Source organism: Lagopus leucura, unplaced genomic scaffold, assembly GCF_019238085.1.
Source record: "Lagopus leucura isolate 7727_CA_CO unplaced genomic scaffold, USGS_WTPT01 Super-Scaffold_100027, whole genome shotgun sequence".
Lineage (NCBI taxonomy): Eukaryota > Metazoa > Chordata > Aves > Galliformes > Phasianidae > Lagopus > Lagopus leucura.
Genome location: NW_024962278.1, coordinates 443,582 through 548,972, shown reverse-complemented (window position 1 = coordinate 548,972; position 105,391 = coordinate 443,582). Strand labels below are relative to the sequence as shown.

The following is a 105,391-nucleotide window of genomic DNA, read 5'->3' as shown; positions in this document are numbered from 1 at the left end:
TCTCTCCTGGGAAGGAAGGAGCAGACCCAGAACCACACCATACTGGGCTGCAGAGGGCATCTGCATCAGGTCCTTGTCTAGAAGGCTGCAGTGTGAGCTGGAACCGGCCTGCTCCTCCAGGGCACAGACCTCTATTTTCCAGTGTTGCTGAATGCTAAGGATGTGTGCCCCCAGCACTTCTGTCCAATAACAAACTCTTGGCACATTTCCACTGGGGAGACTTCCTTAGCTCAGCCATTTATTCAAAGTGCACTTACACAGGTGACACCACACATCACACCGTTATCCTGACCCATCTGAGCTCCGGCCTCAGCCCAGCTCCTGCAAGATGCTGTTCACAGAGCCCAGCAGCTCCTGGAAGTACCCATCCCCATCGCCGTCCCTGCGCTCGGCAGCTGCCAGCTCCTCATACTCACTGCGCAGCAGCCCCAGCGTGGCACTGAGGGCCGTGTCCCTGCGGAAGCGCTCCCTGCAGAACGCCATCAGCACAGCCACCGCCTTCAGTACCTTCTCACGTGCGTCGTGCTCTGGCAAAGCCAGCAGCCCTGGCACTGCCACACACCAGTCCTGTTCCAGCACCGCTGGCACCAGCTGCACCCGCCGGTACTGCTGCACCTTCTCCTCCGCTTGGTCGCTGTGCTGAGAGTCCTCCAGCAGCATCTGTGGGAGGGCAAGGGGCAGATGATGACCTGTAGCTGCTGCCTGCAGGTGACACACTGCATGGTGCACACTGCAGCTCCTGCCATGCACGGAGACATGCAATGCACGCTGCTGCACATGCAGCTCAGTGCCAGGGATCTCAGGTGAGGTGAAGGAAGATTCAAGCTTCTGTAGGGCCAAGGAGCAGAAACCCTCAGCCAGGGGAGCAGAGGCAGAGCCATGCCTCTCACAGTCCCTGGGGACAGTCCTGACCCCAGGGTCAGCTGGGTCCCCAAGGATGTCCGTGGTGCCTCTCCACACCTTCCTTCTGATACCCCCAGGTCAGCTGCTCCATCACAGCACTCTGTGCCACTGAACTGCTGGGCATAGAGACAAGGAGAAATGATACCACCACAACCCTAGTTCCCAGGAGCACTACTGCTGAATGCCCATTTGTACTTCGACATTCAGGATCTGGGGTGAAAAAAGAGGAGAAGACAAATGTTGTTCAGATGCTGCTCTGTACTTCAGTGCAGAGCTGGCACTCACAGGGGCTGGTGTTACTTTATGATTTTAGACACACAGTTTCACCCAGGCAACCCCAAGCCTGGCCACATCTGGCCCAGTCCTGCTCCCCAGCAGGTTCCAGCATCCTTCTGCTTCCTCTGCAGGCTCTGGAAGGGGCTATGCCTGGAGAGTTGTAAGCAGCAACAGCCACATGTGGGCACAAACCTGAGGCTCTGCAGGGCCTTTGGAGCTCCTCCAGCCAGAGCAAAGCTGGGGCAGGTTGCACTGCATGAGGTGCACACAGGTAGGCAGAAGAAGCCAGGCCCATGGACCCTTCTACTGCGTGCAAAGGGGCAGGGCAGCACAGCGTTACAATCAGGAAGGTCAGTGCAGTAGAAGGGCAATACGAGAGCACAGTAGCAAAGGGACTAGTGTGAATGGAATAGTGTTACAAAGGAAAGGTGCTCACCCATTTCTGAAGATCCAGGCTCACAAGAAAACCCCACAAAGGAGGGATCTCCAACCAGAGATCCTTCCCCAATGGCAGTCAGCCCTTAAATGAGGTCTAAGAGAGGTGCAGCCAGGCTCCACCCCTTCCAGTCACACAGCTGAACTGCCTTCATCAGTGCTCCCAGGGCCCACCGGGTCCTTTACCCAGGTGCTCAATCAGTGGTTCAGGCTGGGACTCAGCAATTCCCATACAGGGTGTCAGAGCCCACACCTGATGGGATCTCAGGCCCATCAAAATAATGTGCACCTTCACAAAATCCCGTGGAAAACAACTGTTTAAGAACACAGCTGTTCCTCTGCGGTGCCTGGAATCCGAGTGTTAAAGCAGTGATAATCTGCAGGGCAAATTGGCTATAAACAGAGTGAAAGTGGATTTAATTCCCATTCTCTGGAGTAAGAGAGACACACAAACTAAATAACAAATGGTGACAAGAAAGGCAGCAGTAATCCACAGTATGTGAAAATAAGGCTGCAGGAGCTGCAGCTCCAGCACAGGAGCTGGGAGGGACCTTCCCCTAGAGGAGATGCCCCGTCCCACTGCCCCACAGCCCTCACCTTCTCCACGAAGAGGTCATAGAGCAACGTCACAGCACGGACACACAGGGCTGAGCTCCCTGGCTGTCTGAAGAGCCCACGCAGCACCTGGAGGCCACCCAGCTTGAGGAACTGCTGCTGGGCATAGGGGAAGTGCCTCAGCAGCGAGGAGAGAGCGAAGAGTGCCTGCAGGAGAGCGGTGTGTCAGCTGGGGAGCAGGGCTGTAATGCTGCAGCACAGAGGGGTGTGGGCAGCCCCCCGCAGCTCCCATGCAGCCCATTGGGTTGCCCAGCCATGCAGAGCATCCCAAACCTCTCCAACACCACCCACTCCAACCCTCGGCTGATGCCCACCCGAACTCCCTCCCCAAGCATCACTGCAGGAGTTGGTGACCCACAGAGACCCGTAGCCAGCACCTGCACTATCTCAGAGCATCAATCCTTGCAGTTCCCTCCCTCTGCCCACAGCACTGAGCCTGGCCATGGGCAAAGATGCCCAAAGAGGACAAAGCAGGGCTGAAGGTGATCTGGACACCAGGGACACCATCTGGACACCATCATCTCTCTTGCCTCATGAAGGGAGAGGACCAGTCGAGGAGCAGTGTCACATACTGTGCGTGTGGCAGCAGCCCACGTATGCTCACTTCTAACAGACGTCCCTAGCAGAGGGGTTGGCATGGCAGGGGGCAAGCAGGGGTCAACAGACCCATTCTGATGACTGCTCCCAAGCACAGTGCTGGGCTGACACCACCCTCAGGCAGAACTGTGGGGCCGTGGGTGCCTCGTGGATCCAGCAGCACCAGCGCCCCGCACCACAGCAAGCCTCGTGCCCTGTGCTGCGGACAGATCTGAGCTGACAGCCATTGCTTCCTCGACCCCATTTGTTACTATTTTACATCCCTGGAGTTGCCTCCGGTAAATCAGTGATGTTTCTGTCTCCTTTTTTCCATAGGCCAAAGGACCAGGGAATGAAAAAATGCACTTCTGGCTTCGCTGCCGCACAGTGCTGAGAGCATCAGTGCGGAAACCTACAGTCTGGGCACAACCAACCCATCATGGGCACCTGGCCTGGGGAGCTGGGGGCAGTGTGGGCACATGAACTGGCTGCAGAAATTTTGTCCTCCTGGAAAAGGGCCTCAGCTCTGCCCTCGAAAGCTCCACAATGCCACCCAGAAACACAGATGGCACTGAGCTCATCCCTCTCCTCTGCTCTCCTCCAGCTGCTGCCAGCAGGACGCGTTTGTGTTTGCTGAAAGGAATGGGTCCATACCTACCAAGGGTTCAGGAGGTGCTGGTGAGGATCTCTGCATCCCAGCCATGCTTCCCATCCCACAGTGAGCTGCAGGTTGGTCCCTGAGCACTCTGAGGAGTTTCAGTGCAGCAGCTGCCTGCGGGCACTGCTCCAACCCAGCAGCGAGGGTGCAGCCAAACAGCTGGGGACCGCTCAGCCCCTCCCAGGGTTTTGCCGTAGACCAGAGAGGAACATGTTTGTGGAAGCCCCTTGTTAAAACTCATGCAGCACTTCACTGTTTGCTAATGGCGAACAAAAGTGCTGTGAGTTGCATCGCCCCATCAAATTCCATCTTGCAGAAGGTCACCATGTTAAGCAGTGGGGCTGGATGTTCAGGAGACGACAGAAAACGTTGTGGCCAACAAACAGTGGTGGCATCAGATGCCAAAGCGAGGGTAATTAGATCTCACGCTCTGGGGAGCACGGCGGGGAGGCAGCGAGGGATCCCCCAGCCCAACGGACAGCACTGCACATTTGGCTGGGGGCTCTCTGAGCTGCTCACCACGCTGCGAAGCCTCCGCTGCCGGCCACTGCCAGAGGCAGGGCGCAGGGCGGGCTCTGGCAATTAGCTCCTTCTAAATGTCAGCTCCCATGCTTGCTGCCCTCTGAGCTTGTTGCCTGCTGCGGGCATCCCCGCCTCTCCCCCCAGCAGAGCTGCAGCATGCAGCCTGTGCCCCAAGGCGGGGATGTGCACCCCTGTGTGCAGTGAGGGTGAGACCACAGCGCTGGCACCAACCGATCAGGGCTACTGAGCTGTGACCCGGCCACCAGCACCATGCTGGAGAGCACGGAGTCATCAGATGCCCCCAGAATGGATGCAGCACAGGTCTCATGCTCTCATGAGCAATTATAAGGTGTGATACCCTGTAAAGAGCTGCATCCCAAATGGCTTTACCCAGAAGTGATCCCTGCCTGCTCACCTTCTTCTTGACAGCCTGTGGCTGTTCTGTAGCCACAATGACCAGCAGCTTCTGCAGCGCTCCTCCTTCAATCGCTTCTATCTGGACTTTGGGGTTGCTGCAGAAGAAACACACAAAGATGTGTCACACACAGGGGGCCGAGGGGATGGCAGTGCAGATGGGAAAACGCTGGGCCACTCGTGCTGCCCTGCTGTGTGCCCACGTCCTGCCCATCTGCCCCCAGCAAGGAGCCCTCCCTCGTCCCTGCCTTGCAGCTACTGCTCCATTAATCCTCCAGCTCCACACTGCCTCTGCTCCTTAATGGCCTCTGTGCTGGCACTCGCCTCCCCCTTGCTCACTGTTGCCCTACTGATTTACACCCACACTCCCCTGCTGCTGCGTGCCCATGCTGCAGCACCAGTCCTGTCCCAGCTTCACCTGGAGGAAGGACCCGCTGTCCCCGGGGCCTCTGAACCAGACTGTGCCTGTCTGGCCACCCACACATCTCTCATCGAGTGCTTCTCAAGGACTAGAGGAGGCTGAGTGCATCCCTCTGTCTAGAAGAATGGGGTGAAACGGCAGGGCTGGGTGTGAACAGCTGCCCCAGCACAGACCCCACTTGCAGCACACCCTGGGGCTGCGCTGGGTGCAGCTGGCTCTCTTTTTGGCAGTGCTCAGTCAGAACACAGCATCCTGGAAGTCCCACACTGATCCCAGGTCTCATCAGCTCTGAGGGAGAGCTCCAGCACTTCAGCCTTTGCTCGGCTTTGAAGCAGCAATTGCACCACATTACACAGAGGTCAGCATTCCTGCTACAGCAAACACCCACTGCTCTCACTGCTGCAGAAAGCTGCAGAACAGCCAGCGCAGAGAATCACACAAGAAATGAGACAGAGGCAGACAGGGTCATAAAAAAACAAAAACAGAGGATAAATGGACTTGGGTAGGGAGCAGCCTCGAATTTAACTGGTGGCTTGCTATTAGCTCACAAAAACACAGCAAAACCCTCAGCTCTGTGTATTGCTCCCAGGCACACGCAGCTCCAGCCCAGGGCAGCTCCACCACCACTGCTCCCAGCTCCAGCTGTACCCACAGTGAGCACATGCACAGGGGCTGCCCACAGCATCCCAGCACCGCTCCAGCCTCAGCCACTTTCCCACTTCCCCAGGGCAAAGATGGAAGAGCACGATGGCAGGACAGGTGAACATCAGCTCTCAGAACAGTCAGGGTTGTGCTGCAGACGTGTCCAACAGAGCCAGCACACAGAGGTGCCGAGTGGGACACGAACCCCCAGGCAGCAAGAGGAAAGGGAGAGCTCTCCCCCAGAGAGGTGGATGAATCCTGCATCGCCCTTCTGCCCAGGTGAATTTAAGGCAGACATATTCAGGGCTTGTGACTGGGCTCCTGTGGGAGTCCAGAAACACACAACCCAGACAGGCTGTGCTGCAAGCCAGGCAGCAGGAGGGTTTTTTCCAGCCCTGTTTCCAGCAGTGACAGCTTTGGTCTCTACCTCTGTGTGTACAGCTGGGCTGTGTTTGCTTCTGCTCTGAGCTCTCCTGGTGAAACAGAGATGCAGGGGTTCAGGTTCTGCCTGGCATCTCATCCACAGCGCTGTCAGGCACTGCAGCTCCATTAGTGGCGAGGACAAGAACGAGAATGCTGCACTTCCAGACTCCAAGGAGGAGCTGGCAACACTCAGAAATACAGTTTCTGATCCTAAAACTCCCTCCAACCTCCCATTAATGTTACTCCAGGCAAGGGGGGGCAGGGTGGGTGTGGAGCAAGCTTGCAGGCAGCCACATTCTGGTTCACAGTGCACAGAAAGGAGCTCTCAGACTGCAGAGCTCTTCGTGCCATTCAAAGCAAACTGGGATCTTGAAGTTCTTTGTCACATCTATCTAAAATAAATAATAAAAAACTCCACAGCAAGGGATGTAACGGAAAAACCGCTATGCCTTTTAATGCTTGGCTGGTCACCCGGAGTATCAGATCTAATTAAAATCTCTGAACCATGGAGTTTTTGCCAAAGAGTACCTCTGGAGGTTAGGAAGCCTTCCTGGATGCTAGGTGTGCTGCTCACTTCTCAGCGTTTCTGTTGTTTAATGTCTCCACCATCAGTTGTCCACTAACAAAAAGCTCATTTGAGGGTTTTGAAAATTCAGCACAGATCTGTACAAATTACACTGTCAAGCCCAGGGAAAAGCTGCCTGAACAAAATAAATACAATGAGACAGACTGTGGACTGCTATCATAGAAAATTCAACCTGTGCTAATCTGTCACTAGATAAGGGGATGCTGGCATCAGCAGCAGAACGGGCTGAAATGAAGCTGGGAGAGTGGGGCAGAGCCTGCACACAGCCTGCAATGAGCAGCCCTGGTTGCATGGGGAGGGCAGAGGTGTGGGTGCAGGTGAGACGATGCAGCTTCAGGGCTGGGTGAGGGTCAGCCCCATGCAAGTGCTGCACTCAGGCTCCAGCAGCTTCCCACCAGCAGTGATGGACATGGGCACCAGACCTTCTTGGTGAAGATCCCAGCTGCCAGACCTTCTCCAGGGCCTCTGGTCTGCTTCTCTTCTCTGCACCTTAAAATCCCAACCCAGGCCAACTCTCCAAGCTCTTGCTCTGCAGACAGGCAGTGACTGGGGCCACCTGCACTGCCTGCACACTGCAGCAGTGAGGATGCCTGGTCTTAGCCACAAGACAAACAATACTTATGCCTCCCACTGCTGCCTCCTCCCCAGGCTCCTGAAGCTGTACCTTTGCACAGCACCAACTTAATGCACCATTTTATCAGTCCAGCACATTTTTGCTCTTTTGAAGGAGGGTGACTGTGCCCTTTGGCTGAGAAGGGGAAAACAAAAGCAAGGAGAGAAAGCGATAAGAAAACCTCTGAACCTGCCTGCTGCAGAAGGAAACACTCCATTTTCTGCCAGTTTATATTTCACTATGCCAGAGTTATAACTTCCCATGAGGGGCCAGAAATTATTACAGCTGAGGCCTGTTTGCCAAAATACCACGAGCCTCAGAGAGAAAAATTAATACAAGCAAGTGCAGGCATGCTGTGATCAGTGGTGCTGCAGCTTGGAACGGGCAGGGAAGCTGAAAAAAGCTGGCACAGAGCTGTGGCTGAGCAGTCCTGCCCTGGGCAGGCACCGAAGGCCTCCCAGGCACCTCCCTACAGCCATCAGGTCGGGCTGTTTGCTCCAAGCAGTCTTTTTCCTCCCACTAAAGCGTCCTGTGGCAGCAGCAAGGCTGTAGGACAGGGATGGCCAGCCAGAGGGCCCACCAGTGAGCAGCACGGATGTGCTCCAGTGCAGCTCTCTGCAGGCTGGGGGACTGCAAATCCTGCACATTCACGTGGAACCAGCTCCCATTTTGCTAAAGAACAGACACAGAGAGTGCTCCCTGCTGAGGAATACCCTTACACTGTCACCTTGCAGAGCCCCCATCTTCGGACGACCCAAGGCACACATGCCCAAATTCGAAAGAGTCTTTTTCAAGTTTTTCCAGACTGCACATTGGAAGGGCGTGGGAAGACTGAAAAGCAGCAGCACAGCCCTGAGGCAACAGCGGCTCTCCAGTTAGACAGGAGCTTGCAGTACAGCAGCAAAATTAGATTTAAATTAAAAAAAAAAAACAGAAAAGTCAAGTGGTGTGGAGGGGCTTGGGGACTTGGAAGCACAGAGCAGGGCAGGCAGGCAAACGCCCTCATCTCTACTGCTCTGGCAAGGACACACACAGAATATTTATTTCTTGACCTGCTTCTTGCCAAAGCAGTGTACGAACCACACAAAGCATAAACGAGACCCTGGTAGGAAGGACTGTCTGCTTGCCCTGAGCATCTGCTGGAGCCAGGCACGGCGAGGAGCTGATGGTGGTGGGCAGTGGAGCAGGGGCTGGGCGCATCCCAAGCACAGGCCTGGATGGGAGCGTGGTGTGATGCTGGAGAGGGACGATCATCGCCAGGCTGGGCAGCACTTAATGGGCCTCTTGTTTCTTCAGAACCAGCGGACTGTGATACCGTGTGGGAAATCAAAGCCAAGGATCAAAGCCTGTGAAGCAGCCTAAAAAATTTAGTATAGTCTATTTAGCTTGTGCTGGAAGCCAAGGATCAGAAGCAGGCAGGGAAGTGGTGCGGCTTCGCTCTGATAGCAAAGAGCACAACAGCACCCAACGCTGCTCACAGGACATTGGGGCTGCCCTGGGCTGAGAGCCGTGCCTTCAGAGCTCTGCACCCGGCTGGGAGTTTGCAGGGTGATGGAAATCTCTGAGAGCACTGGAAACACAACACAACGCAAGCAGTGCCACAGCAATAAGGCCAACAACTTGTCCTGAGAGGCCACTGAGTTTGGAGCTCCTGTAGCAATCATAATGTTACAATTACTGACCAACAGCAGATATAGAAACAAAACTGCCCATTGCAATGTCAGTGCTAAAAGGTTTGACTGGGATTCAGTACTTGGAGCCTCAGCCGCAGCTGTGAATCTGTGGCTCTGAATAAGAAAAGGAGATGCTGGGTGATCAAGTGCTTGCTAGTACTTGTGCAGCTGAATTTCAAATTACAGCTTTAAGGGAAGAAAGCTTAAAAACGCTCCAAGTGAGAAGTGCTGTATGCAAAGAGCAAGGTTCCCCATTGCATTCAAAGCAGTGGCTGCAGCATGAAACATTCCCACGGGAAACACCCGTGTCACAGCTGCAAGGGGCTCTGCTACCAAAATGATGCCCCAGGCTCACGAGTGCCCACTAGAAGTGGGAATGGCCCAGCTGTGCACCCCTGAAGCTCTTCCAAACACGCAGCACAGCTCTGCTCCTTGCCTGCTGCACGTGGCAACCTGCCAATGCTCCGCACCACACGCAGGCAGCTCCGGCCCCGCAGCTTCCCAGGTGCACGTGAGCTGGCTGCATCTCCTTCTGAATTTTCTATCTGAGGAGATCTGAGACACCTCAATGCAAATAATGGTGCAGCCCCCCCACCCTGCAGACCAGCCACCCGGCCCCGCTGCGGGATGCCAGCCCAGCAGGCTGCCTCTGCTGCAGCACAAAGCAAATGATGCTGACACGCAGAGGGGAGCGAATCTCTCACAAAAATACATATTTAGCACAGAGGCTTTCCATTGCTGCAGAGTCTCGCACTATGGAAAAAGAGATGGGACATTTGAAGGCACAGCATGAGATATGCTGGGCAGTAAGATAGCCCCGAGCCCAGCGAGGCCACCAGCTCACAGCTGGAGGGGGTACGAACACATAGCGCAGAGCCCACCCCAGGTCTACACACAGCACACCTGGCCCAGAAAGCCTGCTTTCTGTGCATCAGCCCCAAACCGGGCCCATCAGAAAGGCCTTCAGTGCTACGACCCAAGGAGACTCAAAAGCACCCAGCCAAATGGAGCCTAAGAAGTTGTGCCGATCAAAATACAGTGGAGAAGAGAAGTGGGGTGAGGGGGGAAAACTTGACAAAAGGAAAACTAGGTTTCAGTCGGCAACACAATACAACAATTTCGTATGAAAGATGTGAAGCATAAAAGAGATGTTAGATGTTCAAAAGCAGAGAATATAGGAGAGACATAAAAAAAAAAACCCTGAGAAGATGAAAATCTCCACTTCAATGCAATGCTGCCTTCTCACTTTCTACCAAGCCAGGCGCTCATCGCGGTAGCGGGGGAGCAGCAGCATCCCTGCGAGAGCAACGTGTCTCAACGTGACATAATGGATTACATAGATGCAAGCGTGGTTTTTAATGAGCAATTAGGTTATTGAGTATTTGTTGCTAAGAGGAGAAAAGAACTGCAGAGAATAAGTTGGAGCTGAGAGCATGATTGTGGGGTTTTGATGGGCTAATGTGATACTTAAACCAAGGGAGCATGATTCATGCCACAGAGGCAGAAATAGCACAGAAGTGCCTGGCAAAAGCTACGGACCTTGGCTTGCTCTCTGTGTCCCAGATATCAGCCAGAGGTGCCTGGGCTCATTAGGAGCCCTGCAGTGTCCCTGCTCAAGGCAGGATGGCCATCAAGTCCCATTTTCAGAAAAGGCCACCATGCCCAGAGCTGCCTGGGGACAGTGATGTTGGGTTGAACTGGGGAGGGCTCTGTTCTCAGATATGCTCTGGAAATGCAACCACCCAACATGGGCCCTTTCAGTGAGCTGAGAAGCCAGAGCCAAGGACCTCAAGCTCGAGAAAGAGCTGCTTCATGTGGTGCTCCCAGGATGGAGGGCCCCATGTGTCCACGTGCTGGCCTCACAGAGGAGCCCACAGCAGGTAGAGCCAGGCAAGGGTGATGTTTTGGAACAGGAAACGATTAGGCAAGCTGCAGTGCCATTATGTAGCATAACAGATGGATAATTAGATTTATACAAAGAGCTGTAAAACCAAGTCATTAAATAAAAAGATGGCACAGTGAATCGGAAAGCCCCCAGGATGCAGCAGGCCAGGTATAGGGAGCGGGCAGTGAAGCCAGAGCCCAGCATTTGTCAGGGTCACCACGAAGTGAAGAGTGGCCCAGGGCAACTGTTCCAGAGAGAAGCAGTGAGAACAGAGGAAGCACGCTGGCAGCATGGCAGAGCTGCAGCAAAGCAGTAAAACCCCTCTTGCTCCTCACCTCGCCGCGCAGCAGAGTAGAAAAGTGAATACCAGGTCTGGACAATAAAATCTTAGGTGCTGTAATAAAATCAGCCGCGGCAGGTTGTTCTGCTAAACGCTCACAAACAGCAAGATGACGGGCTGTATTTATATCTGTGGGTATAAAAAGAACAGCTGGAGATGTCACGCAGCAGCAGAGCACACCAGGCAGGACAGTCACACTTGGGCCCTGAGTGCGCCCCAGGACAGCCCTGAGCTGCTCTGCAGGATGCTGCTCACACGAGGTCCCACTGATACCAGTGCACACAGAGCCTCAGGTGCAAGCTCAGCTTCCAGGAGTTTAATCACAACCCCACAAACGATTTATGATGAAAAGCTTTCAGGTTCTCGGGGGCTATCAACTTCACGCTGTCAGCACAGAGCTGGAGGTGAAGCAGCACCGCAGACGTTTGCCCAGCTTGCCTGTCCTCCTGATGGTGAGAGATGGGCTGGGCTGCCTGTGCTCTGTGATTTAGGGGCAGCCTGGGGGACTCACACCCCATCTGCAGCCATCAGGGACGGCACCCGCTCCCTCGCAGGGCTGTGCTGGATTGCTGATCCCTGTCGAGTTACTGACGCCCCAGGTAGGGACGAGCAGGTGCTTTGCGGTGCGTGGAGAAGGGCGGCACAGGAACTCCCTCAGTGCTCAATCACCCACTCTGCTCTGAGGCGTAAATCAGCCTTAGGGCTGTATATGCCATCGTATGAAACAATATGCAATTCTGAAAGGCTGTTATTGCACCATAGGTCAAATCTATCTCATTGCCTAAGGATGGGTTTTGTTTCATCAGAGGCTGCACTAATAAAGAGCGAGTGCTTTTCTATGAGGGCAAAACTCATTTATTTCTATGTAATTTTAGCCATAGCCAACAAGAATTGTGTTGATTTCTTTTCAAAATCACAACACAGCAAGGAACAAGAACAATATTGCAAGATTAATGCTGCGTCCTTGAGTTCCTCCACTGCTTTTCATCAGAGCCACTTCAAAGCCCTCCCTGATTTACGGACAGGGAAACCCGAGCACGACTGCAAGTGGTGGCAGCAGCCCCTGCCTATGGGCCCCATGATGGGCAGTGCCTCTGGGCACCTCCAAACCTCTGCTGGCTTCCGCAGTGGCAAACACAGGAGCACCCAAAAGCTCCTACGTGGCTCTCTGCTGCTGCTGAAGTCCCCCGGAGCAAACCCTGCTGCAGCAGCACCCTGAAAGAGCCGCAACATCGCACTGCGTGCCTTGAATTACGCTGTAAGTTCCTCCAACAGTGAAACAAAACCCATTTGCACACCTTAGGTAAAACAAAACTCTGCAAAACACCATCAGAGCACCACAAGGACAAAGCCTCGGTGTCGGCTGCCAGATCCCAGCACTCCGTTTGTGTTCCTGAGAGGCAGCGAGCGCCTGGAGAACGCATCACACCAACAATCCTGGGAGACGTTAGGAGGCGGCTTGAGGCCAAGGTCTCTGATTGTTATTCTATTTATCTGTTTGCTTCCTCGTTTGAGCTGGTTTTTCTTTAAGACAAGTGCTAATAATAAAAAAAAGCATTTGTTCCCGCTGGGACGGCCGGAGGAGCGCGGGCACTGAGCAGCTCTTCCACGAGACACAAAGCAAAGTGTGAGAACAGCACTTGGCTCTTCCCTTCCAGCAGCACCTCCGAGCAGCACTGTCCTATTTTAACCCTGCCATCTGCTTCTCCACTCCCTGCATTCCTCTGGTAACCGCAGAACACAAAGTATTACATCAAGTAGATCCTGCCATCCTCCCCAGCCCATTTTGTCCCCTGAGCGTCCCCCCAGGTCAGAAGGGGCTGCTCCCAAACCGAAGGCCCATCGCTCCCAAGCCTTCCTGCAACCTCTCCCACCTGATCCAAGTGCAGGAGGAAGTGCTGGATGGCAGGGGGAACGGCACCCGTTGCAGTTGTCACGTTTCCAACTTTGGCTGTTCCCGGTCCCATGGGGTTTAACAGAGTGCTATTAGAATAATTTTAAAGTGGAAAACGAGATTTGTTTCACTGAGTCATAATTCAAAGCTGAGACTCTGCTCCATTTACAAAAGCAAATCACCAGCTCGCAAATGCCAAGCACAGAGAATTTCAGCTCCAAAAGAGAAGCCTGGGGAACACTTCCAGCGGGGAAAGTGGAGATAGAACTAAAAGCTGCATTTGCAAATCTCTGTTTTTTATTTTTTATAAACACAAAGTACGACCTGAGGAATACCAGGATTCCTGGATGAATCTCCCGGGCTGACGCTCAGTCAGTTGACCTCCATGCATTAACAGAGGGCAGAGTTAGGGTTAGGCAAGGTCCTTCCACGCTGGGACAGAGCGGGCTCTGCGATGCCGCAGCCCTTGGGCTCCTGAAGCCAGTTCCTGGGTGGGAAGCCCTCGAGGAAAAGCTGGGAGCCACAGAAAGCACCAGCAATGCTTTCTGCCTTCTGATTCATCCCTCCTCCGACACCCACACGCTACGGCAGAGGAGGCTGGAACTGCTACATTTAGGATGACATTTAAAATCAAGGTTGTGCTGCTGATGGTCATTAAAAATCCAGCAGCATTTTTCAGAAACAAGTGGGTACTCACAGTGGCGTCCCTGCCAAATATCAGCACAGCAGTGATTTTTCTAGTAGCTTCAGTTCAAAGATAAAGGAAAATTGCACCCACATATAATTACTGTTATTATTGCTGTTGTTGTTTTTTAAACAGTCTCTATGCACCTTTATATTTTCCAAATGTAAAATAAGACAGAAACATTTCCCCAACATTTCTAAGTGTTGGATTCATTTCACCTAACATTAGACACCTAAAATTAAGATACCTAGTTTCAACGTGCTGCCTGGGCTCCCTTGGTGGCATGTTCCAATCTGTGTCTGTACATCCCTGGAGAAGCAAATTCTGTATTTCCAAAGAGCCTGCTCAGGCTAATTCAGAAAGGTGAGTCTGTAGTCAAAAGCTTTACGTTCACTGTAATGAAATCTATGTCTATTTGTTTTTAAGTTACTGAGGAGTTCAGTCACTGGAAGTGAGATAAATGCTGACTGGCCCCACAGCAGATGGTCTCAGGCCCTTCTTGCAGGGAATGATCCATCTCTGGGAGCTGTCTTTCTGCTGGCTGGAGTGCAGCCTGCAGTTAGCTCAGGATACTCAAATAGGAAGGCTGAAGCTAAGCACCGTGGATCCCATCCTCTGAGAAAGGCCATGAGAAATAAGTAGGAACCAAGCTTCCAAGGACTTCAAATGACCAAGCCAGCTAAAAGAATATGTTAATCAGGCAATGAATATGCATACATAAGAAAGCCACAGCAGGTACCACAGCTGAACTGAATGCTCAGAAAGGGCTGGAGCAGGAGGCGAAGCACTTTCAGAAGGGAACACTCTGCATAAAAGATGCAGTGGAATAAGACACTTATGCAAGAAGAGGGCAATTTCAACAGTGCGTTGTACATCAGTGGGATGGAGAGAAGGGACACCTCAATGCAGAAAGCCAACATATCAATTAAGTTTTCATAACCTTAAAGGCAAAGACTAAAAGCTCTCCTCTGCTCCAGTGGAGGAGGGAGCCAACAGGCAGACTTGGCATGGAAAAGCCTGGAAGATCTTGAGATGAATACTGTAACAGAGAGCAGTTACAGGAGTGCCAGAGGTGTGATCTGCAGGACAGGAGGTAAGGGCTGAATTCCTGGGGCAGAAAAAGCTCTCAGATTTGATGAGATGCCTGGATTCAGAAACAGCTTAAGTAAGAGGAGGGAAAGAGGAAGGGGGGTTCCACTTTTTCAGCACTCCAGAACTATGGAAAGACACATGCTGTGATGGCTGCTTCCCATCATCCGATGTCACTGGGACGGGATGGGAAGGTGACATAGGAGTTCACACACGTGCTGTGAAGGCACATTAGGAGAGTATACTTGTCAGCAATTGCATAAAAATTGCATAAAGCCCCAGTTGATCAAAGCCTAGTAAACAAATCTGGGTTTGCATTTCCATCTGTCCTTTGTAGGTCACAGGAGAAGAGAGGAGAGCAGCTGCCCTGCAGTGCACTCACAGCCACAGTGTGTGCCCAGCTCTGCCAGCCCGTAGGGCTGGGGGAGGCAGCACCAACCTGCAGGAGTCACACATACTTGAAGGAAACCACTTTGGGAGCTAACAGTTCTTCCCCAGTGCCTCCTGCACAGACAGACCTCCTTGGGGCAGTGTCACAGGGATCGGCGAGGACGTCCCACACCAGCATCATCAGCTCAGCATCAATGCCACAGGGGAGGCTGCCCCAACCTCAAGCTGTGCACAAACCCAGCGAGGTAAGGAGCCTCCTGCACTGCACTAATGACTACCAACATGAGTGCATCACCCTCCCTGGCCATCTGAACTATGAAGCCTGACCTCCTTCCCAAGCAGAGCTGCTGCTGCTTCCTGCAGCCAACATCTGTTACGGCTGCTGCTGAAGCCATCCGCAGCCACACACGTCCTGCAGCTTCTGCCCTCACTCTGCTCCCCCAGCACCAAGGGCAGCATCTGTCCATCAGCCCCAGGACCCACACAGCTCCACACCGTCCTGTGCCATGCTGGCTGCCACTCTGGCTGGGTAACCCAGAGCTGCTGGTACCCAGAGGTACTGGCACAGCAGGATGGGATGTGCCACCCAGCCACGGAGGCAAGCCAACACACCGACCCTGCTGCTCCCCCCTCCCATCCATTGGGTAAAAGCAAGGAAAAAATCTCAACTTGATCTCAATTGATCGATGTGATATTCAGCAGTGGGTCTCAGCTGTCCTTCACCCCCAGGAGGGATCCCTTGACAGCCAGAGAGAAGCCAATTACCACACTGGGAAATGGCACTTTGCTTTTAAGTCCGTCTTGCAGAACCACTGTTTAACTCAAATTCAACTTCTTTTTGTAGGCTTTCTCTGTAATTTCCCCAATTCCAGCACAAACCTTCCAGTGTGTTTGCCATGGGATAAATCTAGGCAAGCTCTCGCTCCCCAGACATGGCTCTGTGTCCATGTCCTTCATGCTGTGCAGGGACATTACATGTCATGTAATGCCTGTGACAATCTGGGACCCTTATTTGTGCCAAAGGACCTCCGTGTTCCATGGCACAAATCTGAGGACGTACAACTAACTGGGGACACATTTCTTGTTCTTCAAATGTAGGCCACAAAGCCACTTTAGTTCTGCTTTTGCTTGTAAATCAGAGGCTTACATATGTAATTGGCCTAAACCGTAAGAGCAAACAACAGCAGTGGTAACACAGTGCCAGCAATTATTCATGCCTATAATAAATGCCTGTAAAATTCAAAGCCAGCCTTTAAAAACCTGGCTCCTAAATGCACGACGGCCAGTGGAGATTTTCATCTCTGGGGAGAGGCTGAGGGGGTAAGGATTTTTTTTTTTTCCTTCAGAATTAGAACCCTTTAGAAATATCACTCACATCCATGCTTAGGTCATGGGTCATTTTGGCTCAATTTCGGAGTTTTGGAGTGAACCCAGCAATGTGCAGAGGACGCGTCTGCCCTCCGTATTAACAGAGATCACTGGGAAGGAGCACAGCTGATCCCATCCCTCAGCACGCAGGGAGTCTGCCATTGTGTGCCCATCACTGTGCCGAGCCAGCTGCCGGCCCGCAGACGAGATGCCGATGGCTGCAGATGACATACAACCCCAGCCCAGCACTGCTGGCCAGCAACCACGCGGTGCTGTGCTGCGAGAGCAGGCGTGCTGACCTGGTGTCACAGGCAGGTCCCCGAGTTAACGATGGCATTCCTGCTGATAAATCACCCATTCGTGGTGAGCCAACAGAGCCCGCCTCGCTCTGTGCTCCTCCTCCAGCAGCAGGGCATGCACCGAGGGAGTGAAAGTTGGAAGCTGTTAACAGATCGCTCCTTTTCACCCACGTATTTCTCACTCGCAAGATGAGAGCAAGCCCTATAAAATACTCTGCTGGAAAGCAATATCGTTTCCTGCTGGCAAAGACCCACTGGCAACAGGAATCTGCCCGCTGGGTGGTCCTCGCCAGGACAACAGGCTGCTGAGATCCTACCAACCCTAGGGATGGAATCACAGAACATCCCGAGCTGGAAGGGACCCATAAGGACCATCACGTCCAACTCCTGCATCACTTCAGCAATTAGCAAGGCTGAGAGGTGTTAAGGAGCAAGCTGGGTGAGGATGCTGTGTGAGGGCTGGAGCAGACACGCAGCAATGTCTCAGGTGTCCTCCTGGACCACTGCTTGGTGGCACACGTCACGCAGTGCTACAGGCGTCCTTCCACGCACATCCCATCAGCCAAGGGCTGGTGGATCCAGCAGCTCTGCCGGCCTCAGGCTCCTCCAGGCTCGTGCCAACACCTTGCCCCCAGAACCAGCAGACCGCTCCCCTCCAGCACCAACCTGCTGCCCAACAGCTCAGTGGCAGGGGCCTTCACCTTGCTTTGGGCTTCTGGGGCAGAAGGGCTGAGCTTCTGATGGGAGCTTCCTTAAGCATGAATCCTGTTTCATATTTTCCTTTAGCAGCTCGTTTTTTTTCCCTGCTTCAAGCAGTATCTGAGCATGAATGGGAAGAGCCCTGTAAGGGCTGCTGTCCCTCTCTCTACTGTGTAAAGCTTCCCCCTTCAGAAATTTTCTGTAACTACCAACTTTTAGTACCTTCTGAAGGTAACCACATTCATCATAGCTCAGAAGGGACCTTTTGGCCTAATCCTCACTAGAAAAACTGCCAAAATGATCCTCCCATCACACAATTAACAATGACAGAGACTTTGTGATACTGGGCTATGCGGTGCTGCTATGACAACAGGAACGGGAGCCTTGTTAAGGGTCTCATCTAGAGGGATAACGAGCAATCAGGGCTCACAGAGAAGACAGAAATCAATGAGAGCTGTTGGTATTGCAATATTTCCCAGCTCAGGCTGGGTATTTGGTGAGCCTGAAAGGTTGACTCACATTGTTGCAGCGTAGCCACTGAGTACAACTTCTGAGGACAGGCAGATTCCTGGGGAGTACGGATGAATATTCATGAAGGAATTCAGTTTGGGAGAGGAAATGAATCAAGTGTGACAAATGCTGCCTATTAGGAAAAGAGGGTGGTGTCTATTTTTAGTGGAGTTAAGCAAACATTAAAGCTCACTCTCTAAGAACTCCAAATAATACCACTTGCTGGCTCTGCCTCCCCACCGCCAGGGAAGAATTTAGCAGCACAGCCAAAACCTGCTCGTCTGAACAGAAGTTTTCTGATTTAGCCCCCGTATGTGTTTTATAAAAATACAAGTTTTAATCTTCGATCTGCATAGGAAGACGTGACAGCTTCCACCAGGGTTTTTTTCCCCCTCTCCAGCATCAGAAGGCTCGAAGGAACCTTTTTAAGACGGAAGAAAACGCTGCATTCAAATCTCCGAAAAGAGCACTCACGCGGAGCTGTAATCACTTCAGATGCACAGAATTATCAGGAGGAGAAAATTCATCTCACTTAGAATCAAGACCCAATTTGAGGCAGAAAGGAAGAGGCTTGGTTTGCCACCGTGCCAAGCACTCAGACTTTTCACTGAAGTCAAAGAAGCTCCAGCTGCTCGGAGCCATTGAAAATCATGCCCAGAATCTCTAGTGAAACTTATTTGCAGAGATGACAGCAGGCTGATAAGGATGTTGACTATTCCAAATAGGCACACATTATTTTATATTTTTAGAGATACTTAGCCCAGCTATTATTATTATTAAGCAGAGGTGGAGTATTTACTGCCTCCTTCTCTGAAATCTGTGAAAATGCTGCCTTTCAGCAGGCTCTTCTTTTCTTCTCTTTAATACTAGAGTTTCCTCTTACTTTTCAGACTTGGAGAATGTTCAATTAGATAAGACAACAGAAAGAGAATACTGCCTGATAAAAAATAACATGGTTCCCACAATGAAATTTGAAAGGCTTTGATCTCATAACCTAAGCTGCTCCCAACCTGAGCTTAAGATCAGAACATCTGGAGAGGTCTTTTCAGTGCTGTCCTAAGAGCGAGCGCTCAGAAGATGCCCTGGGCAAGAGGACAGCACAAAGCAGAGGCAAGGGCCCAGGCTCAGGTCCAAAGCTGTTAGCTCAGCTGCTTCCCACACCGTGCACCAAGCAGGCAAGGACCAACTCTCCCAAGTCAAAATGCCTCATTTCTTACCGACTCCTCCAGCTCCAACACCACAGGGCATTTGTCACATCACCTCATTCATAGCCTTAAAGACAGCTCACAAAGAAGCAGCTCTGCAATTTGACTTGTTGTGTACTCGTACCTGATACAGAATCACAGAAACACCAAGGTTGGAAAAGACCTACAAGATCATCCCGTCCAACCTCAGCACTTGCTGTCACCACACGAAGAGCAGGACCCACCAGGCACCTTCCACAGCCTGCCTGCCTTCTCGTCCCTTCCTTGCCTGGGAAGGACAAGAGAACTTTTTCAAAAGAAATGCAGCACCTCATGCAATTGAGTCCTCTTGAAACTCAAAGAAGTGACTCAGTTGATCAAGGTACTTTCCTTACCTTAATTTTGCTGCTTAGCAACAAGTTGGGTTGTTAGGGTTGCTAAACAATCTATGGGTTAATGCTGAATCTACCCAGAATGAAAGCAGTCTCTGGAGTCCAAGTGAAAGCTCAGAGATTTGGGCTGGACAAGCTTTTGAAAGAAGAGTCGTTTGCATCCCAGGGAACCAGAAACAAGCAGAAAGATGCAGTCTTACCCAGGGCAGCCAGGCACAGGGACCTCTGTTCACCATGCACACAAATGGTGTGAAGCACATCTGTGTCTTTGGAACAGGAGGTTGTGCCTCCTCCTGACTGACCATCCCTGTGTTTCCTCTGGCTTTCAGTTAATGAGTTCCCCCTTCATTTGAAAGGGAATGCACCATCACTGATGAAGCACGGCTCGTGCCCAGCTGCACTGAGGCAAACCACATCCCCAGGACAGAGCACATAGATGTGTCCCCATGAGAGCAGTGGCACACAGAGCTCACCATACGTTGTCCCCTTGGAGCATTACAGTCACTTATTGGTAAAGTTGGGTCTGCTGCCCTTTAGAAAACCCAGCTCTGTCCCTTGCTGTGGCCGGCCCTCAGCAACTGTTGCCATGGTTATTACATTTGAGTGCTTTTTATCAAGAAGATGCTGCAACCACTGAATTGTCTCTAGCAAGAGTTATTTAGGAATAACTAGTTAGTGAGTAGGAATAATGGGTTTAAACTGCCCACAGAAGCCAGCGATCCCAATTATTTTTGCTTTGATCTTGCCTTCTTTCTGGTCTCTGCCAGGTTCAAGTTTAAAGAGTGAGTTAGAGAAAGCAGCAAAGACTGAGTGCTTCCTGAAGGGAAACACACTCATCTCTGCCAGGAGATTAAAGGTCTCTCTTTATAGAAAGCCTCTGCTTTTCAATCAATCAGAAATAGGCTATAATAAGGCACAGCAATAAACCAAGAAACATATATCCTCATCTGTCAGGTAGGGTGGAGAAATGAGATGCACGTCTCAGTTCCATCACGTTAATTGTTAATCAAGATATGGTGGGCAAAGCCCCAGGGCCCTCCACCAGTCCTGGGGAGCGGTGATACCCCAGCCCTGTGCTCCCACTGCAAACCTCCAGGCACGGAGCTGGGGGTGGGCACGAGCCCACAGCACTGTTGGGTGCTGGCGCCTGGTGCTGAGCCGTGCTTCAGACCCACTTTCAAGATCACAGAGTGAATGAACAAAGCCTGCTCCAGGAAGCCAAGGCCTTTTTGTTTAGCTCCAACTAAAAGCTCTGAAATATGCCTGGGTAACAATGGAGTTGGTTCCCCCCCGCAGACCAGGTCCCGCAGCACAGCCCATCAGGCATTTAACGACACAAATGGCTTTTACTGCTCTGTGTTACCCTGGCACAAAATTGGATGGGGAGGTGCATCCCATAGGGCCTGCAGAACAGCACAGCTGCACGCTGGGACCCTCTGCAGCAATCCAACCCCAGCCTCATTCACACCATGAGCGTCAGCACAAGACAAACACAGAGATGTGAGCCGAGCACATCTCACCTGGGGACGGCCAACGACCCCTGCTGCGCCGTGCAGACTCTCAGCAGAGCAGAAGCACCACGTGTCAGAAAGATGTGCATGCAGGAGCAACCAGAGGGCTGCCTGAGTTGGCTGGAGCATTGAAGCCAGAGCCACCGGGCTCTGCCACGCTGCTCCTGTGGTCTCAGGTCACCTGGCTGTGCTGGCAGGCTGTTGGAGGAGAGCTGCAGCCCACCATGGAGCTCTGCCTACAGCCCTGTGTAGCAACACCCACGGGAGCTGATCTCTTCTCCTGCAAACAGGCTCCACTTTCATAACAGCAACAGGCTGAAGATAAATAGCTGCATTTCTGTGACGTGATGCCCATGGAGATCTCGATTCAGCTTTTTCTGAGGTACCAAAAGAGACAGAAAAAGACTTCACTTATTCGAGCTAAAGCAGCTGGATTTAAAGAAATTAAATTTGTCGGTTCACCAGTGTGTAACATAGAAATGAAAAATGCATTTCAAATTCCTGATCCACTAATCCACAATCCACTGATCTGCAATCCCTAAAGTTCCCAAGGAAAAAAAGGAAAATCCACAGCAGTCTCCTACTGTTTCTCTGAGACTTCCTGGCCATGACCTGCAGAGAAAGCTCACATCATGCACCATTCCTCCCTTTACAAAATACACTGTGGCACGTTTCCTGCTGTGCTTAGAGGGTGTCACAATAACAAAGCCTCAATTGCACTTGTCAGAATAAATGAACTATGGATGTTTTGTGAGGTGCCAGGCTAGACGCTCCACCTGTTTGCTCAACTCCCTATTGATTGGCAATTTCAGCTCATTTGCAGCAGCCCTCCCACTCATTAGGACAATTAGTGAGGTCCTATTTGCATTCTTAACCTAAAAGCACTGCAGGAGATCATGCTAGGAGCTGGGAAAGACTGCCCTGGTTGGCCAAAAGAGATGTTATGTCCCTCTGCTCCCTTCTCAGCTGATGCCCATCTGTGGAAGCTACTCCTCATCCATCTCTCTGCCCACTATACACACACTAAACTACGACTGTTGTGGACAACATCAACTTTCTACACTAAATCCTTCATTAAATTACTATAAAACTCTCTGCCTCATTTCACTGGTCAGGGTGGAGGAATCCAAAATCCTCTTTGGTGAGTGTGCCCCGTGCCAGCACAACCCCAGTCCTGTGCAAAGGGACAGCTGCATGCCACGGGGTGAGAAATGAGGCTGTGCCTTGGGGTGCCAGCACTGTGCTCAGCTGTCCCCTCACTGCGCTCTCTAGGCAGGCACAACCCTATGGGCTGCCATGTTCTGGCCTCTGCAAAGCAACTCTGCCTTCACTCGCTGCCTCCCCCCATCGCTGAGGCTGCTGAGAGCTCGCTGCCCATGCTTGGCAGTCTGAGCTGGATTTGCATGGGGAGGCCTCGATCCCATTAGATGAGGCAGAGATGTCCTTTCTGCAACACTTTTTCTTTCTCCTTTCCAGCAGGTAGGTGAGAAAAGCTCTAAAAGCGTGTGAATCCGGATACATCTGCTAACACCAACACCAGCCCAGACAATACCACCCTGTATTTCTCTATTGCTCCCTTTCAGGGTAGGTGAACCCTCCACATCTCAAAAGCAAAGATGTCCTAAGCACACACATGAGCCCCTCTGCCTCTGCACCTCCACGTTCCCAAGTCTGTTGGAACCCCTCCTTCCCCTTCTGCTCTCCATCACCACAGCCACACAAGAGCCATCAATGAAAGCACAGCTGTGGGAAGCTCAGGACCAGAAATAGCAGCTTGTTACTAACGCACGTCATCACGCACCAGGGACCCCGTTACACCCTTTGGTTCTTCCACCCATCGTTGGCACAGCTCTACCAGCTCTCAGGCCCTTTTCCAGGAGCAGCATGCAGCAGCAGCCACGTCAGATCACCTGGAGGGGGACAATGTGGGATGGAGCCCACTGAGAGACATCAGTGGTGGCTGTCACACGGGGATCCTCACCCACTGACCTGGTCTCAGGACCCTTGACTGGGCAGGACCAAGCTCTGGTTCCCCGCAACTCTTGAAGGATTCACTTAATCACAATGCCAAGCCCATTTTGGGCTCCATCTGTCTTTATTCCTTCAGGGATTGACAATGCTGCGCTGTGTGTTTTCACACACTAGCTGAACTGAAATTAAGACAGATTTCAATATGAAGTGCCTGAGAAGAAAAAGCATCTTTCAGAAAGAAAATTTCAGCCATTCTCAGCTCATTCTCAAACCATTCTCAGCTTGGAAAATGCTCTTGTTAAATAAGAAGAGAGGCAAGGTATTAATTCGGAAAACATCACAGGTGAATTCCTGCTTAGTGAGAAACATGCAAACACACCAATACCCTGTTTACAGGCTCTCCTGACAAGAGGAGGGATGGGAAGGCAAGGCAGCCTGCTTCCAATGGGAGGCAAGGAGCTTGCAGAGGGAGATCAGAGGGCTCACGTGTGCAGCAGCCGACCGGCAGATTGCAGTCAGCCCCCTGCTGCACCAGGCATGCACCAGAATCCAGAAACCCTTTTAAATTCTGTCACATTGACAAAAATAGATAAAACAACAAGAACCCTTGCATCTCATCACATATGGCAGTTTTTAGCTGCTTAAGGCAGGGGAACATCATCTGCATTTCACCGTGCTGTCACCACCTTGAGCTTTTTGTTCCTACCTCCACTGAATCCAGCCACAGGTGTGTTCTGACCAGACAGACTGCACATCCACGTTAATAAGGCAATTCCTATGTCGATCTAGTGGTTTACACAAAGCAGCAGCCCTCATTACTGATCTCAGCAGATGGAGTCAAGGATGAATGGCCTCCCAACAGCCACGGCGGTGCCCACCAGCACCATGTTCACTCATTTCTCTCCCAAGGAAAGAGGCGATCCTGAGTCTGTGACAGGCAAGACATATGCATGGATGCTGAATGCACAGGGCAATAAACAGAATCAAACATCTGGGCAGGAAGAACTGAGTTGTGAAGGTGGGGAGAAGTGGTGTGATGGATGGGACTTCCACCATGACCCACGTGTCCCATGGGCTCCTGCTAACACCATCCAAACCCTGGAAGAGTTCCTTCTCTTGCCCATCGCTTATTTTCAGGGCATTCTGAAAATTTTAGAAGGAGAGACAGTCTGGAAAGGGTGGTTGCAAGACATTACCTGATGCATTCCATGAGAGATTCAAGAGACAACGCCAGTTAGAACTGCGAGGAGTGCGGTGTGCTGCAGGGACAGCCAGGCACCTGTGACAGAAGTGGGGACACGGTGCTCTGATGGCTGCCTTCTGGAAGTGGCTGCACTACCTCAGAAACTCATTAAATGCAGCAGAAAGGACAAGTGACGTACAGAGAAGCAAATTAGTTTTCAAATCCGTTCAGACCTCGCACAGGGGTGTCAAGGAGCTAGGACTCGGTGGGCAGCGGCAGTGATAACGTCCCTCAAATGTTGGTGATGGCTTCAAGCTGTCCCCCACGAGATCGAGGGGCTGAGAGCTCTGCCCAGCTTCCCAGGCAACCCAGCCAGTCAGCCCCTCCAAACCACATGAGGCAGCTCCAGGGCCTCCGATGGACATTTTCTTTTAAGCAGAAATAGGATCATCTAAAATACAGATCAAAACCCAGCTCACGAGAAGATGCAGAACGTCAGCACCTGAGGGAAGAAGCAAGCAGTCAACAGTGATGATGAGTTTCTTCAGAAAAAGATAATTTCCAGTAAGCTGTTGTTTTTTCTCTTGGCAGAACATTACCCTATGCAAACACGTGGAGAGCCTTGGAGGGGCTGAGGTTGGAAGCAATCTGGTGGAAGACCCGAGGAACTGTCTTCGTGGATGAATAACCAACTGTTTCAATGAATCGGAAGGCACAGGAGCAGACAGAAGAGGAGAACTTTATCAAAACACAGTAACTGGAAAACAGGCAGGCTGGAAGATGCCAGCCTAGGAACGAGGTCACATACTGAGCCTTGGTGGCTTCTCAGCCAGCACAGGCCAGGGCCAGCCCCAATGCTGTGAAAGCCTGCAGCTGCTGGCTGGATCCCCGCAAGAACTGAAAGCAGGTCCCTGAGTCCCCTGTGAGAGCCTGATTCTGCCTTCACCACTCACACTGCAAACCAAACCTGGGCAGACCTGCCTCTGCATGCTGGTGGCGTAGAGCCTCCTGCCAGCAATTAAATCCAACAAAAGCTGCAATCAGGAAAAGGGTAGGAGGTGCACATAGCAGGACCTGCAAGGAAGGGGATGGGATCCAGATCTTCCTATACATGCTCAAACAATTGAGGTAATCGTTGGGTCAGTTTTGTCCACCCCAAACCCTACTCAGTGCAGGTACATAATTGAGGCTAGATCCTGCATTTCCTGCTCTCATTGTTCGTCTTCCTTCCATTTTTTTGTTTCTTTGTTCTATTCAAAGCACTTTCTCAACCTCTCTTCTAAAAACACATTAACGAGGGGCTGCTACAGCCTCTTGCACAATGTGATTAAAGAGTAGACACACATGCCTCTTCTTTGTGGAGCTTTTTGCACCTATTACTTGGAGGCAGTGCAGGGAACATGCAATGTTGGAAAAGTCACTGCAGGTCAGGAAAATAATGTAATAATGTAGGTGTTATGTAGGAAAATCTTTGAAGCCTGTGAAGCCATTAACTGAGCACGGAGGCTGTAGCAGAAAGGATAAGCAGAGAGCATGGATGATGAATAAACAGTGGCTGCAGTGACAAAGGAATACACGTTGTGTCCAGTGATGAAACACTGGCTTGTGCAGAAAGTGGTTAGGTAACCAGCCTGAATGCATATTTTAAATGTAAACCACAATAACTCAGCTACTTAAGCAGAGAGCACGCCTCACACATTTAATGAATGAGAGAAGACAGAAGCAACATGTTTTACGTAAGGCAGGAGCTGGCTGTGACGAGTTCTTTCTGCAGGTTGTGTCACTACCTCCCTGCTGAGGGCTGTCCAACACTGAGCCCTGTGAGCTGTGCCTTCAGGGCAGGCCTTTCCCAGGCTATGCATGGCTCTGGAGCCTCACCTCCTGGCCAGGGATGTGGGGATGGCATCCCGTGCATCGCCCAGGCTGAGCCCCGGTGCAGTGAGCAAAAGCACCTGGGACTGAGGAAACTCCAGTCCTGCCCAAGTCTAGAAAGGGCAAAGCTGAGCGATGCTGGGAGGTGAGCTGCAGGTTTTCTCACTGCTGGAGCATGAGCTAAGGCTAATCACTTTGATTTCAGCCATCAGCAATTGAACTTACACTTCTGAGCCTCCTTCCTCCTCTCCTTCCAGTACTGCAATCCAACCCAAACCCTTGCATGTGGTAAATACCTGAAAACTTCCCACATATAACAGAAGTGAAAACGTCCTCAGCCTTGAAAACAATCCCTCTGGGGTAGCCTGAGACGTCCCAGACGTCCAGCTGAGCCCCTGCTGCTGCATCCGGCCAGCTTCCAGAAACCAGCATTTAGGCAGCATTTAACCAGCACTTAACCTATCAAAGCATTCAGGAAAATGAAAACAGAGGCAAACCTTTGATTCTAGATTTTTCTCCTGGGGTCTGCTCTCCCTGCTCTCCTGAGAGGACAAGGATGGTGCAGTTTACTATTTAATTGTTAATTACATTTCTTGTTACATTTTAGACGCTGAAAAATGTTTAGGGATTGATTCTTCCACATAATTAACCATGATGATGAAACACAGTTTTATACCACGCTGCAGTTTTTGTTAAGGTTATTTATAATGGGGAAAGGCTAAATAGGTTGAGTTCATTATCGCTGCTGAAAAAATTGATGTGACCCAATCAAATTAATTTGAAATTAAGTGCAGTGAGGCTGCTAACTCTACACGAGTCAGGAGTTCAAATAAAAATAGAAGAGAATCTACAAAGCAAGAAATTACCATTGGGCAGGGAGTCGAGCGAGAATGACTGCATCTGAGAGGTGGCAAGCACACGAAGTTGTCAAACAAGGCCGCTGAAGCAAACAGTGAAAATGAATAAAGAGAGAGGAAAAGATTGTAGGGTGTAAAAAGAGAAGCCGGAGGAGGAAGGGACAACCATGAAGATGGATTTGAAATAAATGGGTAGGGACAGTGCTTGTTAAGCTAACTGCGTGCATTTTGCCGCCTGGAGATTCTTATGTCCTGATGAGACAGAACTGAAGCAAGGTCGTTAATTTCACTTCTCCTGAGTCTTATTGCTTAACGCTGGACCTAAATATCAAACAGCAGTGAGCATCAACCAGTTCCATGGTGAGGTCAACCTGAACTTAAAACCACTAAATCTGGTGGGAACACCTTCCTCTGACAAAGCCACCCTGGAAGGAGCCAGCACTCCTCTGACACAACACAGCAGCCATACACTGCAGAACAGGCACCTCTGAATGCACACACAGCAGGGATGGGAGGCAGCATTCCCCCAGCCCTGCCCCCAAAGAAAAGAAGATGAAAAGCAGAAGCCAGACTGAAAACAGCTGCACATCATGGTGCTGAGCAATATATGTGCACCTGAGCAAGCCTGAAACACACCCTGGGGCAGGTAGGGGGAACAGCGGCTGCTGGGCTATCTGTGATGCACACGGGATTAAGGGATTAATCATCTCAAACTAAATGGGTAAGAGAAGCAATGGGCTGACATAAGGCATCCCTGGGAACCTTACGGGCAGTTACAGGACAATGCTCAGTCTACCAGCTGTGATGAGCTTGCTCCCAACACTTCACCAAGCCGAACAGCAGATCCTGGCAGCTCTGGGCTTACTGAAAGGTCTCCCAGCCTAACAAGCTGAGATGGGACTGCCCAGCACGCTGCCAGGACGCACAGCAAACACAGGCTCAGAGAACTGCTTTGACACCCTGCCCGTAGCCATGCAGCTTCAGCAGAACTCCCCATGTGGCTCATTCACTGCTTTTTGCCCTCTCTGCCTCTCCCCACGAAATACCAACCGCTTCTCTTTGCCTCACAGGTTGCATGGCTTAGCTTCTCTCCATCCTCACCTCTAATTCACCCCTAAGCACATGGGGAGCATTTGGGATAAAGCTTCAAGAATGCATTCGACATAAATTATTGTTCCCCTTTTAAACGGATTACAAAAATCCTTTTATTACAAAATATTAAAATGTTCAAATTATTGGTGTGGAAAAACGTTTCCTGGTGGTAAAGTTTTTAAAAATTGAGGTTTTAATCACAAACATAATCCTTCCTGGCTAACATTTCCAGCCTTGTGAAACATCTAGATACAAATTGCAGAGGCCTGGCTGCGCTGCAAACAAAGGAAGATGCTGCCTGTAAATAGCTTAGAGGACATCAGAAGACACTTCTCTCATCAGCAATCTTTTTAGCTTAATATAGCTCCTCTTTGCATAAAACATTGACATTTTTGCAATGTTTGGACCCAGTGGTGCAAATGTTGATTGTCACCCGCAGACACTGGAGCGTACCTTCAGAAATAAGCAAGAACGTTTTACAGGCAGTAGTTTCACTTGCCTCCAAAATGCCGTATCTTAATATTTCATACTTTATATATATTTAAATGTTAGTACCACTGGATAAACGCTAACGTGCTTTTATGCTAATGCAATCACTGAAAATCCAGATAATGCTGTGTATTGGCATATTCTGTTAGTGAATTATGGATACCTAAATGTACAATCCCACATGCCTGGCAATTATTTTTGTTAGCGCATTTAACTTTTATTTGCAATCAGAGCACTTGAGGATTGTTGAAATGACGTTTACTTTTGTAAACTGCTGAATGGAAAACATTTTGTTAAAGGTTTAAGAACAGTGAGACTGCGATGAGGTTGCAGAGTTGCAATAAGGGCAGCGCTCAGAGAGCTCTGCCAGATGGAACCATGTTTGATTTGGTCACAAACGCGGCCATTAAACCCCAAATGTCAAAAATGAAGGACGTATAAGAGAAGCAAGAGATGAAACTGTGATTTCTTTCATATCAGATCACCCTCTTCCAAGAGGGAGGCTCACAAACAGAGGCAGATGGATACCTGAAAGACAGCATCCGCCCCAGCAACACCCAGGCAAGCAGACTCTGTGAGTCCTTGCTCTGGGAGCCAGACTCCTCTGTGCTAGGGTTGCTTTTCAAGCAAGGAGCAGAAATCTTGAATTGCCCCTACTGTGCCCTCTGCTTCCTCCTTCCTTTGCTGATTCAGTATCTTGCACGGGTACACGGCCCGAGGGCTCCAGTTGCTGATACCTGAAAACCATTCTCTTCCAACTGGGTTTTCAGCTCTGAGCCAGAACTCAGCTGGGCTGCAGGCAGGCAGCTCCGGTGCCAGCCTGAGGCAGCACTGCCACCCATCCTACAGCAGCAATCCACAGTGAAACCATGGCCAAAGCAAGGGGAGAAATCTCCAACTCCTGCTCAGCCTGCAGCAGGTCACTCAGCAGTGAGAAAGTTCCAAGTGTGGGGACAGAAAGCAGGGTTTTGGTTTTAGACTGTGAACTTGGGAAATCACTGGACTCTGTATGAGAGCACGGCTGCTCTCCGTGCAGCAGAGCAAGACCAGGGTGATGCACCTGGCTGCTCCATCCCTCACCGGCTTCCTACCTGAACAGTGGGAGACAAAGAATGCCTCAAGAACACCTGAATACTGTTTTTGCTTTTACAGCTTCTGGCTCCGACTCAGACTGGGCTGAGACTGCTCAGAGCCCTGTGGTTTTTTTGGGCATAACACAGCTTTGCCTATTCATGATTGCACAGGTAAAGCTCCCTCCTCCAGGTTCAGCTACAGAAGGAGCTCCAGCTATCCCAGGCTGGCTGAGGAGCTGCTACAATCACAATCCGATTTGGGGGGGGAAGGTTTGCTTAGCTTGAAACCTCTGTCCTGAGCCAAGCTAGCTGCTCTGGTAGGTGGCCAAGCAGCCGCCAGGTGGTTGTGAGCAGGAGACTGCTGCCTCTTCAGTGCCCAGACATCCAGCACAGGACTTGGTACCAGCACGTGAGCACAGCTCACAGCCCCACAGCCCAGCATGCTGCACCTCCAGGCACTTCAAGAACATTCCTACAGCCTGACTGAGCCCATTAGGAACAACTCTGTGGGAAAGAAATAAATAACAACCCCTTCGAAGAACAAAACTCAACCAAAAATGCGTGCCATTAAGTACTTGAAATGCCCCTGGCAGCAAAAACAGAGCACAGAGTAACCTGAGAAAATGTATGAACAAACAAATTAAGCAGCTAGCACAAAGCAGATGAGTTGGCATGTAGGTGTCTACTGAGAAAGCTTAAGCACAGCACAGCAAGGAGAAAAAAGCAAACTCAAAACCCAGGCATAATATTTCCTCACATTTTGGAACTGAGCTCTCAGACAGTGCTTCATCTGAACCACTCGAAATTACCATCTGTCAGAATATCCTTTAAAGAAAAAAGGCTTAAAAGTTTCCAAAGTTATATTTTCACATTGTCACGTTAGAAAAGTACAGTTTCTGTCCAAAGAAAAGCATCTCCAATTGAGGAACACCGAGCAAAGCATTAGTTTAGTCAGCCACTGCTGCATGCTCATATCATCAGACAATTAATTTCTCGAGTCCTGATAGTGTCACATTAGCTAAGTCAGGGAAGACAGGATTCAATAGTCCCTTTTCATTTCGTAGGTTTTCTTTAAATGTTTCCAGAGCCCCTGCATGACTTTCTCTTTATGAAACATAATTAAACATCCACATGCCATTAAAGATCCTACGGAAAAGATGATAACGTTGTTTCAAATATAAATGTGTGCTGGCATAGGAAGAGCAGGTCTGCATTTCTGAAGTGAAGGAATGAATCTTATTGTGATCAGTGAGTCAAAGCTCTGCTTCGAACCACGAGCTGGATCGTTTCCTGGTGTAAATCAGGGCACCTGCTCTGTCACTGAAGCCACATTACTTTACACACGCTGTAGACCAATTGCAATGTATGTAAGATTGCAAAAGAAATGTAGATCTGTAGACTGTATATTAGAGTAAGCGATAAATAATTCCTAACGGTGGAGAAAGTGACCATATTTTCAGGCATAAAAATAGGCAGATACAATAGCCCTGACTTTCAATCTTCAGTCTGAGCTTCTGACCTTGTAGTTTGGGTCCATCCAATGCATTTGTGAAGTCTCAGATGAATGCACAACACGTACATGCACAGGACAAAGCCCAGAGAGCCATCGAACCAAACGAGCGCCAACACAGCCCCTTCTGCCCATGTGGCATGCCTGAGTGACACAGATTCCCAGCTGGCACCAGGCAGCCTGGGCAGCTCCTTTGGGCAACAGCCATCCTGTAGTGAATCACAAGCATCCTCCAGATCAATCTGTAACCCTGTGCCTAATTGAAACCCTTTAGGTTATGCCTGTAGGTCGGAGGCATGCGTCCCCAGGGCTAAAAACCTTCAGAGACCATGAGAATTGCTATGTTTCTGAAATTAGCATCTCACTGTCCTAAAGCAGCCTAGGAGCAAGGAATAGGAGGGAGAAAGGAGTTCTCTGGGCAATCATAACTGCATCGTCCTTGAAATCTTCCCTCTCAAAAGGCTGCTAAGGGGAAAGGAGGAGAGGCAGCATTATTCCCCTTGGATTGTGCAAAAATGAGGAGTTCAGTGAAAAAAATGATCAGTTTCCATGCTGAATTACTTCTGGCTAAGTCTAATGAGCAGGGTGAGGATGCACTGAAGACAAGCCTGGGGGAAGCGAAGGGCTGCAAGGAAAAGGCTGGGTCAGGGAAGAGGAAAGTTGGGCGCCGCAGGAGGAGAAAAGTTGCCAGCTCTGGCTATTGAAAATAAACCAGAAGGCCGAGGACAAGCACCTGGCACACCTGGTCTGGGGGCAGAGCTCACCTGGAGAGCGCAGCTCCCAGCACAAAGGCAGCATGCTCCTTCAGGACAGCCTCTGTGCTGTTCAGGCCCTCGATCACCAGCCGCAGTCCGCCCATGGACAGGAAATCCTTCGCGTTGTCCACCTGGGAGAGAGCAGATCCCTGTCAGCACGGAACGGCCGCAGGCCTCGAGACCCAATTCAACAGTTCTTCAGGAGCTCCTTGCTTCAGAAAGAGCATCATCTCCCCGGCCCTCCCCATCTCATCAGCTCTGTGCTTCAAAAGCAATGCTAGGAAAACAGCGCAATCGTGGCGGCTGGTTCATGCAACGCTGCCGGTGAGCGATGGACGTCACGCGTGCGCTGACAGGTGGCTATTATCCAATGCAGAGGCATTGCTGACACTTGGATCAGCTATCCAAACTTCCCTCAGCACGTGCTTTGGAGTGCAGGAAACCTGGCCGTGGCAGAAGAAAAAATTCTCAGCTCGCTCCCCTGAGCGGCCATTACTGGAACCCAGGGAATCATCTGTTTTGCAAACGCAATTAATTAATTAATGCTCTAATTGTAGCACCAGGAGCTACAAATGTCTAAGAGCCTATCAGCAGCTGCATGGCTGTTCCAGGCGTTTTTCATGACCACGATCAGAACTTCCACGCAGATGTGAACAGCAAGCAGGCAGCCCCTGTTTGGGAGCGCCAGCAAGGAGCTTCTCCCTGGGGCAGCCCATACAATGATTTTTCTAAATCCGACAATATTGGACTAAGTGCCACTAGGGAGAACTCTAAACGTTAGTGGGAATTCCTCCAGGAAATTCATCGGTCTCTGACTTGAAGGAGACGTGGGGCAAACCAGACAAAAATCACAGCGGACATCTGTTCTTAGGGAGGAAATTAAAAAAGGGCTCTGGGTGGTTTGCAAACAAAAGTCAGAGAAACAGAGCCAAGTGCTTCCAGTACAAAATTCAGTCCAAAGTCAAATCGATGCGTTTTGGTTTTAAAGGCTTCTTTTTGCAGCTTAAAAGGAAACGTCTGACAAATCTGCCGAATTGCTTGTGCAAAAAACTTCTTTTGTGAAAGACACAAAGACAACAGCGTCATGTTGGTGGATGCAAAAAGAACATAAAAATTAGAATAACTGCTCCAAATGACCTCCTCATTTCAGTGAGAGCGCTGAGCTGACAGAGTAGGACAGAATAAACACTGCACACCGCTTCCATGTTCCCTCTTAGCTGACAGTTCCTTCGTGCTCAGCTTTATTTTTATCTTGACCGTGTGCCTTCACCAAAATTGGCCGTACGTCAGACACTTCAGGTACCCAAGAGAACGAAGAAACTATTGAGCTTTACGTCCTACAAGACTTTACAAGCACAAGCTGGGGAGCTACAGCTCGTCCGTTCTCCCCACTCACACAATAGCTGCCAATTGCTGCCCAGCTGCGAAGCTGCCAACAGAAAGCCCATCTCTGTGGGTTTGCTGCAGCTCATTCAGGACTTGCAGCAGCTGTTTGATCCCTTCAGATCCTACTTTTAACTGACCCTATAGGCTGGATCTGCCAGACCTCTTACTTTTCTGCAGGACCATCTTTGTCTACAAAGAAACCTGTACAGCAAACCAAATTCACCCACTGGCAAGGGCTTTGATGGCTCCAACTGTAAGAACCTGGAAGCTGTTTTAAGGCCAGAATTGGACATTTCCTTCTGCTCAGGAGGGAACAGACTCACTGTAACAGCCCAGAAAGTTTGCATCCAGCAGCAGCTGGGATAAATCCAACCACTGTGGCATCCTCACTGAGAGCAGAGTCCTGCGGGGCAGCTCTCCTGCCAGCCACAGAGCTCTGCCACAGCATACTAATTGTGCTGCAAAGCTTATTTTGAAGATGCATTCCTTTTTCAGCACCATCCTTTTCTTCTCTGGAGTATCTCCAGAGTGGAGTGGAGCTCCTTCCTCACCACTGAGAAAAGGAACACCAAAAACCACAACAGAAGTCCCAAACCCCACAGCTCGGAGGCGCTGACCTCTCTGGGGAGCAGAGGCTGCTGAGAGGCACTTTGCCTCGCTTCAGCCCACTGAAAACAGCACGAAGAAAGGCAAAGATCAAAAGAGCTCTTGACTAAAGTACACAGGCAAGGATGGAGAGGAGAGGGATGGGGGAAAAACAAATATGACAGCAGTTACTCAGGGAACGCCTTCAAATTGGAAGAGAAAGAAACTGGGGAGGGGAGATGAGAGAAAAAATGTTGGAGAATAAGAGCGAGGAAAAGCTGTATGTCAACCATCTGCAATGGAGAGGAAATTAGCAACGAGAAATGGTGTAGCATGTCAGAGGAGGGAAAGGAGAAAGATAAGGAGAGTAAATAATTGAGAGAAAGAGCCTGCAAAGCATGGAGCCGGGCTTGGCTCCACACACTGCTGTGCAAGCACCGTGAACTCTGTTTATAAATGAGTTATGCTCTGGCCTCTTCACATTTGCATTTGGTTTTTATGCATCACAGATAACCTAGCAAGCCAATCCTTCCTCCAAGATGGGCTCCCAAACATGCCAACTTGAATCCTGACTGATGAGAAGCAAAGCACAGCTGGCAACCCAAACCTCAGCAAGTACGGAGCACTCGGGCCAGCACTCGGGACAAGGAACTCAGCCCCTGCCTGCAGTTCTCCTCACGGTGAGTCAGGCCCAGGATGCCCAGGACCGCGCTGTGAGCAGGACGTGATCCTTAGGGCACAGTGCGTGCTGCCCCACAGGCGCCCTGGGAGATGAGCAGCCAGCACAGCGGCAGCAGGTTGCCCCGCTCTCTGCCTGTGCCCCAGGCTGCCGCCCCGGGCCTCCAGCAGCACAGCTCTGCAGAGGGCTCCCGGCCGTGGGTCAGCCCGCTGGAATGCGGCGCGGGCGGATCTGGCTGCTGTTCAGTAATTACATTAAGCCAGTGCTGCTCAAGTCGGTACCGAGCGGAGATAACGTTCTGGTCCCTGGAAGAAGAAAGGGAAGGAAAAGCCATGCTGGCTTACAGAACAAGTCATATTTCTTATCAGCTTCCTGCCTGATGAGAAGGTGCTGCCCAGCCATCTGCCCCAGCAGCGCAGGCACAGAGCGGCGTTGTGATCGATGCACAAAGGAGCCCTCTGTGCTCCGCGCCAGCTTCCCTGCCATTTCCCCTGTCTGACCCATTTGATGCTGGATGCGGTTCCCTTTGATGCTCTGGTCAGCCCCTGGCCAGGCAGCAGAGATCATTTTCCTGCTGCTCGTGATGCTCTGAAATCATTCACCCCAAGCAGGCGGGATTTTCTGCTGGAATAATCCAGAACACGATGTTGAAAAGCAAAGGATCCCAGTGTGTTTGGGGGCTGCTTCTTAGCATGCTGGCCTGATGCTCTGGCACCCTTAACCACAAGAATTAGCCCGAATATAAATAAATACAAAGCTCTGAGGGTGCCCATTGTTCACACTTTTTCTCTGAGTCAGACAGATGCCGTCAGTGAAACAAAGGCACAGAGAACAAACAGCAAGGAAGCCTCTGCGTGTGCATGACAGAGATTCAATGTAGAAACACAAGACAAAGAGCCCTGGAAATAGCACTTCTATTAGATGGAGCATGGGACTCCATCCTCAGCAGCTCACTCCTTCAGCTAACTTTATTATAAAAAAAAAAAAAAGTGTTTATTTTTAAATAAATGCCATTGCAGTGAAAGGTCTTGCACTGCTACGTCTCAAGAGTTCATATTCACTCTCAGAAATGCTGAAGTCAATGAGAGCGACTGCTCTCCCAGTCTGCTCCAGTTCTCCCAGTTGCCCCCATCCTCCCCACAAGGCTGTGCACAGCCTCAGTGCTTGGACACGCAGCGGCCGACCACAAAGGAGGAGCGTGATATGCTCACAGCCTGCAGCAAACCAAAGCTGAAAACGTGTGAGCATAGAGCACACAAAGAGAGATCTGAGGGGGAAAAAGAAAATGTGAGCGCAAATTGAAGAAGACAGATTTCAGGAGATATTCAGCCTCACACACAGTTAATTAGCACAGCTCAGCTGATGCTCAGCAACTGGCCGTGTGCCTGAGCTTTCAGTCATTTTTGCCACCAGCCCAGCTCTGAGAGAGGCTTTGCAGACCATTTCTTTCCCATGCCAAGATAAAACGCAGGCCTTGGGTGTCTCTTGTCTTCCCTGATACGAAGACATTCTCTGTCAGCTGCTGTAAGGGCATCTACCTGCAGCCACAGACACTTCCCATGGAAGGAGAGAGAAAATACTATTGCTTTCTTCTAGCAGCCACCACTAATGCTCACCCACAAAATTGCAGTTAAACCCATTTTCACAATATTAACACATATATAAAGAAAGAAAAAGAGGACAGGAAAAAAAGCCTGAGAACAGACAACAAATCAAGCAACACTAACCCCTAGGAAACTGCTTGCTACTGTTACGAGTGCTGATTTATTCAAACTCGGATAAAAAATAAGCCTGCAGTAGCCCTGCACTATCTGTTATTGTCCCAGGATTATGCTAATTAAGGAATTTATATTACCTGATACTGATAAGAAAAATAAAACCGCATTTATGATACCTTAGTCCCTGGATTTTACATGGTAGATACAAATGTGTTTTTGTTACCTGGTGAACATAATATTCAAGATCATAAAGCGCCGCTACTTTTTCATCCAGCGTGGAAGCAGAGCTGTTAAATTTGCTGATCAGTTTATCCATGATTTCATAATCCGTCTCCATCTTCACATTGAGCTTTTCAAACTCTTCCTTCAGTTGCTCTATGGGACGGAACTTCTTCCTTACTTCTTCCTCGTGGGCCTTCAAAGCAGGAGAAAACCAAATGAGAAGGCAGATGAAGTTTAGCACGCAAACCCAACCCAGGTGTCCAAGGGGAACCCAGCTGACTGGGGTTACCACAGTGCGGTAGGGGGGGGCACCCTGGGAGAGGGAACACCTGCACTGCGGAGCTGGGCAGCTGCTTCTGCAGCCTGATGTACTGCCCTGCCTCACTGCAGGTCCCACCACACACGGGTCTCTGTCTGTGGACTGCACAGGGCAGCCTGGAACCCAGAGGCTCACAGAGCAGCACTGCACCATGCAGCACTTATCCAACCGAGTGCAGCACAAGCAGAGCAGCCTGTTAACTGTAAAACACCAGCACACATTCCCCAAGCAGCTTAGCCTGCACCTGTACACCTTTTCTACACCTTGTGAACCTTTCAAAACAACACTGAACACAGAGGTAACAAGCACTGCTGGTCCTCATTTGCCTGTATGGGGATGTTCTCAAGACCCGACTGCCCACAGCCCTGGGCAGGCTCCCCGACGTCGCAGCTGACCATGCTGAGCAGTGTGCTGCACAAAGGGAAGGCAGCTGAAGCGCTGTGCCACGGGGCTCGTTCTAGGACAGCAGACATTGTGCAGCACTGCTTGTACAAACAGCACCCAGAGGGCTTTGAGGAACCAAGAGCAATGGAAGGGTGTGTGGCAGGGAAGGAGAAGGCTCTGCCAGAGATCTGAGCCCAGAGAGCTGCAGCATTGGTGACAGGAGGGGCAGAGCCTGCTGCTGCACACAGGACACAGAAAGCAGAGGGGACACACTGAAGGTGGGCTGCCCAAGAGCTGGGGAAAGCAAGAAACAGAAATGGAAGTAAAAGCAATCTAATGATGTACAATCTGCACTAATGATTGCCAGCCTAATCACTATAGGAACTGCACAGACACAGAGAATGCTATCCCAACTCCAGCCACACAAAAGAAATTGCTTTTGCAATAGCATATACAGGAACATGCTTGGTGTAACTCAATTTACTTTGACACAGTTACTTCAAGGATGAATTTGCTCCCTGCAGGAGAGATTTTAAATGGAGTACTTTAGGTCCATTAGATATAGCTGGTTTTAGCCCAGTTGCTGGGACAATAGCTATTCTAACAGGTTTTTCTAAAATATGGCTTATTTTCACATAATAGAGTGTCACTAATTTTTGCATTTAAATGACACTCATTTCAAGAAGTCCTGCTATCAGTAATGCTGGCTGCTGCATAAATAATCTTACAGTAAACAAAACACTGCCCTGATGCCAGATACAGGAGAAAAGATTTTCTGGACTCAAAGACTATTGCCTTGATTCCCACCTCGATTTTCCTTCAACTTCAAGGCAGCAGGAGGAGCTAGGGCTTAAGGAAATACTTGTAAGCAGAAAAGGAGAAAAAAGGCTTTGGTTAATGTGATGGATCATATATAATCCACCCATGCCATGCCAGTGGCTGCTCCTGTCCTAGGAACCAGCTCCAAGCAGCACACATATTCGGTTCGACTTCAGATCGTCTCCTCTCTGTAGCCAAACAGGAAGTTTACAGCTTCTGTAGGCAAACTTCAGCCTGTGTTTCAGCACAGCCATCTGGTTTTTGCCACCCAGGCATGAGATTGAAATCTTAAGCCATAAGATCCCTTCTAGATCCAGGCGTTCAGAGGATGCTACATCCAGTGGTTGCTCACTATCACTGAATTCAAAACAGAAGGGACTGAGCAGTATTTTCTGTACTTCCTCATTCTAATGAGGACAACAAACAGCATGTAACTTCCTTTACAAATATCCCCACACTGAGATTCATTCCACTTTGGGGGTTTGCAGACATCTTTGTGAACTAAGTGGCTGTTGAACAAATAAATCAAAACAATGGATAAAAATACAGTGCAAACAATGGAAAGGAAATGAGTACATGGGTTCACATAAGTGTCTGCAAGTAATGTTTCTGTATTATTAATTCAGGTCTAATCACAATAGTACCCAAAGAGAAAACTCTCAGGGTTCAGTCATCTCACTGACTGCACCAGCTCTGGGTTCCCAGCAAAGATCTCACAATTTCACATCAGCAGTGGCACGCCAAGAATGACAGCAAGAAATGTGGTGGCTTGCTTTAACCATCAAATTTCCAAGAAATGCTACATAGCGCATTTGCATCAGCAGACCGTGCTTTGCTTTAGAAACAACTGTCCTTACCATTCTTTCTGCCTTCTCACTTTCCTTCATTTTAGCCAATGCCTTTTTGAGCTCCTGGGATGTGAAAGAATTTGTGTCAATATCCATCTTGTTCAGCCTTGCAGAGGAAACAACAACAACAAAAAAAAGCATTATACGAGTGAACAATTTTATCTGTACTATTTTCACCGTAATATATCAGCACAGAATAACACCAGGGGAAAAGAGCTACGAGCACCAGATTACATGCATCTCACTTAAAACTGGAAAAACGCCACACTCAACAAAAGATCAGTCCCAGTGCTGCATTCTGTGTGTGGTTTGCTGACACCTCACCCTGACAATCACAAAAGGCTTTAGAACCTGCTGACCTCAAATCTCAGGTCCTAACGCAGTAAATATTGCTGATTAAAAATGCTTCTGCTTTCATGTAGGAATACAGAAAAACAGAAAGCGTTTCAGAATTTAAGAAAAGATGGAAAAGGACCACTGTGTCACTAGAAGATTACTAAGAACTTGCAAGCTTTAACATGGAGATCTACAGCTGAAGTTATGCTCTTCATCACACACAGCGTTCCACGCAGGGTGAGTCCAACCAGAAGTTCCTCAGAAATGTTAAAAAACAAAGAAACAAAAACGACACTGCGTTGTTCTTTACATGGACCTCGTTGGTTCAGGGAACTTATCTGAGCCATAAACACCTGCACAGGAAAAAAGGAAAGTCAGTCGTTGAGGCATCAGGAAGCGTATGAGCTTCTTTGTACCGCAAACTAGAGAAGTGCCATCTGCAATGGCAAATGCAATGGCAAACCCCTGTGCTTCAGGGAAGAAAGTTCCCCTTAGTAACTGAACCTGACTTTATTAAAGGAAAAGGGAAAAGCCAGCATGAGAGAAACTCTGGACATCAGTCTGGGCGCAGGGAAAGCTGTGTGATCTAAGGAGCCCATCAGCAATAACTTGTGTAAATGTACTGGGCTCAGGTCAACACAAATGAAGCCCCTACAGCTGCTCCGATGCTTTCAGATAAGATTTCAAAGGACTAAATGTAATGCAGAGGTGCCACACTGCAAATGTAGCTTTGGCATGGTAGAATGACCAAAGGAAAGATCTCTGAGATCATTCAGTCCAACCACTCACCTCTCACCAATAGCTCCCACTGAAGCCTTGTCCCTCAGGACAACACTGAAATGTTTCTTGAGCACCTCCAGGGACAGAGACCCCACCAGCTCCCTGGGCAGCCTGTGCCAGTGCACGACCACTCTTTTGGAGAAGTATTTCCTAACGTCCAACCTGAACCTCCAAAGGTGCAGCATCAGGCCATTCCCTCTAGTCCTGTTGCTGTTACAGGGGAGAAGTGGCTCACCACAGCTCATCACAGCCTCCTTTTGGCAGCTGTGGAGAGCAGTCACACCTCCCCTGAGCCTCCTCTTGTCCAGACTAACAATCCCAGCTCCCTCAGCCACTCCTCATCGTGGCACAGGAAGCCACAAAGACGTGCCTGTATATCCACACTCAGCACTTCTACCCACCTTCCAAAGGAAACACAGAAGATGGGGGCCAGTTTTCTGCACTGCTGAACCCTTAAACCAGCAATTAGGTTTCCAGCAGAGACAGCGATTGAGTGTACCAGGGATCCTGGCTGCTAATAAAAGACATGAAACCACAGTTCCTCCAGATCTGTGCAGCAAGAAGACAGGAGCTTTGTGTCACTGTACCTTTTTCTCCTTCTCTCTTCTCTTGTGTCACTTTTCCCACTTTCACTGTCTGGAAGCCGGGCTTCTCTCTCTCCTGTCTGCAGATTTAACCGAACGTGTGACCCTGCAGGAACAGCTTGACCTATAAACAAGAGTGAGGTTGTTTTAGGCCGTGTGCACTATTGCAGGTCTGTATACAAAGGGCTGGAGTCAAATGCTCCTGCTCCAAAGAGCCACACAGAAACCCCCATCCTGCACTGCAGAGACAGCAAGTCGCTCAGTGCTGAGCACTCAACCCTCCTGCAACAGCCTTGTGAACAGGTGCTGCTTCAACCCTGCAGAAATGCCACACTGACCTTACATGCCAGTTCCTAAGCAAGCATTAAAAAACCTACATCAGGAGTGAATTCTGAGACTGTTTGGAGAGAGGGGAATAGACTGCTGAATAAAACGCAGCTGCCAAAATGAAATCAAAGCGCACATCTGAGTACAGCCTGGTGGGCTGAATATCAAGCGTACTGATGTGAGGTTGTGTTGGTTTGGAAATATTGTATTAAAAGGAATAACTGATCACTGCTACCTGCCAACAAAAATACACAGAATACATTAAGCTTTGCTTTTAAATGCACAAAAGATGGGAAATTCAGAGTACTTTTCTTGGTCACAATTCAGCACAAACACGTCATGATGGCCAGCTGTTGCACAGGGATGGAGAGAGAGCAACGTTTGGTTGCTTCCTCTTCCATTTTGTTTCCTCTCCATTTAATGGAAGAAGTTTGCCTGCTTAAGAAAGCAGGATCGCAGCTGAAGGAACATGGAGATCTCAGCTGCACATACCCAGAAGCACACAAACAGACACACAGCTGCTCACTGGCTTCTCCACATGGATTTCCTCCTTGTCTTTTCTTTGTTTCCTAAGATGATGTCTAGAATAAAACAACTCAGCATGGAGGAGACAGGTAGTGTCTCCTATCAAAGGGAAGTGAAGACAAGGATAATTATTTTGTACAATAAATGCATGTTCTCATACATAAAATCCTCTAATCTAGGGAATCAACAGATTGATCCCTCCTATTGAAGACCAAAGAGACATTTCACTGATCAAAGGATGCAGCGCTTCCTACTTAAGACTGTAACGTTTGTCACAATTCAGACAAAAACGTTTCAAAGCCTAAAGCCATGCAGCAGGTACAAACACACTCACAAAACCCAGGGAAATCCAGTTTGGAGGATTTCTGAGTGCATTTCTGATTTCTCTTTCTGAGTGCATTTCTCTCTCCCACATCCTTTCGACGTTGCCTTGGTTTGATACACAGAGGGATTGACGTGATTATCTGTGTTAACTATGTGAGCCCGGGCCATTTGGCCTGCCCTGCACACAGCCCGCAGGAGAGCCTCATAGCCCAACCACTCCACTGCTCCTTGACCTGTTACACATGGGAGCCTCTGCCAAGAGAGGAGCACCTGTCCACTTCCCAGAGGTCAGCAATGTGCTGTGATAGCTGAATGTTCCCTGTGCAGCCGGGCTGCGATGGCTGCCAAGGAGCTTGTAAGGGCTGCTCCTCCTCTGTGTTTCAAGAGGCATCGAGGCAGGGGACCGCTGGCAAGAGAAAGATGTGTTCAGTGGCTTCACGTGCCGAATATGCAGGACGCCTGCCTCCTCCAAGGACACGACCACCACTTAGCCAAGGAGACAGCGAGGGAAAAGCCGGGTCCTTCCCAGCAGCAGGTGAGCAGCTCTCCTCGCCGGGCCAAAAAGCACTCGGGCAGCCCAGGCTGCAACCACAGCACCTGCTCAAGCAGTCCCTGATTTGTCAAATGCAGCCAGAAATAAATGTCCCTCTTACAACAGTACAGTGTATTCTGGCTTTCATGTTGCTGGTGCATCTGGCCACATTAGTTCACGCTGTTGCCAGGGGAGAGGAACAAGGCTGACGGGCTTTACTTAAAAGAAACATAAAAAGGCAAAGCAATGGAGCAGCCTCCAGTAGGGCTGCCTGACTCCCATGTGACCAGTCCTCCCAGTTTCTATTTTGGGCGAGCAGTAAATAAAAGAGAATCTGAACCCCAACGTGCACGAGCTCACAAACTCAGCATGACCGAATTAAGGACGCTGCCATCAGAGAAGACACAAACCTTTCCACTTCTGCTTCTTTCCACTGTCCTAAACGAGATTTGACTAAGACTGTCCAAAGCCCAGAGCAGAAATCTCAGCTCTGATGTATTTAAACGGCATTTATTGCTGCAGGAGTTTCTTCTTGCCACTGTGCACAGCAGCACAGGTTCATGCAACAGCAGGACAAACATATTGCCTTATTAAATAAAGCAAGAAAGACAACTCTGCTTTCAGTGAAAAGATCTGTGCAGTCACGTAAAATATTCCAGATGTTTGAGGCAGGGTGAGGGCCGCAGCCTTGTTCAGTTTGGGATATTCCTGAGGGTCATTCACAAAGCATGTTTCAGGGTGGGCTGACTTCAACAATGTGATTAAAACTGATTTAAATTTGCAAGTTGGAAACCCTGCACGTTAATCTCACTGCAGCATGTAGCTGCTAGACACTTCCCTCAAAAATAGTTGATTCTCTTTGATTCCTATAATTTGACAGTATTCAACAACTAGCAGCACGCACCGGAGCTATACATATGTAAGCAATTACACAGCTTAACGTTCTGTTGATACAGAATCATATTCTTAATAGCTTTTTTTTCCTAGAGGAATTCATTTTTACTTATTGTTTGTATTAAGTTGCATTTGGGAACCAAAGCTCAATTAAAAAGAGTAACAACAATTTTATATGTAAGTGATTTTCTGCCCTTATTTTCTCCTTGATACCTCTGAAAAAGAAAAGCTTACCCAAACAGGTGTGTGTCACACACTCGCACGCAGAACCGCGCTGTTCCTCACCTTCCAGCGACCTCAGACTCCTCCAGCTCTACCCCTTGTCCCATCCCATGGCCGCTTCCCCACGCAGGGATGAAGGCTTTCCACGTCATCAACACCTCCGCTCACATTCACCCAACCAGGGAGCGGTTGCTCACGCTGCCAACACCCCGCTTTGGATGTGCAGAAAAGGCCGGACTCACCCAGGGAGGAACGCAGCCAACCCTCCCCCCACATCCCATCTGCGTCCTGCACACCTCACACAAAGCCCAGCTGCATGGCTTGGCTCTGCTCCACCTGTCCAGGGACCACCAGTGTACAGAAGCCCCCTGCGGCCCCATATCAACGAGCGCCAGGCAGGAGCTGGGTGCCATGCTGGGTCCCCGAGCTCTTAGCGACGCGCTAGCATTCGTCAGACACGGATGTGCCCTGTCTGTCTTCAAAGTTGCTTAAAGTGACACTGAGGAAGGATTTAATTTATAGCCCTACTCTTTTAATCTTGGTCAGCCAGATTTTTTCAGACATCCGTTTATTTCTCCTTATAATATATTAGATGGAGGAACCACACCGGAGTCAGCTTCAAGACAGCAACTCACTCTCAGGGGTTCTGCTGACATTTATAAACTGATCTTATTTCTCTTGTGTGTTTTATGTTATCAGCTAAACCTGTCGGCTTAAATTATTGCCTTGTAACCAAATCACAGTTATCTAGTATTTTGTTATGTGTACGTTTCTGAAGCTCTGTACCTATATCAAGTTCTGCAGGGGCTGAAAACAAGACTATAAGCAAATAAACAAATGGAAAACATAACACACTTCCATCGCATACGCTGCTAGGGGAAGAATCAGGCACAGCATATGCAGAGTAACTGAAAGCAGAGGGCTGCTGTGCAGGAGATCTGTCACATAACAAGACACAGGCAAGCTCATCACTCCGTTCCCAGACAGGGATGAAATGCCAACTGCGTGTCCTCACTGGGCAAGGAAGGCGCAGTCCTGCTCAGCACCTTTCCAGTGCAGTGCTCCATAGAGGCCAGCTAGTTTTGCCCCTCTGCACAGGGGACAAGGCACAGCCAGGCTCAAACAACAATAAGCAGGCATGACAAATAACAGGGGAAGTTCTGCAGCACACGTATACAAATAAACCTCACAGAGCAATCTGTAACCTGTCTCTGAGTTTCCCCACCTCCACCGGAGCAGCGCTCCATGGACCTGCCCAGCAGTGCAGCTCCACTCCATTCCTGCAGCAGGCAGCTGCTCTGGGTTGGCTTCTGCAGGCAGGAGCAGGGCGCTCAGCATCCCGAGCAGCCCCTGGCCCTGCTCCTCCCTTCTGCCTGCTCTCTTCCCAAGTAAGTATCCTCATTTACCACTGGGAAAAAAAAAGAAAAAAAAAGAGAGAGTGTGTGTGTGCGTGAAAACAAACCACCAAGTCAGTAACTGGCTCCGCAGCTTTTAGAAATCACTTTGGTGTCTGAGAGTGCCACACAGCATCTACCTTTCTTTGCTCTTTGTTTCTTTCAGTGCAGAGGAGTTAGGGGATGGGACTTTCTGATATAGGCAACAAAAGAATCCACAAATCGATGCCTGAACCTTCCCAGCAAAGCAAACCGGCACTGCTGCAATTTTGAAAATAATAAGGCTGCACAAGGCTGGCAGAGCATCGCTGAGAAGCTATCTGATAATCCTACATCTCTTCCTTTAAAAATAATGATTAAAAAGCACAGGGAGACAAATCCTCAGAAGCAGAACAGCTCCACTCCACTGTGGTCCAGGAGCCAGCAGCACCATGGCAGGCGTGGAGGAGATGCTGGGGAATTCTGGCAGCCTCTGAAGCTCTGAAGTGCTGGAAGCAGCCAGCAGCAATACCAGGATCGGCCCCTGGGCACCGACCAGCCCCACTGCAGCTCAGGTCACAAACAACCACTGCCTCTTTGGCACAGAGGACAGAGGACAGAGCCCAGGCAGTAGTTGGAGACAGCTCTGCCCAGGCAACACAATGCCGATGCCCAGCACCTCCCAGCTGCGTGTCCTGCTGCGTGCTCTGCCTGCTGAGCAGGTGGGGGCTCACACGAGAGCCCTGTGAGCACGGTGCTGTCAGCCTGCTTCCCAGCCCGAGTGCTATGTCCAAAGAAAAGAAGAGGAAACCTTACTCTGGAGTGGTTTGGAGCACGCTCCAGCTCCAGACTCACTGGTTAGCAGTGGTGAGCACAGAGGCAGCCTGGGCTTTCTAAAGGCTGAGTCATAGCACTCCTTGGGCTGCTTGTTATTTCAAAATAGAACATTTTTACATACAAAAGGAAAAGAAGATGTGTAGCAGGCACAGGTCAAGAAGAGATGGATTACTGATGGGAAGAGAAAGCACAGAGCCTGAATCTCATTTTGCGATTTTCTGCCCTTCACTTTTTCTGCTTGTGGCCTTTTACATTAGTTCACTGTCCAGCACTCACAGGTTCTCCCAGTTTAGTGCCACCTGAAAAGGGAATTAATACTACACAGGTCACCTCCTGGGGGCAGGGTTCAGCAGCATCAGCCCCCAGCCCCCCAAAGCTCTCCACAGAAGCCATCCCAGGCATCTTCCGCTGCTCCTCATTTGCAGCACAGCAGTGAGGGAGCTCCTGCTCCAGCTCTCATGCTCACCTTTAAGCATGAGCTTCTGTGAAGCTGGACCAAATGCTCTGTGCAGGCACCACGGCCACTGTGTGTGCATTTCTTATTTCCAGTGATTCTGCTCTTCTGGGAAGTGGCAGCCTGTTGAAGCCTTTGTGAAGCCCTGTCCTACTCGCTGCCCATCCCTCCATGACTCTCAGCTCTGTGCAGTGACAGCAGGAGCTCTAGTACCTGCTGTAATTAAATAGAGAGAAAACTCCCTTTTATAATTACTGCATGCCTACAATGCTCACAACCTATTTCTTTAACAAGTGCTTGTGGCATCTGCAGGAGTCACATCCCTTCCAGGGCTGCCTGGATGGCTGTTGGCCGCCTCTGTCTGCAAACGTCAAGTCCTCACAGTGTCAAGCTGCTCTTATCACCATTATTTTGTATTATTATTGCACCTGAGAGACCTCAGTATGAACAAAGAACCTGCTGTGCAAAGTACCTACAAGGACATAGAGACATCACTTGCTGGGATTACAGAGGAAAGCACGAGAGAAGAACTTTGTCCTTACGGCATGTGCAAGCAGCAAATACCATTTCTCACAACCATTGCTATGAGCTCACATTTCTGCGGAGTAAGGCTACAGAACTCACAGGTCTCAGATATTCAGCCTCTTCTTACTAAAGATGAATAAAACTAAATTGCTAAATTCTTCTAAATTGGGCAAACGTAGGATCCATGCGGTGTCCGGGGCATCAATACCCCACAGACTGTTGGAAGTGGGGCACTGCATCCCTTCAGTCTTACCAGCTCTCAGCACAACTCAGACCACGTCTTCCAGGAATGCTGAAACTGATGAATTATCCAGAGGCTGAAGAAACAGTTAAAAAAAAAAAATTAAAAAAAAAACAAACACCAAACCACCACCAACAAAAAAAAAAAAAACAACAAGGATGTTTCACATAAAAGACTTAGTTGGTCCATTTATCTGACAAATCCTCTCCATAATACTCCAAGCTACACTAATAAACACCCTGCTATTCAGCCTGTCAAAATGGTGATGTCTAAATACAAAACCTTCTCCAGCACTGAATCTGTTCCACTCCGAGCAGGGACAGAGCCATCTGAATCTGTTCCCAGATCAATTCCCAGTGCTGCTGCTGGCAGCAAAGCCACCCCCAGGAAACCCCCAGAACTCCACTGACACATCCCAAAGCTCCACCATCCCTGCTCCTGCCCAGGCATCCTTTTGTGTCCCAAAGGAAAAACCTTGCTCTCTGCTGAACCTGAGTCACACTCCTCAGGGCACAGGGAAAAAAGCCTTTTTCTATTGCGGTTTCTCATTTAGTGAGTCAGAATTCACTTACTGGTGCTTCCTGGGATACTGCCTTCCTATGGCGGATGCCACAGAGTCCACTGCACGGATTTGGAGTGCTCAGGACTCCGTAAAGCCAAGGTTATGAGGGGATGAGTGCCCACAGCAAACCCTGGGAGAACTTAATCTTTCTTGCATCATATGATTTTAATGTCAACAGCTTGCTTGCTGCAGTAATGATGATGTCTTTAAACACCATCCGTCAGGCCCACCGCTCAAACGCATGTTTATTTGGAAAAGGTTGCAAAGCTCCTCCTTTGTTTCAGTGCAGAGAGGTCTTCTCTGTAATTTGTTTCCCTTGCCATATATAATGAAAATGTTTTTAAAATCTCTTCAGAATCCAATCCCTCCCTCTGTGAATCAATCTGCAGCTAAAGGAGAACAGTGGCTCACAAGGAAGGTGCTTTCCAATAGGTAATAGTTGGTCAGACACGTGAAAGCATCAGTTACATTTGGACACTCGGCTGGACCGCTGCTTATGACTGCCAATTTAAGCTGAGCCAGCGCTCTCCCACTGCACCACTATTTGTGCTCTCCGAATTGTGAGCACGCACCGAGAGTCGGGTTATTCAGGCCCGCTGTGCCCCACAAGCACTGGGCTGCGGCTCCTGCCAAACCCACCTGCTGCCTCGGCCAGGAGAGCAAAATGAGCCAGCTGCCAGCCCCAAAACCCATCAAAACTCAAACACCTTGCAGCGGGAGCGACTGCAGAGGACGAGAGCTGGCAGGCAGGCGTGGGGCAGGGAACGGCGCGTCTGCCACTTGATGGGATGCTCAGATAGAGAGCGATGGCAGCGAGGGCGGAAGCGAGCGAGGAAGGCTCTCGGGTAAGGAGTGCTGGGAGTGCTCAAGGAGGACATATGGAGCCTCTCTGATGGGAGGCACTGCTGCAGCATCTGTTGATGTATCTGCTGCTGCCAGCACAGAAAAGCTTCGAATTGCAAGGAGCTCCTTGCAACAAGTGCTTCTGCCCTTCCACCTCCCTTTCTGCAAAGGATTCTCTCGTTTGCACTACGACAGCAGATAATACACCAGGAGGAAAAAAAAAGTCATAGCACGAAGGAAGCATGCTGGCAAAAACATATGGTCTTGCCTTATAAGCAAAACCTTATCCCCAGCTTTGAGCCAGCCATTTCTTACACACTACCCCACACCCCTGGTTACAGCATGATGCATGTGGCTTAGCAATTCAATACAAAGCACTTCATTTGTTCTCTGTACTCATATCAGGCTCGATTCTGTGAACTGCAGCAGTACGGAGAGCAGTTTGCTCCAAAGCTCTGGGCAGCAAGAAGAAAGCAGGGATCGGAGGTCCCAGCCACGCTGGGCTCATTCTGGCTCTCCAGCTCCATGGGCACTGTGCTGACCTGTGTCTCACCGTGTCGCTGAGTCAAAACCAAGCAGACCTGTTATTTACAAAAGCCAGTCATAAACCCTCGCCAGCTCACTATGTTATTTATTCCTAAACTACTTCATAATGTCACTGCAGCCTGTTAAATAACTGTCATCCCACAGGTGTATTTGTTATACTTGGAAGCCCATCTGGGATACTGCACACTTACCTACACTCAGAGAAGAAGGCAGAACGTAGGCAGACAAGGACAATGGGGATGACCAGGAGAACTGAGAATCTACAGAAGGAAGTAAGAAAGATATTTATCCTGCCTAATTTAGGAATCTGATAGATGCTTTTTTCTGAGTCAGGCACCATTGGCTTCTTTACTGTGAAAGACATTAGCACCTCCAAAACATCAACAACTATGGTTGTCTTCATTATCTGCCCTAGAGATGTAAAAGTCACTCTCAAAGAGCTTCTTTTTCTCTCTCCAGAGAGCACTGAGAAAACCACGCACAGAAAACTGCCTGAAACAACCTGGTAATGCAAGGAAAGGAGCAGTTACTCCCTTAAAATCATACAACTGTTTGAGTTGGAAGGGAACTTCAAAGGTCATCTAGTCCAACTCCCCTGCAATGAACAGAGACATCTCCAACTAATCAGGTTGCTCAGAGCCTCGTCCAGCCTGACTTTGAGCATACCCAGGGACAGAGCATCCACCCCATCTTGAAGCAGATGATGCTGCACACCTCAGACAGGTGTGAGTCATGGTATATTGACAGCACCTCGTGGGCCTCTCACATGAATTCCACAGTTTGCTGCAGCACAGCCAACACACACTGCACGACAACCAGGGCTGTGGCCAAGCAGACCACTGGCACCCGCTCCTGGGAGGAATAATCCAGCGGGACCAGCAGTGAGAATCAGGGCCCTAAACAAGGCCATGATGAATCTGTGATACGAAAAGAGAAGCTGAAGTCTAAGATTCAGGGAGAGGAGCAGGGGCAAAGACAAACCAATAAAAGAAAGCCACCATGTTTTCCAAGGGTGAGAAGCTTGAGCAGGGATCTTCATGACCAGCTATAAGTGGTGTCCGTTCCTGCACTCACCCTCTGTGTAAACAAAGCACTCAAAGCTGAAACTGAAAAGGCAGACACAAATCCTCCCTGTGCATGGCTCCAGCTATCCCTGGGAGCGTTTCAGGACGTGCTGTACAGCTGGCAGAGCACACTGCTTGATGCCTGGGATTGCATCTCCACGAGATGTGTGTCAGCTGGCCCACCTCACGCAGCACGGCGCGGTCACAGTACAGCACAGCACCACTTCCACCAGGCCTACAGCATCCAGCAGAGCCAAGAGAGAGCAGGTCTGCAGACAGTTGGACAACATTTCCCCTGTTAAGTGCTGGAAGGTGCCTGATCCGAAGTGCCTGGCTGTGACGAGCAGAACATATCGAGTGCAACGCCTGCCAGCTCTGCTGCCAAGCCATAGTGAGAATGAATTTGAATAATAAAAGCTGGAATAAGAAGATGCCTTGGAGAGCGTGTTGGTATAGTGCCTTCCTAAGCTTCAATTTAAAGCCTCATTTCTACAGCTAATGCAGTCGTAAGGGACATTAGCCTAATTTTTGTCAAGAGAACTTGTCAACACTGCAGTATTTAAGACAGGCACTAAGGACTTGTTTTATCTCACAGATAGATCACCGAGAAAGAAAGTAGCTGTGCCATGCTTGGTTCACAGGAAAATAAATAGACATTCTTCCTGGGCCTCACTGGGAGATGCTGGGATTTGTGGGGGGTTTAAAGAACATGCACATCAGCGGCCTCACACTTTGGCCAGTGTGCAGTGCACTCCTGCAGCAGAAATCAGGTCCAAACCCACAAGAGGATTAGGTATGGGAACCCACAGGAACATACTTTAGACACCCAAAGACACAAAAGTCCTGTCCTTTCACTTCTGTATACATTATGTAAAACACGCCCTGAAGAGTCTACTGATGGTGCTCACTGCTGTAATCACAGATAGCTAGCAGACTGTAACTAGGGCTAGCAGTAGAGAATTGGCTTTGTCTCCTCAGCTGCTCAAGAAGGAAGTTAAAATGGAAATTGCCTGGCCTGATTTTGGGAGATGCTCCGTGAGTCAGCAGAAAGAGAAGAAGAGGGGCCATAACCTGTATCTTCAGAGGAAAAAAACATTTGCACGATCCTGCTCCCATCATAGCCCTGCTGATATCTTTGGCATCTGTCACAGTGCAGCCGCTCTGCGATAAAAACTGCAAGAGCCTTAATATATTCTAGTAAGCCAGCCCTGGAACACGCTCCCTTTGTGTGAGCAAGGCTGCTCCCACTCCAACAGACACTGTCCCTGCAAGCTGTCCTTGACATCCTGGCCCGCTCCTTTCCCCTTCAGCACCAAACTGGAGCTTTCTGAAATAGTTAACATGCTCGCACAAGCTCACAGCTTCATGCTTTCCATCCACCAGCCTCTGAGCTGCATTTGCAACAAGTCCAAGATAATAATGTTGGGGCCAAGGCAAAAAAGCTCATGTGAGACCTGCAGCTTCCTTAATGCAAAGGCAAAATACCCTTTCATTTGCAGGAGTGATCTGGGGCTGCAGGCTGACAGGCAGGAGGACAGCTCTGCTCTGCTACAGATTCTGTGCTCGCAGAAGAGCTAAATCATTACGATGGCCAGAAACATCCCCTGGGAAGGAAATCCTCTCAAAGATAAATCAATAACTCAGTGTAATTTTAGCATGCAGCCAGGAGAATTTACATTGCCAGGAAGGCTGAGAGCTCTGTCACAGGGACAGAGCTGCAGCAGAGCTGAGTGTCCTGCAGCGCTTCCCCAGGTGAGAACCCAGGCTCTGGGTCCTGGGCAAAGCACTGCAAGCAGTCTGGACTCCGGTGTGCTGGCACTGCTGTGGTCCCAGAAGGACACAGCAGTGGGCAAAATGACGTGGCACAGCTAAAGTTCCCTGGAAGGAACCTACCTGCATCCCACCTGCCCTCCTCCAGAGGCAGACACAGCTGGCAGATGCTCCTGGGTCTCAGGGGTAAAAGCACGCAAACACAAAGCAGGATGTAAAAACACAGAGCACGGGGGAAGCATCACAGCCACTGCCTTTATCCCCTGGCTGGGGGTTACAGGGGCTCCTACCAGCAAGAGCATCTGCAAAATAAGGCGAGACAGTGATGCGCTGCAGAACACGCTGTGATTAATGAGACTGCAATTTAGGTAATTATATTAATGCAAAGTATGCTTGGACCAATAAGTTCAAGGAAACTAATGACACTTTACAGTGTGGTTCAACACCAAGCAGTAACTCTGGTGAAAAGAGTAGGGGAGAAAAAAAAAAAAAAGGGACCCTAATTATTCAGTAGTTCTTCTCCTCACAGATTCTCAGGGTCAGCTTGGAGGAGAAGGTGGCCTGAATTATATTTTCGTTTCCAGAACATCAACAGAATCGTTAAGTAAGTTCCAGCAGCAAGGTCGAAGCCTGCCCACAGTTATGCATGCTGCCCCTCCTGCCTGCCAGCTCCAGCACACCGTCATCACCAGGAAGGTGTCAGGCTGACGGTGTCCTCTGTGAGCAGCTTTGAAATACATGCACCCTGTGATGTTCCTCTGGAGATGTGGCCGCTGTGCCACTGCCATCTTTTTCCTCCAGCTCCCAGCACAGAGGGATAAATTGCAACTAATTCCTTAGGAGCTAAAATGGTCTCTGTGAAGTGCAGGACTTGAACCTTACTGAAGATAAGCTTGATGAGCAAACACTCCAGTCTATTCAGCAGCAATTTACTGCATACCCGTGCCACCTACATACTGCACATCTCTGTAACCAAACCACCAGGCAGACGTGCAGCCTGTGCTGCTGAAGCACTGAGGTGCTGGAACACCCACAAGCACCTGGGGAGCTCTGAGCAGGACTGCTCAGCATCCTGCTTCGTTCGAAGTTGCACGAACATACGCCGTTCCACCCGCTCTCCTTCAGTCCCATCAGGCTCTCCCAGCAGATGTGCCCACACCCCCTAAGTGCTGACACATTCCAGGTGCCTCTATCTGCAAATCTGGCTCTACAGGAGCTCCAGATGTGCCCGTGTTTCCACACTATTTCAGCAAGTCTTGGACTCTGCACCTCTAAAACGCCAAGGGCTGTCAGCAGAGCTGATCCAAAGGATTCACACCAGCATCGATTCAAAGAGCTGGAGAGGCAGTCTTATCATCCCAAACCCAAGTGTTACATTCTTTAGGCTCCCACAGCGCACAACACGACATGCCCAAGGAGCAACAGCAGAACAATTCTGCAATGGCAACACAAAACCACACCAACGCACCTCCACGCTCGGCACAAAACCAAACCCAATGGCAAAACCTGAGGCAGATGGTTCAGAGGTTCACCTCACGTTCAGAGGTGCAGTGCTCCAAGACTGCACTCACATGCTACCAGCAGGTAAAGCTCTCCAGCCAGCTACTGGGCTCAGCAGCATCACGAAACCTGCAAAAAGCCAACTCAGAGATGACTGGGAAGACATGTATAAAGAAATCTGTCACACGGCAATTTGTGTGCACCCAAATGTCCTGCAACAAAATTAGAAATCAATAGCAAGAATCAGAAACCCTCAACCACACTTATATATAAAAATATAAAGAACACTTGTAACATTGATTTTTTTTTTAAGTGTCTATGAGAAGACAGTTGCAAAAGAGTCTGAGAAAGCAAAGCAAAATGCCTGAGTTGAAGCCCTTTTTCTTAAAAAGACATTAATAATGGATTTTCAATGCAAGAAGAAAAACTGAAACCCACACCAAATTCTCCTGGTAATAACAGCTTTCTGCAAAGCCCAGCTATTAACGTAACAGGGACGTCCATCAATCAAGCACACAGAAAGTACTTCGAGAGCTAAAAAAGGAGCAAGCAAACATCTGCTTTTGGCAACTTAAATTTTGTCCTTAAATGCAAGGAACATAATAAATTATCACAAAGTTGGAATTGAACTCATTTTTTTTCCACCCTGGACAGCTAAGTGCTGAGCACAAGGGTAAAGGTACATAAACACAGCACTGCTGTGATTTGTGCCTGACAGAAAACTGGAGAAATAGGCATGATTTCATCTGTAGACTGAGCAACACTTGAAGAAAACCTGTGCTGTTCTCAACACCAACACAATGAGCTCCCAACAGCAAACAAGTGGCAATACCCACAGTGAGGTGACAGCGAGCGACTCTGAGCTAGCAGCTTCAGCTTCTGCCTTTTGTACCTCTGCAAGTTCCTAGGAGCTCTTCTCGACTTCCAGACATCCTAAACCTGTCCAAGACTCTGTTTACGTGCTGAAACAACGTCAAGGTGGGATGAAAAGGCACCCAGGCTCGCTCCTAGATGACAGTCACATCCCTCCTCATTTCAGCTCTTTTGCAGTTCCTGCACAGTCCCCACAGGAAGCTGCAGGGATTAAGACAGAACTGCTGGCACCAAAGGCCTCTGTGCTCACATCTCACAACGCTCCATGTTTCAGGCCCATCCTCCCAGAGGAGAACTTCCTGACTGGGGCGTCAGCAGCAAACCTAACAGCTGCTGGATTGACACCAAAAAAATACAGTTGGAAACAAAGTAACTGAGGTGCTCCTGTGCCTCTGATACTTTCTTTCTTTAAACACCACTAGGCCAAAAGAAGCAATGGAGCTAATGAGCAGAATTTACTGATTCATCTAGACGGAGCTGCAGGAAGCACTGTAACTAAGTCTTAATGTATTCTGAAGAGTGACACTACAAAGTGACGTTATAGGAATCTGTATTTACCATCTCCCCATGCGTTCTGTATCCAAGGTGCTGTGTTACACTTAATAACAGTATTTCTCCCCAGCTGCCAGTGTTGCAAATCCTGCCTGACACCTGACAAGCTGATGGTTGGGGTCAACTCGTCCCCCCAGTACGTCTGTGCCTCCACTCAGTACAGAGTTGGCAGGGTGCAGAGGGATGAACTATAAAAACAGCAGTGCCCACACGACGCACAGGGGAGTACAGAGCACTTTCTCATGTGCTGGCTCCACCGTGCCAACCACAATGCAGCAGAAGTGTCCTTTTCTCCCCCCTTCACAGGCAGGACCAATGCAGAGCACAGCAGCTGTCATAGGGAGGTGCCTACAGCTTTGTGTGAGGGTCCTCAGCTCCGCTACCTCTGAGATGTGCCTCTCAGTGACTTCACATCCAGCTTTTAGATCTTGAACACAATGCCCTCAATGCGGTCTCACAGAGAGTCTTGTTTTATCTGTTTGCATAGCGTTCTTCAGTCTGAGAGAAAAATCACCTCTGCACTCAGGCTGTACGTGGCAGTGCCTTGGGTTGTGGATGGATGCTTGAGAAAAAAAGATGCTATCATCCAGCTGCTGTCTGCATCACCTGTACTGCAGTGCAGCCAAAAGAAATCAGGTAAACCATCTCTAGTCCAATTCAAGTTAAAAAGAAAACAAACACCCACAAAACCACACCATAAATCAGTCTATAAGTACAGAAGAGACTGAACAGTGGAAACAGACTGTGTTTGACCTAAGCTGAGGACGTGTGTTGTAGCAAACAAAGGGGAGTGTGCACACTGGCTCCCTGCAGAGCAGTTGTATTAACGCCTTTCACAGACACAGCTGGACTTGGAAGAGCCTTGGCTTTTCCTCCTCCTCCCCTCCTGCCAGCAAACACGGGTTTTCCACAGGCAGGGTGAGGTAAGAGCTGCCCTCTGGCCGCAGCCTTGCTCTGCTCACGTTGCAGGACAGGCTCATTCCGCTGCAGAATGCAAGCCAAACTTTTGGAAAAGAGTAGTTAAGGAGAGCAAAGTAAGTAGGAAGGTGATAAAATGGGGCTTAGGATGAGAAAAGCGAAAAGCCTCTCGCCTCAACTTTCAGCCTAGCCTCCGGTCCCATGGGGCACCTTCATCCTGTGGTTCAGGCAGCTGGCTGCAGCCCTGCTCAGATCCACATCTCCCAGGTGTTGTCTCAGCCATACTTTACGTGGCCCCACCTCAGGGGGGCCTCACCAACTCTTCCCATGTTTGTTCCACGCAGGTTTCAGCCCACGTTTCAGGAAGGAACAACCAGCATCACCACCAGGATTTGCAGCTCCCTGTGAAGCCCACCATGAGATCTTCTGTGGTAAGAAGGGTACTGTTCTACAGAGGCACACGCTGGTGGAGGCTGCAAGATTGCCCAGCCCTGTTCAAGCAGTAACACATCAACTAGGCAGCCCAGAACTGCATCCAGTTGAGTTTTGAGCATGCCCAAGGATGGAGAATACACGACCTCTGCAGACAACCTGCTCCAGCATTCCATCACCCCACAGTAAATCAATTTTTCCCGTATTTTAACATATCTTCTATTTCCTTCCACTTCTTCTCCTGTCCCTGGGCACCGCTGGCAGGAGGACAAGGCTCACCTCGATCCTCCAGCAGTTCCTCACACAGCCCAGAAGCCTGCTGGCTACCTTTGCCTCAAGGACACTTTGCTGGTCCACGTTCAACCCTGTGCCCACCAGGACTCCAGGTCTCTTGCTGTCAAGCTGCCTGCCAGCTGCTTGGCCACCAACCCGCACAGAGCAGGGGGTTACTCTCCTCAGGGCAGAGATTCCCTACAGCCCACTCCTCCATCCCCAAAAGGGCAGCTGCCCTCCCACCTTCACATCACAGTCTGTAAGCACCAGCCTTTCAGAACTCGCCACCTTATTACAGCTCTCATTACTGAAGACACCAAATTTCTCGTGTTAGCAACTGCAGAACAGCGAGGCAATCGTAATTAGCAGGCACCCGGTTAGCACATTAAGTGATCGTATAATAGATGAAGAACAGGTGGGCTTTGTTTCAAATAAGCAAAGCAGATTACATCAAAAGGTAAATGCATCTTAAAATACGGTCTTGAAGATAATTTCAGAGGTATTTTGGAAATACCACCCCACAGAAATAGAAAGGCTTCATGTGGGCTGCGTGGCAAATTCTAAAAATAAAACCTGGTCTGGGGTTAGAATCTAAATTGTTGGTAAGATCTATTTATTCACACCCTGCAGTGATGGCGCAGACACACAGCCCAGTGTTTCTTTCTTTTACTTTGCAGGATCATAGGCACACTCCTGTTATTGCCATTGCTGCTTCCACGGTCTTTACAACCCTGGGAGATCTCCAGCAGAAGAACAGAAGAAATGCCAAGTGACAGACTGCATACATTAATTCGGTATGCACATAACATCCTGTTGCAAGTGAATGACCTGAGCGAAACTTCCTGCAGTCTGAAGGAGTAGGCAGAAAATCAGGACAGAGAAAAAAGCATCCCTGAATTGAAGGAAGGTATTTTGAATCAGAGATGCCATCTCTGATTAGAATTTCCAACACCACCACGCTCACTCCTTCCAAAATGTAAATACGTAATAAAAAATTAAACTTGAATTCAGTTTTATGAGAGTTCTTGCAATAAATGGGAATTAGTTCTACAAAACGTCAAAACAGACCCAAGGAGATCACATTTCTCTCCCGAGCTTGTGCTGGTAGAGCAGAGCTGGAAAACACAGATCTATATACATTCTCAACTCTCAATCTTCCTTGAGATGCTGAAGGAAGCTGTTTCAGTAAAGCAGCCATTGGCTTCAGCAGGCATTCAAAGAAGAACAAACGCAAAACAAGCTTCCAGACCACAAAAAACATCAAATACCCTTTTTAATTTACACCCCAGACAAATTCATTGCAGATTCTGAAATGCAGAGAGGGCAGAGAGCAAAGAAAACACATTGCCAAGTGTGTTGGCAATGACAGCATGATGGATATTTAGCCCTTCCCTCGGAAGAGGAAGGTGCTTTCAAGCAACAGTGGAGGAGGCAGAGCACCTGGCTGAGGGAAAGGTTTGTGGAAAGAGAATCTGCTGCTACTGTGACCCTGTATAAATGTATGGAAATGTAAAAAAGAATGGCTGCAGCCACATCTGAGGAAGGGCACTGACTGGAGCCAGGAACTGGGAAGGAGCAGGGTGAGTGTGCTCTGCAGGATCCACTTCCCTGCGTGCTGCACACCCAGCAGACATCTTTGCCTCACTACTTAAAATCAGCTTTTATAAACATCAGCGAGGTCTCTGTGCTCATGCAGGAAGGAACGACCAGAGCAGGATCATAGAAAACACATTTTCTTCCAAATTATGAAGAAGATAATGTGAACTTGTCAAACACACAGCTGGGACCCAAACACATCTGTGTCTTCAGAAAGGGGTTCAGGAATGATCATTCTGGTCACAGAAGAGGGAAGATGCTCAGATAGGAAATACAGGATTACCAAGGCTGGATACATTCTCAGCATGCTCTCCAGAAGGGAAAACACTTTTCTTCCAAAGCACTGTTACAAGCTTGAAATAAATAGGCAGGCTGTTAGATAAAGACAGTGATAAAAATAGATCTGTTATTAAATACCTCTTCTTTAATGAGGTTCATCCTTCTGAACAGCCACAGGAAGGTTATTAACGTTATTACAGAAATACAGCATGCTTGCACATTAAAACCAGACTAAGACATTTCTCATCCCCCAGCACACACTGAAGTATCTCTGTAGCTCACAAGTTCACAGCAGCCCTGGCTTGGATGAAAAAAGATGAGAGGAATGAGAGATCTGCCTCGGAGGAGATCCCCACCAAACAATGCAAATACAACCACGTGAATGATTCCTGCTGCCTACATCCACCACCACACAGCTGATACACTCACTCCTTTAACTAATGCTATGTTTATAACGCCAGCCAGAGGATCATCAAAGCCAACTCTGAAAATATTTTGAAAAAAATGCAGCCCAGCTTCCTATGGTTGCACAGGAAAAGCAACTTGACTCCACAACACCTCCATCAGTCCTGCTGCGACTGCTCCAACCTCACCACTGACACCCCGTGGGGGGGATGCGCTCACACAAGCAGCCAGCAGGAGTCACCAGGTTGTCTCACCTGAAACACATCAGTACACACTTTTTTCAACTGTGCCCAGTATCTGAGCTACTGGCTGTGCTACAGAAACTGTAAAACTTTTATCCGCACTTGGGGAGGAAAAAAAAAGGGGGCTCCCAGTTCATTTCTCTGAACCTGACACCATCACAGACCTGCTGCTGAGAACAATGGCTGCACAACTTCTCAGGTCACAGAAACAAGGGTGAGAAACATGGGGAAAATCCTCCGAGCCGGGTCAGTGCCTAGGGGGAGATACAGCCCCGCAGCTCCACGGATACAGCTGTCAGACAAGAGAAGCAGAACATTTACTTAAATGAGAGTCTTTTCTTTTTTTAAATGTGCATGTTCAGTTACTGGTCTATGAAGTTCTGTCATTTGCTACGGTTTCCCACTTCAGAATGTGAAAGAAAACAGCTCTGCACCTCAGCTGCCTCCAGGAGAAAGTCATCTCGATGCCCAGCACACTGTAACGTGGTTGTTCCAAGGGTGTTCCAGTTACATGGGACAAAGGAGAGCACACTCCCAGCAATGACTTTCTATGCGAGGAGATGGTGATAGGACAAGGGGGAACAGCTTTGAACTAAAGGAGGAGAGATTTCTGTTAGATGTTAGGGGGAAATTCTTTTACTCAGAGGGCAGTGAAGCCCTGGCACTGCTGCCCAGAGAGCTGTGGTGCTCCATCCCTGGAGGTGCCCAAGGCCATGGATGCAGCCCTGGGTAGCCTGAGCTGGTGGTGGGCACCCAGCCCATGGCAGAGGATGAGGGGGCTGTAAGAGCCCTCCCAACCCAACCATTCTATCATTCTATTATCACCACATTGGCAGCCACAACAGCACCTTAACAGCATGCTGAAAAATGCTTTTACAGACAGTATTTCCAAGTTCAAAGAGCTAGCATCCTTCAAACACTATCTACTTGAATGCAGGTTTCACAGACTTCCCATCAACACACCCTGTGAGCATCTGCAGCACTAAGAACTCCCTTGGTTTCACATCTCAGCACTCCACTGCACCTCACCAGAGCCAGAAGTGGTGCATGGAGTTTCAGTCCCAGCATCTTCGCCGGAAAAGACTTCCAGCACAAGGAAGACTTATGCAGGAACTCCTAAGGAAGGCAGTTAAGGAGATCATCCATCCTGCAATGTGAGGGTGAGAAGTCACAGAAACCACATGAGGATGGAGAAGCCAAGAGAAGAGAGCATGGAGGTATTCAGTAAGAAACTGGACAAGGCGTGAGAGACTTCTAAGATGCCAAGAGCAAGAGGTGAGATGGATAAAAAGGCAGAGGGAGCTGCTAGTGGTCGTAACTAACTCCAGGCTCCGAATATTTGTAGTTGCTCTCAGAACTGCTTGGTCTTTCCTATTGGCCAGAGCAGATGGTAACAGCCCTACAGCTGAGATTTTTTCCCTTCTCTACATCAGTTATAAACATTTTGTTTATTTTAAAGAACTGGGAAAGAAGCATTTCATCCAGTAAAAATGAGGTTTATGCATGTCAAGCTGTGCTAAAACAAGCACACCCCTGCAGCTTACTGACTTTTTCCCAGCCCTTTCTCGCCAGGGCTGACACAGACATTTCAGAGACCTGCCCACAACTTCTTAAGACAGGTCTGGGTCACCCCAAAGCCAAAGATTTGGACAGATTCATTAATTCAGCAAAGCAATTAGCAGGACTCGGGCAGCCTGGTGAGCAGTACGAGCAAGACATCCAGCCAGACACCACCTCCTGACACCCAGCCAGGCTGTGGGGAGGTCTGGCACAGGACTCCTGAGCTGGAGGGGTCCCTTTGGATGGGGAGGAGAGTGACAGAGACTGGCAGGGCACTTGGCAGCTCTGCGTGCATAAACCTGCTCCTGTCATCACTTTCTCCTCCCAGCTTTAATAAGCTCTGCCCAGCTTCCAGTAGTGCTGGCTCGTTTGGATGTTGAGTTCTCTTGAAAGACAGACTAGCAACAAAGCTGGATGGAGTTATTCCCCATCCTCAGTCTTCCTTTTTCTAACAGCATCTCAGCAAGTCTTTCAAAGCAACTTCTGAACTTACTCCCCCAGTGTGAATGTTTTCTTTGAGAACCATGTTTCCGTATGCATAAAACTTTGTTTGTGCAGCAAATGACACACAGGAAGACCTGGGACAAATACGAGCAGCAAAGATAGCTACTGACAGAGAAAGCAGCCCGAGGACCTTTGGAAGCTGCAGCCGTGGATATTTAAATGCTAAGTGATGTATCATCAGCTCCCTGCTGAACTTAAGATGGTTTCATCTTCACAGAAGCAGCAACAACAGCATGCTCGTATCAACTTCTCTCTTGCAGTTTGATCAACAGCAGCAGTCATGGCTCCTTATTTTTTAACTGCAATATAATTAGGCACTTAGGAAAATGACTCTGCACAGTACAGATGCTACAGAGTAACGGCAGGTAGCAGCATGGAGCTCTGCGAGTCAGAAGTTTAACAACAGCTGAAGGTCCAAGGCCAGCCCAGCTCCTGCAGCATATGCTCCATCAGTGTAGATACAAACATCTGTCTTCCAAACCTGACAGAGATCCAGTGCTGCTGCACGTCAGCCACTAGCACGAGATTTTGCTCTGTTACTCTGGACCAAAGGAGGGCTTCCCGAGTCCCATCGCTGGCTGCTCTCAAATGGAAAGCATGCAAGGCAGACTGTAAATATTTTCATTTCGGGGGCAGACGAGATTCCCATTTGATCCATCTGGATTTGGAGACTGGACACATCAATTCACAACTTTAAACTGACGGACCAGAAAGCTGCCAGCTAGCTCCTGCCATGCTGAGGAATGCAGCTGCTGCCACTGAGCTGCACAGAGCCCATCTGCAGCTGCACCATGGGACCAAGGCTCCCCATCTCGCTGGTGACTGCTATGGCAAAGGCAGTTAATCCTTTTTCCTTCCTGTTACATAGCTGCCTTTTCTGCTTCTTCAAGGAATTACACAGCTGTCTAGAATCGCAGCAGAGAGAAAAAGCCAAAGAAAAAACCTGAAAACCTGAGTGGTTGTGAATGCAAGAAGGAAACAGAAAAGCAGCAAACCACTGAAACCAGCCCAGAAAGATCTCAGCTCTGCTCCACACAGCCCTGGAACCAGAGGCAGCTTCTGGAAGTACAAGGCACAGCATTACACACATCCACTGCCCTTAGTCTGCCCCAGGCACTTCCACTTGCGATGGCCAAGATGAGATGCTGGACTGGACAACCTTTGGTATAAACCAGCACGGGCACTCAAAATTACACATTAGGTTTCCTGGCATTTAGGTATCTAATAAAGTGATTCTTTACAGAGTTGCCAGTACATTTTTTTGCTGCAATGCCTTCCCTGAGGAGCAACTTCTGATGCTAATGTCAAGTGGAAAAACTGCTGCTTGGTGATGTGATTAGATAATCAGAGCAACCCAATTTTCATCCATCAGAAGGAATAGCTTTTTAACAAAGAAGAAGGAAACAGGGCGCCCAAATGACAAAAACAGGTAATGCTTTGTAAATGAAGTATTAATGTGCTTTAGAATGCTGTGCTGAGGCTGCATGGGAACATGGCATACGAATGCATTTACACACAAGAGTCCAAAAAATTGATCAGTGTGATACAGCAGAGCAGAAGGGCCATGACAATAATAATCTCAAGGGCAGCCTCACCATCATGGCCACCCACACATACACAAGAAATGGTCCCCACTTCTTTAACAAGAACCCCATCCAAAAGCTTCCAGTCGTCTCTGACATCGCAAAGACTAAGGATCAGGTTTTGGTTACACCAATCAACAAAGAATGCCTTGAAAAGCATGGAAATAGGGTGCTCCTGCATGCTGACAGACTCGCCTCCATGCACTTGGAAGAGCTCAATACAAGAAACAAAAGCAGGTCACTTCTGCAGGTTTCTCCAGAGAGCTTTGAGTTCATAAGGGTACCATTATCTGCTAAAAGTGCAGTTAGAACAGAAAAATTAGAAGAAGCATTTCAAAAATAAAATTCTGCTCTGTGATGGAACTTGAGATGGGACATGATGCAGTCACCAGCGTGAATACTCATTCCAAGAACACTGCAATGCCACTCATTAAAATCCAAGCAGCCCGCAAGTTCTGAAAGATGCAAACCACAAACAGAGAGAAAAGCCCTGCGGACATCTTCATCATCTCCCTAGGTGATACCAGAAAGACACGTGGAGGAGCCGGGAGACGTCTGACGGGGCACGTATCCTTTGTGCCTAGCCCAGCAGCGCCTGCTCTATTATTCAGTACCATGTGCAAAAGAAGCAACGCCTAACAAATGCGTTAAAGGACTTGGTGAAGTTTCACCAACCTGCAGCTCGTCAGCTGCCCGGCCTGCTGGCAGAGGAGACAGCTGATCTCCCAGCTTCCCGATTGCAGGAGGCAGAGCTCTTTGGGTAACTGTCTCTCCGTGTTTGCATCCAGCTACCTCCAGCAGCTTGAAGCGTGCACAAAGCACAAGGTAGAACTTGATCAAAACCCAGCTCACATTTTAGGCAGCGAGGGAACAACTGTACAAAGCAGTGTTACATATACAATAACAATTGAATTTCGTGGAGAGATTTGACAGGTTACAGGTTGATGACACTGCTGCAGTCTCGGTGGAAATGCGGTTTGACGCAATTAGCAAAAAGGAACAAGAAAAGCAGCAGAATAAAACCGGCAATACAGTATAAAATTTGAGCAGCCGTGGGACCGGACACGAGCATAAAAACCCTGCACTGAGCTCAGAACAGGAACGAGATGGAAAACGAACGCAACAAGGGGCAACGGGACCCTGACCTCTCTTCTATTTAAAATTGAAGATCCAGAGTGTGAGTGACATTTGCTCCCTCTGGCAAAGAAGGACACAGGTCGCTACACAGATAGCAATGGAGGGCAGCAGGGGGTCATCCCAGAGCCGGGCAGAGGACAGCAGAGTTGGAGTGTTTGGCTGCAGCCTCCCCTGGGCAGCGCCGAGCACACAGCAGTTGCAGCAGCCAGCCGGGCACGCAGCTATGGACACAGGAATCATGTCAGGAAACAAGGAACGTGCAGAGCTGCTGGACTGGTCACACTGCCAGCCCGCATCCCTCTGTGGAATGAGCAGAACATGTGCTAACAACACAAGCACACGGCCACCACAAGATTTCACTTCAGCCAAACCTGCAGCAGGCAAAAAATAGGCTGGCAGGAGGCTGCCAGAGAAGACTCCTTTTATCCTGTTGTTTCTGACCAAAGCCTGCACACATACCTGTAATGAGAATCTGTCACGAGCAGGCCACCATTTAAGCCTTTTTACGGCAGTAATTGAAATTCTTTCCCTACAGCTGACAAGTGCTCTGCTTCCATAAGTCCTTCACTGCACATACCTAATGTGGAATTTCTACAAAAATAAAATGGAACAAAACACCCAAGCAATGGAGAAGGTACTTCTGAACAAAAACGGCAATGACATTTATAATGACTGCAAGTATATCCATATTCTGCTTCAGCAAGGGTGGTAGGGATCTGCCAGTCTGCATACTGAGCAGGGACACCACATGCCTTCCATACATAATGGTATAGAAATGAAATCTAAGTGTACAGTGCAGCTTTGATAAATTTAGGGGTTTTTGCTAGACATTTCTGTTAGAGAAAGACTTGTATTTGAAAGGTAATCTTGCTCTAACTGGCAGAAATTTCAAGATAAATGGATCCCATGTTTGTTCTTTCAATAATAATACTGTACGCTGAATAGAGTTCTTAGAAATTAGGAGCACTTCATAAAAATTAATTACTGCTTAGTCCATGCTTCTGAGGTGCGATGGCACATTGTGCACACATGAGGACACCAGTGCACAAGTGGGTTAAACACCTTGGCCAAAACCACCGAGTTTACTTAATGATCGTCCTAATTACCAAAGTGGGTGCACTCGTGCATTTCCACGTGTTTAAATGGGCTTATCCTCTGCAAAGCCTTGCCCACAGCACAGGATTTGCAGTGAAGCAGCCTGCTCGGTTGGTGCCTTCTCATACACGTCGTCCCATAATGTCTAACAAAAGATACCAACTCAAAATAACTGACGAGATTTTTTTTGTGGGATGCATGGGTTAAGATTTGAGGAATAGAAGCCGTGGTTCATTCAGCTAAGGAACAGAAATCCCATTGTTAAGAAGCTGTGTAGTGTTACAGTGACAATTCTTAATCAGACTGCCACCGAGCTGCGTGTCATCAGCCCACACTGGAGCGCAGCAGACCTGAGGTACCGCGTGCCAGCAAATGCTATAAAATTTGAGTCTTGACAAGCGCACAAAGAGAGAAAGGGCTTTGGAGCTAGTGACCGAGACACGTCACCACCTACAACGTGACCGGCAGCCCGCTCGACCTGCTCTGCTGAACTGAAAGCACTTTAGCAGCCACTCTTGTTGCCGGTTTGGTGATGGTGGCTTTTCTCTGTACTGGGTCACTGGGTCCGTTTCCTCCCCGTCTGAACAGTAGCAGAAGAATACATCGTCATGGGAACAAATAGGTATTTTTAGTTTTTCTGCACGGCTGCTGTCGGAGGTGTCAGATGAGGTTTCAGGGGGACACTACAATTAGTCACCAGCGTTACCTGGACGGACAGCCTGCCACTGACGCGTCGGGTAAAACACTTCCAGGTCCTCGGGATCAGCGCCATCATCTGCTATTGGCTCTTTCCCGCTGCCATCTCTCGTGTCGCTCTCTTCTATTTTCGTAAGGGCAAATTCCTTTTGGACAGAAGAGATTCAGCTCATTAGCAATCGCATCTGGCTAATTCAGTGCCGGCTGAGAATACCAAATTTTTCCCTCGCCAGCAGATTTTTTTTTTTGACATCCGAGATTCTTTCCACATGGTTAAATTTAGATTTAAAGTATATTAAAGGTTAAACATGCATAACTAGCATGACATTTGTGCTGAACAAAGCAACGCAGCTTATTTCCTATTCCAGTGCAGGCTGCAGGCTTAAAACAAGCTTCTGCAGAGCCTCACCTATCTTCTGGCTGGAGCCACGAGCCCTGACTATTATTAGGCCTTGTGTAACATGGTAGGACCCTGTTTTCCCTTGCCTAAAAATATGTCAAACTTCAAACTTTTTCAGCTGAAATTTTCCACACTACTGGAACGCCTCAAGCATTTATTTTTTTTTTTTTCCCCTTAAATGCACTTATTTCAGGCTTGGAGACGATTTCAACCAAAATAGTTCAGCTGTTTCCAAAATAGGACACATGAAAACACACCGGCCAGCCTGTGCAACGAAGACACGAGCATCCTTCTCTTTGCACACCCCAAGTGCCTTACAAGCCCTTTCAAACTATGAGGCAGTGATCTACACACCACTCACCTTGCAACTGCTGCACGTGGACACAGAAGTGTGGTAGAACAGTTAGCAGGAGGGGCATGGAGTTGTACAAAGGAAAAAACAGGGATGAAAAGCAGGAAAAAAAATCCTTGCCCCCTAGGGAAAGCTCAGTATTCACTACAAGGTCTCCCTAGGGAGCTGGTGGGAGTCACCACAAACCTCAAAGGACAAAATTATTCAGAGTGCACAGCAAGTAACAGCCCCATACTATCTCACAGCAGACTATTAAGTGCTTGGGAAGCTGGGTTTTGCTGTTCTGGTTCTCACAGGAACAGATAACCCAGTCCAGGCTAACCATCCAGATAGCTCTGTTTCCATTGCAGGGAGCATTATCTGCTTCTGATACGGCCAAGAATGGCACCGCAGAATGATTTCAAATAACCAGTCCATAGGGAAAGACAATTCCTAATTGTTGGCAATTAGAGTAAGAGTTACAGCCAGCTCACTTCATGAAGTGTTGTGATATTAAATCTTACAATATTTTCACAGAGGGGAAAGAAAAAACAAGATAATTAAGAGGTTAACTGGAAGTTTCAGGCCATGTTCTGCCTTCACTCCTTTCACTCCTTGGAAAAAAGAGTGTATGTTTGCTGGCAGAATCTGGATGCTTTGCATATAAATATTATCAGGTCAAGGAGAGTGTTTCCGAGCGAGAGAAACAGCAGTCTGAGCAAAACACATCCAATTAGCCATGATAGTGGTAACACATTAGAATGGTTGACAAATCTATAGAATGCTTCTATTTTGCCTGTCAAAAGGGATTGAAACTTCAGAAATCCACTGGAAAAACAGAGCTTAACTCCTGCTTTCGCTCAGTGCATTAAAGGCTTGAAATTGTTAAGATTATGACAAATGGTTAAAGCTCAGTAACAATCATAAACATAAAAAGCCAGATTCTACTGATGAAAATCAATGTTAACATTTTCTGAGCCCAGACTCAACAGGACCGAAATGAATGAGTGAGCGCAGTTATTACTTAGCTTGTTTGCACTGCTGTATTATTATCCAAGAGGGACTTACCCATCCAGCCCATTGTAAATTCACTGACAGGCCTCTGACTGCTGTATCTGTTGAAACACTTAATGGAGATGGCTGATGTTTACGGCCTCTGCTCAGCAGAAGAGCCGTGGTCTAAATGTTCTAGATGGGCAAGAGGACGGGTCTCAGCCTGCTCAAATGTAACTGTCAGAGTTTGGCCCCAAACTGCTTTGCAATACCCTGTGTGTCATTAACATCTCCAGAGTGGTGAAAAAAGGCAATGCCACACAAGCCTCCATTTATGCAGTGACAAACCACATCGTTATGCAGAATCCTTTTTGGTTTGTTTTCACAATTAAGAAGAAGAAAGATGTTTTCTAAAGACCAATGGAAATTTCCTTAAAGCTGTAAAAAATCCTCCTTCCTTGGATCAGTCTGAATCCACTACAGTAAGCTGAGGACCCTCGGCAGGGACAGCTGAGACAACCTGCAGCTTGTTCTCAGGGATGCAGCCACCACAGAGCCGATGCAAAGGGAGCACAGGAAAAGGGGATCCAAAAAGTAACGACCTACTGAGCTGATGGGACTCGTGATCCTCCACGTCAGGCTGCCTGCCAGCTCAGGCAGGTGCACTGGTGGTCCCAACACCCGTTCCCCAGCTTTTTGCTACAGCTGAGCTGACTACACTCCACCTCCAGCCTCTTCCCTGCCCTCTCTGCAGCGAAGACAAATTATCACATCAGTACCTGACTCCACATGGATCCTAGGCCTGCACAGCACATACTTTATTCTGCCCCTCACATATGCTCCGGTTAATAGCACAGCCCACGCAACCAACAGACCAGCAAGCTGCGACACATTAGGCAGGAGTGAGCATCCAGGGACATGGGAGGCCAGTAATCCCCTGTGGGTGTTGCTGCAGAAATCAATTTTAAGCCACAGCATAAATTAAGCTAAATAAAAACCCACACACAAAATCAAACATCCAAACAAACAAAACTTCACTCTGCACTGCTACAGAGTGTCCTTTGTGCAAGCACCTCGAGGAAACCTCCCAGATCTGATCTGGCAGGGCTGGGCACCCGGGCTTAGAAGCAGAATGGGTGTAATTCTGCATACCTGGACAAATGCAAAGGGCAGAAAGCTTCCACCCACCACAGCCACAGCTTCAAAATACCACAAGTAGCAAAATGTGGGCAAGTGAGATATGAGGACCCAAGAGGGTGCTCTTCTAAACCTGACTCACTTGCAGTGACTCAACAGAGGCACAGCTAGCAGAATAACTGAAGCCATCTCCTCTTGCCACTAGACCACATCATTAGCTCTGGCTCTTGGCATGGAGGAACATGCGACAGCCCCAAATAGAAACAGTGACACCCAGCAAATGAGAGAGCTGCCCAAGAGCACAGCTCCCTTTGCAAACCCTTTTAACTGACATTACAGTGCAATTCCTGAGGCCGAGGCAAAGTTTCAAGAAAGCCCTTCTGAAACGTTGTTATTGATCAGCTATTGAGGAGGGGAGCAGCAACAGACCAACTGCTGTCAGACTCCATGTGACATTACACCATGACCAAGGGAGGTGTGACCCCACCAGAGAGGCTGAACAACCCTCTGCAAACCCAGTATCCACACACTTACAGGAATTCTGTCGCTTAGGCTTGACCAGAAAAACACTGCAGAAAGCAGTAGGAGCAGCAGGCTGACTCTGGCAACAGCGCAGGGGAATCTGGCCCAGTGAGACATTGCCACTCACCTGCAAAGCAAAGGAAAACAAAACCAAGAATACTTTAGAACAAATTTTCACAGGTTTCAGCGTTCTTTACACAATATTGTTCACCACTGCACAGGTTCAGGGCTGTGAGGTGGCAGGACACACCAGACCTAGGTGTCAGCTCACGGATCTCGTCCAGGGGAACACAAAGCACAGGGTGCCGACTTTGCTGCTAATGGAGTTTATGGCAGGTAATGACAAAGCACTCTGCACTGACCCTGCAGGGGCTGACGTCTCCTGGAAAATATGAAGAGACTACCAGGAAAAACAGAACTCAGTTGTGGTCCTGCTACAGTTTGTTTACAATATTTTGCAGAGATGAACAAGATTTACTCAGCAGTTCCTACAGCACCAGGCTTCCCCGCCTGCCCTGGTGCTGGCCTTCCCACTGCGTGCACCGGGGCTGGCTCTGCTCGTGCTGGAGGGACAGGGCACCCACACAGCAAGCACATGGGCTCTGGGCAGAAGCAGGCCACTAGCCAGCCTAGTGCAGAGCTGCAGGTTTATTTACCCATTAAAGGAACAGCCACGCTCACAGCAAGGCAGCGTGCAGCTCAGCCCGCCTGTCCTCGCGCTGGGTGGGGAGGGGAGCAGGCTGCCAGCATGCAGGCTGGAGAAGCATTTCCTTTGATTGGCTCTAAATTTACACGCTGCTAAATTAAACTAAATGAGGTCTTTTGAAAGAAGATGGGACTGATTAGTTCCGTTCAAACACTCCTTCATTACTCATCCCTCCATCAAGCCCGCTCCTACTCCTATCCAGGTTTTAAAGAATTTCCTCCCATACATGCAGTCCTAAATATCTTTCTCCCTCTGTTGTCCATCAGGATGGCAAATAGCATCACAGTTTTTTTCTCCTTTGCGCAACCACCTTCTACTTCCACAAAATCAAAAATAAATTAAACAGAGCTGTCAGGACCAAATCCATCAGCTCTTTCCTCAGCCAAACCTTCCCTGATGCCAGCGAGGCTTACACCTGAACTGGCACCTGCCCGAGTCTGGGCCCATGAAAGCTGCTACTCCATTCCACCTGGCCTGCAGGAAGCCTGGATGCTGGGGAACCACAGGTGCACCTGACACCGGCTCCTGCCAAAGGAGAAGGACAAGGAACAGCAGCTTCTATCTTGAAAGCTCACCAGCCCACAGTGGAATTACTTTTTTAATGTTCTTCCCCACCCATGAACTTGTGTAATTGCTTTTGGAGTAGATGTAGGCCAGTACCTTTCTTTGATAGTCTCCTCATTTCTAACAAGGCAAAGAATCACACCAAGGAAGGTAGCAAAGTCAACCTGTGGCCAAAATCCACACTTCTCGCTTAGGATGCTGCCAAATGCAACATAGCTACAACTAAAACCCACAGAAGTACTTGTGGGCTCAAAATCCATCAGCTCTCAGCAAGCATGCGTGTCCTTCTAGCCAATGCCACACTCAGGACCGCAGACTGACCAAAACAAAAAGGTTCCCCCCTGCTCACCTCAGAAGAAACTGCTGATTTGTTACATAAGAAACAGGTTGTTCTCCTAATATTAGTGGCAAAAAAAAAAAAAAAAAGTGGCAAAGCTGGGATAATGAAAAATTGATGTATCCTGAACATTTCACCTGCAAGTCTGGAAACAAAAAGAGAAAAGAAGAAATTCAACAAAGCAGTGGTTGAAAGAAAATGCGCACTCCCATATAAATAGAGCTCACGTGTACCGAGGAGGCTGGTAGCAAGTGACAGCACAGCCTCTTTAAAGCCTACAACCTCATGCTTGCCTGGAACACGACATCTGCACAACAATTAGCAGCCGGCCTGGGTCCCAGGTAGGCAGGAGGAGCTACCATGTGAAACCTGGGGGTTTGAAGCTCCTGGAGAGAAGCCCATGCAAGCTCACACCTCGTTATAAGGCAGACATAAGCAGACAGTGTGAGAGAGCTTCCAAATGGAGTGTTACATGCATACAAAGCATTTCTGGACACAGCCCTGCAGCTGGCAAAGCAGAAGGAATGGTAACTGTGACCCCACCTGCACAGAGAGCGCTGGCCCTGATTTACAGATGTCATTTTGGGATGCAGCAGCACCCCATACAGCTGTGGCCGATCAGTACTATCACAGCTGCAGGATGCCCACCCCTGCCAATTCCCCTGGCAAGGAGCAGGGCGTTATTTTCAATCCTCCTCTTCTTGTGGGTAAAAATCGTGTCATTGGGGAAGAGCAAAGGGCCACCCTCAAAGAGGTGCCAGCTGCTGGCAGCATCCCCTCGTAACAGCAGGCAGTGTGCCTGTGCCACAGCTGGCCACCAGCTTTGCAGCACAGAGCAGTTGTGCCCCACAGCTCCAGAGGAGCTCCCTGCACCAGTGGCTGCAGAAGCCCTAACATCCCCACTGCCTTCTCTGCTGCAGGAGATGTTTTACTCATTTCACTCGCTAGCTGCACATCAGTAAGTGCTGCGCAGCCCCGCAAATGCAGTTGCTGTAGTCATAGGTGACAGTTCAAAGGAAGTCAGTAACAGGAACATATTTCATTAATGCCTTCTGCTGCTGGGAATGCACCACTCTTTCATGTCCTAACTCAAAGCGTGTACCGCGCACACTGTGTCACTTCAATAAATCTATCCAAAGCCTCATCTGAATTCTGATCAGCTGCTTCATAAGAGCACACAAACATCTCAGAGAGCTCCCCAGCCCGTGCTCTGTTTTATGGCCAAGAGGAAGCAATAACAATAAGCTAATCCTTGTTCTCATCTAGGGATCAAGGGTGCAGCATGGGAATTGTAAGCCTGACAAAACAGTGTGAAAATTTACTAGTTTCAGGCTCGGTACCTGTGCAGTCAGCCTTCATTGAGACCAGTGATAAGGAAATGGACCCATAGCACTTTGTGTCTACAAGCAGAAATGTATATAAAGTTCCTCTTGCTGAGCAGAAGGCAGCAGGGAGCGCGATCAAACAATGAAAGGCACCGAGGAACACATCCCAGCAACCCTGCGGCTGAACTGGTGACACGCGCTAAGCACCCAGCACTCAGGTTCAAGCCAAAGTTTGACTGCCAGTAATAAACAGTTCACAAAATTGTTTTAAAGACAGCTGTGTAAATGGGGATGCTGGACTGAGGAGATGCACTCAGGACAGCAGATGCTGCAGTGCCAAGTTACAAGATCCTTGTTCAAACACAGTATTGTTTCAATGAGGCTGCATCCGTGGCCAAGGCCAGCGTGACATGCAAGGTGACGTAGAAACACAACAGAGAAAGAAAAGGAAATTCAGCTGATCCAACCTAAAATTTTCTTTCTCTGAGCAATAGGGTTCCCAGATCCACAGGGAGCACCCATTTCTGTTGATTTGCTGAAGAGCGGAGGAGCAGAGAGATGTCTCAGAAGCAGCCCAGGGTTTGCAGTCCCTCCTCTTCTGACAAGCCGTGCAGCTGCACGGACAGGAGGAAGAGGAAGGTTTTATCTGAAATGCAGCCTTAGTGAATGAGAGGAGACATCTGTGGACAACCAAAGTGACACAACACGTTCTGCCAGTGCTGCATATGTGGCAGGACGCTCCTTTCCTCAGGTCTGCCATAGAACAAAGGGATGCTCCTGTAAGGTGCCAATCAACAATTTACACAGCAATTTAAGAAATCTGTCATGTATCACACGCTGCTCCTTAAAGGCATCAACAGACTGCTCACAGGTGACACAGTTGTGCTGACCGACTCAGTTGCTCAGAGTGGCCTGGGTAAGGTCCTCCTCAGTGGCACAGGTAAGCTACTCACCAGTCAACAGCCTGCAACTCATGGACCAGCAGCCTTCGGCCTCCACACTGCTGCTCTCCTATCAGCCAGGAAGAGCAGCTCCCAGTTCAGAGTAGCTCCTGCCAGCTGGTCCAGGGGTGCTGCCTGGCAGAGAAGTCTGATGTCATCAGACAGAATATGAGAGGTCGACAGCATCCTCAACTGTGGCTCATCAGTGGGTGAGATTAATCATAAAAGTACCATCCCTTGTCAATTTGACAAGTGTACTTATCCTCTGCTTCAGTACGCCCGTGCTTAAACTGTTTGTGTTTCATTTAGTATGCTCATGTTTGAATGGTTCGCATTTTGCTTATTGTGCTCACGTTTAAATCATTTGTACTTTGCTTAGAAATAGATGTTCTGTAGTAAGTCCCACTGCTCCAGTAAGATCACTGAGACCCAGCATTCGGTTTGCTGTCACTTTGTTGTCAGGTATCCAGAGAACACTGCTGTCCTCTCACAGTGCTTTGCTTCAATCCAGTGGGCACAGCCCTCACCCCCAAACAGACATGTGGGGTCCTACTGCAAATACCATTCTCTTGTGACCAGGATAAGACAGAGCAGCCTACAAACACCTGTCTCTTGGGGGACACAGCCCAAGGGATCGTGTATCTGCTTAGCAGATCACAGCTCTGATGCTCCACCTCAGCTCTCCACCCTCTGACATCAAGCACAGGATTTCTTGGATATCACCAAGATGGGAGCCACGAGGAAACAATCTGCCTGTATTAAGAACCCAGAGGCTCTTATAAGAGAGAAAAGGTGCTGACTTCTAAACATGCCTGCGTGCCAGTGGCAACCTGCAGTGCATTCCAGCATGGAGGACTCAGTAGGAAGATGCCAGCCGAAGAGCAAGAAGCTGCAAGAACCTCAAGGGGCAACTAAACTTCATTCCCTGCCTTTGCAAGACGGCTGCTGGAATTTGCACAAATCCTCCCTTGCTGGAACATGCCCAAAGCCTCTTCAGCAGACAGGTCCTGAGCAGCAGCACTCCCAAAAGGAAGCAGGAGTAAAGCTTCCTTCTGCATAAAACCAACGTTATAACGTCAACAATCTCATCCCAATGAGACACTGTGACGTCCCCAGCTCCGTGCAGAGCCCCACCGCTCTGACAGCCACCAGCCCCCACCAGAGGGGCAACCTCAGCACAGTGCCTCACACACAGCTAGCAGGACAGCACGCACAGCCTGCAAACACCTCACCCCGTGCCAGACTTCAGGATGGAATGAAGTACAGATAGTCCTATTGATATCACTTAACAAACCACTTCTAAAACATTTATTCTTCTTGCGTGCTCCTCATCACTTACTCCTACCAGGACTGTGCTGGGTGTGTTGAAAGCACTCCTACGCAAGGAAGAGGTAGTGGGAACACCTTGCCATATCTGCAGCCTACAGAGAGCCCACACAGCAAGGAGGCTGTGCTTCTAGGTTTACACAAGTAAGTAACAGAGGGACTCTGCTGCTCGGGCACAGATTGCCCTGGGACAGCAAGTCCTCCTCTTCAGTGGGTCTGAATTTGGACGACAACATGGAGAGAAACGTTGAGTCCAAAAGGCTGTAAATCAGCCATGAGGTCACTTGGGTAACTTCTCTCTGGATGGACCTCGCAGGGAAACTCAAGTCCCAGATGCTTGGCTGAAACCTCCCTTCTGCATGGAACCTGGCAAGGACAGAACCAACGCAGGACACAAGAGATCTCTGGGCACAGGTCTGCAGAATGTGGGACTTGGACAGTTGATGGCAGGGCAGCCAGGAGGATCAGAGAGCTCCACCAAGCTCTGTCCCACGCCGTGCCCCAGAAGGGCTGGCTGCCAGGCTGCTGCAGACACCCCACAGAAGCTCTGCACTTCATCCTGCGCTGTCCCACAAGCAAAGTTGTACAGGGAAGACAAGGACAACCACAGCAGAAGTGTGTGCTTACACAGCCTGGCACCCACTGTTGCATCATGCAATCTTTACAGCCACTATTAATAATGTACAACAATAAATACGAATAGCCCCTGCAGGCCTAGCCTTCAGCTAACATTAGCAGTCCAACCCTCTAACAGCTACAATACCACTTAACTCTGCTCTGCCCTACACCAACATAACTGAGAGCAGAGAGGGAATCTCTCCAGCACTGCAGGCACTCAGGTTCAGAGCAGAGGTCTGTAAGGCATCAGTCCTCCTGACCCAGCACTGCCTGGGACAGCCAAGGAGGTGAAAGAAATCTCCAGTTTACTTTCTGTAACTGCTCCTCCTCGGCTGCATTCTGGGGAATGAGCATCCCCAAAGCCAAAGCTTCTCACCACACTAAAACCTCATTATCTAATTTTTCATCCAAGTTGTCACATTACTTCCTGCTGCTGTATTTACTGCTATCATACCATATTCACAGATAAAGCCTGCACTGCTCTGTCTGCGACCACAGCACAGTGTGACACACTCACCACCATGTGCAGTACTGATGCCCAGCACACGGTGATGCTGAGGATGACAGAGAGAAGTGCTGAAGCAAGTGATGGAAGCTGCTGCTCAGCTCCATCATCCCGATGATCCCAGCAGACACATCTGCAACACTGACAGCCCTAAGCAGGAGCATTCTTTGAAACCTAATTAGTTACTTAAATAGCACTGTTTATATAAATGGCATACACTTTAACACTGAACATCATTTAGTCTATTTATTAAATTTACTTCATAAATTCATTCAGAAACTTCAGCATCCGCAGAAAATGCAGCTCTGCACAGGGCAAGGGCATAGCTTCATTCTCTGGGTGCCTGAAGCCCGAGCAGGGCTGTGGTATGCCCTGTGCCAGCCCACAGCTCATTAACAGCAACTACAGAGGGTCTGGCCTGCTGCACAGCGCTGCGTGGAGCGTGCAGAACCAGAACACACCTCAGAGATCAGAGAACTGAATTTGTCATTTATTATTGATAAATAACAAATGTATTCAACGTTACGACAGCTCTGTGCCTGCCTGCCTGCACACACGCCTGATGTTCTCACTCAGCACTGTCAGGGCTAAAGATTGAATCAGAGCACAGGAGCATGCATTTCTACCAGCTTAGGACTTGCCCAAAGAGAGGAGAAACACAGACAACCTTTGGGACAAACATCTTCCTGAAGATGAATGCTGGAGGAGCTGCACCTCACACTGCACAGTCTGTGCTCCAAGCTGCTGTGCTGCTCACCACTGCCTGTGCCAAAACCCTCTGCCAAACCTGTCACAACAAACAGCACCCCTCTGCCTCCCAAACATCAGCCAAAAATGCCCCTCCTTTTGCCTGTGCCTGTTCCCTTCTCCTGTTCCTTGCTGCAGTTCCCCACGCACTGCTCAAGATTGAGTGGTTTTTCCATCCTAGTCGTACCTATCATTTCCATCAGCTCCTACTTGCCTCAGCTCAGACTCAGCACTCCAGAGAGCTCATGTTGGAGAACTGGGGCTCTTTCCAACATGAAGGAAACCGCACCAGGCAGCTCTCAGGGCCGGGCATTCCCAGCCTGTCTGGGAACAGCCTTCTGTGCTTTCCACATTCACTCTCATGGCTCTCGCACTGAGTAATAATCCCCTTTCCCTCTTCAGATATTGCCTTCTCAATGAAGAAACTCGGTTAAAAGATAAGAAATGAGCAATGCTAATATCATAAGAGCATGTGCCAGCCTGCACACTGATCACCACAGCTGCTACCCCTGCACAGCTCTGGTGCAGTCAGTACAGAAGCCACCTGCACATGGTTCCCATGCTCCCATTGAGGCATTTCCCACCTGGATGAAATAACAAGTCAGCAGCAGGCAACATTCGTTAAGCAATTTTTTTTTTTTTTTTTTTTAAGGAAAAAAAATAAAATTGCAAAGAGCTGCAAAGACTGCAAATGTAGAACTAAAGTCATAGACAGGGGAAGCTGAAAGAGAAGGTAACTCCTCCCCTTTCAGGTTCTCCATCACCTGCCACCTCCACTTTGGGGATGTTCCTTGCCTTCCTGCCTGTGAGGTGCCTACAGACAGACAGGTGCTGACACCACCACGAGGATCAGGATGCTCCGCTCTCTGCTGGTTCCTGGGCTCCATTTGAAGCATAATAAAAAAGATCAGGGAAGAAGGAAGGAAACTGCCTGCACACAATGCACCATCAACTGCAAAAAGTCCACAACTTAAAAATACTTTTCTTCTCTGATCTCTTGTCAGATGGAGCTATTTTAGGTGTTTCTTACAGCGATGCATGGAAAAAACAGATCAAAATACGACAGTGCAGCATCCTTTTAATTATAGCTATCACTGCCTCACAGCTGTCACAGCCCCTCCAGCTCTTCTTCCAGAAAACACTTGGAGCAATCGCTCGGGTGCCGCAGAATCGCCCCGAACCCAGCGCACCCACGGCACCCCATGAGGCAGATGCAGACTGAGCACTCAGTGATCAGCAGTTTTACAGATCCCCCTGGGAGAACAATGCATTACCAGACAGCCCTCACCATCTACACAGCTCTGACCTTCCCATGCAGTCTTGCTTTTCGCCTTATCAGCCTCCTCTACGCAGAGCTTTGATCCACCGAGTGACTCCAGGCTCAGAGACCTTCTTTCCTTTTGCTGCCCAGACATGAAGGACGCTGAGTTCGGGTTCCTGAGCACCTGTGCTTCAGGCAGGCAGCCTTTGATGCTGTACCAAGAGCTGGTCTCTGCAATTCCCCTGGTCTCTTCAAACGCCAGCAGAGTCCACGCTTGTGATCTGTGCGAAAGAGTGTTTTCCCTGAGGAAGGGGAAGGAAAGCCACAAAAGTGCTCGTCTCCATCTTGTCACTGCAGAACATGCTGTATCGATGCTTCAAAGAGCTCCTCAATCTTAAATCCTTATGACATGGCAACAAATCAGGGAATCTGCCTCTGTATGGCTCACAAATCCCAGCAGGTGTTGTAAGACGGCACTGCAGCAAACACCTTGGCCATCATGAGGTCACTGTGCTCTCAGGACCGCCAGGCACTGCTGGGTCCATGTGGATGCTCTCCATAGGAAGGTTCCAGCATACACTGCAATGGCCACAAGAGCTGCGAGTCTAGAATACAGCTGTGCAGAACACAGGCACAGGAAGACCCTCAGCAAGGAGCACATCTTCAGGCCCCTGCACACACCTGGGGGAAAGGAAGGGGAGGGACAGCAGCCTGTGCCTAAAGCACCCTGTGACAATCAAGGAAGGGCACCAGGCCCAAACTTTGAGTTCTCCAAACCCTCAATTATTATTTCTCTTTTCTTTGCTAAACAAAAGGTTGGAGGACCTCCAAGAAGTAGTAACCCTTCCATGCAGCAGGACTGCTCCAACCCCACAGACCCCTCAGCAGCTCTGCAGCTGTGCTCACCACCACAGGGCTGTTAGGAGCAGCCTTTCAGCTTCATCCTGGTGCCCCTCAGCCCTGCTGTACAGCTCCTTGGCAGGCCACGATGACTCCTGACATCTCCCTGCTTGCAGTAAAAGCTAACAGCAGACTTTCGGCCACCAATATTCTAAGTTCTGAAGAAAGGAGCGTGCACAGCAACTTCCTCCTCTGACAGGGAACATTCTGAGCAGCCTCCTCTCCATCCTGCTGATGCCACACACTCATCTTGCTCTACCACTCAGGGAAACAGGCAATCCATCGCAGGACATGTTTGTACAGAGGAGGCTTCTCCCACTGAGACCACAGATCGCTGGCAACATTTACCATGAGATGGACAAAACACTGCACAGCTTTTACATGAGCTGAAATTCTAAATGAAGCTGCCATGTGAACCAAGGCTGCTTCAGTGCTGGCCTCTGCAGTGACTCCCAGTGACCACAGACGGCACACGCCAAGACAAGCTTTGGCAGGCTGATCCAGAGCGTGAGAAACCTCAGTACAGCCAGAACCTGGCAGGGATGGCTATTCACAAGGCTCAGGGTTTGCAGCATCAGGGTCAGACGGCTCGCTTTTTCCAGGGCAAGGGCCCTGCCATTTGTGCGTTAAGCAGTTCCAACATTTATTCTACTTTACAGGAAGAAATAATTACAGTGGCCTCCAGTCTCCAAGTCTTTGAATCTGTACTTAAAGAGCAAAAAACAACCAAAGCAAACAGCATCTGTACAAAAATCTCCGAATTGGCTTTTAGTGCCCAGACAAAAGAGGGTCATCTGAGGAACCGCTTCCCTCTTTGTCCTTTCTAATTCCTATTTCATAACAGCCGGGTACTGGGGGAAAAGCGCCGCAGGGGGCAAAACACTGCTTGGGTGGCTGAGCAGCCAGACCTCCGGCCTCAACCCAGCACTGCAGGTGTGTCACGACTGCCCAGAGACCCACCTGCTCTGCTGCTTCTTTCATCACAGAGCTGAAAGCACTGAGCCAGCCTCTGGACGTGGAGGTGCCAGAGGAACACACTCACACACACACTCACACACATTCACACCTAGGGGATGCTCTCTCACAGGCATTTCTAGCAAGGATAATTCTCCTGCTAATCAAGCAGACAGTCCTGTCTCGGTGGAGATTTACAGAGGGTTTTTTTCTCTTGAAAGCAATAATAGATGGACAACAAGAAAGAGACAAAATTAATGCACAGAGTAATTATGCCCCAGGTTGCAAATAAGAGTGATTCCTCACCCTGAGACAAGTCTGGAAAACAAGATTAAAGTGCTTAGGGGACACATTCTTGAAACAGCAGGTAATAGAAGAGATAAAACGTATTTACAGTATCTCACAGGGGACGTGTACTTTTTAGGTAACATTACTAGATAGTAATTCTGCTGAGGAGAGTAATATTCCACTCCTCATTACAGAGTTAAAAGGGTGCCTAAAAGAAAAGCAACTTAACAAAGCATCCTTAATGGCAACTGGGTCCAGTTCCAGAAAGGCAGGCTTTGCCCAAAGTGCAACCAGAAACACAAGAGCATCTGCAGGAACACTCAGCCCACAAACAACATTAATAATCTATACAAATAGCACCATTTAACAACAAGCAAAAAGAAGGCTGGGATGGGAAGCAGACTGCAAGAGCACTCCTGTGACGATGCTGTCTAGGAGGGCAGACGTGCCTTGCCCCACTTCCCCAGTGCCCACAAAGCCAAGGCTGCCAGCTAACAAACTGCGCCTCAAGTACCCACCAGCAGAAGCAATTTGTCATGTGTCACATCAAATCAACTCTTATGAGACCACTGCACTCCCCGAAGCAGACGGCTGCCAAACTCCAAAAGAAAAATCCAAAAGAAAAACCCAAGCACTCGGGTCTCGTGCTGGCCAGCTGCAGACCCCAGCACACAAAGCCCAGACCACATTCCGTTTTTAAAGCACATCAGCACACGACAATCTGTTCCTGCACAGCACCTCCTCTGTGAGGCAGACACCAGGAGCATCCATTACAAAAAAGAACTTGGATTTTAAATTATCACTCTGGGCTGAAGCTCCTTATAACAGAGACTTCACGTTCCTCATCCAGCAGCACAGCATTTCACTCATCCCAGGGAACCATTACGAAGGCTAATGTTGGTAGACAAGCCTCAGTAACGTGAAGTGCTGCCAGCCTGCAGTGGGTTATCATCCATCTGAGCAAGCGCTGCTCCTTCCCAGCCAGCTTCATACTCTCCCCCTCCTTCACTTCAGCTTCCTTCCTCCATCCCTCATTCCTCCTCAGCTCCTTCCCACCCAGGGCACGTTTTCCTCCCTCCTACCCCTCTCCTGCTCACCCTGCAACCACAACACAGGTCCCCAGCGAGCTACACCAGTGCCTTTTAGAAAGGGTGATAATGCAATGACAAAGCCAAAACACACTTGGAAACCTTTTATGCATAAGTAGGGATTTCAGTTCCTCTTCCCCAGCCAAACCTTAGTGTGAGAAGCACTACCCTGCCCACCATGGATGCTCACCAAGGGTCAGCATCACTTTGTTCCTCTTCTAGAACCCTTTTTTGGGTGAGTTCCCAAACACTACCTGTACCCTGGCCTCAACTCAGGCCTCACAGCCCGGCCCCCTGCAGGTCCCATTCTGCTGCACAGCCCTGCACATTCCACTGAAGCCCAGACCCTGGCTCCCCAGTGCTGCCTCTGCCACAGGGATCAGTCCCATGCTTGCCCTTCTTTGGTTCTGCCTGCAGCATTTTAGCCACTACATTTGCCACATTCAGCTAGCAGGTGCCAAAACCCGCACAAGAGGTCCCACTCCATTCCCAGCTCAGCAGCTCCATCCCCGAGCTCTCCCACTTGAGCCACCAAAGGCTGTTCAGGACCCAGGACCAGCCAGCACAGCCTCAGCACAACTACAGCAGCCCTACAGAAATGCAAATCGTCCATCCGCCCCTGCAAACACCAGCCTTCAGAGCAGTTAAGAGGGCAAATTCCCCAGCCCAGGACTCATCTGCCAGCTCCAGAAGTTCCATGCCACTGGGCTTCAAGTGGTGTTACCCATCTGAGACCAACCACAGCCAGAAAAATGTCTCCTGCTGCAGGAGATGAACACTGGCCCCAGAAAAGTCTGTCTGTAGGAGGAGGCCTGAGGTGGACGGAAAGCTTTATAACCCACAAAGGAGGCTGGTTTATTTCAAAGTGAGAGTGAATCGGAGAAAGGTAAGAGATCTAAAGGAAAGATGAGAGAAGTAGGAGACACTGCCTCCAGTCACCAGAAAGCAATGTCTGTCCCAAAATCTTACAACAGAGTCTTGACTGACACTAACATAAACCAAAAAAAAAGAAAAAGTCAGAAAAGAACAAACTGGCAAGCCTAGAGCAAAGAACATGGGAAATACAAGGCAGGCAGGCACAGGGCATTCCCCTCGGTATTGGGAGCAACCAGCACAAACCTCAGCAGCAGAACTTATTGAAAGAGCATCTGATGTTTCGTGACAAGTCACATCCAGACGCTGTTTGATGCATACTGGGATTTCTCTCCAGCCACAGGAACAGGACACGGACTTGCCAGCCTCGCCGCTTCCTGTGAGCACCTCGCCCAGCACAAGCACGGCCAGCTGGCGCACGCAGAGAACCGTGGAGTGCTCACGGTGCTCACTGCCAGCAAGCAGCACAACACGCAGACTACTGCCATAACACGGCAAGAGTTACACCAAAATATCCTGGAGGAGGTGGTTAGCAGACGCGAGGCTGACATTCCCAGTGATGCTGTGCGGGCAGCTACAGCTGCAGATGCCAAGCCAGGCTCCTGCCATCTCCCTCAGACTTCACACACTGCTTTCCAACAAGCACGGGACACGGACCTCCCTCAGCGTGCACCTACCCACCTTAAAGGAGATGCTTGAGCAGCAGGCAAAGTTTCAGGTGGAAATCCATAGCACAGCTCCAACTCCCAGCTCTGAACAGAGGGCAGGAGGTCCTCCTCTGAGAAGTTTACTTATTTTCAGCATTCTGACTTGAGCGGATTTCAGAGAGAAATCAGATGGACGCAGTGCTGAGGAGCTCCAAGGCACCCGCACTGATTTTCTCAGCAAGTTCCGATTATGTTTTTAAACAATGGAAAATTTTCTGAACAATAAAGAGAACAAAAGCCACGCAAGCCACCAGAAAACCAGCGAGGACTCAAAGCTGCTTCAGACAGCAATCTCACTCTCTCCCAAAGTGATGCTCTGCAAAAACCCAAACAAAGGAACTCATTTACAACATCACCAGTGAATTGCTTTACCCCTACAGAACTTGTAAAAGTGCCACACTTGTGAGTGCCATTACGATTTGCAGCAGCCTCCTGCTGACTTTCAGCAGACTTTGCAAGCTTCTCTGCACACATTTTGCACTTGATTACTCCGTGCTCATCAGAAGAAAAGGAAAGCAGTGCACTAAAGCAAAGCCTCTTGCTTATTCCTGATGTGGATGCAACAATGCGGACTCAACAACCTCACTGCCACCGCAGACAGGCACTTCCACTGAGGAACCACAAGCCTTGCACCTCACTCTGCAGCTTTTCACCCTGACAAGGACACAATGCTACAAGCCATCAAGCATTAAAGCAACAGCAGCATATTCAAAACTTTCTAAGCTCGGAGCTTCCAGAAGAATTTAACTCACTCGAGGCTGCTGCTGAAAATTGCACACAGTGTAACAGGGTCAGGCAGGAAGAGATCAAGAAACACAAGACAAATTACTTGGAAAAAAGTCCCCCAGAAGTAACCACAGTACAGTAGAAATGGCGAGCTGGCCAAGTGCATTTTAAGGGCTGCGCATTTCCACTGCCACAGCCTCCAGAATGAAAACGGAGTGAATTCATGTTGTATGCGTACCGTCCACTATTTGTTATTGCCTAGCTATTGATGCTTACTTGAAAAATAAAGTTTAATTAAACCCCACAGTACAGCTTAGCCTGCCTTTGAAAGATGCCTGCATTAGTGGATCATTACACTAAATGAAATACAGCTTCATATCATATCTTTCAAGTAGCGTCCTAAAACATTTACAAATTAAATAATACTCTTGCAGAGAGAAATTGAGACACAATGTTTAGCAAGGGCAAAGAGATGTTTACAGATGAAAACTGAAATGAGATGTGGAGGCAATGAGGCAGAGAGGTGCCGGAGGGCTCCTCCAGACCTTGCTGGGAAGGTTCTCCACGTACCAGAAGCCACGCAAAGCAAGCATATGCCAGCGCCAGGCGAGCAGAAAGGGCAGCATCCCCAAGCCCCCAGGAGGCCAGCAGAAGCTCATCCAGCACTTGCCGTGTGCTGGCACAGCTGGACAAGCCCGGAGGTGCCTGAGCTCTTTTGCATTCAGGAGAGACCCAGCAGCAGTACTGCAAGGAGCAGGAAGCCGAGGAGGGAGGAGAGCAACCGCAACAGCAGCGGAAAGGGAAGAAGGGCGTTTTCCCACAAGCTCGTGTCACACAGGTTGATAAGCGTGAAGTCAGAGCGCCAAATAAGCATGAAAATAGTGGTAAAGCAATAGAAGCTCAACTGGAGAATGTTTAACTCAGCTGTGAAGATCAAACCGTGTGCATAGGCTTAATAAAGGGTCCCTTACATCCCTGCCACAAGCAGCCAGCTGTTGTTTCCTAGCAGTGCAGTGAGGCATCTGCTGGTGCTTTCCCATCTCTGGAGGACACGTGGGTCCTGCTCACTCCTCCTCCCAGGTTTCTGGTGCCCACAGGAGGCAAATACACACAGCCCCTGTCCAGAGAAGGATGCCCATTTTCATCAAATATGGGAGAACTCTGCACCTCTGAGAGCTCCTTTGGTGGCCTGAAACTGGCCAGTGCTGAAGAACACACCAGGAGGGAGTGGGAGGAATGGCAGAGAGGAGGTCAGTGTCCCCATGTGCCCTTCAGAAACCAGGCCTGAGGATTCAGACCAATGAAGATACAAACTCTCAACAAACTGAGAAAAGGGATGTAGAAAAGCACTCTTGTGGCAGACAGCACAAGATATACTGTGCTAACATTTACATGGAGGGAAAAAAAAAGGGAGCTTTGGTTTCTTAGGCTGAAAGCACAGACAGGTTAATGAGTCAGCATCAGTCAGAGGAGCAATGTCTGATGTTGAGAGAAGCAAAGCAGCAAGTGAATATTGCATGAGCTTTACAGCTCAGGCTTGAAGAGATCCGAGATTTGTCTTTTCCTTAATAGCATCTGGGGCAACGCCAACTGTTCTTAGACTAACTATTTACTCTGAGAAATAATTTTCTTTAAACAAGGGTAGCCTGAGACTGCATCCTCTTTCACACAAGTCTGGGAAAGGCTGCACCCTGCAGCTCCCATCTCCATGGCAATGCACCAGCTCACACGCAGAAGGAGCCGATGGCAGTACAAATCTCAGCACGAAGGCAAACCTTCCCCAAGAAAAGACTGGGGGTGGCAGAGCCCTCTCCAGTGCCAGCCCGTGAGAAAGGTGGGCTGAAGGAGCCAAGTGTGTGAGATGCTCACTTCTGTGAGAAGCAGAGCATGCCAGCCCGTAAGAAAGAGAAAAGAAAACCCTGTGAGGGCACATCTGGATCTGTCCTTCTACAGGAAGATGACGGAAGATTCACAGCTGCTGCTCCTGCTGGGGATCAACAACCAACAGTCGAATTCCCAGTGGTCCTGCTGACTTATCAGCATGCTGAATGTCTTAGTTAGAGGCAAAAAGTTCAGCCTGCCATATAACCATGAAAGCTGTCAACTTTCCAGCCTATCCTGGGCTTCCTCTGTGGGATCCTTCCCCACTCCTCTCCAACATCACTGCAAAATTAAAACGAGCAGCTGTGGCAAGAAGCAATTCATTATGCGTTGAGCTCCTAAGACACACTGCACAAAGCAAGGATGGGCAAAAACCATCTAAGTGTATGAAGAAGCAGTCCAGGATCCTTCCTAAAGGAAGCATACAGCAGGGGAGGTGAATCAGAGTTGCACAGAAGAACTGGTGCACAGAGCGTCCCTCCTGCACAGAGGACAGTCTCTGCTATGGCCCACACAGGCCCAAGCTGTCGCTGGCAAAGCAGCCAAACCTGCCAACAACACGGCTGTCCCCTACCTGCAGCCGTGCCCCTTCCCTTCCCTCATCAGCAGGGAGTGAGCACTGGTGCACAATCTCCTGCACTCCTCCCAGCCCCCCTTTCCTAACAGCAGTCAGCAGGCAAGCTGGGTCTGGCTTTGTGCTTCTCAGACTGAGTCAAAGCCTCCCTGACACTTAAAAGCAGCACAACCAGCTCACATAAAAGATGAAGACTGCTGAGCCTCCCCCAGCCTTCCCAAGGAGAGATCAATCTGTGTGCACTGCAATCATCAGGCAGCAGGAAAGCAAGGCTAGACTGCAGCACAAAGTTAAAAATGACCGGGCTTCCCATCCACAGCTATTTGAAGAAACCTGCTCATCTACTGCTCACCAGCCCTGCTCTCCACCTCCGACTGCAATGAAAACAAAGTTTTAACACTCAAAGCAGACCATGTTGTTCTTATTTGTTTGAGGAAAGGAAAGGCGTGGAGTGTCTGGTAGGGAGGAGGAGGTGCAGCCCAAACATCTGCAGAAGAGTGCCCGTTTTCTCCTTAAACATTTCATTTGCACTAATTCCCACGTCTGCCTCTCTCAAAGCCATGCCAGGTAATTAGAATCATTATAACTATTATTAGACCATAATATTATTATAGCATTTTTGCTACTCTTGACATCTGTTGGCTGATAGATTTAAGTGGTACATAAGAAATAATTGCACATAGATTTCTTGCAAATGAGCATCAACATAGAAGACATAAAAATGTTCTATGGTGAAAAAGTTAATTTTGTGAAAGCATGCTTGAAATAAAAAAATCTAAAATTAACAGTTAAACCCTTAAAAACTCCCATTAAAGCAACTGTTCTGGTTTTAAATAGGCAGCTGCTTAAAAAAAAAAAAAAACCACAAGGCTTTTCCTTAAGGACACAAAGCTATACACCTGGCTTGGCATCTCTTTCAGATCAACACAAGCACGCACCTTCTTCCCACTTATTCCAGTGACCCACAGGTTTTTATAACACCCATCCATCTTCCTCTTCCCCCTCTGCAGCAGGCCTTTGAATTATTTGGCAGAGATTCTGACTGTGCAGAGAACCAGCGTAAGCAGGTCTCTTATCCACTGAAAATCCTACAGAATTATCAGCAAACCCACATTCAGGACAAAACACAGCTTCTTGCATCACAGGAAGTCCAGAGGGCTTTACAACCTGGACTCAGGTTACCATTTATCAACCACTGAAATTTAGCTGTACCCAGTGTGGAACACAACCTTTTCACAGCTGCAGCACAGCCTCCCTGAGAGAAGTGAGGGAAACTGCAGCAGAAATTGCAGGAATGCTGTAGGGAAGCTGAATTTTCCTCCCTGGGACTATAATTTGGTCAGAGCACTGACATCAGTTGTGGAGCAGTAAAGGAGAACAGGGCACAGCTCTGTTATGCTGATGATGGCCTCGAAGCACTGAGGGAGGTAACAAGGACGGCCTGGTACCTCCGGCTCCAAGCCTTGAGCGGCAGGATAGCTGAAACACAGAGGAACTGGCCTTCAATTTGCTGGGGCCAAGTTTCACCTCCAGCTACACAGATGTGCACAGAAAGATGGTAAATGGATGGAAGTGCATTTCTGAGGAGGATCAGCCTCCCAGTCTTCAAAAAGCTGAAGACAGCAGCTCACCATTGACCAAATTCAGCCATCTGGAGCCAGCCCTGCTTGGACAGTGACGTTCTCCCTAGTTCAATGGATTTCACTGGTTAAAGCAACACCTCTTCCTTAAGCATAGTTCACACTGAGGAGATGACAAGCAAAGCTCTGCTGGAATGAGGTATCCCGCAACTGCTCCCACAGGAAAACACCATTCAGGAATAAAAAAGCTATTATAATTAATTAACCCACAGCAAGCCAGTTTTATTCCAGGGTTGAGCAATCACATGAGGAACTTTCTTGCAACTGCATGAGAGGAAAAATGTATTTTACATACAGACAAGCCTAACTTTCACTATGGACAGATTTACAAAGAAAATACAGCAATGCACTTTAGACACAAATTCCCCAACGTGCATCCCTCTGCAACCAAAGCAGAGAGGTTTCTTCGCTTTGTGTGCTGCTGCTCCAAGGAAGCTTATCTCAGGAGCTGGCCATTTCTTCCCATCCCCACCCTCTGAGCAGCTATAAGACCCGCCATGCAGGAGCTGCCACCAGGCACACAGACCGCACATGGCCCCAGGAAGGAGCACCTGCTCCTTGGCAGCTGTCAGCAGAGGAGCTGGGCTGGGGAACTGAGGATTGCTCTGGGACAGGCTGGGTTTGTGCCATTGAGGAGTTCGACTCGCAAAACACAGCACCTTCAGAAACAGGGCACAATTACAGCTCTACAGAACGGCCCATCGCATCTCCAGCCAGCACACGGCAGTTACAGCAGCCTTTTCCCACATCCACCACTCTTAGGGAACTCAGAAGAATTCAGACTAGGTGAGCCCACCTCCATGAGGCAGAGCACTGAACAGAGAAGGACAACAGAGTGACTCACCCACGCATGCACCCCAGGGGTAGCTATCAGTGATTCCTTGTTTCAAGGGGAGAAAATGTCACGGAGTGGCCCTCAGAGTTTTGTCCAGGTTTGATGCTATTCATCCTTCTCATTCATGGCCTGCACAATGAAAGAGAAAGTACTTTTATAAAAGCTGAAAGGGTGCCCAGCAGTTGAGTGCTTGAAGCACTCTAGAGGTCATGATCGGAATTGATAAACTTGGAGGAAAGTTCCAAAAATACCCACAGATCAATAAAAAGAAAAGCAGTAAAAACAAAGCAAAGAACTACCCTTGAAAACAGCAAAAACAGATCAGATGCACAAATACAGCATGAGGGAAAACTCCAGACAGAGAGAGCTAAAGAAAATCAGGGACTAGACTGAAAATGCAATGTGTCAATGTTGTGGCACCACAGCTCCAAGTGCAAAGAGCTAGAAATCAGTCTCAGATTTAATTGTTTAACATTCATAATTCTCTAAGATCAGAAACAGAATTACTAAGTGCAGCTAACCAGGGGAGTGTAGGGCAGGAAGACTACACTAGATGTTGGTATCACCCTTAGAAAGTCACAAACTACCAGGGCTGGGCCACAACAGGAGCAGTCAGCGGCACAACACGTGCAGCCTGAAGGAAGCTGTCCTGCTGCCCTCCAGACTTGTTATCAGCTCTCAGCACCAACAGCTGCTTACAAGGGCAACAATCAGTTTGGTCTCCCTGTTTGCTGAAGGCAAGACACAGAGCAGGCTGCCAAGGAGAGTCGGGCAGCAGCAGCAGCACATCACAGCTCACCCTGACTGCGAGGGCACAGAACACACAGCTGGGGACGTGGAAGCCACCAGGGCACTGAGCAGTGCCCTGTGACACCTGGTCTGGGCCTCGCTCTGAGCACCTCTTGCTGGCCTCAAGACAGGGGTATAGACAAGGCAGCTTTTCCAGCCCCAAATTTTATTTTAGCATCCTCCATCTGGCCACTCCTACACCACTACAGCAGTGACATTTAAGAGCTAAATTAACAGCCTTCTCTTCCCAAAAATACAATAGAGCTGCTCACACTGCTGAAAGGGCACCCACACAGCAGCACACAGCACAAGCACAGCCGTACCCATTCCAATTCATACCTTTGTTACCTTTCATAAATGGAGCTCTCCAGCTCACCTTGCCACCAAGTCAACCCGTGCCACAGGCTGCGGCCTTTCAGGGTCCTCAACTAGCTCAGCTCAGCTCCCTGTCACTCCAAAGGAATCAGCAGCAATCACTACCAAAAGCATTGCAAGGATCTGATGGCTCCCTGTGTCAAGGTACTTCACAGAGCAGCTGTGCCCCTGCAGCTGACAGTACACACACAGCTGCACCAAACTCAGCACAGCCCTGACCCAGGGCTCCGCCAGCAATCCAGCAAGTGGGGAAGATCTACAAGTCATTCGCAGAATTGGAATGTAACTGCAAGGAACATTTAAGATTCCACAGTAACTCAAAGACTTTTTTTTTTTTCTTGGATCAGAGCTTTGGGAGCACACTGCCTCACGAACCAAAGCCAGAAGATTTGACAAAGCCTTTAACCCACGCTGTCTCTTTCCACATGGCTGTTTCCCAGAGGATCCCATGTTGTGGCATTACACATCTCAGGCGCCAAGAATATCTGTGTGTTAATAATAAATAATAACCAGCTTTATAGGAAGCTTATCAACAAAGTGCTCGACAAATCTTAATTAAAGCTGATTCATCTACTCCAGTAGCGAAAGTTAAATATTATTTCTCAGAGGGGAAACCCTGAGCAGTAACAGAGCTGAGGTGGGTTATGAAAGCCACAGTCAGTAGCGGAGAGGATCAGCACACAGAAGGGCTGACTGTAATCTCTAAATTTATTGCAATAACCCACTGCCTTGCATACTCTCAAGGTAGAGTTGATACGTTTCAGTCACATCTGCAGAGCTTGACCACATCAGTATTTTATCAGTCCTCCACATCCTTGCAAGGTAAGAACAGAGAAAGGAAGAGCTCAGGGGCCACAGAAAGCTTGTGAAGCGTTTTGTTGCTCATGCTAAATAAATTCTCAACAGAGAGAAAGGAGATGGCAGTGGCAGAACCAAACCAGCTTCTTCCAGGGCGTGGGGACCGCTCTGTAGGCCAAGGGCAGTGCTGACGACTCAGCAGGAATCACCTGTTTCCAGCTAATTTATCTAACAGGAAAATATTTGCGTCCCTTCAAGTCTGCAAACACGCAGCCGTGCAAAAGGAACCTGCAGACACCGTTCTTACCTCCATCAGCTGCACTCCTACCACAGAGTGCTTGGCAGAGGTCTCTGGGACAATATTTAGGATGCTTCCACCACAGCATCGCCTTGCAGGTGGCTCAGAACACAAGCCAGCCTGGCATCGTAAAGGCTGAGGAAAGAGAAAGCACAAAGCCTAGCCCTTGCTAACACTACCCCCAGAGCAGAGATGGACCCACAGCGAGCAGCAGGGCTGCAGCAGTGCTGGGGCAGATGACAGAGCACCACCCGCTCCTCGCACTCAGCTTAACCACAGCTGGGTGATTAAACTGATTAACTGTCTGCTCCCGGGCCGGCTGTAAGGCAGGCCCAGCCATGACAGCTCGTCACACGTGCCTGAAGCTGAGCGGCAGCGCCCCAAGCAGTGCGCACACAAGGAGCCCCGCACGAACAGCCCGCGTAACTTCCACACGAGTGCAGATCCGCAAGCAGCCCCGCAGCTCGCTGTGCTCGGTGCGAAACCTCCCGAGCAGAGCCCGTGTGCTCGGACAGCGGAACCCCGCCGCCATGAGGGCACGAGGGCTGCGGCCGCAACCCAGCTCTCCCACAGCGCTCTGCGTGGCCTTTTTTCGGCTGCTTCCACAGAACGAGAGGCCGGGGGGCCACCTTCATCCGTCACGCTCCTTTACAGAACCGCAGAGCCGGCCCTCGTGGCCTTGGAGCGGAACGAATCCACTCACGGGACAGCCGAACCCCACGGGACGGCCCTTATAGACCACGCGCCCCCCCACTCACCGCTCCGCAATGCGCACGCTCCGCCAGGCCGAGGGCGGGAACACGGCTGAGGGGCGGCTGCGCTGTGGAGATTCCGCCTCCCGTCCTCCGTTTGCGCCCGGTGGGAGTGTGCTGCGTCCAGAGATGTTCTTCACTCCTGTTGAAGTCACATAAGCAGCAGAAGTCAGGGAAAGAGGCAGATTTGCTCCTCGATCGTCACTTCCTTGCAGCGTGGCTGGGGAACGCAGCACTGCCCGGGGGCCCGCGCATCCCCACTCCTGCCAGGAGAGTGAGAAGGGCTAAAAGAGCACTGCAAGAACTCCCCAGGGGCTGCTGGTTTCAGCGAGTGGCTGGAATCTCTGTCTCCCCCGTGCTGGGCTGTTAGAGAAAGTGACGAGCAGACGAGCACGCCTCCATGACCTGCCGTGGGTCTGCCCTGTGCCGTGGGTCTGCCCCTGCACTCCTCATCCGTGTTGAGGTAGATGGCAAGGCAGAATGAAGGGTGTTAATCTCAGGCTCAGCACCTGGCATCCACCCATAGGAAGGCGGGAGGTCACTGAGGGCACGGTGTAATGGAGGAGAGAGCTGCAAGCTGTGCCCATCAGCAACCAGCTTCACACACGGGTGTTGTTACCCCTCAGCCATCAGCAGTGCTGACAGCTCTGGCAGGCACAGCACCAAGTGCTGCCACAGGTGAGAATTCAGTCCTCCTCACACCTCATGTGTTCTGTGTGCCTCCAGGAGCAAGTGATTGATTGTAGGAAAGTCTCGGCGTTAGTTCAAAGTAAATGAAATATTTTCAATCTTTCCAGGTTGGATGTAAACACCTCAGATTTAGAATCGAAGCCCACTAAGCCTATCCAAAGTGCCTCACAGATTTATTGGGTTTCAGTGCCATGATTTTTCAGGTACATGATGGGTTTTTTTTGGCCAGGTGTGTGATTTTTGGCAAGGCACAGCTCCTGGTGCCTGAATGCACAGAGCTGAAGTGCCAGGCGCTGCAGCCCTTTCCCCCATCCCCTGCTCCACCAAGCAGTGCTGCCTCCAGCTCTGGGCAGTACCTGACCCCTCTGTGCCGAAGCCCTTCCGCAGACTCTGGCTGGGAGTCCCAGAACCAGGGATAAGCCAGAGTGACAGCAGGGGCATCTCCTCTCCAGAAGGATAGAGGGTTGCAAACTGCTTTGGCTACTGACCCTTTTTCTGATGACTGCTAGGAGCACTCTGTCCTGATGTGGAGGTGTGACGTGGGGTTCATCTGTCCCTCCAGCACAGCCCAAGGGAATGCTGTGCTCCATCCTCGGGCAGCAAAGAACCTTGGCCGCAGGTTGTAATTGCTCTGTTGCAGATAGTAGATAAAAAATAAGATTCAGGCAGCGGGTGTTGGAGGAACACCAGCAGGAGGCAAAGAGCTTCTTTGCTTAAGCTCCACCCCAGGTCTCCTGTTTATTGGGGTTTTATTGGAAATCTTTTGCAGCATTGAGAATGAAGTCCTCCTCCTCCCCTGAAAGACAGATCTGGCCTAAAACATGAATCCCAACATCCCCCAGCTTTCAGGGAAGGGAGAGCTACAGTGACTGCTGCCTTGGAGGTGACTGAAGCTGAGCTGGGCTGTGGGCTTGGCCCCTATGGGAGGAGCTGAGCCATGATGGTAGAGCAGAATTGAACCGTCTGGGGCATTCCCATGGCTGCTGCAGACCTACAGCCTCTTCTGGGCGCTTGGGAGCTGCAGTGAAAGGTGGGAGCCTGTGCCATTGATCTCAGTGGGAACGGCATCAGATGCCAGCCCCAGGCAGCCTGCGAAGTCTCACTCAGATGCTTGGTCCAGAGAGAAGTGTGCTGCATCCGCGGGCAACACCAGCCTAATCCCCTCCTCTGAAATCACTCACACATCAAAGAGATTGAAAAAACACGCTCTGCATGCATTATCTTTTGCATTTCAAGACTGAGTTCTTCAACAATGCCTGTTTGATCTGATAGGATAGAGGATTCTTCCAAAAGATGGGTGTAAGAGAATAATTTGGGGCTGGGAATAATTTTTTATCAATGTACTTAAAGGCAATCACAGCGCTAGGAGGGAGGCCTAATTGTGGAGTTGTGTAATTAGCTTTTATGTCACTGCAATTATTCTGTTGGCTACATATAAAGAACATGGCAAAATGCGACACTTAATTTTAAATCGGGACTTGATTCTCTTTTAGTAGGTAATTGATGTTGATCACATCACTTAGCAGTGACTATAAAATGCACTATTTAGATTGTAAGAGGATGGAGAAAAGGACCAAGCAGATAGGTAATTGATGGATCACGGACTGCGCTGGTGGGAGGCAGCATTAATCCATCAGGCTTCAGCTCTATCTGGACACTGTTACTGGCCCAGAGCGCTAACGAACACAGAGCCACTGCTCCTGCAGCCCGAAGCATCGCACACTGCAGTGAGCAGCCACTCTGCCCCCAGATGCTGGTGTTAGCCGATGAATTTGCACTTAATGCAATTGATTGCTTGTGTTTAAACACTTTCTTCTAAAGGCAGGCTTTGTTTTCTGCTGCTCGGCTTCAAGCGCATGCTAGGATTTTGCTCCAGTGAATCCAATAAAAGAGAAGCTGAATCGGTAAAAGTTTTCCTTGCCTTTGCCACTGACCATAATGTCTGATTTCTGCAAGCAGTTTCACTGATGAGGTGAGGGCAGGCACGATGCTCTCACGCTGTGCTGGAGCAGAGCCAGCAGGCACAGCTTTGGGGCCGTCCCACAACCGGGGCTGGAGGCGAGGACAGCGCTGAGGGACAAAGGGTAACTGGGGTCACCTGGTCACAGATTCCTTCAGTGGAAGGCATGTGGGTTTTTTACTCAGGACTGCTGTGTGCTCTGCTGGAGCCACTCTCCTATTGACTCCCTTATTTCTAAAAAGCAATCCAGGAGGATTTTTTTTTTTCTAAAACAAAGCCAAGACCATAAGCTGCACCATGCACTCACCAGAAGCACAGCGCCCAGTGAGCACACCGAACATTTAAGGAGGGATAATGGCTGTGCAGTAATGGCTTGGTGTTTGGGCAAGATTTCACGCTCAGCCTGTGTGGAGCTCAGCACTCGCAGCCGTTTCCCAAACTGACACGTGGGTAGTGGTGTTGGGGTGTCCTGGCACTGCAGACAAGCAGTCCCCAGGGCTGAGGCTGGAGAGGAGAACCATGCAGCATGAAGTGATGAAGTGTTGTCCTGCTGGACAATGAGCAAACTCAGCAGGATGAAGACATCTTCTGCTGAGTTTCCAGATGTCAGGACTGGGCTTTGCATTCTACAAAAGAGGTGGCTTTGTTGCCCCAAAGGTTAGAACCTTTTCTCCCCTCCTTCCCTCATCCTCTTGTCTCTTGCCGTGGTTCCTAAATAAATAAATAAAAATTAAGTTCAGGTTCCACCAGTGTAACTGTGTGAAGAGCTGCAGCTCTGGCACGGAGCTCGGGTAATAGCCATGGCCAGTTAGTTTCTACACTGAGATGATGAAATACAACTTTACAACACAAGTAGTGAGTTGTGACCCAGCCTGAGTGCGGTGCAGGCTGTTTCTGTAGTGCAGATGGATCTGCAAAGGACAGACCAGAGCGGATGGCATCACAGCTGCAGGGCTGCCCCGCATCCTTTTGAAATGCTGTTTCTCACCCACGTTGCATGTTTTATTCCTATTTTTCCCCTCCCCTGGGCACAATGTTCCCACATGCCTGAGTCTCCTTCTTCCTCCTGTCTTGTACTGGAGCTGAGGCCAATGTTGCCTCCCAGAGCTGCCAATTAGAGATTTTGGAGGCTACATCTCTGCTCTCACTGCTGGGACCCGGCAGCTTCTGCAGGACCAGTTCTGCCATTTCAGCATTGCCCTCTCCAAATCACTGATAATCAGCCAAGCCTTGCCTGCAGTCTCCAATCCCCTCCAGCCCAAGTGCTATTCTGCTTGCCATCAAAAAAAATCCATCTTGCCTGCAGCTGGTGGGTGAATGGGGCTTTGCTGTCAATCGCTTGAAGGCTCTGGAGTGGTAAATGGGACACGATGAGCTGAGAGACCATCCCTGCTCTTGGGGAAGCTGTGCCAGCAGGGCCAGTGCTGGAGATGAAGCATGAAGGTTTGCAGGCAAGCTGATGCAGAGCCCGGGGCTGCGATCCCAGCAAGTGTCAGCCTGTGACACTGCTTCTCCCACTCGGGTGCATCTGTGGGACGGCTCAGCCCTGCGGCTGCAGCAGGGCCCGGGTTATTCCCAGGGCCCCACGGCTGCAGACGACCCCAGCATTCCACCACAAGTTGTGGCAATGTCATTCATCGCACCAGAGCGGTTTGTTACACACAGGCTTTCCACTGGACTTCTGGGATTCCCTCACTTGCTTCCATTTTATATTGGGTTTTGATTAAATTAGATACAGCTGCGAAGGCGATCAATTCAAAGCCCATTTCCTATGAAGTCACACATGATTTATAAGCGGAAAGGAGAATAAAGCATGGAACAAGAGCAAAGGGACCTGGGTGGTGCATAACTGGTGCAAAGGAATCATAAAGTTTTTGTGGCTGCCAGCTCTACTGCAACAGGTCTGGGGCTGCAGGCTGCAGCTTGGCTGCATCAGTCCATGGCCATGCCCAGTGCTGCGACCTCCTCATCCCCACAGCTGGACATCTCTGGGCCACAGCGCACACTGGTTTGGGAGTAAACACTAGAATAATTAATAGAACGCTTCCCATTAGGTGGAAACAAGGAGACTTTAAACTTCAGCAGTTCTGCATGCTTAAGGGAGAGAACTGTTATGAGAAGTTATCCCCTGCAAAAATGGACTTAAAATTATCACTTCTCACCAACACCTAGTGCTGGATGCACTGAAGAGATTCAGCACAGCGTTTGCAACTCCTTTCCATCACACTGCATGCAAGAGACCCCAAAGCTTGTCACCTGCGGATATTTACTTTGTGTCAATACCTACATTCTGCTGCTGCTCAATGGATGGTTTTTCACCCTGTCAAATTTTAGGTACAAATGGTTACCAAACCCACACTGTGTTTCAGTAGCACTGTCTAACAAAAGAACACCAGGAAAGCCCATCAGTTGTGCCAGACAGTTCCTAGGAGCCCATATGGTGCCATGTAAAAGCAAATCAGTGCAGCCCCTGAGACAGCTCACAAGGGCTGAGTTAAGGTGATGCTGAGTTAAGGTGATCCTTAATATCTCGGTTCGGGACTTCAGAAGTTTGTCTCCCTCTGGGCTAAGTGACACAGGGGAGACCCCACCATTGGGGTGTCCTTTGCTTGTACCTGAGCTTCAAGGGAGTATTTACCGGCACCTGGGAAGCAAACAGCCCCATAAAGACCAACAGTGGATTTTTAGGGCCCCAGTTCCATATCCCCGTACCAACAAGGCTTTGGGAACACAGCCGGGCAGGTCCGCAGTGGAGAGAAGGCGACAATGAAGCAAGGACCTGTTTTCCCAATTCGTCCTGGCTGCAGCCTGCCAGCAGCGTGGCAGGGGAAATGAAGATGTTATCGAGCAGCAGCACGCAGCAGTAATTGAAAGCCTTTTTGCTGCTGGAAACCCTCAAGGCTGCCAGTCTGTCGTCTGAGCTGCCACTTGCAGATACTTTTTCTTCTCATTTCCTCTCTCTTTTGCTTCAACTTTCCATCGAGTGCGCCGATTCCTCATCATGCATCCTGAATCACAATGTTAAATATGTAAATACAGAGGTATTTACACCCCCTCTCCTGGGTTGTTTTGTATATAAATTTGCCCTGCTCACAGCCTTCTTGTCTCTGCAAATGCTGTGAGCAGTGAGCTCTGCCTGGGGCTTGGCAGGGTGAAGCTTTGAGGAAACCAGTGCAAAAGAACATCCAGCATCACTCTGGCTTTGCTGGAGGATGCCGACAGCCAAATCTCTGGGTCTTCATAGAGAAAAATATCAGCAAAAGGGATGGAGCAAAACAGGCTGCTCTCCTGCCTCCCCCAATGCCTTCTTGCTCCCCCCCCCTACAAGGATTTTGGTGCTGGTGTAAATGGGCGAAAGCAACAACTGAAGAGCTAAAAATGTGAAGTATGAAGAAAGGCTTTAATTTTCACAAAATCTTTTAATCCATTAATCACAGTGAGACTTCTGTATGGAAACCTCCCTCTCGTTTAATACCGCCTAAAGATCATCAAGATAGTAATGACTGTTTTGCGGGGGAACAGGAGGAGTGAGGTGGGACAGGCTGAAGGCGTGGGCTTGTCTCCAAGGAGAGGAGATCAGCCCTTACCAGCATTGAGCCAAGCACACGGAGCTGCTGCAGAAGCTGGGCAAATCCACTTGGGCATCCAAAACAGCTTTTAAGTTCTAGGAGCAGTCTCAAACGTCCCCTCTCCCACTCCACCACTATGCCTTTCCTCCTCCACGTCCATGCTGTTCCTTCCCTTGCCCTCAGAAGGCTCCAGGATGCAGAAACTATCCCAGACACAGAGAGAAGCACCACCAGCTGACGCCCCAGCCCTGCACTGAGGGGAAATGGCCCTGGACACCTTTGGGATGTCTTTGCTGCCGACTGGATCTGGAGTCTTCCTTTATCCTTTCATCTTTTCATTTCACACAGCACCAGTGGGAATCAAAAGCAGCACAACAGCAGGGTGGAGATGAACACAGCCATGAACTCCCAAGCGGGTCCAATGCTCAGGCTCTGCTCCCTTTGAGAAGGCTTTTGCAGTGGCTCCAACTGTAAGAAGCCCCCAAAACCACTGAGAGTCTCTGCGGTGCCTTTCTGCTGGGCACTGGGGCTCTCCTCAGTAACTGAAGGAGCTTTTTATTCTTCTGCCACCTACCACTGGATTTCAGCATTAACATAACAGCAAGGGGTGAGAGACCCCAGTAAATCCTGAGGACAGTAGGATTAACACAGTGGAAACGTTGTTTTATTGCTTTGCTGTTCTTCATATAAGGAGAGGAGAAAGGGGAGAGGAAAGGGAGAGCTAAACCCTGCCGAACGTGGAGGAGGAGAGCCCCTGAAATAAAGGCAATGCTGTAATCCCCGCTCCAGGGCTGCCCTTTGCATTTGGGTTCTCACAAGGCACTGCTCATGTTAACTGTAACACACCTTCCCCTTGCAAAGAAACACTCGCAGCTGACAGCTGTTGGGCGCTGTCTTCTCTGCGATGTCACTGGCATTAACCTCTGTTGCAGGTATACCAGCTGCAGAGGGAATGGTCTTGCACGATTCATTCGTGTTACAAGTTTGATAATGTCTCCATCCACCAAAACCACCTTCCAGCCCAGGTCCTCTTGTCCAGAAACAACCAAGGCATATTTCCATGAGAAAGGATGACAGGTGAAAAAAGATTTGCTTTCATGAGTTGTGTGGCATGTTGTAGGGGCTGCAGAGCACCTTGGACCCATGGTTCTCCCTCTGGGACTCCAGATTTCCAGGTGGGAAGCTAGTAAGCACCAGTTCCCAGTGCAGCAAAACACGCAGTGCTGGTCCCTTGGCTTGTGTCCCATGATGGAGACTGATTTTCTAAAATGTGGAAACCCTTTGATGTGTTACAAATGTAAATTGCAGTAAATACACGTATCAAAAAAGAGGAGAGAGCCGGGAAATGAAGTCCCTTGGAGCAGTTACACCACTCTCACCTCTTCATGCCTTCTCCCCGCTTCTTCAAGTGCATTCACACGACACAAACCCTACCCTGCACCCTGATCCAACCGACGGTCACCACCACTGGGGGCAATTTGCAGAGTGACCCATCCTTTGTCTTAGATGCCGCCAAGCTGCTCTTGCAAGGACACAGCCTTCAATTCATCCTAGGTTCAGCTTTCCTCAGGCTTAGCACATTCTGCAGTAGCTCCATGTGCTTCACTTTAGCAGCTTCAGACCCGGGAGCCAGTCGGAGCAGTCGAGGTTCCCTCCTTGCCACGATGGTTGCACAGACCTCAGACTGTCCTGACTGTGATGGGGAACACAACATCTACAAATCAGAGTGCTTTCCTGAAGCTGTTAGCCTGCTTTCCTCACGGGAAGAAGACAGGAGGAATTAGTATGCAGCATCTTCCTCGGGAAATCAATGTGATTTCAACTCGCTGTGAAGTTCCCTGACTGTGTTAGATATGCTGCACTGGTAAAAACTAATTCTCGGAGGAGAAAGAGTGGAAGAAAAAGAAAGAAAAATGCCTTTAGACAAGGCTAACATATTGCAGAGGCTACATCTTGCCAGTGCTAGGGCTGGCCTGGAAGTCTCAGAGCTGAGAGGGCTGTGCAGTGCAGTCATTCCAGCTACTTATCACGCAGCTAAGAATTGCTCATGATTGTAAATTCTAATTAAAGCTTTTTTGGGAAAAAAAATAAAAAATCAAGAGTGTCCTTTAAAAAAAAAAAAAAGAAAAACAGATATTTCAGCTAAATTAAAAATTCAGGTTTTTTAAAATAGGGAAAATGTTGAAAAATTTGAAACAACCCATTTCAGCACTTTTGGGATGAAAGGATGTATTTTGTGTTGTGAAATGCATCATCGATTCAAATGTGTTTTATCTTACAGTCTGAATAACAAAAATAGTTTCCAAACCAAAGCAAAACGGTGTTTTTAGGCTTTCTCTTTAAAAAAGCCTAACTGGAGGTTTCTGTCCTAATTAAGACTGATTTTTTTTTTTTCTTTTTTAAAGAAATTGAGTAATTTATTTCCAGCTAACTCCAGTCTAAACCACTTGTTCTTCCTTGGCTCTCCCACCCCGTGTTTACCAGGCGTACAACCTGGGCACCCATCCGCAGTGCTTCCATCAGCTCCAGGTTCCAGCACTGCCAGAACCCCCCTGGGATTTGACTGGGGCTTGGTAAGACCTCACAGAATCAAACCAGCATCAGCAAAACGGCTATCAGAGCACCTGGGTTTCAGTGTCTCAGTACGAGTTGGAGTGATTTCAGAATCTGTGCAGCCACTGTTTTTTGACATAGAAGGCTGAGATGCAGAACAGCCCAACACCTCTGCAGGATCAGCACATCGCTTCTGCGGTGCCAAGGAGGTGTTTTAGGATCTGTTAGATGAAAGGCACCGGGTAACAAAGAGGTGACAGTATGCAATGTATCTTCTGGATGAGAGCACGGGAGGGAAAGAGAAAAATAGGGTTAAATGGGTACTGGGAAAAGAAGGGGGACAGCAGGGGAGGGCACTCAGCCAGAGGGGAGCTCAGAGAGGGGAGTGGAGGGGAGGGAAGGGAGCAGAGCATCTGCAGAGTCTCTGCCAGAGACCAAAGGGAAAAAAGAAATTGCTCTGCAGTTAAATGAGAACCAAGGGAAAACTGCACAGATGCCTGAGTCGCCTGAGTGCACTTTGAACAGTAAAAGAGCCAGGCACTGGCAGCGAGAAGAGACACAGGCAGGCCTGAAGGGGGAACGTGCAGAGGGTCTGATCCAGCTACAGTCTCAGATCTGGCTTCCAAAAAAATGAATGGAAGGGCCTTTGGGAGGCTGTGGGGCCCTTAGCCAGGAATTGAGGTGCAGGGAGACCACTGCTGCATCTCATACGTTGTTCTCACAGGAAGCACTGGTGAATGAAGCCTGGAGTGCCCATTACCTGCAAGAAAACTGAGACTTGCATTAACACAGCTCTGTCACAGACAGGGAACATCGCAGCAGGACACCCCTTCCCACGGGGTGCCAAGTAGGCCCATGGTATTGTAGAGTCGATGGAGATAAAGAGTGTTTGTATTTGCTTTTGCAACAAGATAAGATCAAGTATCAGCTGCCCCTAAGGGAGATAAAGCAAAGATGAGCCCGGCAGCAGCACCATCCTCACCAGCAGGCCGTGTCCCCCCAGAGAGCAGTGGGCAGAGCCAGTGATTACAGGGCCCAGCAGCAGCTCCATGCACAGCACACAGACACTCAGGCCCCGCCATGGGGTTCAGGAAGGAATAAGATGCCATGAGACTGAGATCAGGAGACATGGCCACAACACAGGTCAAAAGTCCCTCTGGGAAGTGGAAGGGGACAGAGCTGCAATGCACGTCCAAGAAGTCTGTCCAGGAGAAAGCCTGGAATCAGACACTGCTGCAGCATCACTTACAGAGTGCATGTAGCCGCAGGCTGAGCTTAAATGGGGTCCCAGCCCATGGATACAGGTGGAGGCAGGTGGGGTCAGGGTCACTGAGAGCATCTGTGCCTTCAGAGCTACACAGTGTGTAATTTCAACAAGCAAATGCACTTGGGAAGCTTGAACAGGGCGCAGCAATCTAACAGCAGCTGAAGGGAGTGCAGTCCCACATGAGCCAAAGGCTGTGCTGATAACCTTTCTGTGTGAAGGAGGCGGCACTGCGGGGCAGGAGCTTTCCCACTGAGGGGTGAGGGAGGCCGAGCTGCGTCCATCAGCCCTGTCCTGCTGAGGGTCGTGCCAGGGGCAGTGCTGAGGGACACAGAGGGGTAACGCAGCAGGGCTCTGTGTGCCGTGCTTGAAGCACTCTTTGATTTTTAACAAGACATATCCAGCAGGAGCATTTTTTCTCTTTTGTCTTTATTTTACAGCTGTGAATTATTGAAAGCTTTACTATTGCTCTCCCAAATCATTCTTGGGCAAACAAAAGATAGTTCTGAATGTGCTTTCCAACAAAAGCAATCGCGACGCATTTCACTCATGGTTCAGCGTTGCCTCTCTTTTGCCACATCTTAAACTACTTCACCACTTGGGCTGATCAGCAGTGTCCACTCCACGGCAGAGGGGGCAGCGGAAGAGCCTGAGGTGTTGCAGGTCAAGATGAAAATGCTGCGTGTGCCATTAGCTGTCAAAACTATAACGAGCTTAAATCAGTGCAATTAGATTGCTCATGGATTACAGGAGCAACCGCTGCAGCTATCCATTGCACACGCTGCGCGATTAAACTGCAGTCCTGACATTAAAGTGACATGATTAAAAGCAAGTGTCGAAGGCTCAGATCTATGGAAAGCTCAGCAGGCAGGGTTAAGTCCACAGCTTCTTTAGAGGTCTTCTGGGGTTGAACACTCCAGGGTCTGGGAATGATCTCCAGCCCCTCAGCAGAGCCAGCTCTGCTTTTAAGTCTGTAATGCCATCTTGTGATTATATCCGGGAAGTGGAGACCACAGGTCCCCTCTGTGGAGTTTGATGCAGCATGTGGCTCTTGTTCAGGCAGATGGAAAGCCCAGAAGTACCCCTGTTTAACAAGTTTGGGGCTAAGAGGAAATCTGTCTCTGACAGAAAAGTCCCTACTCTTGCTCTGAGAGAGTGAAAATGATTCATTTCATTAATATTTATCCTTCTAGTCCAATTCTCTGGCTAAGAAAGCAATTTCTTCCAGGCTGAAGAATTTGATTCAGATCTCTCTTTAGGTACTGAGGGCTAATCTTCTCTTTCAGTGTGGAAGGAAACTGCCACATTCAAGCAGTAAAGGCACTTTTCTTCCCTGATTGAAGCCAGAGAGTTCAGTGAGGTCAGCTTTGTTGTAAGCATCCACACTAACTTGAATGCTGAGATGCACTCTGAAGGGCATGGAGAGCCAGCATAGGAAACACAGGATCTGTGGAGCTAGAAGCAGCAAAAACAACCACCAGCTGCATCAGCTGTCAGGAAACGGCACAGGGCAGCCAGCTGTCTGCTCACCCCTCGCACTGTGCTGCAGACACACAAGGCAGGACGAAGCCATCAACTGCTTCCTGCCCAAGGGGGGCAGATGTTCTTCCTGGGTGCAGGGACACGTGTTCATGGAGGTCATTCTGTGTAGGCTGCTCCTCTCCTACACAGCCTACCCTGCCTCGTCCCAGGTGGTGCTGGGCTTGTTCAGCACACAGCAGCCACAGCTCTGTGCTGGGAGGGTCACTGGTGCTCAAGGTGAGGAGCACTGGCTGCTCTCCATTTAGCACTGAGGCTCACAACTCATTAACTTCCCCCATCCTATCCCTCAAATATCACAGCAAGAAGATACTGTGCCAGAACTCCACAGAGATGCACCATAGGCCAACAACAGCCCATCGGTGGAGGCAGAGCCCTTGGTCTTGTCACATGTGAGCTGTCTCCATGGGGCTTTCTCAACACTGATTGCCCACAGAGGATGCTCTTGGAGGAGATCCTCCCAGCACAACAGGCAACAGCCAGCAGGCACATCACCCCAACTGCACACAAACCAGACGGGATGGTCAAACTGGAAAGGGCCTGAACAAAAGTCACCAAAGGAGGCATGCCAGGAATGAAGGACAGTATTTTCTCAGCTGTGCTCCAGGATAGAAAATCCAGGGTTATCACAAGGCTGGTGCAAAGTTTCAGTGATGGAGGAACAAGCAAACAGAGGTACTTTGTGATCTTTCCTTGAAGTCTTTCTGCCTGTGATCAGGGCCCAGACAATGAGCCCTGCCAAGCCCTGACAGGCTGCTTAAGAAACCACTCGAGTTTGAACCAGTATAATTCATGAATGCAGTGTGGGCCCATACTCATAACCTTAAGATGTCTTCAGCAGCACCAAGGAGATGCTCCCAAAGCTTTCTGAATGCCAAATATCAGAAGTCGGCGAATCTAAATGTCAGGAACACCCTGTAACTTCACAGCAAGGGTTTCCTTGTGCTCCTGCACAGCTTTCCTATCTAGTAGTTGGGCACGGAGCATTGTTTCATCTCGTGCAGTGAGGCAGGCTCAAGCACACGCTTGCACATCACTTACAAACCTGGATAAAAGCTGTCACACCAAGTGAAGCACGTCAGCTCTGCCTCGGGTATCAAGTCAAGCACAGCTCCTGCCACAGCTTCCTGGCAAACGTGCCTCCTACACCTACCACAGCTCTTCTGACTGCTGAGAGAATGCTCCTGGGACGGGCTGAGCCCAGCAACGCCTTGCTTGGAACCTGTGCCACAGCAGCCCTGCCAAGCACCGGCTCTCCGAGCTGCGTACAGCCGCGCAGTGAGTGCAAGCAGTGCCAGTCCTCCTGCGTGCCGAGCTGCCTGCTGAGTGCCGCACACAGCGCTGCCTGCCTGGGCTGACCTGCTGCCAACAGCTTTCATAGAGGTTTCATCTGCTTAATTGTGCTGTCCTTCCTCCTCTCCCAGGCAGGATTTCAGCTACAGCCGATGTCAGCAAACATCTCATTATTCTTTGATACTCAGGCACTCGCTGGGCCTGTTGTTCATCTTAGCCTGGTGGAAGCGGAACGCATTCTCTTTTTTTCCCACAAGTGTGGCATCAGGGATGGACGAGCGCAGACGCTTTGTTTCAAGGCAGATTAGAGATAGAAGCTATCACAAACAGAAGCACCGCCAGCCTTCACAAGAGCTCCTCTCGTCTAGACACAGCATCCCTGAACTCCGCGCAGCCCAGCCAGCACCGCAGGGACGCAAGCGGCTCCAGCAGCCCGTCGAGCCAACGCTCGCCCACCTCAGAGCCGCGGGGACGGCACGGCGGCTTCTAGGCGGTACGGCGCCCGCCTGGAGGAGCGGCCCGGGCTCGGACCCGCCTCGAGGGGCGGCGCCTGCGGAACCACCCGGGCGGCGCGGGGAGGCGCGGCCTCTTTGGGCGCGGGTGGCCGTGAGGTGAGGCTGCGTTCCGCGCGTGTCCCGCAGCGCCGCGCTGCGCCCAGCGGTAGTCAGCCTCCCCCGCTGCCGTGCGCGGGCGGTGTTATGCCGCTGGCAGAGCAGCGCGCTGCCGCGCAGCCCCGGCGCGCCGTGCCGTTCTGGCCCCGGGGCGCCGGGGGTCGGCAGCCTCCGCGTGCCGAGAGTGGGGAGCTCCGGCGGGTGGAGCTGCTCCTAGATGGCGTGCGGACAGCCTCGGCTCGGCTCTCCGTGGGGCGCCTAGTTTAATGCTGCGTCTTTGGAATGAAAACGGAGGCCGGGGGGATGAAGCGGTAAGGAAGGGCTGGGTACGAGTCGTGTTAACTCTTCTGTGTGTGCTTAAATTGCAGGCACGTGGATTTGCGCGTTCCTGCGGGCAGTCCGAAGGCACAAAAGAAGCTGTCGGTGCTGCTCTGACGGTCCCACGTGGAAGGGTTTGTGTGGAGGAAGCTCAGAAGCCACGCTGCTCCCAGAGGAGCGATGGTTTCAGGATCCGGCCTTAGCAGATGGAAGTAGCAAAAGGCGCTGCGTGAGGTATAATGAGAATTTCACAGTCGGTTGGTGGTTAAGCCACGCTCACTGCTAGTTCAAAATCGTATGGTTTTCTTTGGCCTATTAAACTTACTTAAACGTGATCACTGTTGTTTCTGTTGTGTGGTACGGCTGTTGGATATGGAAGGATCTGTGGTGTTGAATGCAGTCGAGAGGGACAGGGAAGTAACGCAGCACCCCGTCCCTGCTGTGTGTGCACGCTTCCCTCCATTGCTTCTGCAGGGAGATCTGTGCCATGGCTTGCCTCCTGTCCTCCTGCACTGTTGCAGGTCCGGAGGAAGATGCTGCTTAATTCAAAAGTGGGTAACTGAGGAGGGGGGGTATCGCTCCCACCGTAGTGCCTGACCCATCTCAATCAGTGTGGTGAGCAGAGCCCCGTCTTCTGTGCACTGTGATGCTGCAGGATGAGCAGCTTTTCAGGGCAAAGTTTTCCAAGTTATTCCATGGTTTTGAGTCACATTACGTTACAATTAACATACAGATGCCACCGTAGCTGATGTGCATCTGTGTACAAATAAAATGAGAGGCAGTGATGTGAGCCTGCCCCTTTCCCAAACGCCTGGTGCTGTTTCCTTGGGCACACAGTGCTGAGTGCTGAGCTGTGGAGCACACAGGCTGGCTGCTGCCCTCAGGAGGGACAGGGGCTCGTGTTCTCATGGCCAAGGCTTTTAACCTGCTGAGAAAGAGATGTTCTGGGTCGGAGATCTCTCCTGCTGAATTTCTGGAACTTGGCAGGAAATAGGAATATTTGCTCTCAGCCACAGGAAAGCATGGGCGATGTGGACAATAAACACGTGCCAGCTGGCTTCTTTCCTTGAAAAAAGTCTGATAGCTTCACCTCTGGGCTGCGCTGAGGCTTTGAGGGCCAGCTGCGCTCTGACACAAGAAGCAGTAGGAGGGGCAGAGATGGCTCATCGGTGTGACCCCAAAGCTCACCCGCTGCTGGCAGCAGTGCTTGGGGTGCCCTGCAGAGCTCTGCTCAGCACAGGGGATGGAGATTAA

The 105,391-nt window shown here is 49.5% G+C and overlaps 1 protein-coding gene and 1 long non-coding RNA gene across 7 annotated transcripts; one reads left to right on the top strand and one right to left on the bottom strand.

Annotated features, from left to right (window-relative positions):
• Positions 1 to 211: 211 nt before the first annotated feature.
• Positions 212 to 90,537, bottom strand: SIL1 (SIL1 nucleotide exchange factor). 6 transcript variants are annotated; one of them, XM_042880646.1, is made up of 13 exons: positions 90,347 to 90,537; positions 87,338 to 87,457; positions 72,418 to 72,540; positions 70,152 to 70,284; positions 68,545 to 68,659; positions 65,160 to 65,295; positions 40,469 to 40,589; positions 38,775 to 38,871; positions 36,397 to 36,588; positions 31,815 to 31,936; positions 4,401 to 4,497; positions 2,212 to 2,376; positions 212 to 660 (listed from the first exon to the last, which is right to left on the bottom strand). In XM_042880646.1, exons 5-13 carry the CDS (start codon positions 68,647 to 68,649, stop codon positions 310 to 312), a joined length of 1,386 nt encoding a protein of 461 aa, XP_042736580.1. In that variant the 5' UTR covers positions 68,650 to 68,659; positions 70,152 to 70,284; positions 72,418 to 72,540; positions 87,338 to 87,457; positions 90,347 to 90,537; the 3' UTR covers positions 212 to 309. The 6 variants fall into 6 exon arrangements, with proteins under 6 accessions (XP_042736580.1, XP_042736581.1, XP_042736582.1 ...); XM_042880647.1 differs by lacking the exon at positions 70,152 to 70,284; XM_042880648.1 differs by lacking the exon at positions 72,418 to 72,540.
• A 13,241-nt stretch (positions 90,538 to 103,778) lies between these two features.
• Positions 103,779 to 104,472, top strand: LOC122185185. The gene is made up of 2 exons (XR_006180774.1): positions 103,779 to 103,819; positions 104,188 to 104,472. It is a non-coding gene; the product is annotated as an uncharacterized LOC122185185 (long non-coding RNA).
• Positions 104,473 to 105,391: the final 919 nt, after the last annotated feature.

Coding starts and splice junctions, on each gene's coding strand:
- SIL1 (XM_042880646.1), bottom strand. CDS start 68,649: ATGTCTCACTGGGCCAGATTCCCCTGCGCTGTTGCCAGAGTCAGCCTG. Junction 65,296..68,544: donor GCCTAAGCGACAGAATTCCT/GTAAGTGTGTGG, acceptor TCTGTCCAAAAG/GAATTTGCCCTTACGAAAAT. Junction 31,937..36,396: donor TTGAATATTATGTTCACCAG/GTAACAAAAACA, acceptor GCTCTCTCCCAG/GTGGACAACGCGAAGGATTT.